This window comes from Hypomesus nipponensis, chromosome 5 (assembly GCF_054491055.1).
Source record: "Hypomesus nipponensis isolate SF chromosome 5, ASM5449105v1, whole genome shotgun sequence".
NCBI lineage: Eukaryota > Metazoa > Chordata > Actinopteri > Osmeriformes > Osmeridae > Hypomesus > Hypomesus nipponensis.
The window spans coordinates 395,761-536,380 of NC_140365.1; the positions used below are offsets into that span (position 1 = coordinate 395,761).

At 51.5% G+C, this 140,620-nt stretch overlaps 6 protein-coding genes and 1 long non-coding RNA gene across 15 annotated transcripts in view; 3 read left to right on the forward strand and 4 right to left on the reverse strand.

The window, feature by feature from the left end:
- Positions 1-25,587: 25,587 nt before the first annotated feature.
- LOC146287608 (unconventional myosin-XVIIIa-like) lies at positions 25,588-82,850 on the reverse strand. Its single transcript, XM_084697567.1, is given in 43 exon segments — positions 25,588-25,721; positions 26,508-27,011; positions 27,014-27,890; positions 28,258-28,380; positions 30,932-30,976; positions 34,392-34,531; positions 34,662-34,847; positions 35,176-35,313; positions 36,124-36,207; positions 36,498-36,614; positions 37,540-37,653; positions 37,844-37,990; positions 38,332-38,436; positions 38,843-38,953; positions 39,374-39,574; positions 40,052-40,175; positions 41,631-41,785; positions 41,991-42,118; positions 42,683-42,800; positions 42,966-43,085; positions 43,174-43,263; positions 43,877-44,020; positions 48,852-48,980; positions 50,858-50,923; positions 52,796-52,905; positions 53,255-53,477; positions 53,837-54,023; positions 54,181-54,340; positions 55,545-55,686; positions 57,079-57,165; positions 58,426-58,618; positions 58,980-59,070; positions 59,903-60,064; positions 62,622-62,766; positions 62,903-62,966; positions 63,494-63,594; positions 63,723-63,865; positions 63,988-64,198; positions 64,306-64,482; positions 64,760-64,866; positions 65,064-65,151; positions 80,356-81,511; positions 82,727-82,850. Coding segments are annotated over 41 exon segments (7,362 nt in total). The 5' UTR covers positions 81,376-81,511; positions 82,727-82,850; the 3' UTR covers positions 25,588-25,721; positions 26,508-26,522.
- Positions 82,851-84,004: 1,154 nt separating this feature from the next.
- LOC146287609 (gap junction delta-2 protein) lies at positions 84,005-85,096 on the reverse strand. The gene has a single exon (XM_084698348.1). It carries the CDS (start codon positions 85,094-85,096, stop codon positions 84,005-84,007), a length of 1,092 nt encoding a protein of 363 aa, XP_084554474.1.
- Positions 85,097-87,718: 2,622 nt separating this feature from the next.
- On the forward strand, positions 87,719-100,866 carry LOC146287610 (vascular endothelial zinc finger 1-like). Of its 4 annotated transcripts, none has more exons than XM_084698896.1 (6): positions 87,719-87,827; positions 95,374-96,119; positions 97,830-97,899; positions 98,439-98,601; positions 99,759-99,794; positions 100,438-100,866. In XM_084698896.1, the coding sequence occupies exons 1-6, from the start codon at positions 87,795-87,797 to the stop codon at positions 100,785-100,787; spliced, it is 1,398 nt and encodes a 465-aa protein (XP_084555022.1). In that variant the 5' UTR covers positions 87,719-87,794; the 3' UTR covers positions 100,788-100,866. The 4 variants fall into 4 exon arrangements, with proteins under 4 accessions (XP_084555022.1, XP_084555023.1, XP_084555025.1 ...); XM_084698899.1 differs by lacking the exon at positions 87,719-87,827 and adding an exon at positions 88,144-88,296; XM_084698900.1 differs by lacking the exon at positions 87,719-87,827 and adding an exon at positions 89,540-89,628.
- On the reverse strand, positions 88,066-88,489 carry LOC146287611 (uncharacterized). The gene is made up of 2 exons (XR_014755233.1): positions 88,417-88,489; positions 88,066-88,252 (listed from the first exon to the last, which is right to left on the reverse strand). It is a non-coding gene; the product is annotated as an uncharacterized LOC146287611 (long non-coding RNA).
- Positions 100,867-104,647: 3,781 nt separating the features above from the next.
- Positions 104,648-115,684, forward strand: LOC146287612 (CUE domain-containing protein 1-like). 6 transcript variants are annotated; one of them, XM_084698527.1, is made up of 11 exons: positions 104,758-105,072; positions 109,051-110,235; positions 110,923-110,979; positions 111,070-111,200; positions 111,500-111,626; positions 111,849-112,068; positions 112,184-112,273; positions 112,863-112,953; positions 113,366-113,424; positions 113,500-113,569; positions 115,213-115,684. In XM_084698527.1, coding segments are annotated over exons 2-11 (1,188 nt in total). In that variant the 5' UTR covers positions 104,758-105,072; positions 109,051-109,893; the 3' UTR covers positions 115,214-115,684. The 6 variants fall into 6 exon arrangements, 5 of the variants coding, with proteins under 5 accessions (XP_084554650.1, XP_084554653.1, XP_084554651.1 ...); XM_084698524.1 differs by lacking the exon at positions 115,213-115,684 and adding an exon at positions 104,648-104,751 and having other exon boundaries at positions 104,915-105,072; positions 113,366-113,573; XR_014755191.1 differs by lacking the exon at positions 115,213-115,684 and having other exon boundaries at positions 112,863-112,975; positions 113,500-113,548.
- A 3,285-nt stretch (positions 115,685-118,969) lies between these two features.
- Positions 118,970-140,620, forward strand: part of LOC146287613 (kinase suppressor of Ras 1-like) — a 23,092-nt gene continuing 1,441 nt past the window's right edge. Inside the window, exons 1-15 of the mRNA XM_084697803.1 lie at positions 118,970-119,470; positions 131,088-131,228; positions 133,435-133,582; positions 133,846-134,323; positions 135,835-136,028; positions 137,422-137,491; positions 137,758-137,841; positions 137,923-137,984; positions 138,081-138,190; positions 138,442-138,610; positions 139,050-139,091; positions 139,489-139,537; positions 139,744-139,822; positions 139,954-140,262; positions 140,460-140,620. The exon at positions 140,460-140,620 is cut by the window's right edge and continues 36 nt beyond it. Of these exons, the coding sequence (XP_084553929.1) occupies positions 119,261-119,470; positions 131,088-131,228; positions 133,435-133,582; positions 133,846-134,323; positions 135,835-136,028; positions 137,422-137,491; positions 137,758-137,841; positions 137,923-137,984; positions 138,081-138,190; positions 138,442-138,610; positions 139,050-139,091; positions 139,489-139,537; positions 139,744-139,822; positions 139,954-140,262; positions 140,460-140,620 (2,306 nt within the window). The 5' untranslated portion in view covers positions 118,970-119,260. The remainder of the gene's footprint in view (positions 119,471-131,087; positions 131,229-133,434; positions 133,583-133,845; positions 134,324-135,834; positions 136,029-137,421; positions 137,492-137,757; positions 137,842-137,922; positions 137,985-138,080; positions 138,191-138,441; positions 138,611-139,049; positions 139,092-139,488; positions 139,538-139,743; positions 139,823-139,953; positions 140,263-140,459) is intronic.
- On the reverse strand, positions 123,346-130,651 carry LOC146287614 (uncharacterized). The gene is made up of 2 exons (XM_084698065.1): positions 130,580-130,651; positions 123,346-124,065 (listed from the first exon to the last, which is right to left on the reverse strand). The coding sequence occupies exons 1-2, from the start codon at positions 130,649-130,651 to the stop codon at positions 123,346-123,348; spliced, it is 792 nt and encodes a 263-aa protein (XP_084554191.1).

The following is a 140,620-nucleotide window of genomic DNA, read 5'->3' on the forward strand; positions in this document are numbered from 1 at the left end:
CACGGCCCACAGAACAGCTCAAACAAGAAAAGTTAAACCAATTATCTAGGAACTATCTAGAGAATCACAGCAACTGATGTGTGTAATGTGTTCACAGGCAGATCTAGCATTATGTGGTCACCTGCCAAAGTTGTCCTTTTCCCAGCAAAGCTGGTTCTGGGACTCAGTGCTTCTCAGAAAGCAACAGCGGGACGAATCACAGCCTCAAACACGACGATGTGGAGTTCAAGGACTCCTGAGAAGAAAGACACATCAAACAATCCAATCTTTCTGCTCTTTCACTTTCTCCCTGCGAATCATCTGGACGCAGAAAACCCCACCCATCCACTCATCTGCTGTGTGTCTGAAGAGAGGCAGCACAATCCCACTCACGCCCAGCACCTACACCAGGGAAGCAGATAAATAAATAACACTGACTCGCAGAGAAAAGGAATACTATTTCACACAGTCTATAATCACATCAGCTTTCCATGGCTGGGCCTTCTCTGTTTTCCAATGCATTGACAATGCAGTGAGACATTAAGACTGCCTGTCTCACCCGAGCAGAGCCAGAGAAACAGCTGTAGGGCTTTGACAAGCCCTCAGTCTCACTCCTCCCAGCCAGCCTCGACGCAGCACACAGCACGCACACAGCACACACCATCCTCTTGGGTTGAGTTAGTGTGTGTGTGCTGGAATACTGGACCAAATGGTAAAAGGAAAAAGGTAGAGGGAGAGAGAGGGAGAGAGGGAGAGAGGCAGAGAGAGAGGAAGATAGTACTGTGGAGGATGAGGAGGATGGAGGAGAGAGGGGGAGGGAGGGGGAGGATGGAGGAGAGAGGGGGAGGGAGGGGGAGGATGGAGGAGAGAGGGGGAGGATGGAGGAGAGAGGGGGAGGGAGGGGGAGGATGGAGGAGAGAGGGGGAGGGAGGGGGAGGATGGAGGAGAGAGGGGGAGGGAGGGGGAGGATGGAGGAGAGAGGGGGAGGGAGGGGGAGGATGGAGGAGAGAGGGGGAGGAGGGGGAGGATGGAGGAGAGAGGGGGAGGGAGGGGGAGGATGGAGGAGAGAGGGGGAGGGAGGGGGAGGATGGAGGAGAGAGGGGGAGGGAGGGGGAGGATGGAGGAGAGAGGGGGAGGAGGGGAAGGATGGGGAGGATGGGCAGAGGGGTGCAGACAGTTCCCTCTCCGTGGTCCGGAAACACAGAGCTGTTGAAGGAAAGCCAGCGATCAATGGCAGCCTAGCAGAGATCTGTCCTCTCTGCTACAAAATCCTCCCCAGAGAGCAGCATCCTAATGAAGGGTCTCTCACGACTGCAACATTGGGAGATTGTGGGCTGTCATAACACTAGGTGTGTGTGTGTGTGTGTGTGTGTGTGTGTGTGTGTGTGTGTGTGGAGATTGGGGGTGTCCTTCATGGTTGCTAATGACTGCTCTAACAGTCAGATGGTTTCCCGCAGTCGCGTGAGCAACAGTGTTCAATATTTCTGACATGGTGGTAGACGTTACAAGCGCTAAATGCTACATGGGGCCGAATCCTCTGGGATCTTCCACAGGTCTCACCCTGATGGGGCCAGATCCTCTGGGATCTTCCACAGGTCTCACCCTGCAGCCTCTCGACAGAGACAACAGGCAAGGCTGTCAGCAGCATCCTGGGAGGAGAACTAGCAGTACAGGTGCACAGCACCTTTAATGTGTGTGTGTGTGTCTGCCTTTAGGCACTGAGAAGACCTCAGAGTCTCGTCAGTTACTAAAACGTTAATGTTATAGATATTCAATGCCAGTCTTTTAAGGAGAACTTCTGTCTTGGGTCTGAGTACACAAACACAGAGATGGGGATTGCAGAAGCTGCTATCAGGTAAAGCAAATATTTACTCTCCGTGATGTGCTGTCGGCAGATCTAGCTGCTAAAGCTCAAATCTTTAGTCTGTTATCATGAGCAACTCAGACTAGCAGACAGGAACATACATCTGCACAATCATGGCTGAAATACTCTTAGTATCTATTTAAAGTGTCAGAAAAGACCAAACGATGATTCCCATCTCTGCTTGTTTTCTCCCACTTGTTAAGGTACGACCCCTTTCCTTGATCTTTAGCAACATCATTATCTCTCTGTTACTTGGAATGTGTTTACTCTTCCTGATGAATTCAATGAGATCAGAGGACATGCCTGTGGGGTCAGCACAGGCTGTGACTACTGAATCTGCTCCCCCAAACACATTACCCAGGCTATTACCGGCTGCCTTCCACACGGGGCTGGCCGGCCCAGGGCCGCCGCTCCTCAAGCCCAGATGAAGTGCTTTCTAGATGGGATGTGGCATTGAGGAGAGGGCAGAGAGAGCTGAAGCTGTCTCTGGTTCTAATCGTTTCAGAGAGTAGGTCCCCTCAGAAGCTGGCAGAGACGCCAGTCCTGATTACCCAGGTGAGTACGCAGCGCAGCGGAGCGGGAGACCTGTGAGGAGGGGGGGAGCACCACTGGTTGTTTTTCTGTCTGGGAGGAGTATGGGGATCGATCCAGGGCTCAGGAGAGACCGGGGAGAGACCGCTGCCTTGTGTGAGGTGACAAGGTGGCAGTCATCACTCTATCCTGCTGGAGGGAGGCAGGGCAGGGGGAGGTAGAAATTAGACAATGAGAGAAAGTCCATTCAAGCTACCTTCCTTGTGATTTATCAAGTTCCGTTTTTTTTTTTAATCCCTGCCCTGACGACCTCTCTCCTCCCCCAGTCCTCCTCCCTCCCTCCCTTTCCCAGCCCTTCCTGTCCTAGGCCTCACTGCCCTTGCCCTCTCTAAGGAAAGGAATTCATCATGATTGGTTGACTGTGAGTGATGGCATTCTCTCCTGAAGAGTCCCATGATTTCCTTCCCGGTGCAGCCCTGCTGGGGGGAGTCTGGTGTGAATCTGCTAAATGTGTTGGCACCGTGGACTGCCAGGGGACAGAGGAAACAGGCATCTCAAACAAGTGCGCGGTCCTGCTGAAGAGCCTGTTTGTTTCATATCTTTCTGAAGGCTAAAAGACATGTTAGGGTTCATCAAACTACCTTCCGGCCACAGTAAATTTCATCACAGTAAAGTTTGTGTGTGAACCTACATGGCGGATAAAACCAGATTGTGATTCTGCTTCTGAGACATCCAGGACCCATTCTGCAACTCTCATTAGCAGCTTGTTTTGTACTGAATTAAAAACCTTTTAGAAATTCACCTCATATAAACAGCATGTAACCTGACAAAAACAGAATGTAACAAAAATGCACCATCCTAGAACAGAATCATACAAGAGGATTGATAAAAACTGAAAAAGTACTTATGTTAGAATGTACCAAAAACAGTTTGAATAGCAGTCTTTTGCTCGTGGAGATTTTGGAAATGGAAGCATTCAGGCTTAGAGCCCCACCTGGAAGCCACAGAGAGAGAGGCGTGCAGAGTCACAGCCAGAAGCCAAGTCCGGAAAAGGGGGCATTCTGGCATAATGACTCTCATTTACCATTGACAAGCTGAGGGAAAGCGAAACTAATTATGACAGCGCACAGACGGTGAATAGCCCTTGATGAAGTTAATCACCAGTAATCCAAAAAACAGGTGTTGAACATTCTCTAACCCTCCTCAAGATTCATGGGATGATTCTGGAGCACTTTAAGTGAATGGGAAGTCCCCTCCCTCCCTCCCTCCCTCCCTCCCTCCCTCCCTCCCTCCCTCCCTCCCTCCCTCCCTCCCTCCCTCCCTCCCTCCCTCCCTCCCTCCCTCCCTCCCTCCCTCCCTCCCTCCCTCCCCCTTCCTCCCCCTTCCTCCCCCTTCCTCCCCATCCACCAGTTCTCTCCCCCATCCTTGGCATTGCCAGCCTATCAAGATACAGTAAGATGATCACTCCAGATCCCTGCCGATTGACAGACTGCTTGTTTCTTAAAGCAGGAAGGAATATCCTTCATTCTGTCTGGCTTTCAAGCACTGCACTCTGCCTACTATTGTTTATCAGCGACATGCTATATATGGAAGCCACTGTTTATTAGTTACATGTCTGGCAAGCAATTGTTTACCCGTGACATGCTGTACATGAAAATTATTGTTCATCAGGGACATATATGACAAGCAATTATTTATCAGTGACATGGACAGTATGGTAAGCTATTGTTTATTAGTGACATATATAGTCACCAAATACAAGCATGCCTAACGAAATGAGCTGCTCTGAGTCCAGATGAAGGATCGTAGTTCTGAACGATGTACATTTATTTGGCTTGAAGAAGGAACAGCACACGGAGCCCTGATGTACCGCTGTGGGTGATAATCCTCTATTCTTCAACAGCCGGGCTTCCTTGAATAGCTCATTATTCTAATCACAGGCTTTCATCTTTCATTCAAACCAACAGTGGCATGTCAAGGGGAGCTCCATGAAGCAGGAGGGGCTTGGAGCTCATAATGAGCTCCAGGGTTCATGAAGCAGCCCCTCCCACCTCCCTCTGCTACGTGCTCTAAACACTAGATAATAGGAGGTGGACAGATAATAGGCACCCATGAATGGCATGAGATCTACACCACACAAGGGCATGAAGACAGTCTAGCAAGCTGTGGATTATGTGTGCGAGCATTGTGTGTGTGGTTGTGTGTGTGTGTGACTGTGTGGTTGGGTTTGAAGGTAAATAATAAAAAGGTCCATTTGAGTATAGTTATAGCTTTGGTTTTCAGCAGAACAATGTGTGCTAATGGAAGCTCTCAACTGGGGTTTGACAGCAGCTCTTTGTGTTCCCTGACCAGAGACTTGTGACATGAGCGAGCGTTGCTGTTGTGTTAAGGGGACTTCTTAAACACGTCAGCAACATACATCTCCCACCAGCACTATGTGCAGCCACTCTTGACCTGTTGAGCTGTTTACTTGGCCTGTACCACGAAGGCTATGCAAGGCTGACAAAGCTATTATTACTGACAGCTAATACAACTGTTGGTATACAATGTGATACAATGTTCTAGGTATTTACCAGATTGAATGTCAGTCGACTGGCAGACAGCAGCAGAAATGACAGCCACTGCAGCACACTGCATGTTCTTATGCTGCTAATCTCTCATTTGCAGATGTAGTACAGTTCATGAACGTGGAATTATGATAACAAAATTGTAAATCTGCTTGTGGCTATCGCCGTTCAGCGGAAACGTTCAAGAGTCTACTTAACTAAGAGCAATCTGTAGAAGAAGAAAAAGCATAAAAATGGGACGCTTCAAGCGCAGCAGAAAAATAACTTTATATTTTGGAATTTGCAATTCCTAGTGCCCTCTTTCATAAAGCTTCGGATGGGATGTCGGTCTGAGGCTCAGGAGAGCTCGGCATGTTTATGACGTCAGGCCTGCTTAAACTGTTGTGTTAGAGACCAACAACCCGACAACAGTTTAGTGAATGTCTGTGAATACAGCCGAGGTGAAACACACAAATCCTGACTAAACCGAATCATAGCTCTATTAATATGAAAAATGTAACGCTTTGTGAAATTAAAACATAGTGTAGGCCAGGTTTTACACTTTTGAGTGGAGGGCTTTAGAGATGGAATCGATTTCACAAAAGTAAAAAATAAAAAACGTGTTAATTGGGAAGAAGATATTCAATTTTACAAAAAAAAGTTTTGTCTATGCCGTCAAAAAACATTGGGAAAATAAATCAACTTTTTGTAAATTATAGGGCAGGATGTTGAGAGGCGCTTTCTGCAACTAAGAGCCAAACAGCTCAGTCAGTAATCTTCAGCGATTCCCGAGGATTAAAACGTCATTACCTTACACCGTCTGCCACATGGACCGGAATGCAAACCAGACCAGTTGTGGTCCTGTTAATATGGTTGTGTAAGGAATTGTAGTTTTATGGTGGATAGGATTTCGATTTCTATTTGCTATTTGAGTCACCTCACTTGTCGTTTAACTATTCAAGTTTGCAGTTTAATAGTCTTATTTAAAATGTGATAAACAGGCCTATTGGCAACAAAGCATATTATCTTCCATAAACGGGATTTCCAAAACCATAATCCCAATAAATAGGCTAGTAAAGATATCTTTAACGTATTAAAGATTTCATAATCCCTATGTGAACTTTTTACGTTTTGTTAAATAATGTTATTCAATTTATTAAAAGGCTGGGTTAAATATAATTAAAGGCGTTTCTTTTTTGCTACACTTTACAGGCCGCTGTTTTGATTACATTACTAATCGTTGGTTTATGGTCCAATAACATTACATCTCAATTATCTACTTTATGGCCTTCAGGACATTTCTCTTTGTTTCTATTTATCGGCTTCTTTGTTCTTTTCATGCTGCCGAACATGTTGGTGCGGAAACATGAAGTCCATTAGCAGCCTCCACTTCAAACTGCCCACTCTCTTCCAGTGCCTACATTCCTGTAAGTGCACCACGAACACACTTGTAGATGTGCATAGAGTCATGAACTGTAGGCTACTGTAAGACAGTACGCCGGGCTGGGGGCTGGGTGGTTTACGGCTCTGACTGAACAGCAGCCTGCCAGTTAGAAATGTATTTTCCAAAAGCACAGGACATGATAAATCTAGTTCTTACCTTGTCCGTATGATTGTGTCACCGAGGCAGCGAGAACCCACACCGTAACTAGGACGTGTAATTGGTAGTCTCTTCCCATACACATGTCTACAGAAGTCGAAGTCTCTCTCCGCTTACAAAACACGTTCTTGCATTAAATACTTTCCAGAGCAAAACAAACGAAAAAATAAAACGTTCGCGCGTTCAGTGATATAATCGCAAAGCACTACTGTCGAAGTACTTATTTAGCAAATCGAGCAATGAGCAGATCTGACAAGAATCCAATGAAATGCAGAGCCCGTTTAATTTCAACGCTCAGTAAGCGGATTGCTGGCTCTCGGCTGTCAGCACCTTGGAGAGAGTGGGCTGCGTGGCTGAGGCTTCAGCACCATGGAGAGCTCCTAGCGTCAGCAAGAGGTACCGCGTCCCCGCTCCGACCGAAAGTTGGCACAGCCGAGGTGCTTCATATGTATATTTGTCTGACCTTGCAAAAATGAGAAACTTTAGCAAGGTCGTTCAAACACGCTCGGATGTCTGTCCTGACACCGTAGTTATATTTACAGGAGGGTTTTCATTGATAATAAGTGTGGCTTGCTAGAAGGGCGTATAAATGAACATTGGTGACTGAAATGGCTGATGTCAATGTCTGTTTGCTAAATAATCCACACAGTCTATGATTCAGTTCAGGATGATGTCCTTTCTGTCAGTGATAGTGATACATTGATGCATTGCGACACTGCTAGTGCCTTGTGTCAGATCACAACTTGAGGTTTGTTGGTATTACAATGAACAAACGCTGGAGTGTATAATATCCAGCCTGTCTTCCATGGGGAGAAGTCCCCCATAGGGTCATATCTCAGGAGTGAACTTGTCCCCTGTGTCTTCGTGTGAGCAGGGAACAGGAGTGAACCTCGCTGTGTCTGAGTCCAGAACCCTGAAAACAGCGTCTGAGGACAGAGTCTGAGGACAGAGTCTGTGGACAGAGTCTGTGGACAGAGTCTGTGGACAGAGTCTGAGGACAGAGTCTGAGGACAGAGTCTGAGGACAGAGTCTGTGGACAGCATCTGAGGACAGAGTCTGTGGACAGAGTCTGTGGACAGAGTCTGAGGACAGAGTCTGAGGACAGAGTCTGTGGACAGAGTCTGTGGACAGAGTCTGTGGACAGAGTCTGTGGACAGAGTCTGTGGACAGCATCTGTGGACAGAGTCTGTGGACAGAGTCTGTGGACAGAGTCTGTGGACAGAGTCTGAGGACAGAGTCTGTGGACAGAGTCTGAGGACAGAGTCTGAGGACAGAGTCTGTGGACAGAGTCTGAGGACAGAGTCTGTGGACAGAGTCTGAGGACAGAGTCTGAGGACAGAGTCTGAGGACAGAGTCTGAGGATTCGTTTTAGCAGATGCTCTTATCCAGAGCGACTTACAGTAATTACGGGAACATTCTCCCCGAGGCAAGTAGGGTGAAGTGCCTTGCCCAAGGACACAACGTCATTTTGCATGGCCAGGAATCGAACCAACAACCTTCTGATTAATAGCCCGACTCCTTAACCGCTCAGCCATCTGACCCCCTACAGGGTGGTCAGATGGCTTATGTTCACAAGTCATTGTTCTGTCATTGTGAGTCCCTTCCTCCAGTGTGTGTAGCCACAATAGGAGTGATGTGTCATCATGACTAAGCAGCGCCCACACACAGTCAAATTTGGATGTCATGGTCATCTCAGAGACACTTGTTTTTCTCAGTCCCTCAGTCCCCTCAATTTGGTGTCCCCTCTCCTCTCCCTTCTCACCTCTCTCTCCCCTCTCTCTCCCTCTCCCCCCTTGTAGTGAGTCACAGTAGGCAGATCTCTGGGTTCCCTGGGTGTGACTGTGTCTGAAGCTCACTGGTCCAGTTAAGCAGCCTGAAGCGTCTGTCCAGCCCTCCATCCAGGGAAGCTCATGAAAGTGAGTGGACTGCGTGGTTCATGTTTTACAGTGCACTGCGTGGTTCATGTTTTACAGTGCACTGCGTGGTTCATGTTTAATAGTGCACTGCGTGGTTCATGTTTAATAGTGCACTGCGTGGTTCATGTTTTACAGTGCACTGCGTGGTTCATGTTTTATAGTGCACTGCGTGGTTCATGTTTTACAGTGCACTGCGTGGTTCATGTTTTACAGTGCACTGCATGGTTCATGTTTTACAGTGCACTGCGTGGTTCATGTTTTACAGTGCACTGCGTGGTTCATCTTTTATAGTGCACTGCGTGGTTCATGCTTTATAGTGCACTGCGTGGTTCATGTTTTATAGCCCCTCACCTGCAGCCTCTCATGCTGCAGCCTCTCATGCTGCAGCCTCTCATGCTGCAGCCCCTCATGCTGCAGCCCCTCATCTGCAGCCCCTCACCTGCAGCCCCTCACCTGCAGCCCCCCATGCTGCAGCCCCTCATGCTGCAGCCTCTCATGCTGCAGCCCCTCATCCTGCAGCCCCTCATGCTGCAGCCCCTCACCTGCAGCCCCTCACCTGCAGCTCTTCACGCTGCATAGTACAGGTGCAGTTGCTGATTCTCGGCTGTGGAATCACCTACCCCTTTCAATCAGGCAGGTTCCTTCATTGTCTGTTTTTAAATCCAAACTTAAAACTTACTTATATGCACTAGCGTTTCCCACTAGCTCTCTGGAAACTGTTAGCGGTCTCGTCCCCAATTCACTCTGTTTAAATCATGGTAATGCAGACAGCCTACCAAAAGCGCCTTTACCACAACCCTGACCCTAACCCTTTACCAGCACCTAACCCTAACCCTAGCCTTATACAGGTTGGTCCTTCTGGAGTTTTCTAGTTCTAGACGCATGTGGATGTGAAGGAAGTTGACATTCTGAGCAGCCTAGCAAAGCAACAGCAAGGGCAGAAAAAGAGAAGGAAAATGAGTTCAGCTGTAGAAATGCTGCAGGAGGGTCTGAATGCTGCTAGATCCAGCCAACAGGGTTACACCAGTTCCATCCTGTCCTCTTCGATTCAACAGAGCCTCTTCCAGGACGTCCAGCCACACATGGGGAGGAGCACAGCTTGGTGGTTAGAGCATCTGACTGTAGAGGGGAGGAGCCTCACCCCTGCTACCCCAGAGGGCCTGCCTGTCCCTCTGAAAGGGAACAGAAATATGAGCTGAGTTCGACCTCTTTAATAACCATGTGATGAAACCAGTGTGGTTTGTAAAATATTCTGACCTGGAAATGAATACGGCCAGGCTTTTGAAATGTAATTATTGAGGTGTATCAAAATTGGTGATTATGAAGGTCCAAAATGAAAATGAATGACGTTTTTGATAGATGTGACATTGTAATAAAACAAGGGAACCAACACTGTGTTCTTCCAGTCTGTCACCCAGGAATTGTCAAGGTCATGTTTATGACTAAATATCCATCCATGTTTCCATGCCCTTCAGACAGCCTTTGTCTCTCTGACAAGCTGATTATAGAGCCACATACACACACAGAGGAGACACACCCACTCTCACTCTCCCCTGCGCGGTTCTAGACACGCTTTCAAGATGTTCTTATTCACACACACACACACACATGTGAATGCACGCACACACACACACAGGCACACACACAGGCAAACACGCACACACACAGGCAAACACGCACACACATAGACAAGCACCTCCCTATTTGGGGTGCTCAGCGTTTATTTGTAACAGAAAATATTCCTGTGTTGTGTTAACGTCTACACTGGACGGACTTTGCTGTTCAGAGCTAATATTGTTGTATCCCAGAACACTGCACGGCCTCACCTTCTGCATCTAGATTTGCCTCTGCAGTAAAGGCGGGCTGCTCTACAGCTCAGAGCAGCAGGTCCACCAGCCCTAACCCTTCACCAGCTCCAGCACAGGGCTCTCACCACAACACCACACTGGCAGGACTCATTAGCATGCACAGAGGGGTGGTGACATTTCCACACACTACTGCCACCATCACTTCCCACCCGACCCCACCCCACCCCACGCCACGCCCCCTCACTTCCCACCCCCCGGTCACAACACCCCTCCAAACCCGGGCTTCCAGGGTGGAGCTGGGGCTGGCCTCTGCTCTGGATGAACACCAGAGACATGGCTGGGAGCTGGGTCTGAGCTATGTGTGGGAGTCACAGAGAGACTTATCTGCACATGAATATTTCAGACATCAGCAGGGTGTGTTATTACTGCTCCGCCGTGCGCCTGCACAACGTGAGGCAGGAAAACACACACACACACAGGTGACACACACACACAGATATACACACTCTCTCCCATGATTGCTAAACTGTTGAACTGCTACATGGGGATTAAGGAGAGGGAGGGTCTTCAATCACAGGGACTGGAGGGAAATTAAATCAATCATCAGATTATTATTTTTTTAAACACAGTTTACTGTTTCACTATTGTATACGGCTGTGATTTTGTTATTATTAATATAAGGACAGATGTGTCGCAAATCACAGTGAGTTGTCTTAGACTTACAGAACCACTGAGAAACAGACCAGTGAGAAACGACTTATCCTTTAACTATAACCTTAGAGTCAACGTTATAGAACAATGTTTACAATACCTGTCATGCAAACAAAACATCACTCCTCTTCAAACATTGATCTGCTGCAGGCAACAGATCATCCCTCCTGGTGGATCAGGGAGAGGAAGCTTTATACAAACCAAACAAACAAACATCTGACCATCTTTTCAAAGATCCCCCTTCCAGGTGCTGACTCACAGTTCCCTGAACAGCCAACAGGCGTGGCTCTCCCTGCTGGCTGGGCAGAGTATGACATCATCAACCTCACTCCAGAGGAATTGTGGATCTGCAATCCTCATGGCTTCCTGCGTGTGTGTGTGTGTGTGTGTAGGGGATGTGCTCTACCTTCTCTGCAGTCACTCAGAGAGCACATCTGCAGGATGACAGAGACATGGTCTTGGGACAGGAAGCATGTATTATTCATCTGCCTTTAGTTATTCAGACATAGACACATATTAACCTGTGTGCACGTCATGAATATTCAACAGGAAGTGCACATATTTCAGCACAACCATAAATAAATAGCGTGACTTGTAAAATGTCAGATGATGAAGAAAATTCTTGGTTGGTTGGAGCGTCTAGAGAAGTGTTGGGATGACAGGACGGGCCTCTGACAGCCTGGTACCTGTATCTGGGGGCGGGGCCTCTGACAGCCTGGTACCTGTATCTGGGGGCGGGGCCTCTGACAGCCTAGTACCTGTATCTGGGGGCGGGGCCTCTGACAGCCTGGTACCTGTATCTGGGGGCGGGGCCTCTGACAGCCTAGTACCTGTATCTGGGGGCAGGGCCTCTGACAGCCTAGTACCTGTATCTGGGGGCGGGGCCTCTGACAGCCTGGTACCTGTATCTGGGGGCGGGGCCTCTGACAGCCTGGTACCTGTATCTGGGGGCGGGGCCTCTGACAGCCTGGTACCTGTATCTGGGGGCGGGGCCTCTGACAGCCTTGTACCTGGAGGGTCCTGGTCACATGCTTGCAGGCCCTCTGGACGACATGCTTTCGCCTGTTTTGATGGATTAAAGCTGATTTCATGTGATGTGAGGTTAACATGAACTGAAGAGCAAGAGAGTGGAGGCTGTAGGGGCAGAGAGAGCAGATTTATGGCATGGCAGCTCTCGGGAGTGGTTGTACATTACCGAAAGAGGAACAGTTCAGGTTCTCAGAGATGAAAAGGGCTGATGTTTGTCTGGGTGTTGGTGTTGTCAGAGCTGTTAGAGGAGGACTGGACATGTCCAACACCAGGGGACTGGACATGTCCAACACCAGAGGACTGGACACCAGGGGACTGGACATGTCCAACACCAGAGGACTGGACACCAGGGGACTGGACATGTCCAACACCAGAGGACTGGACACCAGGGGACTGGACACCAGGGGACTGGACACCAGGGGACTGGACATGTCCAACACCAGGGGACTGGACATGTCCAACACCAGAGGACTGGACACCAGGGGACTGGACATGTCCAACACCAGGGGACTGGACACCAGAGGACTGGACACCAGGGGACTGGACACCAGGGGACTGGACATGTCCAACACCAGAGGACTGGACACCAGGGGACTGGACATGTCCAACACCAGAGGACTGGACACCAGGGGACTGGACATGTCCAACACCAGAGGACTGGACACCAGGGGACTGGACATGTCCAACACCAGGGGACTGGACATGTCCAACACCAGGGGACTGGACACCAGAGGACTGGACACCAGGGGACTGGACATGTCCAACACCAGAGGACTGGACACCAGGGGACTGGACATGTCCAACACCAGAGGACTGGACACCAGGGGACTGGACATGTCCAACACCAGAGGACTGGACACCAGGGGACTGGACATGTCCAACACCGGAGGACTGGACATGTCCAACACCAGAGGACTGCAGGAGAGCTTGTTGTTTTCCCTGTCCCTCACCACCCACACACTCCATGCTGCACCACAGCTGCAATCAGGTACCAAGAGGAGAGCTTTCAGGTTGATGATGGGATGTTAGGGTTAGCTGGCCCTCGCTAATACTCATGCAAAGAACTAATTGCCATGTCAGTGTGCGTGTGTGGATGAGGTTGGTTGATGATGGAGAACAACAGCACTAAACAACTAAAAGAAGGGTTCACCTCTCATGAATAAAACAAGTATTAGCTGCCAGCCGGCTGCATCACCTGTTTGATTTCTAATTAGAGTGGAGCGTTTGAAATCCAATCCCAGTGTTTTTTTTATCTAACAGGCTAAAAACAAAGCATTTCTTCATTAGTGTAGCTGAGTTTGCTGAGTCCAGACTTGTTGTTGTTCGTCTGTGTGGAGGATAAGGAGGCTGGGGTGATTGTGTGGGTCAGGGGTGTCTGTATGGGTCAGGGTTAGGGTCAGGGTCAGGGTCAGGGTCAGGGTCAGGGTCAGGGTCAGGGTCAGGGTCAGGGTTAACCCTGCTAAGCTGGTCAGGATGTCCCCACCCTGCTTCACAGGCTGGAGTCCTACCTGCTGAAACTACCAAAGGTAGTCTGAGAGGCCCTTGCATCATGCTTAAGACTGCAACAGGATTTGATGCATATTTCTGTGACATGGATGCTTTCTCTCTATACTAGTTATGAAGGATGTGATGGTGTTTAGAGACTGAAGCCTATCACTAATGTGTCTGAATACTGTGGTTCTCAAGCGTCATGTCACCCTGACTGACATGCCTGTTGCCTGGTAAATAATTGGAAAATAAACTGAAAACTTTGAAGTGGAGGTAGAAAGAGCATGGAGGGAGAGAGATGAGAGAGAACATAGTGAGAAAAAAACATATTATCTTAAGATCTGGCATTATACAGTTCGATATGAAGAACCAGAGCACCATGTGACCTCCATGTGACCTCCATGTGACCCCCATGTGACCTCCATGTGACCCCCATGTGACCTCCATGTGGTCCTCACTCTAGAGGCAGCTCCACACCAGGGTCCTGCCTCACTCTGGAGGCAGCTCCACACCAGGGTCCTGCCTCACTCTGGAGGCAGCTCCACACCAGGGTCCTGCCTCACTCTGGAGGCAGCTCCACACCAGGGTCCTGCCTCACTCTGGAGGCAGCTCCACACCAGGGTCCTGCCTCACTCTGGAGGCAGCTCCACACCAGGGTCCTGCCTCACTCTGGAGGCAGCTCCACACCAGGGTCCTGCCTCACTCTGGAGGCAGCTCCACACCAGGGTCCTGCCTCACTCTGGAGGCAGCTCCACACCAGGGTCCTGCCTCACTCTGGAGGCAGCTCCACACCAGGGTCCTGCCTCACTCTGGAGGCAGCTCCACACCAGGGTCACCACCACCACCTCTGGGAGAGAGAGTGATGGGAAAAAACTCACAACGACCAAACAGGAAATGGAATTGATGACTGATGGCTGAGTGCACTCGCGGCTTAACTTGAGGCAACTATTAGAGGAGTGTGTTCGACTTCAGCCCACACCTGCTCCTGGAGGCTGATTTAGAGGCTGGGGCTGTGATACAGGGCTGCCCTTGGCCTTCTGCCTTTGAAAGCCATGGCGACAGACAGATGGAGGGTTGGGCAACCCTGGAGGCTGGGTGATTTCCAGCAGCCCTCAGACACCACCTCAATCACTCAGACCCCAGGCAGAGGGACACACTGCAGATCAGGTACTATTTACACCCACCAGCTGAGCAGGGGAGGGGGAGGGTTAGAGAGATGGAGGGAGGGAAGAAGGAAGGGAAGGATGGAGGGAGGGAGGAGGTGTGATGAATGGAGCAGTGTCCCTGCTGGGGTTCAGAACATGCATCACAGAGGGCCACACGCAGAGCTCTGCTCCCAGGCAAAAGCAGTCATGCATCGCCACGGCAACCATCCATCACCTGGACCACTCAATTAGAGTCACCCGGCCAGCCACTCTCAAACCTGCCTGAACAGGCATCTCCATACCCCCACACCATGACTCAAACCCCCTGAAAAGGCATCTCCATACCCCACACCATGACTCAAACCACTTCCACATGCTCTGGATGCTAAGTGGCTCTGCTAACACCTGGTGTTCATCAGACAGACTGGACTGGATGTGTGGGCCTTTTGCAAAACACAGTTTCAGCCTTGAGGCTGATACGGTAACACCAGTATGAACCACACACACACACACTCATGTTCACACACACACATACTCATTCACTACGTAACAAACACAATATGATATTAATATTATCACCACAGACAAACCACCAACCCAGCAGGTGGATGATTGAAACCAAGACCTCTTGATTCCCAACGGTGAGTATTTATATTGTCATCACTACCTAACGGTGAGTATTTATACTGTCACCACCCTGCTCAGAGCACTCTTCTTCCCTCATTTGGGGTAAACAGCAGACAAGGAGGAGACGTTCCCAGAGGAGGAGGAGGAGGAGGTGTTCCCAGAGGAGGAGGAGGTGTTCCCAGAGGAGGAGGAGGAGGTGTTCCCAGAGGAGGAGGAGGAGGTGTTCCCAGAGGAGGAGGAGGTGGTGTTCCCAGAGGAGGAGGAGGTGGTGTTCCCAGAGGAGGAGGAGGAGGTGTTCCCAGAGGAGGAGGAGGTGGTGTTCCCAGAGGAGGAGGAGGAGGTGTTCCCAGAGAAGGAGGAGGAGGTGTTCCCAGAGAAGGAGGAGGAGGTGTTCCCAGAGAAGGCTCCACCAGCTCCACACCTCTGGCATGTCCATTTATGTTACACCAACCACCACAAAGCTCTACAAACATCCTCCAGCTCCGAGGGCTGCAGAGTGTGTACAGAAGGTCTGTGTTCCCAGAGGGGGCTCTGGTAAACAGGCCTGCCCTTGTGTCTGTGCAGGTTGCGGGGGGCCAGGAGGTGAAGATGGGCATGTGCAGTTGAACCAGGACCTCATGGGATAAACGGGCAGTTCCCCTGCAGGTGGGATGGAAGGAGCCAGGCCTCCAACACGCACCCAGGACAGATGAAGGAGAGACAGCCTGTCTATCTGGACCCTCGGCCCTGACCATGTCCATCCACCACATCTGGACAGAGGACAGAGAGGGACAGAGAGGGACAGAGAGAGAGAGAGAGAGAGAGAGAGAGAGAGAGAGAGAGAGATAGAGAGAGAGAGAGAGAGGGGGGGACAGAGAGGGACAGAGAGAGAGAGAGAGAGAGAGAGAGAGAGAGAGAGAGAGAGAGAGAGAGAGGGACAGAGAGGGACAGAGAGAGAGAGGGACAGAGAGGGACAGAGAGAGAGAGGGACAGAGAGGGACAGAGAGGGACAGAGAGGGACAGAGAGAGAGAGGGACAGAGGAATCCAGTAAACCTCACAGGTGAAGAAGAACATTTGTTTATGGAAGACAGAATCTGTGTGATGGAAACAGGCTCTCTGGCACTGCCTTCCAAAAAAGAATTGATGAACCTGACTGAATAATGCAGTAGTTATTAGACTGTCATTTACTGAGACAAAATGACCTCCATTAGGTGTGATCTACAGTGAAGCCTGACAGCTGGATCCTCCTGCTCTGGACTCAGATCCCTGCAGTGAGTTCCCTGTCTGGTGAGGAAGCAGGAAGTCATGCATGATCTTAGCTTCCCCCTGGACCCCCACCCTCAGCACAGTAACAGTCACAGGGCTGGGGTCTCCAGTATGACCACACCTGGCCTTGCGGTCATTCCAGCTCTGACATACAGTCCATCCCAGCAGTGTCAGTGATGAAAGCCAACGTGCCTCTCTGGTCGTCCCTGGAGATGGTCTGCCAATCCCCTCCCCTCACCTTCCTCTCAACCTCCCCTCACCTTCCTCTCACCCTCCCCTCACCTTCCCCTCCCCTCACCCTCCCCTCCCCTCCCCCTCCCCTCCTCTCACCCTCCCCTCCCCTCCCCTCCCCCTCCCCTCCCCTCCCCCTCCTCTCACCCTCCCTTCCCCCTCCCCTCACCTCACCCTCCCCTCACCCTCCTCTCACCCTCCCCTCACCCTCCTCTCACCCTCCCCTCACCCTCCTCTCACCCTCCCCTCAGTCTCCTCTCACCCTCTTCTCATCCTCCTCTCACCCTCCCTTCCCCCTCCCCTCACCCTCCTCTCATCCTCCTCTCACCCTCCCTTCCCCCTCCCCTCCCCTCACCCTCCCCTCACCCTCCCCTCACCCTCCCCTCACCCTCCCCTCCCCCTCCCCTCACCCTCCTCTCACCCTCCTCTCACCCTCCCCTCACCCTCCTCTCACCCTCCCCTCACCCTCCCCTCCCCCTCCTCTCACCCTCCTCTCACCCTCCTCTCACCCTCCCCTCACCCTCCTCTCACCCTCCCTTCACCCTCCTCTCACCCTCCTCTCACCCTCCCCTCACCCTCCTCTCACCCTCCTCTCACCCTCCTCTCACCCTCCTCTCACCCTCCCCTCACCCTCCCCTCACCCTCCTCTCACCCTCCCCCCCTCCAGCCAGGCCTCCACAGGAGGACTCCATCTGTTCAGCTAGTTCAGCTAATGAATTCTGCGATTAAACGTGTAATTAATTTCTGGTCCTAATCAATTTATAGCTGCGACCCACACAGCTCAGGGGTAAGGGGCTCAGCTAAGCTCCTCGGAGGATCTGGCTACTCGCCAGCTCTGCTCGTACAGCGCTGTGATGTCTAACGTGTCCGGGCCACAGAACAATGTCCCACCAGCTCTGCTCAACTGAGCGCCATCTTCAGCACTCTGTGTGATTTATTACGTGCGTTCTTGAGCTTTAATAAGAAATCAAGAGCAGCTATTTATCACTGTTAATTAGTGTGATTGTGATTGAGCGGGCAGTGTGTGGATCACTATGATGACCATCCACTGTGTCACCATCAGTCGTAGAGGATGAAACCTTGCCTGTCTGAGCACCCTAGCGTACAGAACAATCGCAGTGTGCAGAACAATCGCAGGGAGAAATAGAAGCTTAACTGTGATTTTATTATAGTCATCACAAGTCTCCCTCCCCCTCTCCCTCTCTCCCTCCCTCTCCCTCCCCCTCTCTCCCTCCCTCCCTCTCTCCCTCCCTACCTCCCTCCCTCCCTCCCCCCCTCTCCCTCCCTCTCCCTCCCTCCCTCCCCCTCTCCCTCCCTCCCCCTCTCTCCCCACTCCCTCCCCCTCCCTCCCCCTCTCCCTCCCTCCCCCTCTCCCTCCCTCCCCCTCCCTCCCTCCCTCCCCCCTCCCTCTCCCTCCCTCCCCGTCTCCCTCCCTCTCCCTCTCTCCCTCCCTCTCCCCTCCCCCCTCTCTCTGTGTCATGACATGCCCCTCTCCCTCCCCCCCTCTCTCTGTGTCATGACATGCCCCTCTCCCTCCCTCCCTCCCCCTCTCCCTCCCCCCCTCTCTCTGTGTCACATGACATGCCCCTCTCCCTCCCCCCCTCTCTCTGTGTCACATGACATGCCCCTCTCCCTCCCCCCTCTCTCTGTGTCACATGACATGCCAGAGAGTCACGAGAGACCTGTTCCCGCAGGTTCACCACTGCCCTCCTCTCACCTCAATAAGATTAATGTCTCTCGGCCAGACAGCACAATCACCCTTTGAGTGGGCTCCTCATTCTCTCACCTTGGAGAGAGCTCATCTCATCTGGCTCAGCTGCTATTCTTAGAAAGGGTTAGAGGAGCGGGGAAACGGGAGAAAAACATCCATGACTGAATCCTGGGCATTATTCAAGGTCAAGTCAAAGTCTCTCATTTGATTTCTCACTGCGTGATACTTCTCACGGCTGAAATGACGAACAAGTAACCCCTGACCGTGTCTCTGAGAGCTCTGTCCAGGCTGGGCCAGGACGGACGTCAGGGTTCAGACCCCTCCCCCAGTCACCTGACCCCTCCCCCAGTCACCTGACCTTTACCCTGGTCACCTGACCCCCGGTCACCTGACCCCTCCCCCGGTCACCTGACCCCTCCCCCGGTCACCTGACCCCTCTGCCAGTTGGGGTGTGAGACAACCCAGCGTTTCCAGGACAACCCCACAACCTGCCCAGACCTCCGCGCGTCGTAATCAACATGCATTCAACAACATCAAAATGAGCTTGAAGAGATTGAAGTGGATTCATGTCTGGATCTCAACATCGTGTTCAGAGTGTTGGTGATGCACTTCCTGTGAATAAACGCAGGCAAACTGGCGCCCATCAATGGCTGTATTGACAGAGAGCTGAGCAGCTGTGGGAAGGATGCTAATTACCCGTCTGCTGTGAATATCTGCAGCTGGAACATGACGCCTAAACAAGGCAGCCACTCAATGACATCATAGTCTTTGTATTGCAATAAGGTAACTTTCAAGGTAACAACGAAATCCTGTGTTGTCTTGGATTCTGTGACATCTCAGTACTCCACTTGAAGCTAAACCCTGGTGTTTATCTGCGTAATGACAAAGCCCTCGTAAACAAAGCCATTGTTAAAACGCCATCAGCTGTGAAGCCATTAGTATCCTCACCCTGACATCACAAGCCCTGCAGTGCACCCCCCCCCAAGCCCCTCTGGCAGCACTGTAAACACTTCCATCACTAGTGTACAGTACATCAACGCTGATGGGAACATTATACAGCCAGTCTATCACCAGGATATTTATCCTGAGTCGGAAATGAATTTGTATTGATTGAGCTAGACAACGGGAGCATTAAAAGACGATTAAGCGTGCTGAGCAGTGATCACGTCTACCCTCACCCAGGAGAAGACAGCTGGGGCCACGCACTGGGGATCCTGGGTAATGGAGTCTTCTCCTCCAGACAGACATCTTCATTAAGCTCCGTCAGGAGGAGGCAAACCCTCACGGCCTGGCTGGCCTCCCAGCGGCCACGCTCTCTCCTGGAACATAGCTAGAACACGCCTGCAATACATCTGGAATACGTCTGGAACACGCCTGGAACACAGCTAGAACACGCCTGCAATACATCTGGAATACGTCTGGAACACGCCTGCAATACATCTGGAATACGTCTGGAACACGCCTGGAACACGCTTGGACACGCCTGGAACATGCCTGGAAGGCTGCAAGTGAGACTGCAGACACCTTCACAAGACCACCATGGCTATGATGATGAGTGTGAAGGAAAATTCTAGCGGCACTGTGTAGATTTGAATTCCATTACACTGAGACAGAGAGGGTTAGGACCTCCTCTGTGACCTCCTCTGTGACCTCCTCTGTGACCTCCTCTGTGACCTCCTCTGTGACCTCCTCTGTGACCTCCTCTGTGACCTCCTCTGTGACCTCCTCTGTGACCTCCTCTGTGACCTCCTCTGTGACCTCCTCTGTGACCTCCTCTGTGACCTCCTCTGTGACCTCCTCTGTGACCTCCTCTGTGACCTCCTCTGTGCTCTTAATAACCACACTGTGGTTACTCGCTAACTCCCAACATCGCTTATCTGATTTTATTCTTCTGGTCAACAGAGCGAGACAGACAGTGAGACTGATGGCTGCTTTTACAAAGATCTCATTTGTAAATAAAGATTATTTTGGTTAATCAAGCTGTGCTTTTGAGGCAATAGAAACTATTCTGATGCTGAGGTGCGGAACACACTGTGTCACAGGAAAACTATAACAGCAAATGTGTGGCAACAACAGGTAGCTATGACAACACCTTATTTGAAGGTGCAGGAGAGAGTGGGTATGGTGGTGCACTTCATCTAATGGACAGGGCGAGGGAGACCAGGTCGAGGCAGGACCGACCTCTCTCTCTTTTCTGTCGATGAAAAATGTTTTTGAATTTCATGTTAGAGAAAACAGATCATGACCTGGATAGTGTGAGGGGAATATTGTACCTGCGCAATGCTGCCGAACGTACATTAAAACATATCAACGGCTTGAAATACTGTAAATACATATTTATGTTTGACTAAATGGACATGTTTGCCTGCTGTCACAATGTTTTTTTTAAACAGGCTGAAAATGGAACTTTCAGAGGACAGGGTCCTGTTACAACAACAATTATCACCTCTCCAGATAATTAAAATCACGTTTTGAAAGGATATTTATTTCCAGAGAGCAGACTAATGAATAATACAGTCCAGTTCTTTGTGGAGTGAACCAGACACCCTTGGTGCCTCCATCAAGGTAGAATGTATTTTTATGTTTCATTTTGGATCCCACGCACAGAGGTGAAGCTTTCCTTCCTCCCCTGGCATGGAGCAGACCGAACGTAAACAACACAGAGCTGAGCTCCCAGTCCTTAACAGGCCCACTGCTGTGCTGCGTTCATTAGAGTGGAAATGATATGTGCAAACAAAGAGCGGCGCCCATCACGGCACACTTCACTGCGTCTCTTCATCTCAGAATTGCAAATGAGCGCAGCCTCCTCACCTGGTCCCTGCAGGCACAGCGTCCCAGCGCTTCCAATCATCACGTTACTGACAGCACACTGCCTGCAGAAAGCTGGGAGGACTAATCACAGAGGATGAGCGCTGACAGACATATCCCCCCTCGGCTGTCTGCTCACACAGGTCTGCCTGACAGAGCAGCCTTCCCCAAGGTTACACTCTCACCCCTCCACACCTCCGCTGACTCTTATTAATCCCCAGTTGCTCTGCCGCCTAGGAATGAAAGACTGTCTAACAGCTAAACAGGACCAAAACCCAGGGACATTCAAGGAGGAGAACAGCTGAGGTATAGGACAACATGGCTGAGCACGGCCGGGTCAGGGAGACGTGTCTATGTTATTGATGCTAAGATGTGAGGGAGCAGCATGAGCAAGCGTGGGGGCAGCATGGGGGTAGTGTGGGGGCAGCGTGGGGGCAGCATGGGGGCAGTGTGGGGGCAGTGTGGGGGTAGTGTGGGGGCAGCATGGGGGCAGTGTGGGGGCAGTGTGGGGGCAGCATGGGGGTAGTGTGGGGGCAGCATGGGAGTAGTGTGGGGGCAGCATGGGGGCAGTGTGGGAGTAGTGTGGGGGCAGCATGGGAGTAGTGTGGGGGCAGCATGGGGGTAGTGTGGGGGCAGCATGGGGGTAGTGTGGGGGTAGTGTGGGGGTAGTGTGGGGGCAGTGTGGGGGTAGTGTGGGGGTAGTGTGGGGGCAGTGTGGGGGTAGTGTGGGGGCAGTGTGGGGGCAGTGTGGGGGCAGCATGGGGGTAGTGTGGGGGCAGCATGGGAGTAGTGTGGGGGCAGCATGGGAGTAGTGTGGGGGCAGCATGGGGGCAGTGTGGGGGCAGCATGGGGGCAGCATGGGAGTAGTGTGGGGGCAGCATGGGGGTAGTGTGGGGGTAGTGTGGGGGTAGTGTGGGGGTAGTGTGGGGGCAGTGTGGGGGTAGTGTGGGGGTAGTGTGGGGGTAGTGTGGGGGCAGTGTGGGGGCAGCATGGGGGTAGTGTGGGGGCAGCATGGGGGCAGCATGGGGGCAGCATGGGGGTAGTGTTGGGGCAGCATGGGGGTAGTGTGGGGGCAGTGTGGGGGCAGCATGGGGGTAGTGTGGGGGCAGCATGGGGGTAGTGTGGGGGCAGCATGGGGGTAGTGTGGGGGCAGCGTGGGGGCAGTGTGGGGGCAGTGTGGGGGTAGTGTGGGGGCAGTGTGGGGGCAGTGTGGGGGTAGTGTGGGGGCAGTGTGGGGGCAGTGTGGGGGCAGCATGGGGGTAGTGTGGGGGCAGTGTGGGGGCAGTGTGGGGGTAGTGTGGGGCAGCGTGGGGGCAGTGTGGGGGTAGTGTGGGGGCAGTGTGGGGGCAGCATGGGGGTAGTGTGGGGGCAGCATGGGGGTAGTGTGGGGGCAGCATGGGGGTAGTGTGGGGGCAGCATGGGGGCAGCATGGGGGTAGTGTGGGGGTAGTGTGGGGGCAGTGTGGGGGTAGTGTGGGGGCAGTGTGGGGGTAGTGTGGGGGCAGTGTGGGGGTAGTGTGGGGGCAGTGTGGGGGCAGTGTGGGGGTAGTGTGGGGGCAGTGTGGGGGCAGTGTGGGGGCAGTGTGGGGGCAGCATGGGGGTAGTGTGGGGGCAGTGTGGGGGTAGTGTGGGGGTCGTGTGGGGGCAGTGTGGGGGTAGTGTGGGGGTAGTGTGGGGGCAGCATGGGGGTAGTGTGGGGGCAGTGTGGGGGTAGTGTGGGGGTAGTGTGGGGGCAGTGTGGGGGTAGTGTGGGGGCAGTGTGGGGGCAGTGTGGGGGTAGTGTGGGGCAGCGTGGGGGCAGTGTGGGGGTAGTGTGGGGCAGCGTGGGGGCAGTGTGGGGGTAGTGTGGGGGTAGTGTGGGGGCAGCGTGGGGGCAGTGTGGGGCAGCGTGGGGGCAGTGTGGGGGTAGTGTGGGGGTAGTCTGGGGGCAGCATGGGGGTAGTGTGGGGGTAGTGTGGGGGCAGTGTGGGGGTAGTGTGGGGGCAGCATGGGGGCAGCATGGGGGTAGTGTGGGGGTAGTGTGGGGGCAGTGTGGGGGTAGTGTGGGGGCAGTGTGGGGGTAGTGTGGGGGGCAGTGTGGGGGTAGTGTGGGGGCAGTGTGATAACGGTTCACTCTGCGGTGCAGACTCCAGCACAGTGCTGCCAGCAAGGCAGCCTGGGAGGACGTTTGGCTTAGTGAGACTAGTAACCCTGTCTGCTTCCCTGCTCCACTGGCTTGTGAAACGACATTAAAGCCAGAAGAAGGGAAATCAGGAGGAGAATTTAATCTGTCACTCAGCTGAAAGCCTTTAAGGAGAAACACGCAGCCCCCCAGAGGAACTGGTGCTCGTCAGATTACTGCTAAAGCTCCTCGCCAACAGGGCCTGCACAGAGAGGGTTGTGATTGGGAACGAGGATTGCAGATTTGTGGGATAAATAGAGGATACTGACCATCCTGGGCTTAAGAGAAGACAGAAGACAGGCGTCAACAGAAAGTTCCTCTAATCATCAGTGTGTTGAACTAAGACCACAGGAGATGCCCAGCAGAGAAAATAATCTGAGGTCGATGTCAGAGGTTCCTTTCTTTGCCTACAGAGTGGTATTGTTAGCTATAACACAGTTACACAATGTTGGTATAGATCTATACGCAATGTTCACAGATTCATTTGCTGTAATTAATCATCTCCATAAATGGTTTGTGTCTCTGTCTTCTCCAGGGAAGGGTGGGTCATGTGATAAAGGGTGGGTCATGTGATAAAGCGAGGAGACGGAACCCAATCACATCAACGAACACTCGGCTGAGACGACAACCCTGATCTCACTGGCCGGCATCTCTCTTCACTCACATCACACAACCGCCTCCACCACACATTTACAATATCTTCATACAAATCACAAGATACGACAGTGTGTTACTGTAAACAAACAGTTGGATTTATTGACATTAAAACTAATGCAAAAATCGTTTCCTAGGACAAGGGTTCACTTGTTGAACAATCAAACCTTTCTAAAAGTTATAATGAATCATATAAACATTTCAAACAATATTATATATTAATGTGTCAAGTCAAAACCCCTCTTTATATGCTCCCAGACAAACTCAGAAGCGCTGACATCAAAGGGTCCTGAATGTCATGTTATTATTCATATCTAATGCATAGACAGAGTAGCACAAACGGGAGATGGTTTGCATGTGGCTCCTTGTGTGAAGATATGCAGACAACCACACACGTCTGACTCCTCCAGACTGAAGACACGTGCGACTCCTCCACGCACACATTGCACATTTATCACTCATTATTCATAAGGTCACAATACGTGAAGGATATCACTGTTCTTCAGGAAGAACAAACCGATCATACAGGAGATGCTCCTCTGAGTATCTCAGAGGATGTCATGTTGCTTGTTCTGTTACGTGCTTTTTCCACAAGGGGCTAAGATACTCATGTAAACAAGAACAATCTTATCCAGTGCATGAGCATCTTGATACACAACATAAAAACGAAAAGAGAAATATCCCTGGAAAGCTGATCACACAGAGTAAATGTATTCCCTTTGAAGATCAAGAAACAACGCGAGGACTAAAGAAAGTCTAAGCCCTTAAAGACACAAAAGCCACTTCACTCTGAACTAAATGCAGGTTATTTAGCGGAGGGTGCGATACTGGCGTGTGACATTTACAGCCTCACTCTCTTCACACCTCTTTCAAAAATTAAATGGTACATAAAGGACTCAAAAATCTAGATAAATATAGTTGAATATTCCGGTTGCTGATGCCAGGCTGATGGTTCCTGCAGTAGAGGCAGGTATGCCAGGCTGATGGTTCCTGCAGTAGAGGCAGGTATGCCATGCTGATGGTTGGAAGCAGGAGTGGAGAGCAGGGAGGAGTACACATCTTAGTGAGACAGGTCAGGGTCAACTGCTGCTTAATGAACTCCAGTTATGGAAGATGCTTCAGGCAGCCACCCAGGACATATTACTAATAAAACCTCCAGAGATCACAGGAGCTGAAGTTGTGAAAAGCAGTTTTCTTAAATACTCCAGCGATGAGAAGTTTAGCTCTGCTGATAACTCTTACAAACAGCTAGTCCTCTACTCAGGGTGCTTCAGGAGCAGTACAGGCTGCAGAGAAGCGGGAGCGAGAGATACTAAGATGGAATTTCATTAAATCGATGGACTTGCCATCCTGTAACACTCTCAAATATACTGTGATTTCTACGGATCAGCTGCACTACATTGCATGGAGGCCAGATAGGCAGTAGATAGAATGGCGCGTGTGTGTGTGTGGTGTGTGATAGAGGGGGGTGCGTAACCCTGGGTTATGCAGAAGTCTCTGCCAGCCTCCCGTCGCTGTCACTCTCCTTCAGGAACTGTCCCTCCTTCTCCTCCTCCCCCTCCTCCTTCTCCTCCCTCTCCTCCTCCTCCTCCCCCTCCTCCTTCTCCTCCCTCTCCTCCTTCTCCTCTGGCTTGGCCACGCTCAAGTGTCTGCGGTAGAGTGGCGGGCTGGGGACCAGGGGAGAGAAACACAGTGTTAGTATGTAGGACAGGAGAGGAATCTGTGTTCACCCCTGCCCGGGGCAGCACGCTGACCAGCCTGCTGGCCACACATCACCCCTCCTCCAGGGTCAGCCCTCCTCCAGGGTCAGCCCTCCTCCAGGGTCAGCCCTCCTCCAGGGTCAGCCCTCCTCCAGGGTCACAGCCTATCAGCCTATCAGCCCACAGCCCAGCCCCCCCCCCCCCCCACCGCTCTTGTTAATACTGGGCTGCCAAAGATCACAGGTACTGTTTGACAGCTTCATATAAGATAAAAGACATTATGTTAATATCTGGCCAGTATCCATCAACGAGAGTGGGCATTTGTGGCAATCAGGAGGCATATTCCCTTTCATCTTCAGTCATGTGCTCCACTCAGGGAAGATGTCAAAATCGTCCCTTAGTGATCGATGCTAGTGTAGCGGGGGCTGTGTTGGAGTCAAAATGGATAAGGGCCAAATCTCAATTAACATGCAGACACACGACTTGCTGCTTGTTAACATGCACACACATGACTGTTGCTGCTTGTAATGCTCAGCAACTGGCAACCTTGACACACGGAGCATGTTTAATCATGAGTCATCATTACTCAAGAAAGCAGCAATTAAACCCTGCTTTTCACACAGATTGGGACACCATAGTGTAATGAAAACCAACCAGTTCAAAAAGCCCATCAGACAGGGTTAGCATGTTAACATAGTGGATCATTCCCAGGCTGTGCTGGTCAGACACACAGCCGGCTGCCTCTCCACCTACTGTAGCTTGGATCCTCTAGTCGCTGTCAGGCTTGTACAGGTACTTCATCACCACACTGTCCACCTTCTTGGGTTTCTTCTTGCCTTCTCTCCCGGGGGCTCCCTCCTCCTCCTCCTGTGAGGGGCGCGGGGCGGCAGGGCCTCTCTTTACACTGTTGGAGCTTCGGTAGGAGATGGTTGAACCCGAGGAGGAGGAGGAGGAGGAGGAGGAGGAAGAGGAAGAGGAGGAATCGGATTGGCTCTCCTTCTTCTTTGATCCCTTCCTGGATTTCTTGTTCTTCCTGGAGCTGCTCCTCCGGTTGCCGTGGCTACGCCGGCCGTCCGATGACGACGACTCGGAGCTCTTCTTCTTCTTCTTCTTGCGTGAGCGCGAGCTGCTGGAGGACTCGGGGCGCTCTGCCGCTGAGCTAGAGCGCCACAGGCTGGACGCACTGCGCCCAGGACCCAGGTCCCCCCCCTGCTCCCCCCGCACGCTCCTCCTCTCCTCCTGCTCTTCCTCCTCCCTCCCCCCTCCTCCTCCTCCTCCTCCTCGGAGTCCTCCAGCTTGCTGCGTTTGAACTTGATGGGTTTGAAGCTGAGTACCTCGTTGATGGCCGCCTCCAGATCGGGGTCCAGGTAGTTGCGGTGCGTGACGGACTTGACCTCGGCCGGGTCGGGGGGGTCGGAGTCGGATGGGCGTGGCTGTGCGGGCGAGGAGAGGCTGCGTCTCAGGGAGCTGGAGGCCATGCCCTCGCTGAACGCCACACTGGCGCTGTCGTCGTCGTCCCGCAGGCCGAACTCGCTGAGCCGGCTGCTCCGGGCCAGAGACACGCTTCCCGGGCTCCGCGCCCCAGAGCGCCAGGCCCCGCCGGGGCTGACAGATGGCCCGTACGAGTCGCTGCGGCGCAGGGCCCGCGGGCTGGAGCGGCTCACGCTGCTGATGGTCGACCTGCCGTCCTCCTCGGTGTCCTGTGCCTTCCGCAGGGACGCCCGGCTGGGCGCCAGCGAGGACAGGGTGGAGTCTCTGTCCATGTCGGGGCTGCGAGGGGCCCAGCGGCGCTCCAGACCCTTCCTGGCGTGGCTGGTGGCCTCGGAGTACGCCTGGGAGATGACAGAGCCACGGTCGTCTGCGTCCTCGCCCGCCCTCCTGCACTCATCAGCAGCATCCTCGCCCCGGGCCTTGGCCCTGCGGAGCGATGACAGGTCGGGGGCGTCCGACTGTTCCTTCAGCGTGCTGAAGAGGGAGCTCTCGTCTCCTGCGCCCCCGATGGAGTCCTTCATGGAGCGCTTCCTGTAGCTGAGGGAGCTCACCACTGACACTGCCCTGCTCTGCTCTCCCTCCTTACTGTCCCTGTTCCCCTCCTTCCCCTCCCTCCCCTCCTTCACGTCAGTGCTGGCAGCGTTTCTGAGGGGTCATGAGGTCACAGACGCAGGAATCAGTCAACATGAAACAAAACAGAGTAACAGAGCGAGGGAGAGGAAGGTAAGGAGTCCTGAACTTGAGAGAGAAAACCATGATCCGATAATTACATTGTCAGAGACAATGCTTGCAAAATCAAGAGGCAAAATGAATTCAGCGGAAGCCGTGAGGTGCTGAATAAAGAATGTTTCAGCTCATAGATCTCACTGTTAACATTCTCCATTAACCTGATCAGCTTCTGTTCTTCCTGGGTTCTCTCACTGAAGCTTTGTCTTACAAGAGGAAACAGTGTTCTAACTACAGTAGATAACCAGCCAAGCCGAGGGCCTGGTGACAGGAGCAGGGCACTGACCTGGAAGTCTTGGGGCTGCTGTCGTCAGACAGGGTCTTAGAGGAGCCCTTGTTCCTGGACAGCCAGGACTTCACCCCATCCACGCGGTCCTCCACCTCCGAGTCGGTCTCTGAGTCGTCTCCGCTGGGGGGAGGGAGGAGATAGGTGTGATGAGTCAGGACAGGCTGGACACACAGCTGAGAAGCCCAGTGTCTCTGAAGCTGCTAGACATCCGGGCGTGGAAACAAGATCCCAGTTTAAACAGGACTTCCACACGATACAGGGCGACAGACAGGACGGTGTTAAACAGGACATCCACACAATGCAGGGCGACACAGACAGGACGGTGTTAAACAGGACATCCACACAATGCAGGGCGACAGACAGGACGGTGTTAAACAGGACATCCACACGATGCAGGGCGACAGACAGGACGGTGTTAAACAGGACATCCACACAATGCAGGGCGACACAGACAGGACGGTGTTAAACAGGACATCCACACGATGCAGGGCGACAGACAGGACGGTGTTAAACAGGACATCCACACGATGCAGGGCGACAGACAGGATGGTGTTGTGAACAGTGTGACTGTTCTTCCTGGGGCAGCCACACAGACCGCAGAGCACACCAGCCCAAACAGGGAGTCTTAACACCTGTTCTGTGTTTACCAAACCCCCTGCCTTCACTAGCCCTGCACTTCAAACCCTTCCTACAGCCACCGGACCTACAATATAGTAGAGTCTTCATCAATGTTGCAAAAATGTTTCAAAACCTTTTCAAAAAAACGAAAACAAATCCTGATTTGTTTATCAAAACGCTGTCCTACAGCACGCGTGTCCTGTCCTCACCAGAGGCCAAACAGTGTCCAGGCTCCGGGAGAGGAACACTAAGCGCTCCTACAAACACCCTCCAGCAGCCCTGCATCTCCACTACACAGACCTGAGCGCCCCACCAAGCTCCCACAGACTGGCTGGTATGTTGAGTGTTTTTGAAACTCTTCCTGACTGTGTGTCAGAACACAGCTCTTCCTGACTCTGTGTGTCTGAACACAGCTCTCACTGACTCTGTGTGTCTGAACACAGCTCTCACTGACTCTGTGTGTCTGAACACAGCTCCCACTGACTCTCTGTGTCAGAACACAGCTCTCACTGACTCTCTATGTGTCTGTGAACACAGCTCGATGACAGGAACCTTTCAGACGTCATGCAGACCAAACATGTTTGGGTAGCAGAGTGTTGCTCAGAAAACTGAAACATAAACCAAAGTCCTGCTGTTTCTGTTTCCCCACCTCCCCCCACCCCACCCTCCCCTCAACCCCCACCCCAACCTCCCCTAACCCCCCACCTCCCCCCAACCCACCCTCACCCCCAACCCACCATCAACATTTCCTTTCCTCCTCCCTTTAGAGAAAACCTCCTGACTGTGTCACTTGAAAATTGGTCCAATTGCTACAAATAAAGATCAAAGAGGGGGAGGGGGGGGAATGCAGAACATTCACTTCACAATTCAGCGAGAAATCAATTCTTTCATTATTGTTTATCTCCTTGCTATTACATCAAGATCAAAGAGAGAACTAATTTGCTCCTAAGTAACCATGGTGATTCACTTCTTCCTCTCCGGCATCACAAAGTGGGAGCCAGCGTGAGATAGACTGCACACACACACACACAGAGAGAGACAGAGAGAGAGAGACAGAGAGACAGAGACAGAGACAGAGAGACAGAGAGACAGAGACAGAGAAAGAGGGAGAGAGAGACAGAGAGACAGAGAGAAAGAGGGAGAGAGAGACTGAGAGAAAGAAGGAGAAAGAGAAACAGAGAGAAAGAGGGAGAGAGACAGAAAAAGAGAGAAAGAGAGAGAGAGAGAGAGAGAGAGAGAGAGAGAGAGAGAGAGAGAGAGAGAGAGAGAGAGAGAGAGAGAGAGGATCCTGGATCTTCTTCCAGCTGATAGCTTCAATAACACACTCTCAAAAAACTGCTGATTTAGACTCAAGCTGTATGTCAAATCCAAACCCACTGAAACACTCTGACTTCCAGAAGCAGCACAGGCAGGCGTCAAGATAGGAGACAGGTGAGATTCAGGCACACACACGTGACGATGGGAACAATCAAACAATGGGGTCTGTTACCGTGTCAACAGCGTCATGCGTTAGTGGCGTGTCACCTGACAGGAAACATGCTCACGGTTGGAATGAGTCTAATCAAGATGATGTCTCCACCAGAGAGGACGATGCAGTGTCTCTCAGCCCCATCAGGAAGCGTCAGTTTAACACTCAGACGTGCTTAAAAACCAGCGCTCACTCAGCTGCTCTGGGCTGCTCTACAAACTGTTTCAGTTTTCAGGCAGACAGGTGTACAGGCAGACAGGTGTTCAGGCAGACAGGTGTACAGGCAGACAGGTGTACAGGCAGACAGGTGTTCAGGCAGACAGGTGTACAGGCAGACAGGTGTACAGGCAGACAGGTGTTCAGGCAGACAGGTGTACAGGCAGACAGGTGTACAGGCAGACAGGTGTTCAGGCAGACAGGTGTACAGGCAGACAGGTGTACAGGCAGACAGGTGTACAGGCAGACAGGTGTACAGGCAGACAGGTGTACAGGCAGACAGGTCTGCTGAACACCGCATCATTCCCTCGCTCAGGGCAGGATGAAGAGACAACAGGAGGAGAAGAAAGGAGGCTTTTGTCCTCTCACGTTTTGTTCTTCTTCTTCTGATACTTTGTCACCATGTCTTGTAAACTGGGGACGAGTGGAAGAAAACATAATAGAACAGAAGAATAAGAGAAAAAAATGATGTGAGAAACACCAAACAGACTATAGAGGAGGAGAAGGGAGGAGGAGGGAGGAGGAGGGAGGAGGAGGGAGGAGGAGGGTGGAGGAGGGTGTAGTGTTGTACCAGAGAGTCAACAGACAAAGCACGGTACCATCCATCTCCTACTCCCGACAAGGAAAGGGTTTTCCCCCTTTGGTCCTTATCTCCCAGAGCAGGAGCTTCAACGCTCCTGGCCCAGCATGGGGTCAGGAACAGAGGCCACATGGCCTCAGTATCAGACAAGGATTCATGTGGAAGAACCTTCTTATGTGCATTTACAAACATTCTCAAGGACTACATGGCTCATGGACAATATTTCAATGACAGTAGTCGATGTGTTATGATGTGAACTTTTCTCATTTACTTAGAACGTTGTTTACTTCATGTTTGATTATAACTTCCCTTCAAGTATAGTTAAGTCAGTCAATCTTGATATCAAAATAATTGTGTCATACTAACTAAGAGAACCATTTATGAATGTTGTATTGTTATATTCTGAAGTTTAAGCATTCGAAGGACTTTAGAAATAACAGATTTCAAAGTTAGCAGCCACTTCACACCTCGCGGCAGATCTCAGGATGACGCCCAGGTGGGGAGTAACTGACCAATCAGGAATTCACCTTTACAAGGATACCCCTCTTTCCTTGGGGAGTATAAAACCCCCAACGTACAATCACCCCCGTTTGTTCGTAGGATAACTGAAGTGAACACATCATTTCTGACTTTCCTCTTAACCTGCACATTCACTGAGCGCCCGGAACTTTGACAAGGATTCCGCTTTCTATTCATTGGACATAACGAACCATTGAATCCTTTCTACAGATCAACAAAAGTAACTGCGATTTGCAATATTTCTTACTTGTGACACATTTGCATGTTGTGATTCAATTGTTGACGTTTGATTGTATTTTACAAATGATTTAACCTAACCATCGTTAGATCAGTTGGCATTGATTATCCATTGTTACTTAGAGGCCTACCTCTTCCTCTCTACCTCCCTCCACATGTGCTCTCCACAACCATTGTGTAGCTTGCTCTCATTAGAATCTAGGCCTACTGTACTACTCTAGCCAAACTAACACATAACTTATCTGGTATTTGTTCATTGTGTGTGCTTTGCCTTCGACAAGGGCACAACCTCTATTCTCTCACATATTTCTTCTTCTTTTCCCACCCTTAAGCCTCAGTCAATATTTGGACTACATAGACAATGTTGATGTCAAAAGTTTCGTCTTGGTCCCGATTGAGTTACTTGTATTTTTATTTACGTTCCATTGCACAGTTTAGGAGGTTACAACGTTTTTGTGGCAAAAAGTGTCTTCTGTCAATAAAGGGTACTCTTCAAAGGGTATTCTTCTTCTGATACTTTGTCACCATGTCTTGTAAACTGGGGACGAGTGGAAGAAAACATAATAGAACAGAAGAATTTTTGTGGCAAAAAGTGTCTTCTGTCAACAAAGGGTACTCTGTGCTAGCCTATGTCACTACGTCAGCACATGTTAGCAACGACGCATGGATACAATGTGATAGAGACGTTCTAGCCCGCAAATTGGAGCTTGGATTATGAGTGAAAAATACCACCCCCAAAAAATCCCAACCATTGGACTTTATTGATAAAGCGATTTAGAGTGGAACTGCCATCTTGGATTTTTGATTTAGGTTGTGAAAGTCTTTAGGTGTGTTCGACATGGCTGCATGAAACGACCGGCGAGAGTAGCCGCTTGCAGTCGGGGAGGAGTTGAAAACGGCTCTGTGAAGTCAGACATTTGGGCTTCTCGTGGTTTGCTGCGTTGACCTCAGACACGGCCGATTAAGCGTTGTTTGCTTACTTTACTCTATTTATAATGTAACGTAGTCTTTCCGTTAGTGAAGAGGCGGAGTAAAACCCTTTCTTCCATACATTTTTTATTCGTTTAAACAGTTTGGTCCGGATTTGAGCATTGGCGAAACTTAAGGTGTCAGAATAATTACAAAACACGCGTCAAAGTTGTCGTGTGTGAGTCTGGCCAATCATGAAATAGCTGTGTTGTCACTAGAACCCGTGCAGTTGCTCTTGAGAAAATGTGCTCGGCTACACAGCCGGCAGTTCTCAAATCAATCTCACGGTACTTTGATGGCGACGTCACAGTGACCTAGCCTCGGCGCCGTCTCAAGTCGGACAAAAAGTCTAACCAGAATTCACTGTTTCAAGTCAGCCGCCTGCAGCCGGCTGCAGCGCTGCATGAAGTCAGTCCATGTCGAACGCATCTGTTGTAATTTGAGCGAGTGCGGGTCGCCTGTGAGACCGCCTAGTCTTTTAGGCGGCAGCCATGCTAAAAAGCGTCATAGTAGTATTTTTGTTAATTTTATAGTTCAATTTTACACAAAAAAACAGAAAGAGGGAAATCTTATGAGGATATGACTATTGTGAAGACAGCCAGGTGGTGAGATTTTAATGTAGGTTGCTGTAAAAACTTGTATTTGTTTGCTACGTGAGAGCCCCGTCAGCCTGTATTTATAATTACATTTTCTTAAATAAATCATTGTGTATTATACTGAGATATCTCTCACGTTATCTGATCTGCTCTACTTTCATAGAATTCACTACTTAAGATTAGACTGATTATTACGAAGGCTATTATTCAATAAGGTTAAATAAGGTTTCCTCTTTCCCTTTAAGAAATAAGAGGTGGTGCCCCCAAGAACTAGATACTTATTATAAATTAAGTATTGCTAATCTTAACCGTGTACACCCCGCTATAGTGTGCTGAGGAGCTACTCTGAGCTACAAGAGCATCATGCTCATCTCCAGGAGAACAGCTCTGGTCACACTGCTGTAGTGATCCTCCTGTGTGTGTGTGTGTGTGTGTGTGTGTGTGTGTATTTTAGTGCAGAGCTGTGGCTTGGAGCCAGGGCAGAGCAGCCGTACAGGCCTCACTGCAGCAGGCTGAAACACAGACACAAGCTGACAGGAGATCAGGGACAGGGGGAACTCAACTAGGAGAGAGTGGTACTGGAGAGACTAAGAGAAAGAGACAGGAAGAGAGATGGGGGTGGAGGGGGTGGACAGAGAGATGGGGTGGGAGGGGGGCAGAGAGAGCAAGAGCGAAAGGAGGTGTAGAGAAAGGCAGTAAGGAAATAATAAGTAAAAAAAAAAAAAAAAATCTAATTGAATGACAACTTGGCAAAATAACGAGCATTGACCTTTAGTCAACTGTTCCCCAAAGCTGGAAACCCTTCTGAAAGAGCAGAGCAGCAAGTTGGTCTCCAAGGACAAACTGCTGCTGTCACTCACATAGGAGGCAGGAGAGAGAGGGAGACAAAGAGAGAGAGGGCGGAAGAATGAGATCGAGAGGTGCCTACTTGTTGATGAGGTCGTCATTGTTGTCACTCTCCATGTCGTCCTCTATAGCGGCCTGCAGGTCTCCTATCCTCCTGAAAGCCAACTTGAGGTCGGCCTGCAGGCTCTGATTGGCAGCCTCCAGACTCTCAATGTCCATTTCCTGAAGGGCAGTCAGAGGATGAGATACTGCAGCATGTCTGTTTCACACACACACACATCCACCCCCCCCCCCCCCCCCCCAGGTAGCTGTAGAGGCCCCTGGTGGTCCCTGACCCCTGGTCTAGTCTCACCAGCTCGTGTTTCTTGCGGCTGGCCTCTGCCTCCTTCTTGGCCAGCTCTCCCATCTCCTCCTTCATGTCCCGGCTCTGCCTCTGCAGACGCTTGTTCTGGTCTCTCTCCCTGCACTCTGCTGCCACGCGTTGGTCTCTCTCCTCCGTCATCTTCTCCAGGTTCTCCTTCAGACGCCCCACCAGGCTCTGGACAACCACACACAAACACGAGTGTGTTTGTGTCTCCTCTGTGTGTGTGTTTGTGTCTCCTCTGTGTGTGTGTGTGTGCGTGTGTCTCCTCTGAGTGTGTTTGTGTCTCCTCTGAGTGTGTGTGCGTGTGTCTCCTCTGTGTGTGTTTGTGTTTCCTCTGTGTGTGTGTGTGCGTGTGTGTGTGTGTCTCCTCTGTGTGTGTGTGTGTGTGTGTGTGTGCACACACTTCCCTCACTGGACATGGTCAGTGACCTCACTACACTGTACAACCACATCTCTCCATCTCTCTCTCCATCTTGTTATCCCTCCTTCCCTCCCTGCTGACCTCCAGGCGTTTGATCTGGGTCCTCTCGTACTCCAGCTTGGTCTCCAGCTCTCTGATCCTGGCCTCCTGTCGGCTGACCAGGGACTTCTCCACCATGGACTGCTCCTGGAACTCCAGCTGGCTCTGGAGAGACTGCAGCTGGGGGAGCGACACACACACACAGAGGGCTGCTTGGAAACCAGGTCCACACCTCACTCGGCACAACACACCGCTCTCAACTCAACAAGTGTCCGAGCCAATTAACAGACGGGAAACATTCCATCCTCCTCCTCGGTGTGAATAACAAGCAGGCCAGATAACCCGGTTTATTGTTGTCTTTCCTGCCAGGAGAATTTGAGATGAATAGCCAATGAGCTGATAAACCCTGTGGCCTCTAATAGGAGGAAGCCAGGGCAGCATCAGGGTGAATAACGATCACCAGGGCCTTTGTGTGGGGAGATCAATGCTTTACAAACGTGTTCAATCTGATACTTTGCTCATAACTGATAAGGGGATGAAAGTAATACATTGACAAAAACTCTACCCACAATGCACCAGGTCCCCCTAATGAGAGCTCTGCTTGTGAGAGGAGCAGGGTTTGGAGTTTCTCTTTCATGTAGTTAAGGAGACTGACACGCCTCTCTCAGGGAGCTGCTAATCACTGGCAGGTCGCAGGCTTTAGATGGCTATCTGCCTTCAGAACCACCCAGGGAGGGAGGGACTGTTTACGGGAGGGAGGGAAGAGGGGGAGAGAGAAATAGAGAGATAGAGAGAGAGGGAGACAGAGAGAGAGCGAGAGGGACAGAGAGAGAGAGAGCAAGAGAGAGAGGGACAGAGAGAGAAAGAGGGAGACAGAGAGAGAGAGACAGAGAGATGACAGAGAGAGAAAGGGACAGAGAGAGAGAGAGAGATACAGAGACAGAGAGGGAGAGAGACAGAGACAGAGAGGGAGTGTTAGAGGGACTGTACCTTGTCCTGGACCTCCTGCTTGTCCTTCTGAGCTTCTTCCAGCTGGGCCTGCAGATCACTGATCTGGCTCAGGTCCCTGGCAGACTGTACACACACCACACACAGAGAGAGAGCAGTCAGTAGGTGTGTGTGGTAGATAGTAGAGAGAGAGGAAAGGAAAGGAGAGGAGAGGAGTGGAGTGGAGAGGAGAGATAGAGAGACAGAAAGGAGAGTAGAGAGATGGGCTGGAGGCAGCAGACTGGAGGCAGCAGGTGTGACACAGCGCTGGTTGGACGTTATTAAGGCCTGGTCCAGACTGAGCCGGGAGGACAGCATATCTTAGGACACAGTAGGAGGACAGCGTTACCTGGGAGACAGTAGGAGGACAGCGTTACCTGGGAGACGGCAGCCTTGTGCTTCTTCATGAGCTCGTTCAGGTCCTCCTGGTCCTCCTCCAGACGAGACTGGAGATCGTTCTTCTCCCTCTGCAGCCTGCTCATCTGCTCCTCCAGCTGAGAGGAAGATGGGGGAGGGAGGGAGGGAGGGTGAGGAGAGAGTGTTGCAGTGTGAGTGTCGCAGGTTGTTTATCAGGCCAGATAAAGTCATCAATGGTCATGATGGTCCTGTCTGTGGACTATCAGCCCTCTCCTGCTTCTTGCCAGGCTGCTCAGTTCTGCAGGAGCCCCTCCAACATCATCAACTCTGACTGGCTCATTTAGACGTCCCACAGAAAGACAGTTCGCCTCACCTGTATAGCAGGTCCTGAGGGGGTGTGTGGGAGTGAGTGTAAGTGTGAGTGTGTGTGTAGATGCACAGTATGTGTGAGTATATATATATAGGTGTGTGTGTGTGCACGTTAGGGCTGGGCGATATATTATTTTTTTTTTCTCGATATTGTCAACAACAAAAAAACAATATTCGATATATACACACACTGTATAAACACACTATATAAACACACACTGCATAAACACACTGTATAAACACACTATATAAACACACTCTTTATAAATCATATTCTTCATATTCCTGCTCTCCTGCTGCCCTCAGTAAAGATGTCATTCTAACACCATCTGGAATGATGTCTCTCAACAAGGTGTATATTCTGACTACTGTAGTAACCCTGCCAAGTAAACAAGCTAGCTGGACATAATGACTATGCACAACTCTAACTAAATGAACTCTGCAGTAATGAGACTGCCTTGTGGTTTAGGTTTCTTCAGTTACAGGGTTTACCTTAGCTTTACACTTTCAGACAGCAAGTTAAAAAAATGCAGCTCTGCACAGCTCTGGTTTACGGGGGTGGGTCAGTCAGGAAGACTAACAACCAGAAGATCTCGCTCTATCTCTCCCCTCCACTCCCTTTTATTCCCAATCTCCCTCTCCCCTCTGTTTTCTCCCTCCATCTCTCCCCTTCTCTCCGCCCCTCAGACTCACAGATATCTTGACCTTGACCACGTCCTCCATCTGGATGTGCAGGTCTTCTATCTCCAGCTCCATGGCCTTGCGAGCTTTCACCGCAGCTGCACAGGTGAACTCTGACTCTTCCAGCTGAGAGGAGGGGGGAAGGGGGAGGAGAAGAGGAAAAGAGGTCATGAAAGAGGATTATTAGGCCAGGGTCAAAGATAATTCCCAAACTTCCCAGAGCGGGGAGGGTGGAGAAGAGGGGAAAGGAGGGGGAGGAGAGATAAGAGGGGATGGCAGAGGGTGGAGGAGGGATGAGAGGCGATGCAGGATGTACCTGGTTCTTCAGCTGGGCGATCTCTCTCTTGCTGGGGGTGTTGTTCTTCAGGTGGTCGAGCATGATCTGAGCATCGGCCAGCAGCACCTTGGTCCTCTTTAGATCCTTCCTCAGCTTCTTCTCTGTCTCCACATCCCTTTGGCCCACCTGGAACACAACACAGTCAGACAGAACCACCTGGAACACGACACAGTCAGACAGAACCACCTGGAACACGACACAGTCAGACAGAACCACCTGGAACACGACACAGTCAGACAAAACCACCTGGAACACAACACAGTCAGACAGAACCACCTGGAACACCACACAGTCAGACAGAACCACCTGGAACACGACACAGTCAGACAGAACCACCTGGAACACGACACAGTCAGACAGAACCACCTGGAACACCACACAGTCAGACAGAACCACCTGGAACACCACACAGTCAGACAGAACCACCTGGAACACCACACAGTCAGACAGAACCAGCTGGGGCGTACCTGGTCCTGGGTGCTGAGCAGTCGGGCCTCCAGGTCTCTCCTCTCTCTGAGAACTTTCTGTTTGTCGTCATATTCCTCCTCCAGCTGCTGCTCCAGCTGCTTGAGCTACACACACACACACACACACACACACACACACACACACACACACACACACACACACACACACACACACACACACACACACACACACACACACACACACACACACACACACACACACACACACACACAGAGTAGGATCAGGAAAGATGGACACAAGCACCCACACCCCTATCCATCGAGCCAAATGGCTCCTCTGGTAGTTGTGCCAGAGAGCTGTAGCTGCATCAGTCCATATCATCAACACACTCCAGACATGAACACATTGAGATGACAGGCTGATCTGAGATCTGGAATGACTGCAGCTCAGCGCTTATCTAACGAGGTATGCCAAAGTATGCCAAATCCTGAACCCAATGTCATGTGACACATGGTCAGGTGCAGCGATGCAGCCTTAGGTGCAGCTTACCTTCTTGCTGCAGGACTGTCTGAAATCCTCCACCTCCTCCTCCTTGCTCTCCAGCTCTCTACAGTGGGTCTGCCGGGTCCTCTCCATCTCCATCTCCAGCCTCAGCTTGGCCTGTCACACACACACATGGATGTTTCCCACCTGCTACAGTATGTGGATGGTGCTATCTGCTCCAGTATGTGGACGGTGCTATCTGCTCCAGTATGTGGATGGTGCTATCTGTTCCAGTATGTGGATGGTGCTATCTGCTCCAGTATGTGGATGGTGCTATCTGCTCCAGTATGTGGATGGTGCTATCTGCTACAGTATGTGGATGGTGCTATCTGCTCCAGTATGTGGATGGTGCTATCTGCTACAGTATGTGGATGGTGCTATCTGCTCCAGTATGTGGATGGTGCTATCTGCTACAGTATGTGGATGGTGCTATCTGCTCCAGTATGTGGATGGTGCTATCTGCTCCAGTATGTGGATGGTGCTATCTGCTACAGTATGTGGATGGTGCTATCTGCTACAGTATGTGGATGGTTCTACCTGCTCCAGTATTTGGATGGTTCCAGCCTGTTCGTCCAGCTCCTCCTCCTGGTCCTTGACCTTGGCCTCCAGCTCGCGCTGCAGCTTGCGGACCTTGGACAGTGACGCCTCCTCCTTGGACTCGTGGGAGGAGAGGTCCTGAAGCTCTGCTTCCAGATGTTCCACCTTCAGGCTGGCCGCACTCAGATCCACTTCCTTATCCTGGGGGGGGGATTACATTTACATTACATTTAGCAGACGCTCTTATCCAGACTCGCAGTAAGTACAGGGACATTCCCCCGAGGCAAGTAGGGTGAAGGACACAACGTCATAAGGCACAGCCGGGAATCGAACTGGCAACCTTCAGATTACTAGCCCAATTCCCTAACCGCTCAGCCACTTGACTGATGGAGGACTGGAGAGATAGAGGAGAGATAGACGGGGGGGGGGGGGGGGGAGACAAAGAGAAACAGACACAAAGAAAGAAAGAGAAAGAGACAGAGAGAGAGAGAGAGAGAGAGGTTGCAGAGAGATAGTCAGAGCCATGTCCATGCAGCAGGATGGCAGAGCAGAGGTGACAGGGACAGGATTCCACTTGAGACAACCCTGTCATCCATCATCTGAGACATCTGTGTTGGACACAAGGGAATGTGTGTATATCAGTGTTGACACGTGTGTGAATGTGTGCGTGCTCCCTACCTGCAGCTGCTGTCGGAGACTGAACATCTCTCCGGTCATCATGTCCTTCTCCCTGGCCAGCTTCTCTCTCTGGGTCCTCTCTCTCTGAACCTCCTCCTGGGTCTGGCTCTGCTCCAGGTCAAACCTGGCACACACACAAACAAACACACACACACAGGGTCAGAGGTCGGGAACAGGCCAGTTCGCTCATTCTGTGAGGCTAGGGTTTGAGGAATATTCGAGAAACAATGAGAGGACTGGCGGCAAGTCTGGTGCCTGGTCATCCTCCCATCAAGACTGTTACTACGGGAGGTCTGTTACTACAGGAGGTCAGTTACTACAGGAGGTCAGTTACTACAGGAGGTCAGTTACTACAGGAGGTCAGTTACTACAGGAAGTCAGTTACAACAGGAGGTCAGTTACTACAGGAGGTCAGTTACTACAGGAGGTCAGTTACTACAGGAAGTCAGTTACTACAGGAAGTCAGTTACTACAGGAGGTCAGTTACTACAGGAGGTCTGTTACTACAGGAGGTCAGTTACTACAGGAGGTCAGTTACTACAGGAGGTCTGTTACTACAGGAGGTCAGTTACTACAGGAGGTCAGTTACTACAGGAGGTCTGTCACTACAGGAGGTCTGTTACTACAGGAGGTCTGTCACTACAGGAGGTCAGTTACTACAGGAGGTCTGTTACTACAGGAGGTCTGTTACTACAGGAGGTCAGTTACTACAGGAGGTCAGTTACTACAGGAGGTCTGTTACTACAGGAGGTCAGTTACTACAGGAGGTCAGTTACTACAGGAGGTCTGTCACTACAGGAGGTCTGTTACTACAGGAGGTCTGTTACTACAGGAGGTCTGTCACTACAGGAGGTCTGTTACTACAGGAGGTCTGTGTTTTCACCTCATCATCTGATCTGCACTCAGCTTTAAATGTTACCAGTTGGCTGTTCTTTAGAAAACGTGATTGCATCTGAATCTTGAGAACAGCGCTGCTGTTTGTAACCGTGGGGCCCCACACTAAGCTGCATTCTAGTGGCCCCAACTGTCGGCTTCCTGTGATTCTCCTCTCCTCTGCCAAGAAGAGGCATCTCAAGCATTTGCACAGCTGAAAATCATTACTCCAACAGAGCATCTTCAATTAGCCTCAGGGGAGGAATCCCATTCTGCCATTGCCTCTCAAGTGCTAGTCTGAGTCATCTCCTCCTGCTAATGCTGCTCCTCAGACCTCTTCTGCTCTCCTCCCTGTTCTCCAGTGCAGCTGACATGATCACCTGTACAGGTGTGTGCGTGTGTCCAGGTGTGTGTGTGTGTCCAGGTGTGTGCGTGTGTCCAGGTGTGTGCGTGTGTCCAGGTGTGTGTGTGTGTCCAGGTGTGTGCGTGTGTCCAGGTGTGTGCGTGTGTCCAGGTGTGTGTGTGTGTCCAGGTGTGTGCGTGTGTCCAGGTGTGTGCGTGTGTCCAGGTGTGTGCGTGTGTCCAGGTGTGTGTGTGTGTCCAGGTGTGTGTGTGTGTCCAGGTGTGTGCGTGTGTCCAGGTGTGTGCGTGTGTCCAGGTGTGTGCGTGTGTCCAGGTGTGTGCGTGTGTCCAGGTGTGTGTGTACCTCCTCTGTTTCTTCTCCAGCTCGTGGTTGCGTCTCTGCTGTTCCTCCAGGTGCAGCTTAGTGTCCTGCAGCTCTGCAGTCATCCTCTGGCACTTCTTCTTCAGCTGCTGCATGCTCCTCTGCTGCTCCTCACTGTCCGCCTGCAGCTCTGCAAGCTGACACACACACACACACACACACAGTTTACTGAAGGTTCGACATCAGCCAATCTGAGTGCCAGGTGAGATGATGCATTACATTATCAGTGCATCTGATGAGAATAAATTGTGCAACTATTCTGTTTATGATGACAATAATATCCCCTCCTCCCCTTTCTTCCCTCCCCCTCCACCCCCCATCCTCTCCTCTCCCCATCCTCACCCTTCTCTCCAGGTGTCTCTTGGCCTGTTGCTCTGTCTCCAGCTTGTCCTCAGACTCCTGCTGGAGTCTCTTCTTGGTGAACTCTGTCTCTCGGATCGCCCTGTCGTACTTCAGACGCCACTCCCCACCTGGGGGAGGGGGGGGGGGAGAGGAGAGGGGAGGAGAGGAGAGGGGGAATCCAATGACATTTGGGATGACAGAGCCTTTAATCCAGGACTGTCTGCCTGCATGGAGGAACCAGCTTTGAGCGGCTGAAGTTGGTATCAGCAGCCATGCTGAAGATCTGCTGGTTAGGGTTAGGGATCTGCTGGAGTCTACACGAGATGCCAGCAGATCTAGAAACTTCCCTGAAACAAACTTCTTTCATCAAAACTTAAAGCTCTGGGTAGTACCAGGCAAGCTCTGTAAGACTCTGGAAGGAAGGAGGGGTTTTAAAAGAAAGTTCTCCTCAATTATCCAGAGCTCAAACTGCAGAAAACTGGAGACTCCATACTGAGAAACGTCCAGGCCAGTCAGTAAGGCTAAGGTCAGTCAGCATTTCAACTACAACGGTCTTCATCAAGTACAATCACCCTGAGGGGGCTGGAGGCCAGGGGGCTGGAGGCCAGGGGGCTAGAGGTCAGGGGGGCTGTAGGTCAGGGGGGCTGTAGGTCAGGGGCCTGGAGGTCAGGGGTCAGGAGGTCAGCGCTCACCCGAGTCGTCGTCGTCATCGTCCAGCTCCCCATTGAGCTCAGCTGTCCTGATCAGACGAGCCTCCATCACCTCCATCTCCATACAGCCCAGCTGCTTCTTCACAGCCTCCAACTTAGTCTACACACACACACACACACACACACTACAGTTTACATGTGCAGTCAGTTTGTCTGTCTGTCTGTCTCTTTGTTTATCTGTATGTGTCTCTCTCTGTGTGTGTGTGTGTGTGTCTGGGGAATGTATGCATGTGTGTGAGTGTGTGTTGTCTGGGGGGGGGTGTACCTGCATCTCCTTCATGTCCTTCTCCAGTCTTAGTCTCTCTGACGTCTCTGTCTCCAGCAGCTGGGAAGCTGATTCTCCTGTGTTCCTCTCATCAGCCAGCTCAGCCGACAGCTCCGAGATCTGCTCTCTCACACACACACACACACGTCAGTATACCCTCTGACCAGGTCCTCCTCCCTCCCCCGATACAGCCCCCCAGAGGACCCACCCTGCTCTCCAGACTCTCGCCATTCTGCCTCAGCTCGTTCCTTTCCTTCTCCACCTTCTCCAGCTTCCCTCTGAGCAGCAGGATCTCCTCCTGGAGGAGAGAGAAGGCCAGGGCCGTCAGACAGCCCAGAGAGAGGAACAGCAGCAGGCGGCCTCCGAGGCCTGCCCACAGCCCCAGGGAGCCCAGCCACGCCACCACGCCTGCCCACAGCCGCCAACCCATCCCTGCTCCCAAACACACGACGGGAACAAGGAGATGAAGAGCTGCAGGAACGCCGTTCTCTGAACAGGAGACCACGCAGCGTGTTATGCAACACAGAGGAGAGGAGGCAGGGCGTGGGTGGCAGGCAGGCAGGAAGGCACATCCTAGCCTCGCAGACACTGCTGAGGGGACTGCTCACAGACACAGTCTCTGCTGAGGGGACTGCTCACAGACACAGTCTCTGCTGAGGGGACTGCTCACAGACACAGTCTCTGCTGAGGGGACTGCTCACAGACAGCAGGTCGAACCAGCCGCTGCCTTCACTGTGTGAGCGTTCTGTACGTTGTGTGTCCTGAAGGAATATGTTCAGGTGAACGATCACATGAAGAGAGAGAGACAGGCTAATGGATGGAGAGAGACTGATAGAGCTACAGACAGATAGACAGGATGACAAAAGGAGAGAGAGACAGAGAGAGACAGAGAGAGACAGACAGCTCCTTACGTCCTTATCTCTGAGCTGTTCCTCGGTCATCTGGACCTGGACGAGGGGTCTGACGGTGGTGAACAGCTTCCACCAGGGCCAGCCCTTCACCCCACGGTTCTTCTGGATGTTCTTCTGGATGCAGCGGATAGCCCGGTCCTGGACCTGCTCTCTCACACACACACACACACACACACACAGTGTGTCTGTCAGCCATGCTGAGGCATAAGACACAGAGCCTGCTCCATGACTGGAAGCACTTCTGATTCATTAAATCAAACATCAATATATGTTGGCAGCCAGTGCGCTGTGTTATGCTGTATTCTGCTGCATGCATGTGTGTGTGTGTGTGTGTGTGTGTGTGTGTGTGTGTGCAGAAGGAGCAGATTAAGGGAAACCCAATTAGAGCTGCTCCATTCTGAACATCAAGCAGAATCTGGCCCGAAGGCAGTCTGTATGGCCAATTAGGATTTGTCACACCATGAAAGCTTTAACCCACTGCGAAATGCAGTGAATCTCTCTCTCTCACACACACACTCAATAGGCCTCATTTGTGATGTTTAGCCCATAATAAATATGACAAACAAAAGATTAGGCCACTTGAGTGACAGCAATACACAATGTGATTTTCGTATTTGGCATTAAGGGGCTCAGACTGAGACAAAGCTGGTAGAGCGAGGATCCTGACTACTGGGAGAGAGAGGATCCTGACTACTGGGAGAGAGAGGATCCTGACTACTGGGAGAGAGAGGATCCTGACTACTGGGAGAGAGAGGATCCTGACTACTGGGAGAGAGAGGATCCTGACTACTGGGAGAGAGAGGATCCTGACTACTGGGAGAGAGAGGATCCTGACTACTGGGAGAGAGAGGATCCTGACTACTGGGAGAGAGAGGATCCTGACTGCTGGGAGAGAGCATCCTGACTACTGGGAGAGAGAGGATCCTGACTACTGGTAGAGCGAGGATCCTGACTACTGGGAGAGAGAGGATCCTGACTACTGGGAGAGAGAGGATCCTGACTACTGGGAGAGAGAGGATCCTGACTACTGGGAGAGAGAGCATCCTGACTACTGGGAGAGAGAGGATCCTGACTACTGGGTGAGAGAGGATCCTGACTACTGGGAGAGAGAGGATCCTGACTACTGGGAGAGAGAGCATCCTGACTACTGGGAGAGAGAGCATCCTGACTACTGGGAGAGAGAGGATCCTGACTACTGGGAGAGAGAGCATCCTGACTACTGGGAGAGAGGAATGTCATACTAGATGTCTCTATTGGCTGAGTCCTAATGATTCTGAAGTGACTGTTCCAGGATCACCACTCTCTCCCTATCTCTCCCTCTCTCCCTCTCTCTCCCTCTCTCTCCCTCTTTCTCCCTCTCTCTCTGTCTCTCTGCACCCGACTACATCAAGTCTCTCCTCCAGCCTTACACCCCCACCCGCCACCAACGGTCTTCTTCTGACAACCGTCTGGTGGTCCCACCGCCATCAGAGACACTGACTCTGTCCCCACCTTCAAGAAAAGGCTCAAGACGCACTTGTTTTAACGGTACTTAGGAATGATTGGCTGGACCGGATGTTAGTTTCCTCCAAGATCACAATGACTCTTACTGAGAGACTTGTTGCTGTTGTTGATCAGTTGAAACTGACTTAAAATTATTGTACTCGCTGTGAAATGTATTATTGTTGTTTGCTTTTTCCACTGGTACACCCTTGCACTTTTGAGGTTCATGTTGTTAGTTGTAACTTGTTTAACTACATGCTCTTATGGTTCTTCCCTTTGGAACTTATTTGTTTTTCAAAATGTATGCTTCATGTTTTGGCTACCCGCAATGTTTGGGGCCATCTCATTGTTATGATCAGTGACTTATGCACTTTTGTAAAGCTCTCTCTTGAATATAAGTGTCTGCAAAATGCATAAGTGTATGTGTCTCTCTCAATCAGGGACACAGCAGGTTCTCAGACACAGGAGCTCCATCAGTCAGGGGACACACATCTGAAGCAGCTGTGGATGAAGGGCCCCTCCTCCTGCACACAGCAGGCCCCTCCTCCTGCACACAGCAGGCCCCTCCTCCTGCACACAGCAGGCCCCTCCTCCTGCACACAGCAGGCCCCTCCTCCTGCACACAGCAGGCCCCACCTCCTGCAGACAGCAGGCCCCTCCTCCTGCAGACAGCAGTTTCCTACACCACAACAGAGGCCCCCTCCTCGTACTGTTTGAACCAGCCATCTGTTCATCACGACTCTCAGCACTTCTACAAGCTACTGGGTTCTGGTTGGTGTCTCAGCGTAAACACTGCAGCCTGCTCCTAATCCCCCTCTCTCTCAGCCCTGCAGCAGGAGAGCTTGCACGCCCCCCGCACGCCCCCGGGACAGGGGGAGAGGCAGGGCCTGATGAGTTTCATTATAGAGTCGTTACTGTAAGACAGGCCTCTGGGTGGAAACACAGCAAGTTAATCTGCCTTGTGGAGATGGATGAGAGCCTCCCACAGAAATACAGCACTTCACTGCCTTCCTCCAATTACAGCGGTCAGAGGTTGGTGGATCTGGAATAACTACTTTCTCACCAACGGCACATTTGCCTAGCGGGCGATAAGTGCTAAGAAACCCTCCTGCTGGTCTGTTATCACAGAGAGAATGGCCAGAATCAAAAGGTGCTTTTTTCCACTGAAAAGTAAGACAAATATAGCTTACATTACTTTCTACTGAAAGCATACCATTTTGCATGTGAATATCCCTCATGTTGTACTCATGGTTTCAGATACAGCAAGCTCCTGAATGAGGATATTCATCAAGTGTAAAACAGCAATGAGGTACAGATGAGTGAAGTCTGGAACATGAAATATCTTCATTTTATCATAACACAAATTGTATTATTCTAGAAACACGTTTCCATTTGTCCACTGAAATAGGAGCCGTAGTAACCGACTGAAACTAATCCTAGTGGCCTCCAGGAGAAATATGATCTCTGCTCTCGTATCTCTCATCTGAAACCCCAGAACTACGACTTCAATCACCAACAACTTAAATTCAGAAAATATCTACAATGTATTTTCAGCATAGCTGCATTTACAAAGGGGAAATGCACAAGGGCATTTGTGAAAAATCGTGCCGTTGTGCTAAGGGATATTGTAACTGTGCAGGTAACCGTGCAGCCACCTAGAAAGCTGGCAGGTTCCCCCCCGCGCTCCTCTGGCAAAGGGTTAGAAACAGCTACGCTTCCAGCCGGCCCAACCTTGAATGATGACCTTTCAACTTCAGAAGAGGAAAAACCCTGGTCTTTCATTGGCTCATATCTTCAAACCAAGAACCATGACTCAGACGCTGCTTCTCCAAACCAAGAACCATGACTCAGACGCTGCTTCTCCAAACCAAGAACCATGACTCAGACGCTGCTTCTCCAAACCAAGAACCATGACTCAGACGCTGCTTCTCCAAACCAAGAACCATGACTCAGACGCTGCTTCTCCAAACCAAGAACCATGACTCAGACGCTGCTTCTCCTGCCATGGGGGGGGTGGGGGGGGGGGGCCAAAGACAAATTATAGGAGCCAAGATAACAACAAATGGGGCCAGCTACAAAACAGAACCACGTAGTGAGACCTTCCCAGGAAGAACAGAACCACGTAGTGAGACCTTCCCAGGAAGAACAGAACCACGTAGTGAGACCTTCCCAGGAAGAACAGAACCACGTAGTGAGACCTTCCCAGGAAGAACAGAACCACGTAGTGAGACCTTCCCAGGAAGAACAGAACCACGTAGTGAGACCTTCCCAGGAAGAACAGAACCACGTAGTGAGACCTTCCCAGGAAGAACAGAACCACGTAGTGAGACCTTCCCAGGAAGAACAGAACCACGTAGTGAGACCTTCCCAGGAAGAACAGAACCACGTAGTGAGACCTTCCCAGGAAGAACAGAACCACGTAGTAAGACCTTCCCAGGAAGAACAGAACCACGTAGTGAGACCTTCCCAGGAAGAACAGAACCACGTAGTAAGACCTTCCCAGGAAGAAACAGCCAAGGTTCTGAGGTTCCCAGGTTCAGAGGTTCCCAGGTCCTGAGGTCTCTAGGTTCCACGGTTGGAATTTGAAATGTGTGCGTGTGAGCGAGACCTGGTTCTCTCGTGCTCTCCAGTTGAGGATCATGAAGTCCAGAAGGGTTTCTGAAGCAGGGAGTCAGCAGCACCCCCAGAGGAGGCTGGGTGTAATCACAGCGTCATCACAGCCAGGACAGACACAGACTGAGGCCATAGATCTACTGGGATGGAGAGATGGGCCAACCTCACAGACAGATGAATGGATGAAGGGAAGGCGTGCGAGACAGTGACCCATAGGAGGGGGGGGGGTGTGGGGTGGAGATTAAGGATGACATGTCACTTCCTCGTCCCAGCGGCCACGGTGATTGGTTGGATGAGGGATGGGTTAGTGTGATGGATTTACAGAGTCTCTCTCTGATTACTTTCAGATTTACAGCAGCGTTGTGTCTACAGCTCAAGCATGCCACAGAGCACACAGCCTCTGCTGCCGGCTAACCCTCCTCAGTTTCTGACTTCTCCACAGCAACACCTCACTCTCCACTGCAACACCTCACTCTCTCCACACTGGAGTCTGTGTGTGTGGTCCTGTACAGTAGTGTGTGTGTGGTCCTGTACAGTAGTGTGTGTGTGGTCCTGTACAGTAGTGTGTGTGTGTGGTCCTGTACAGTAGTGTGTGTGTGTGTGGTCCTGTACAGTAGTGTGTGTGTGTGTGTGTGGTCCTGTACAGTAGTGTGTGTGTGTGTGTGGTCCTGTACAGTAGTGTGTGTGTGTGGTCCTGTACAGTAGTGTGTGTGTGTGTGGTCCTGTACAGTAGTGTGTGTGTGTGGTCCTGTACAGTAGTGTGTGTGTGTGGTCCTGTACAGTAGTGTGTGTGTGTGTGGTCCTGTACAGTAGTGTGTGTGTGGTCCTGTACAGTAGTGTGCGTGTGGTCCTGTACAGTAGTGTGTGTGTGGTCCTGTACCTTCCTCTTCTTGAAGGCCAGTCTTGCCAGGTATCCGGAGCAGGCAGCCTGGAACAGGGTGAGGTTCCTCCTGGTCTGCTCATCTCTCTGCTCCTCCAGCTGAGTCAACGTACCTGCTCTGAAGAACAACTGCAGAACACACACGCACACAATCAAACGTACACACACACGATCAAACGTACACACACACGATTAAATGTACACACACACATAAGCAGACACACACACAGCTTAGATCAGCTCAGCATTTCAAACAAGAAACACAACCTATCATTGCATCAAAGCCCAGTTCAAACATGCCTCCTCATCTGTTCTTCAAAAGACTTCCTGTTTGTTTGGCACTTAAGTTGCATTATCTGATTAAAATCCAATGTATTGAAGCACTATTAGTACAGACCAGCAGTGAATTAAGAAGTATGTCTCGTTTCAGCCCAGTAAGAGCCAGCAAGATCTACAGAGCAAGATCTACAAAACTTGAGGAGAAACTATGTTTGAATCATTAGATTACACATGCTGTACAGTGCATGCAGTCAAGCATGTCCCTTAAGGGTCAAAGGTAAAACAGTAAAACAGCCAGCCACTGCTCCCCCCCCCCCCCCCCAGCAGAGAGAAGGAGGACATGGCTGTAGGAGGAATACAGACAGCTGAAGATTCTATTTGGTCTGTTAGAATCTGGCTCCACAAAGCTGTTAGTCTTACTACACGACCCCCAGTGAGCTAGTGTGTGCGTGTGCGTGTGCGCGATACAGTAACATGACATCAAACTGATAAATCAAAGGTCATGTATCATCATGGCAGCAGCTATGTGACTGTGCAGCCAACTGGGAGCAGAACTGCTGTAATTGGCATTCTGCAGGGGCGGCTGTTGCTAGGAGGCGGCTGGAATGCTCTGTGAATGACCATCTCGGCGCTAATCCAGTCCTGAGCCGGGTTCAAACCCAGCGCCCTGGAGGCAGAGGCAGCAGCCTGGCAGTAATCACCCTCCCTGCCACGTCCTAATAAGCTCCACCACAGCAGCTGGGAATCTGGCCTGTGCTGTTCTCTGCTCAACACACAATGTTTCTTCCTTGATTTCTCTTCTTGGCCGGAGGCCACCTTCCATCTGATGGGATTAAACCTTGCTGTGCCAGGCTCTGTTTACCCTGATTGATCTACAAGTAGCTGGGCGGAAGACCACAGACAGGTCCATCACCTGGCAGGAACGTGTCTGAACAGCAAGAGCACTCAGCTGTGTCTCACCAGGGGGTCTGGAGAGAGACCACTCTGATCCTGGTCTCACCAGGGGGTCTGGAGAGAGACCACTCTGATCCTGGTCTCACCAGGGGGTCTGGAGAGAGACCACTCTGATCCTGGTCTCACCAGGGGGTCTGGAGAGAGACCACTCTGATCCTGGTCTCACCAGGGGGTCTGGAGAGAGACCACTCTGATCCTGGTCTCACCAGGGGGTCTGGAGAGAGACCACTCTGATCCTGGTCTCACCAGGGGGTCTGGAGAGAGACCACTCTGATCCTGGTCTCACCAGGGGGTCTGGAGAGAGATCACTCTGATCCTGGTCTCACCAGGGGGTCTGGAGAGAGACCACTCTGATCCTGGTCTCACCAGGGGGTCTGGAGAGAGACCACTCTGATCCTGGTCTCACCAGGGGGTCTGGAGAGAAACTACTCTGATCCTGGTCTTACCAAGGGGTCTGGAGAGAGACCACTCTGATCCTGGTCTTACTAGGGGGTCTGGAGAAAGACCACTCTGATCCTGCCTTCTAGTCCACCGCCAGGAGACCAGCAGGACACACACACACACTTGTACACTTGGCAGCGAGCTCAGAGACGAACACAAACACATTCCTCAGGGGGAGGAGTCAGCATCTTTGCTGTGGTCTCTCTGCTGTGGTCTCTCTGCTGTGGTCTCTCTGCTGTGGTCTCTCTGCTGTGGTCTCTCTGCTGTGGTCTCTCTGCTTTGGTCTCTCCACGGCAGCAGGTCTTGTTTAAGGTCGCTACTCAGATACTTACCCTGCTCACACCCATGTGATAGCTGCTCTTCTCCAGGTCCAGACACTCCAGCAACTCCTCCACCGCCTGGAACCACAAACACACACACACACACGTTATTTCCTGAGTGGAGCTTCAACAAACCTTCACTGACAGAGAAGATGCGTGGTTCCATGCTCCCCTCCCTTCCCTGGCTGGCCCCACCATGAAGGACCTGGCGGGGGGAGAGAGAGACCCAGAGAGAGAGGAGAGAGAGAGCCATAGAGAGAGGAGAGCCAGAGAGAGGGGAGAGACCCAGAGAGAGAGGAGAGAGAGACTCAGAGAGAGAGGAGAGACCCAGAGAGAGAGGAAAGAGACAGAGAGAGAGGAGAGAGACAGAGAGAGAGGAGAGACCCAGAGAGAGAGGAGAGAGACAGAGAGAGAGGAGAGACCCAGAGAGAGAGGAGAGAGAGACTCAGAGAGAGAGGAGAGAGAGAGCCATAGAGAGAGGAGAGAGCCAGAGAGGGGAGTCAGAGCCAGACCCACCAGGCAGCTGGTCCTCCAGAACCCCCCTGCTCCAGGCCTGCTCCTCCGGGCCCCATGGTGGTCTGCCCCCCACAGCAGACGGGAACACATGCAGACGGACGGACAAGGCTCCTCACACTGACTGCCTCTCTGCCTGCCTCTCTCTGCCTGCCTGCGTCTCTCTGCCTGCCTGCCTCTCTCTGCCTGCCTGCCTCTCTCTGCCTGCCTGCCTCTCTCTGCCTGCCTGCCTCTCTCTGCCTGCCTGCCTCTCTCTGCCTGCCTGCGTCTCTCTGCCTGCCTCCCTATGCCTGCCTGCGTCTCTCTGCCTGCCTCCCTATGCCTGCCTGCGTCTCTCTTCCTGCCTCCCTATGCCTGCCTGCCTCTCTCTGCCTGCCTGCCTCTCTCTGCCTGCCTGCCTCTCTCTGCCTGCCTGCCTCTCTCTGCCTGCCTGCCTCTCTCTGCCTGCCTGCCTCTCTCTGCCTGCCTGCCTCTCTCTGCCTGCCTGCCTCTCTCTGCCTGCCTGCCTCTCTCTGCCTGCCTGCCTCTCTCTGCCTGCCCGCCTTTCTCTGCCTGCCTGCCTCCCTCTGCCTGCCTCCCTCTGCCTGCCTCCCTCTGCCTGCCTCCCTCTGCCTGCCTCCCTCTGCCTGCCTCCCTCTGCCTGCCTCTCTCTGCTGCCAGCCTGCCTCTGCTGCCAGCCTGCCTCTGTGTGTGTGTTCCTCTCTGCCCTCCTCCTCTCTGTACTTGGCTGTGGGGCTGGGGGTGAGGGGAGCCCCTGAGCCCCAACCTGACAGGATCCTCTAGACTCCAGAGGGGGCTGGCCCCCTGAACACTGAGGGGCTTTTGTCTGGCAACGTTTCCACGGAAACCCAGCTCCGAGACGCTGACACAGGGGAAATCTGCTTTTCTCTCACTTACCCCCCTTCTCTCACGCTCTCACACTCCACGCTAAAGTAGCTTTTGTTGTGTGCCTCTCCTCCCCTCCATCCCTCGACCCCTCCCTCCTCCCCTCCTCTCTCCCTCCTCCTGCAGAGGGTTCATACACAACTGACCCTCATTGATGGTTAACCTCCAAAAGGAGCTCTCATTAGCCAGTCAGCCTCTAGGTTGGGTTTCCCACAGCCCTTTCCCCAGCAGCCTCCCAGCCCGTCCCTAACTTCAACACACTCGCACAGCAGCAAGACCACTTCCTGATCAGAGCAAGACCCAGAAAGCTGGAAGCCTCAGGAGGGCCTGGTTTATTCAGAGCGCTGATCAGAGCACAGTGAGGTTTGGGCTCTTTTAGTACCCCAGACATCCAGAGAGTATGTGTGTGTCTGGCTGGAGAGAGGCGGCCAGGGCTGATGGTCATCACTTTGTGCCTGAGGGGCAGAGCTTTCTCTGCTGTTGAAGGGAAACTGGTCTCATAGTGTGTACACACAGACACAGGGTACACTAACAAACACACAGGGCACTCACCCTCTTTGCGTCCTTCACTATGTAGTTGCGTCCGTGTTTCTTGGTCAGGTGGGGCGCCAGCACGTCGAAGCGCCGGCGGAACTCTGAGAAGACCATGTGATCAGGGTAACCTGGGAAATAGGACAGACAGGAGCAAACGATAACAGGTCTGGGTTAGTCTGAGGTGAGAGGAGGTGTCCTGGGGTGGAGGGTGGACAGAGGAGGGGTCCTGGGGTGGAGGGAGGTGAGAGGAGGGGTCCTGGGGTGGAGGGAGGTGAGAGGAGGGGTCCTGGGGTGGAGGGAGGTGAGAGGAGGGGTCCTGGGGTGGAGGGAGGTGAGAGGAGGGGTCCTGGGATGGAGGGAGGACAGAGGAGGAGTCCTGGGGTGGAGGGAGGTGAGAGGAGGGGTCCTGGGATGGAGGGAGGTGAGAGGAGGGGTCATGGGGTGGAGGGAGAACAGAGGAAGCAGGGCGTGGCTCACCTTGCCTGTAGATCCTCAAAGCGTCTAGCAACTTGGAGCCGCGGAGCTGGGCCCGGAGCAGGGCCACGTCCAGCTGCATGAGCCCAGCGTCAACCCCCTCCCCCTGGGCAGGGGCTGGGCCTTCACTCCCTTCCCGGACCAGCGCCCTCAGGGCATCAGCCTTGGGCAGCAGGCAGTGGACGAAGTGAACCCTGGACCTGCGGACAGTGTCCAGAAGAGCATCCTGCAAAGACAAGACCACACCAGGGATCAGACCAGCACACATCCTGCAGAGACAAAATACCTTTTTTTGGAAACCTTTTCTCAACATCTTTTTTCAAAAATACTTTATCAAAACCTTTTTTCAAAAATACTTTTTCAAAACCTTTTTTCAAAAATACTTTTTCAAAACCTTTACAAAAAAATGTTGATGAAAGGAAGAAAGGAGAGAGGAGGAGAACAGAGAAGACTAGAACAGATTAAAGCACAAGAGGGTAAAGTGGAGTCGTCCTCAACAAACCTTTAAAAACGAAAATATATTTCAGATATATGGTTTCAACCTTTAAAAACTTTTTGGGGAATGTTTCCCCCAAATCTTCTCACCACTTGCAGCTTGATGTGGACACAGAGGCTCCTCTTGCGCACGGTGGCCACGCTGGTGGTGAAGGTCTTCCTCATGCTGCTGGCTCTCCTCAGCGCCGACAGAGACACACCCTGCAGCCCTGCCACCGAACCCGACAGGATGCTGGCCCCGCCCGCACGGCCCGCAAACACACCGCTCAGGGTCTTCCTGCAACACAGAGCAGACACAGGGGTGAGAGGTCAGGGGTATCAAGGGGTAGTCAGGGTCAGTCAGAAGAGGTCAGGGGGGCTCAGGGGGTCAGCATCATCACAAGCTACTCCCCGATGGCCCAGCCAATCACTGCTGGTGGTGGGAGGGGCCTTACTTCTGGGACTCCTGCAGCAGATTGGCTGCGCTGCTGGAGGCAGGGTTGTAGCGGGCGTGGCTGAGCCAGCCTCGGGCGTCATACTCCACCCAGTCCGTCCCCTGGCTGTGGCCCAACAGGAAGTGATGCGCTCGCTCACTCTTCAGGAGTAATGAGGGACCTGATTGGTGGAAGAAGAGGTTGTTGTTGATATTATGAAATCAACATCAAACTGGAGGAATGGAAGCATACAGCAGTATGCTTGTCTTGAGTAAGAGAGAGGTTTAGCAAGGCGCTAGCTACATTTAAATAATGATTCATTGAATCCATGAACCGCAAAAACCTTTTAATTTTTAAACAATCACTTGGGAGTTTTTTTACAGAACTTGTTAGATATATAATTTCTATACAAGCTATGATGTTTATATGGAATGTGGAAATGGTCCCCAAACAACAGTGACACCACAAGGGATTAGGGTTGTTGTCACAGTTGCACATGCTGTTGCAACCGTGACATCATAAAGGCTCAGAGATCTGGGTTCCAGAACACATATGACATCATACAGGCTCAGAGATCTGGGTTCCAGAAAACATATGACATCATACAGGCTCAGAGATCTGGGTTCCAGAACACATATGACATCATACAGGCTCAGAGATCTGGGTTCCAGAACACATATGACATCATACAGGCTCAGAGATCTGGGTTCCAGAACACATATGACATCATACAGGCTCAGAGATCTGGGTTCCAGAACACATATGACATCATACAGGCTCAGAGATCTGGGTTTCAGAACACGTATGACATCATACAGGCTCAGAGATCTGGGTTTCAGAACACGTATGACATCATACAGGCTCAGAGATCTGGGTTCCAGATCACGAATGATATCATACAGGCTCAGTCAGAATGTGCCATAGCAACGGCTCAGACAGAACCCTCAGATTCACACTTGCACTACCCTACAGTTGTTCAGTCAATTATTCAGTATTATTCACTGTTTATTATATGGCAACGACCGTACGAGCGTTCTGATTGGCTAATGGGTAGTCATGCCAGCCGCGTATTGACCTCATCGCCGGTCTGCGGTCAGATAGGGATTATTATTGCCCTGCTCTGATGTCATCTTCAGAATGATCAATATCAGGAGTAAGCCGAGTTTTACTATCCAGACGACGGCGACAAAGAAGTAGTTAATTTTGTAAGAGTCGTTATTTGTGTTGGAATTAATTAACGTATCGACCGAGCGATAGCGAAACAAAGCCGAGGTTTGTAAGGTTAGTAAGTAGTTAGTATGTGTAAATGTTTTAAAATGTATATATACACACACACATAAATCCATATCTGATACAGCATATACAGTGTGTGTGTGTGTCCTGACCTCTGCCCTCCCCCTCCGCAGGGCCATAGTAGCTGAACAGACGTCCCAGCAGGGAGTCCTCTGACCCCTCCGGCTGAAGGGCCTCCTCCTCCATCAGCCACAGCAGACCCCGCGCCTCCTCCGTCCTCGCCGCGGACCGCACCTGACACACACACACACACACACACACACACACACACAGAGACCTACAGTACCTCCACATACTGATCACCAGAGAGCTTTAGACAGCCCCGAGCACGCACCCCCCACTGCCCAGCCAGCCAGCCCCTCAGATCAGCCTGTCTGTTCCAGAGGATTCAGTACAGACCTCTTCTGAGGCTCCTGTCTGTCTCTCATCCTGCTGTTTCCACAACAAACTCTACTCATGAGTCTGGGAGTCTATGTGAGGGTCATATTTACCTTTCAAACACTCTATTTTGAACCCCTAACACCTTTCAGAACAGAAAACCTTTTTGTTTTTCCAGCCAAGCTGAGGAGGAGAACAGCAGGAACGGGCCGTTAGGCATGGCTGTCAGCTGATTGGACGGCTCAAGACCACTTCAGGGTTCAAGGGTCAGTCAGACAACCGAGAGCTCTTCTGCTTTTATCAGAACAACAGTCGCCACAATCTGCATTGTAATTGAGCTTTAATTGAGAGAAAAAACATTTTCCTGTCCTCAGGGAAAGAAACTAAATTACTGGCCTTAAACACATAAAAACACCCACACACAAACGCCCACACAAACAAACTATTTTCATTTTAATTTTGGTCACGTCTTTTTTCATTGTACTTTCAAGCACAGGTTTCATCAGTCTGGATGATTATCCAGACCAGTGCTTGGATGGTCTATTCCACGGGATTAGAATGTTAGTATCTCCCAGAATATATTCTAAACGCATGCAATGAGTTTGTGTCTGGTGTCAAGGTCAGATGGTCGTGTGTGATCCAGTCTATTCCTGATGACTCTGGGGTTTGATAGAGAGGGCTGGGGTTCCAGATGCATCTGTCACCAAGCTCTTTTCTGACTCGCTGATCTGGAACCCTGCTGCAGCTAGGACAGCAATCTACACACGACAAAGCCCTCAAACCAACCACACAGAAATCATGACAGCTTCCCTCTGCCTCACACTCTAAACACTGTCAATCCGAGTCCAGGGAATGGTGAAGGAGAATAGATTTCTTCAGGTGGAAGAGTCCCATTTTCACCTACATGCACGCTCAATCATTTGTCAGTTATTGTTCCTTTACCAATCTCATCACAGAGTCAAACCCAGCAGGTATCAACCTCTCCATCCTGCACAGGCTTCTTGGACTTCTTTAATACAGGTTTAGATTATTTAATACAGGTTTAAATTATTTACTACAGGTTTAGAAACTGCCAAATAGGAGCAAGACCAAATCGTTCCAATGTTCCTGGACTTCAAATGGTAATAAATTACATTTAAAATGTAAAATGTTGGACCTAGACTGGTTCCCCAGGTTCCCCAGGTTCCCCTGGTCCCCATGGTTCCCCTGGCCCAGTGGAGGGGGAGAGGGTGTGTGCAGGCGCCTTACCAGGGTCTGGCTGGAGGCCTGGTCAACAGCAGCTACAGACAGGGAGGAGCTGGGCTCCAGGTCGTCCAGCGCAAGCTCTATATTCTCCTGAATGGGACAGAGAGAGTCATTAGTAACAAACAAACAACATGCATTAAAGACAAATGAAAACAGTATTAGTGGTCCATTAGGTAATTATGTCATTTAGAACACAGACATAAACAACACTTGTCCTGTCTCAAATATGGTCACACATTAACAATGTTATTACTATTATTATTACTATTATTAGTTATAACATTTAACACAATCTATTATTTATGAGTGTCTGAAATATGTTTACACAATCTGTGACAAAGGATCCTGCAGGGGGTTTGGCATGAGGGCAAGAAAGCGTCATTGAGAGAGCACCATTTCCCTTCATAAGACAATAGAGCACAGATCCATTATATCAATGGAGGATGGACTGAATAGAAATAAACTGTGCTAAAAACAGGGCTACATAATAGCAGTCCCACAGGGCCAAGGACTGACGACCAGAGGGATGATTCATTTCAGCTGTTATTGGTACACATCTAGCATCAGCAGAAAAGAGAAGGAGGAGGAAAGGAGGAGGAGGAGGAGGAGGAGGAGGAGAGGGGGAGAGGAGGAGGAGGAAAGGGGGGAGAGGAGGAGGAGGAGAGGGGGAAGAGGAGAGGAGGAGGAGATGGGGAGGAGATGGGGAGAGGAGGATGATGAGGATGAGGATGAGGAGGATGAGGAGGAGGAGGAGGAGGAGGAGGAGGAGGAGGAGGAGAGGAGGAGGAGGAGGAGGAGGAGGAGGAGGAGGAGGAGGAGGAGAGGAGGAGGAGGAGGAGGAGGAGGAGGAGGAAAGAGGCTGTTTTTCATCATCACTGTAACTGTGGAGTCGACAGTGTGTTGTGGTTGTGTTACTGGAATGTGGCAGACAAGTGCGGAAGGGAGTGTGCAGGTGTGCGTTTGAGTTAGTGTGTGTATGTATGAGTGTGTGTTTACATGAGTGTGTGTTTACATGAGTGTGTGTTTACATGAGTGTGTGTATGTATGAGTGTGTGTTTACATGAGTGTGTGTATGTATGAGTGTGTGTTTACATGAGTGTGTGTTTACATGAGTGTGTGTTTACATGAGTGTGTGTTTACATGAGTGTGTGTATCTAGGAGTGTGTGTATGTATGAGTGTGTGTTTACATGAGTGTGTGTATGTATGAGTGTGTGTATGTATGAGTGTGTGTTTACATGAGTGTGTCTGTATGTACTGTATGCAAGTATGTTTTTATGTAACGTATGTATGAATGAGTGTGTGTATCTAGGAGTGTGTGTATGTGTGTCTACTCCAGCTCTCTCCTGTACCTCTTTGTATCTGTCCAGCTCCTGTACGAAGGTGCGCTGGTAGAAGAGGGCCTGCAGGCGCTCCTGGGTGTAGTTGTGGCACAGCTCCTCAAAGGTGGCGCCGCGCTCCTGCTTTACCAGACGAGGGTTCTGGGAGCCAGGCGTGTCCACCACCAGCAGGGAGCACACAGAGTGCTGGCTGGACTTGAGGGCCCTGACAGGTCGCAGAGAGACAGGTCGCAGAGATACAGATCACAGAGAGACAGGTCACAGAGAGACAGGTCACAGAGAGACAGGTCACAGAGAGACAGGTCACAGAGAGACAGCTCACAGAGAGACAGATCACAGAGAGACAGGTCACAGAGAGACAGGTCGCAGAGATACAGGTCACAGAGACAGGTCGCAGAGAGACAGATCAAAGAGACAGGTCATAGAGAGACAGCTCACAGAGAGACAGCTCACAGAGAGACAGTTCACAGAGAGACAGCTCACAGAGAGACAGGTCACAGAGAGACAGGTCACAGAGAGACAGGTCACAGAGAGACAGGTCACAGAGAGACGTGTGTTGGACTAACCTGTTGATAAGGGAGATGAGGAGGTTGAAGAGTTCAGCGTAGAGGCCAGACGCCATGGCTTCTAGATACTCCAACGCTGGAGCCTTTGGCCCTGCTGAGGGAGCGCACACACACACACACACACACAGGAAAACACCACACACACACACACACACACACACAGGAAAACACCACACACACACACACACAAGAAAACACCACACACACACACACACACACAGGAAAACACCACACACACTTGTAACTCACACATCCACATCCGCAGCATCAAAACCCAGCAGGCACAGTTGTGTTCAGACTGCAGTGTCTGGGGGGGCTGAGGACGGTGTTCTCTGAGATGGGGATGTGCTGGGGTCATATCTCTGAGATGGGGATGTGCTCGGGTCATATCTCGGATGTGAGAAGGACCCCAACACATTCCCAGTCTCCATGGTGACCCCACGGTGTAGTACACCTGCTAGGGATGATCAGTGGTCACGCTGCAGCAGGGGACCACAGTGAGGAGGGCTGCTGCACCTGACTGTCCTTCAGAAGTGTGGGTCAGCATCTGATCAGCTCTCACTCTGCTCATCTCTCACTCTGCTCTGCTCTCACTCTGCTCTCACTCTGCTCATCTCTCACTCTGCTCTCACAGAAACTATACGAGGCCAAAAATCTATAAGAGGCAGCTAGCATGTGAAGGGCACCGTCTAATAGAACGACAACAAACCCTCCACTCTAAACAGTGGTATTTGTTACTTAATAAGTAATTAACAGCTTATAACACCATAACAGTAAGAGGGAAGGTAATGAGCATGTGGGTCTTTGTGAATGTGTGTGTATGAGAAACAGTGTGTGCGTGTGCATGAGTGTTTGTGTCTGTGTGTGAGCATGTGTATATATATATAAATAAGTGTGTGTGTGTGTGTATGTGTGTGTCATACCCGCAGCGTCCCCAGTGTCGTCGGTGGCGGGGCGCAGGGCCCCCGCGCGGGGCAGGGGGGCCTGGGGCTTGAAGATGGAGGAGGAGAGCTCCTCCAGGCTGCAGCCCAGCAGGTACGCAGCCTTCTGAGCCCACTCATGACGTGCAAACTGCCTCCGCCCAGCTGGGACACAAGACAAGCAGGCATCATCTCCCCTGCAGTCTGCCAGCGGGGGACCTGGGCTTCCAGAGGACAGCTCTCCACTGGGTCACACTGACCCAACATGTGAGCACATGCACAGTGATAACTCCATATTGTACAGCCAGGCTGCACAAAGCCACCCACCAAAAACACTGCTCTTTCTTTGAGATAGCAATCAGACTAATTACTGTGGTAATGTTTTAGTTCTGTTAGGGTTAGGACTATTTTAGTGTTTTAGTTCTGAAAACATCTGACAGCTCTTTTTTCCATTTTAACAAAGAAATAATTCTTCCAAAAAAAAGTCTCATTCCAGTCTGAGATGTAACTTCTGGAAGACTGGCCTCAGCTGCTGAACAGAGTTTTCCCTTTAATCTGGAGGAAGGGTGATGAGAGAGGGGGGATAGGAGTGTGTTTGAATTTTCCGACAGTACTGAGTGGAATCTATTCTGACTTGAGAGGGAGAGCGGGGAACATCAAACAGCGTGCTTCTGACAGCGAGGCGCTGGGATCTCCCCGTTTCATCGGCCCGCTAGAGCGTCACATGTTCCATGTTTTGACAAGCAAGAGGGTTGTGAAGACGATCAAAGCCAAGACAGAGAACTTCATTAAAATGCTAATGACACACAATGTCTGTGAGCGCAGATAGAAGCTGGGGAGACGGAACAATACAAATAAGAAGAATGAGGGTTTTACCTTCATCTGTGTCTGCAGCACAAGCGGAGCAGCAGGAGCAGCATGCACCGTGTGAGTGAGAACGACATGTTAGAACACAACAGATAACATCGGAGCTTCGTCAAAACTGCATCTGCAGGTGTTCTGTTGAACACAGGCGTTTGATGCGTGTCTACACAAGCGCTCTCTCACAATCACATACATTGTCACCACTCGAACACGAGACAAACACACAACAACACGACAACGAAGGAGGAGAGCCACGCTTTAGGGACAGCGTTCATGCTTTAGGGACAGCGTTCCCGCTTTAGGGACAGCGTTCACGCTTTAGGGACAGCGTTCACACTTTAGGGACAGCGTTCACGCTTTAGGGACAGCGTTCACGCTTTAGGGACAGCGTTCACGCTTTAGGGACAGCGTTCCCGCTTTAGGGACAGCGTTCATGCTTTAGGGACAGCGTTCACGCTTTAAGGACAGCGTTCACGCTTTAGGGACAGCGTTCATGCTTTAGGGACAGCGTTCATTTGAAGCTTTAGGAAGAGGTAAGTGAAGCATAGGTCTGATTCATTGCCCTCTTCATAGTCGACATGAGGGAGATGGAGAACTGAAGGAAAGTTACGGAGTTAGGTTCCTGCTGCCATCTTGTGTTCAAACATGACACAGCAGGCTATGAAAGGGTATCCATCAACTGTTGGGTCAGGTTTTGATTTTAGAAGTTGTAAATACTACTGTCATCCTACAACAGACTTGATCTAGGAATTTTGCTGTGACAACTAAACACCCAAGGAAAAGATAGAGCCTGAAAGAGGAAAGAGATTACACGAAAACACAACCCAGAATCCCTCAGGAGAGGAACACCAGCGCTGATCGTTTACCATCCTCCTCTACGGCGGACACTGCGGAGAAGGTGAACGTTAGACCAGGTAAGTAAACACAGCACATGTCCGCCTGTAATCACCTGAAGGAACACTGGCCTCACAGGAAGCACACGTAGCCGACACAGAAACCACCACCACACACACACACACACACACACAAGTTGACAAAAATTCAGATTAAGTGGGATTTAAGCTGCTGTGTGAGCCTAGCTCTGAGCTGGGTTAGGGTTAGTGAGCTGTAGCTGTGCTGGGTCCTCAGAGGGTTAGGGTTAGCGAGCTGTAGCTGTGCTAGGTGCTCAGAGGGTTAGGGTTAGCGAGCTGTAGCTGTGCTAGGTGCTCAGAGGGTTAGGGTTAGCGAGCTGTAGCTGTGCTAGGTGCTCAGAGGGTTAGGGTTAGCGAGCTGTAGCTGTGCTAGGTGCTCAGAGGGTTAGGAATAGTGAGTTGTAGCTGTGCTAGGTCCTCAGAGGGTTAGGGTTAGCGAGCTGTAGCTGTGCTAGGTGCTCAGAGGGTTAGGGTTAGCGAGCTGTAGCTGTGCTAGGTGCTCAGAGGGTTAGGAATAGTGAGTTGTAGCTGTGCTAGGTCCTCAGAGGGTTAGGGTTAGCGAGCTGTAGCTTTGCTAGGTGCTCAGAGGGTTAGGGTTAGCGAGTTGTAGCTGTGCTAGGTGCTCAGAGGGTTAGGGTTAGCGAGTTGTAGCTGTGCTAGGTGCTCAGAGGGTTAGGGTTAGCGAGCTGTAGCTGTGCTAGGTCCTCAGAGGGTTAGGGTTAGTGAGCTGTAGCTGTGCTAGGTCCTCAGAGGGTTAGGGTTAGCGAGCTGTAGCTGTGCTAGGTGCTCAGAGGGTTAGGGTTAGCGAGCTGTAGCTGTGCTAGGTGCTCAGAGGGTTAGGGTTAGCGAGCTGTAGCTGTGCTAGGTCCTCAGAGGGTTAGGGTTAGCGAGCTGTAGCTGTGCTAGGTGCTCAGAGGGTTAGGGTTAGTCTACATGGCTGTCCTCACCCTTGGTGGCCCCGGCAGCCCCCAGATGGTAGATAGCCCCCAGCACCAGCCAGAAGGCCTTCTGCTCCTCCACAGACATCCCCAGCACCTTCATGGCTGCCTGCAGCTTGGTGAACTGCTGGGAGGCCCGCTGCTTGTCCTCCGACTAGGAGAGAAGAAGAAGAAATGAGAGAAGTGTTTCTTGGAGTTAGCTTTCAGCTACGTGGTTGGAGAGGATGAGGGACACTATAGGTAACACACAAACAGCATACAGGTGTGGAAGGTCCTGGCCAGATATTTACCTTGGATTGAGGTAAAATCCCAAAGGCGCTGTTTTCTGCAAAATGGTTGAAGTGCAGCTCAGTCCTTTGATGGTAAAAAAGAGAGACAAGCTGTCAGTCACCCAGACTACAGAAGCATACCTGATTTTTCATGCTTTTCAGCATAAAACATGTTTTATTTTTTAATAAAACCTAAATGCTAATGAAGCCCTCTGAGAGTTTAGCATCACAGACAGCTCAGTGCCGATGGAATGTTAATATATCATTTTTGGAGTGTCGCTCCTTTCAAGATAAATCGTATTTTATAGGCCAACCCAGAAGTTAGCATCGCCCTGGTTCCCTTGACAAAAAAAAGTATATGGGAAATAAAAAATAATTTTATTTGGTTTTTCGATTATTGCAGAAAATAATATCTGTGGCTAACAAAAGTTTGATATGGATTTTTCTTCCAGTAAGACAATCTACACAGATGAACACCATTTGCAGTTTAGATGTAATTTCAAGAAGTAAAAAATCTAACATCAACAAACTACATCATGGTCGCACAACAGCTTTTTTTTGTATGAAGAGACAGAGAAAGAGAGAGAGCATGTTGGTTTGAGCTCGTCTGACCTGAGAGAGCTGTCAGCTCCAGCCATCAAGTAGTAGAACACGTTGAAGACAGACTCTCCATCCGGACGCCTTGTCACTCTCACTTTCTCCAGCAGCATGGTCTGGAAGCACACAGCAGAACCAGTCTACACACAACAGAACCAGTCTACACACAGCAGAACCAGTCTACACACAGCAGAACCAGTCTACACACAGCAGAACCAGTCTACACTCTGCCACACAGCAGTACCTGGATGGAAGCAGAAGCCACCTGGCCTGCCTGGTCGAAGTCCAGGGAGACGATGTGAGAGAAGCGGCTGGCGTTGGAGTTCATGGTGGTGGAGCAGTTCCCAAAGCCCTCCAGGATGGTGTACACAGCCTGCCACTTCTCAGCTGGACACATGGAGACACAGAGTCAACAACGCTGCCCTCACACTATGACATCACACCATGACATCTCACATGTACTGGCCACCAGAGGAGGGGCTTCCCATGTTTGGTTTCTCCAAACCAACCGGAGAAGGTCTTGCCGGAGCTGCCGGCGATGGTGACCAGGTACTGGACCAGGTGCTGTGTGTTGGTGGTCTTGCCGCTGCCTGTCCTGCCCAGCAGCACGATGGACTGGTCCTGCCGCGTGGTCAGAAGGCTCCTATAGGCCGCCTGGGCCACGCCATAGATGTGTGGTGCCGTGTCCTCACGCCTGCAGCCCTTAAACATGTGCATCACCTGGGGGGGAGAGAAAAGAGAAACAGACGGGAAAAAGGGTTTATTCCATCCCAATTCCCACCTCCCAACATGCCCCGCCCCCCAGGCGTCTGCCCCCAGGTCCCCACCTTCTCAGAGTACATGGAGGGGCTGCTGACAGGGTTGATCAGCACCATGCTGGGCCCAGCGTGGGTGTGGAGCAGGCTGGCCCCGTAGCGCTGCCGGAGGCAGTGGATCACACTGGACTCGTTCAGGTACTGCAGAGACGCCAGGTCCTCCACGCGGTCAAACGCAGGGGGGTTAGCCTGCACGCAGTCACACATTGATGACATCACACACTGAAGAACTTTGGGATGTTTGATGAGATTGTGCTGGCAGGAAAGGGTGGGTCAGGAGAGGGTGGGGCAGGAGAGGGTGGGGCAGGAGAGGGTGGGGCAGGAGAGGGTGGGGCAGGGGAGGGTGGGGCAGGGGAGGGTGGGGCAGGGGAGGGTGGGGCAGGGGAGGGTGGGGCAGGAGAAGGTGGGGTAGGAGAGGGTGGGGCAGGAGAAGGTGGGGTAGGAGAGGGTGGGGCAGAGCTGCTACCTTCTCCACGTCATCCTCCTCCACCTCCAGCAGGGAGCCGTCACTCTCCAGCCGGATCTTCACCTTCCCCTCCGGCAGAGAGCCCGCCTCTGTCTTCAGCAACGTGGCTGCAGACCACCACACACACACACACACACACACACATCAGATCACCAAACACACACACACACATCAGACCACCACAGAGTCAAGATCCCAACATCCATCCATCCATTTAATTATCCATCCATCTGTGAATGTCGTGGAACAGCACAGCTCATCGTGAGTTGCGGGACCAGTTGTCCTGGTTGCAAGCTCTACTGACCCAGGGAGAAGCCATCTTTGTGGACCAGCCAGACTTTGTCAGTGCCGTACCAGGTCTTCTCTGCTGTGATCTGTTCCTCGGTCTTCACCTGCAACACAGAGAGCACGACACACTGAGCACCATCTAACGCACGACACACCTGCAGATTTCAGGAAGAGGATCGAGACATCAAACACACAACACATTCCTCTCGGTGAGGTCATGCTTACAGGTCTCTTCAACAAACACCAAACAGCAAGACAGCACAGGTCAACCCTGTACTCACTACACACCTGAGGACCTCAACACCCCACACTGTTAGACGGAGTAGATATGATCTTTGTTTTGTTTGTCTGAGATTTAGTATTCCACTAGTGTCACAGAGACAACATCCCAGAGGAGGAAGTAGTCTCTGTGAACACGCACAGCATCTCAGAGGGGGAGGAGGGAGGAGGATGCAAGGAGGGGGAAGGGGGAGGAGGATGCAGGGAGGGGGGAGGAGGATGCAGGGAGGGCGGGGCACAGTGGAGGCCAGACCTTGGGCTGGGAGGCAGCAGAGTGGGCTGCCTGAAGGATGGCCACAGGGTCCTTGTCCTCCTTAGTCTGAAGTAGGATGGAACAGGGTCAGGGTCAGAGGTCAACAGTGAGGTCACTGCCAATGCTTACACACGCAAGCCTACAACATGATGTCATGACCTGGGTGATGGAGGGGGGGGTGATGGAGGGGGGGGTGATGGAGGGGGGTGATGGAGGGGGGGGTGATGGAGGGGGGGGTGATGGAGGGGGGGGTGATGGAGGGGGGGGGGTGATGGGGGGGCGACAGAGGAGGGAGGCAGGCTTACACTGCGGCAGGACACTTGAGCACACACCCCAGCCAGGCCCCGCCCACAGGCTGAGGGGGGAGGGCTAACCTGCCGACAGGTGTGATGGGGGGCAGGCCGTACCTCGGAGGGGGCGTGGCTTTTTGCCACAGACAGCTGGGGTTAGCAACACACACAGCAGCCAGACACAGAGATATGGAGGAGGAAGACACATTTACACAGGTCAGAGTACCAGACAGAATAGAAAACAGGAAATACAACACTGTCCAAGTCAAGCGCTTCCAACAGCAACAGCATGTCATGGATGCTCCAGTGGACCTGGTCACCGAGGCTGAGAGCAGAACAGTGTTCTGCTGGGCTGAGAGCAGAACAGTGTTCTGCTGGGCTGAGAGCAGAACAGTGTTCTGCTGGGCTGAGAGCAGAACAGTGTTCTGCTGGGCTGAGAGAGGACCAGCCGTGATGAGGAGAGGATCAGGAGGACGGTAATGAGGGACTGGCGCACACTGAAATATCAACCAACAAGTCTTTAATCATGGTGTGTGTCAGTGCCGGTACTCCACAGTGGGTTCACAGTGTCCTTCTCCCCCAAACTAACGTCTAAAGCTCCAGGGAGCTTCCCTGTGTGTCCTGCCAGCACCCAAAACACCCACGGGGGTCCATCTGGGAGCAGGGGGGACAAACATCAGCGACAACTCAAGGCTTCGGCACAGACAAGCAGCACTCCTGCATCTCTTGTGTCAAAATCAAGAGACAGGAAGGAGGACAGACCAGACCAGATCAGGAGAGCTTCCTTCCTGTAAGGATTTTTTGTAATCTACCTGGTTCAACACATCACCCAGCTCATCACCAGAATCAGGTGGGCTAGATTAGAGTTGTAGAATCACCCCAACGGACTGTAGCTGTGCAGGAGCAGGGTTGGAGACCCCTGGACTACAGTTATAGTTGGTATCAAAGCCTGGCTGGCCAGCAGGCCCAGGTCCAAAGTGTAACTGAAGTCCTGCTGTGGGTGGTGTAACCCCCAGGATGGGGCTGGCTGGCTGGGGGCGAGAGGTGTAACCCAACACCAGACCACCTGTCCTCCCTGCTCACAGAGCAGGGGCAGGAGAGACACAAGACAAGCCAGGGCAACAGCAGACCAGGGGAGGGAGGGAGGGAGGGAGGGAGGGAGGGAGGGAGGGAGGGAGGGAGGGAGGGAGGGAGGGAGGGAGGGAGGGAGGGAGGGAGGGAGGGAGGGAGGGAGGGAGGGAGGGAGGGAGGGAGGGAGGGAGGGAGGGAGGGAGGGAGGGAGGGAGGGAGGGAGGGAGGGAGGGAGGGAGGGAGGGAGGGAGGGAGGGAGGGAGGGAGGGAGGGAGGGAGGGAGGGACGTACAGTAGGATCAATCCCATCAAAGATCTTCCTCAGACGTTGATGGTTCTCCTCTGTGGGGATCAGTTGTGGACCCTGCATAGGGGTTGGTGCTGTGAGGCTGGAGGGAACCTGGGTGGAGGAGACACACACAGTCTGCACAGGGGTTGGTGCTGTGAGGCTGGAGGGACCCTGGGTGGAGGAGACACACACAGTCTGCACAGGGGTTGGTGCTGTGAGGCTGGAGGGACCCTGGGTGGAGGAGACACACACAGTCTGCACAGGGGTTGGTGCTGTGAGGCTGGAGGGACCCTGGGTGGAGGAGACACACACAGTCTGCACAGGGGTTGGTGCTGTGAGGCTGGAGGGAACCTGGGTGGAGGAGACACACACAGTCTGCACAGGGGTTGGTGCTGTGAGGCTGGAGGGAACCTGGGTGGAGGAGACACACACAGTCTGCACAGGGGTTGGTGCTGTGAGGCTGGAGGGAACCTGGGTGGAGGAGACACACACAGTCTGCACAGGGGTTGGTGCTGTGAGGCTGGAGGGACCCTGGGTGGAGGAGACACACACAGTCTGCACAGGGGTTGGTGCTGTGAGGCTGGAGGGAACCTGGGTGGAGGAGACACACACAGTCTGCACAGGGGTTGGTGCTGTGAGGCTGGAGGGAACCTGGGTGGAGGAGACACACACAGTCTGCACAGGGGTTGGTGCTGTGAGGCTGGAGGGAACCTGGGTGGAGGAGACACACACAGTCTGCACAGGGGTTGGTGCTGTGAGGCTGGAGGGACCCCTGGGACAGCCATGTGTGTGGAAGGTGTGGCGAGGGTGTTGAACACACACCTGTTCAGGGAGAGAGGAGGAGCTCCTGGAGGAGAGCTTCCCCACAGGGAGCGCTGACGAACGCAACTCTGCCTTTACCTTGACACACACACATCAACACACACATCAACACACACACACACACACATCAACACACACACACACACATTAACACACACACACACACATTAACACACACCATAGGTGAGTCAGTTATCACCAAGTTATCACGAGATATCCACACTGTTCACACAAAAAAGGCTTCCAGAGTAAGCCACAAGTTATTCTACTGCACACCATTCTACGTCATGCTCAAACCTACAGTACTGAGCATGCTCAGAACTCATTAGAAACCAGTGAGTAGTTCTCCAAACATCCGTGTTCCTCAAACCAACTCCAGTTGAAGAAAACCCTGTAGGCTGCCATCTGGGAGGTAACCTTTCACTGTAACATTTCACTGTAACATTTCCAGTTATTCTCTGTTCTCCTGCTGATTAACACTATCCTCCTCTCCGCCCTCTCCCCCCTCCTTTCTCCCCTCCTCTCTCCCCTCCTCTCTCCCCTCCTCTCTCCCCTCCTCAAGGCTTGGTTGCATCAGAGAAACTCAAGTCTCACTGTGACGAGAAACTTGGTGAAACCAGGAAGTTGGTCTGAGCTGAAACATGTGAGCACAGCAGTGAAAACATGCCACCGTGAGCCAGTGGTTTTATGAGCACACAGGAAGTGATGTGGTTAGTCTGACAGCATGCTCCAGTAAGGTAGTAGTGTGTCCGCCCTGGTTACCTCTGTCTTCTTCACGGCGGTTGGGCGCGGGGCAGGGATAAATCCTGCAGGGGGGGCCAGGGGGTCTGGTCTGGGGGCAGGGATGAACCCTGGAGGTCTGGCAAGGGGGTCTGGTCTGGGGGCAGGGATGAACCCTGGAGGTCTGGCAAGGGGGTCTGGTCTGGGGGCAGGGATGAACCCTGGAGGTCTGGCCAGGGGGTCTGGTCTGGGGGCAGGGATGAACCCTGGAGGTCTGGCCAGGGGGTCTGGTCTGGGGGCAGGGATGAACCCAGGTACAGGCGCAAAGGGGTTGAGTTTAGGGGGGGCTGGGGTGGGAGGAGTAAGGGTGGGAGGGGCTGGGGTGGAGGGGGGCGCCTCCTCAGTTTTCTCCTCGGACGGCTTCTGACCACCGCTGTCTTCCCTCCCCTCCTCCTCCACCTCCTGCTCCACCTCCTGCTCCACCTCCTGCTCCCCCCTGTGGTCCTGGGTGCGGGGGCGAGGCCTGTGCTCCCTGGTCTTCCCGCGCCCCATCAGGCTGGACAGCCCCAAGGAGATGTCATCCTTCTCCTCCCGCTTCCCCAAGCCCACAGCCTTGGCCGTCTTGGGGACGGAAGTGGAGGAGGTGGAGGAGGAAGCGGGGGTGGGGGTGGAGGCTGATGGCTCGTCCACCCTAGGGATCACCCTCCTCACCACCCTCCTCACCAGCTTCCTGCCAGTGGGGTCTGTGGCCTCCTGACTGGAGGAGGAGGCTGGGGGAGCGGAGGAGGAGGAGGCTGGGGGAGCGGAGGATGAGGCTGGAGGATCTGGGCCTCCCATAGCTCTCTGACCTGTCGGGTCTCTGGCTAGTTCAGCAGGCCGGGGTCGACTAGCTGAGTCAGACTGACCCCTCACACACTCCTCTCACACTCCTCACCGTCAGACTGGACACACACACACACACACACAGGGGAGGGTGACCTGGTCAGCACCATGAACACACAATGTCAACATCCAGTCCTGACAGAGAGCAGAGAGCAGAGTATTGTTCACTAACACAGCCCTGGACATTCCTTACAATGCTCTTCAGAAAGCAGCTGTTCTCTACAACACAGGCTGCAGCTCATTCAGCCATCCCTTCGCTTAAAACACATCATTCATTTCATAGCTGGCATTTTCCTCCTCCGTCTGAGTAATTCATGTCCTAAATGTTCTGCATAACAGTTTTAGAAACCCAGAGATAAAACCCAACCAGGGGTCAGGAACTTTGTCATGGGGGTGTTGGCTCGAAAAATTCCCCTTTAACAGATCTGTCTCCAGATGAGATTAAGTTCTGTTTTCCTAAATGAATAATACCAGGACGAGGTTCTGGTTCAGGAGAGAACAGAGGCTGTCACGCTGAATGCCCTGTGTGTATACTGTACTGTATGAAGCCCTGTCTCCCAGCAGCGACGCAGCCCTGCTGCATATCAACATGCTGCTCTGTGCTGTGCCCTGCATACAAACATATTTATTCTGCAAGTTTTTTTTTTATTCTCAGAATTCATCATTCATCCCCTTGCTATGTGTGTTCTATTTGCACGTCGATTTGGATGAGAGTCTGCTCAAATGTATACATGTAAATGTATTTATGTAAATGTATTTGGTCAAACACAGAGGTGAAGGGACTTACGTTTGGCTTGGGATCGACTTTGACCTACAGAGGAGAAGGGTCAGGAGAGTGGTCAGGAGAGAGTGGTCAGGAGAGAGTGGTCAGGAGAGAGTGGTCAGGAGAGAGTGGTCAGGAGAGAGTGGTCAGGAGAGAGTGGTCAGGAGAGAGTGGTCAGGAGAGAGTGGTCAGGAGAGAGTGGTCAGGAGAGAGTGGTCAGGAGAGAGTGGTCAAGCACACACGGAGAAAGAAGACATGCAGAGCTGCTAACGCAGTGTAAGACCACAACAGCCAGCGTGACAAAGGGCATGCTGACACACTGGTCATGCCTCAAACACCTGGATGAAACATCACGTCCCTTTTGCTCTCAGAAAGAAAAGCGTGGGAAAGCCATGGGAGGAGCCAGAGGTCATGGGCGGAGCTGGGCGAGGTGAAAGAGAGAGATAAAGGATGGATGGAGGGGGAGCAGAATGGTGAAAGAGAGAGATAAAGGATGGATGGAGGGGGAGCAGGATGGTGAAAGAGAGAGATAAAGGATGGATGGAGGGGGAGCAGGATGGTGAGAGAGAGAGATAAAGGATGGATGGAGGGGGAGCAGGATGGTGAGAGAGAGAGATAAAGGATGGATGGAGGGGGAGCAGGATGGTGAGAGAGAGAGATAAAGGATGGATGGAGGGGGAGCAGGATGGTGAGAGAGAGAGATAAAGGATGGATGGAGGGGGAGCAGGATGGTGAGAGAGAGAGATAAAGGATGGATGGAGGGGGAGCAGGATGGTGAGAGAGAGAGATAAAGGATGGATGGAGGGGGAGCAGGATGGTGAGAGAGAGGGATAAAGGATGGATGGAGGGGGAGCAGGATGGTGAGAGAGAGAGATAAAGGATGGATGGAGGGGGAGCAGGATGGTGAGAGAGAGAGAAGAGACAACAACAAGAGAAGGAGAATGAGAGAGGAGGGGAGAGGAAAGGAAAGAGGGGAAGAGAAAGGAGGGGGAGAGAGAGACAGAGAGAGAGAGAAAGAAGGGAGAGAGAGAGAGCGAGAGCAAGAGAGAGCGAGAATATGGGATGGGGGCCTGATAACGACAAGGACCGGTAGAAAGAAGGAGAAGAGTGAGGGTTAGAGATGAAGGAAAGGGGGCAAGGACTGCTGGTCTTCAAACTAGAAGAGAGACACCAGCAGGCAGTAGGACCATGCAGCACTGAGGACGGAGATGGAAAACAGGATTAAATGGAGAACGGGAGGAGGAGAGAAGTGGAGAAGTGGGAATTACAGCTATCAATGCATGAATCTCTATATGAAGTGAAAATAATGATGTGGCTCTATTTAGATATTGTTATAATAACATCCACTAGCATGTGTAGCGATGACGAGCATGTGATCATCATCCTGGCCCAGACTGGCCAGTGGTCTCTATCTAAGTCACCAACTCATGCTGCAGGCTGGCTCAGCGCTCTTACAGTAATCACACACTAACAACAATATAGGGCGAGTGAGTCCCATGTTGAAGACATCACAAGAAAATATTAACCTTAACCCTAAGCCAATTCCAAGACTGTCACTCAAAACATGCAGCCTTGTCCAGTCCTGGTGTGTAGAAGTGCCGTTTATGAATTCCTCTTCTGTCTGCTTCCCAGTTTCACATCACAACCACAGCACACACAGCACCCAGAGCACAGCACCCAGAGCACAGCACCCAGAGCACAGCACCCAGAGCACAGCACCCAGAGCACAGAGCACAGAGCACAGCACCCAGACCACAGAGCACAGAGCACAGCACCCAGAGCACAGAGCAGGGGAGACTGTGGCTGGGAGGCACCATCTCTAGCCAAGCCTCCATGTGAGGCCTTCACTATTAATAACTCAAGCAGCAGAGGAGGCCATTCTGAGACGCAAGCGGAGCCCTGGTGGAAGTGCTACACACACACACACACACACACACACACCTTCCTCGCAGGATGAGGCCTGGGGTTGTACCTGCCTGTGGTCGTCAGGAAGTTGGAGATGTTCTCGTCTGGATAAGGACAGAGCAGGACGTGGGCTCAGACGTGGAGCTGGTCACTCCAGACGGTGTGGTTACCCGGGGGCAGTACGCTGGCGTGGGGGCAGTAGGGAGGGCGTAGGGGGTAACGTGATAGGACCCTGGCTGGAACACAGGGAGGCGGGATAGAGGCAGCTGCAGGGACGGGCCTACAGACTCTATAAATAGACCTGTGTGGCAACCTCCTGCCACCCTCGTCCCCAGTGTGTGTGTGTGTGTGTGTGTGTGTGTGTGTGTGTGTTGGGGGCAGATAAAGAGGGTATCTCCCCTATGAGGCCTTGTTCCTCCTTGCTGTGACCTCAGGGCCCCCAGGCCTGAGACGAGGACACGCATGAGACCCAGGCCTCGTCTGCCGTTTTCCATTTCTACTTGTGTGAAGGGACTGTGGGCTGTCACTAGAGGGCGCTGTCTCGCTCTCTCCCTGAACCACCACTAGGGGGAGCCACAATCCTGAACAATGGTTTGATTTGGGCCTTTCAACTCGTCTTAGTGATTCTAGATTCTAGTGACCCAAATTCGTTGTTTGACCCACACAGTGCGTCCGGGTGTGGGCGGCATGGGTGTGAGTTCCGCCCGCAGAATGGGAGAAAAACTAAATACAGGGTGAGAAGGCAAAAGTCGGCTTCTTCAGATTGGGTTGTGGCTAGGGCAGAGGGGCGTGGCTACAGGAACACAACACGGAAATACAGGAAGGACAGGGCTGGGCGTGGCTTCGGCAATCCAATCTATGTGTCCCTAGTCCAAGCTAATCCCTGGAGGAGTGTAAGACCCAGCGTGGAATGTCCTCCACTTGCTGAACATCAAAGATTAAGACCTGCGTACTTCACCACTCTAGTCGCTGACCCAGTTTAAACTCTGGCTGAACCAGTTCCATGGCAGAGACACCAGCCGGTAACACAACCCAGATTGTGAGGAGTCGCAGCACGTGAAGACGGAGGAATCACTAGACTCTCTCTCTAAGAGGTGTGATCACAAGTAGGCAGTTCCCAGGTAATTACAAGGGGGTGACATGACAGAGAATCAGCAGGGGGCTACCAAGAGGAGCTCTTCCACATCGCTACTGATTCTGATTGTTAAGACCCTTCAAGATGAAGATGAGCTGACTGCCTCTCTCAGCACTGCAGCAGCAGCAGCCAGGGCACTGACACAGTCTTCATAGGGTGTCACAGACAGAGGGGGGGCAGTGTTGGGGACAGGGGGGCAGGGGTTCATCATCATCTCAGACAGGCACACACCCCCCCCCAGGGAGGGAGGGAGGGAGGGAGGGAGGGAGGGAGGGAGGGAGGGAGGGAGGGAGGGAGGGAGGGAGGGAGGGAGGGAGGGAGGGAGGGAGGGAGGGAGGGAGGGAGGGAGGGAGGGAGGGAGGGAGGGAGGGAGGGAGGGAGGGAGGGAGGGAGGGAGGTCTACCCTTCACGTCTCAGAAGGACCAGTGTGAGGGCGTGTCTGCAGCAGCTGGCTGAGCCCCAGGACAGCAGTCCTCCACCTGGCCCAGGACAGCAGTCCTCCACCTGGCCCAGGAGTGGCTAGCCCTACACCTGCTCTCCACTCCACACACACAGGGCCCCATTGTTCACATCAAGACTACTGGATCACTTTCCAGGAACATCACACAGAGCTAAAAACAGAGTTGGAGAGCATGTTTTTTTGTGGTTTTTACGTGTTTTTTTTGTCTTAAGGACAAAAGCTTGTGGTCAGACAGGAAATATACGGTGTCCGATGAAGGGCAAGCAGCAGAATCCCCATCAAGCTGATGTGATCACACATGAACACCTCTGATAGGACCCACTTTGGACTACAGATTCAGCCAGACCAGTTTAAGACAACATTTACTGTGCATTTAGCTGTCCAGTACAGCACATTTCCTGGCCAAACAGGAGTGGAGAGCAGAGACTGATGACCAAATCATTTAACAGTGAACAAGTGATAGGAACCCCTTAGGCAAACAGGAGTTTGATCTGAGCACAGTCATGGCTGTTCCCTCTCTCCACGTGACCACGACTCATAAGACTCGCCCTGCAGATCACCAGCAGGAATCTTTACAGTCACATGATAGATGCATGCAAACGTGCAGATACACAAACATACCAGCACAGCACACTATCCCCCTCACAGACTAGTCACCAGAGCAGGGTTAGGGTTAGGGTTAGGGTTAGGGTTAGGGTTAGGGTTAGGGTTAGGGTTAGGGTTAGGGTTAGGGTTAGATGTGTCTGCAGAGGGGCGGTGACAGGAATGTCAGGTTGAGGAAGCTGTGATTGAACGAGGGACAGACAGGAGGAGAGACAGTTGGACCGACAGGAGGACAGACAGACAGGACAGACAGACAGGACAGACAGGAGGACAGACAGGAGGACAGACAGACAGGAGGAGAGACAGACAGGACAGACAGGAGGAGAGACAGGAGGAGAGACAGACAGGAGGAGAGACAGGAGGAGAGACAGACAGGAGGAGAGACAGGAGGACCGACAGGAGGAGAGACAGGAGGACATTCTGGGACACCTTGTTCTTCCAGAAACTGTGTTCCTACTGTGTGTGCACTTTGAACTGTTCAGAGAGGATTGGCAAGTTCAGCTAAAGAGAGAAGTCTTGCCAACACCAGAGGAGGGAGGTGACTGTCCACACTGATATGAAAGTCAGTTCCTCCACAGTAAATGACAGAGAAAAAGACTGAGGGTCTGGAATCAAGGATCATTCTGATGATGATTCCAGCTGTTCAAATGTGCCAGAGCCTGACTGTAGTCACACTGAGCCTGACTGTAGTCACACTGAGCCTGACTGTAGTCACACTGAGCCTGACTGTAGTCACACTGAGCCTGACTGTAGTCACACTGAGCCTGACTGTAGTCACACTGAGCCTGACTGTAGTCACACTGAGCCTGGAACCTCCTGTTTGGATGTTGTCATTCAGACAGTAGCTTCCTGAGACAGGATTCATGTCCGAGCATGCTCAGTGATGCTATCAGGCTTCGGAGACAGAAGAGATAGACCTACCTGGTATCTACTGGGAGGATACCATAACACCTGTCCTCAGGACCACACACACCAACACTCTCAATGCATTCTGACCCAGTTCCAGACACAGATAACATTCCAAAAGCAAAAAGAAAAGTGTACTTATGGGATACAAAACGTAGCTTGGAACATGGAATGTCAAGGCCATGCAGAGCCAGAGCTGCTAGCCCTCCTCCATACGACCCAGCTCCCTCAGGGGCTGGTGTTGTGCTGTGTGGCCTGGGATCTCCTCACATCTCAGGTGACTGGCCAGACCCTGTTCTGCTGTGACTGACCAGACCCTGTTCTGCTGTGACTGACCAGACTCTGTTCTGCTGTGACTGACCAGACTCTGTTCTGCTGTGACTGACCAGACTCTGTTCTGCTGTGACTGACCAGACCCTGTTCTGCTGTGACTGACCAGACCCTGTTCTGCTGTGACTGACCAGACTCTGTTCTGCTGTGACTGACCAGACTCTGTTCTGCTGTGACTGACCAGACCCTGTTCTGCTGTGACTGACCAGACCCTGTTCTGCTGTGACTGACCAGACCCTGTTCTGCTGTGACTGACCAGACCCTGTTCTGCTCTTCATCCACCATCACCGTCATCACGAGCCTTCCCACCGGCGTTCCCAGCTTCCCTGATTCCCCCTCTGCTCCCTGGAGAGCCTCCCGTGGCCTCCAACCGTGTCAACTAGGTAAACAGTCATCTCTGCTCTGCCCCTTTCTCTACAGCTCATGGTCACTGGCCTTTCTCTTATCGTTTAACACACACACACACACACACACACACACACACACAACCTCCCCCGACTTCCTGCTCTCCATGGAGACACTGTGGAGAGCATGCGGGCCCAGGCTGGAGGCAGCACACACACTGGCTTACATGGCAGCCCCTGTTGGTGCCATGGTGACCAGAGCCATGGTGACCAGAGCCATGGTGACCAGAGCCATGGTGACCAGAGCCATGGTGACCAGAGCCCAGCGTGGCTCTGACAGCCACGTACAGACAGGAAACACTGCAGCTAAGCACAGAAGAGGACAACACAGAATCCAGAGAAGAACTGGACATATTTTGGCCTCGTGTTGTGCAGACAGTGGCTGGGGGCCAAGCGCCATTCAGGTCCATGTATTCATCTGCCTGTCTCAGACTGGTCCGTTACATAACTTCATTTGGTGCAACTTTAATGGAGGGCATCCATTAGTTGTGCTGTATGCAGCCAGATATGAATGACTATTTACTGAACGTTCATACACTGACATGGCACACTACACTAAAACTCCCCTGGAAATACAAAATGTGACCCACATGCTTACAGCTTCTACCCCATGGAGGAAGTGTTGGGTGTATGCAACATAGATGCAAACTATCTCAGGGTGATACATATTGGTTGAGTGCGCACACACACACACACACACACACACACACACACACACACGTATATGACTGGAACCAGCCAGGCCGGTTTCTTTAAACACCTTGTTATTCAGTGCCTCAGTGTGGCTAGCATATCACAAGCACACTCATGGCTCAAGGCTTACAGCACAACTATCAAATGACACAATGACCCCCACCACCACCTCCTCCACAGTGTTTAACCTGAGAGCAGCTGGAGTTAGATCCTTGACTAAACAGAGCTAGATAGATGGCAGCACCTCCTTGATCTAGATCTTATTATAACGTCCTATAAATAAGGTCCCTGGTTCTGGGTCACTCTCACAAGCTCTCATTTTTTCATTTTCCAAACGGCCTGTCTTTGGTGATCACAGTGATGATCAGTCGTATCTGGGACAGAACCAGTGAGAGAGACTGTTCCTCCTCTAGCAGAGCTGGAGGCTCTCAACGCTGTGGACGCCACACACACACACACACACACACAGGCACACACACACACACACACACACACGCACACACTAGTCATGCAAGCGGCTGAAAGCCTGTAGTTTGTGTGGTGATTGGGGCTGCAGGGAAGGGAGTCCAGCACTAACAGATTGCACCATCGTCAGTGTACACCTTGAGTCTCATGGTGCATGCCACTCCCTGGCTGACAGTCCTGTTGTCGTGACAGTCCTGAAGGGAAGCATTAAGGGAACTATGCTCCCTAACGGTTACTACCTGCCGGTTCCAGTCAGCAGCCGTTCCAGCAGTGCTCTGCAGGAGGACATGGTTGGCTGATCCAAGTGGAGGTCAACAGCAGAGTTTCCTCCCACAGGTGTTCTCTGGGTTAGAAGGGTTGGCAAGGGAACCTGACAGCTGGCCAGCTGGTTCCTTTCCAGCTGTAGAAGCGAATCTGTTTCCAGAGGTTCAACCAGACGTCAAGAGACGGCCAGCCAGCCAGCCAGCCTGCCACCTTCCCTCCCTCCCTCCCAGGTTCCTACAGGTCTGGGACGGCAGGAAATCCCTTGTTCGTTTAAACGGCAGAGAGAACTGAAGGTAGCTTTTAAAACCCACAGGCAACTGACTTCAGGAAATACTTGACATTTTCCAAGGAAGCGAGATACATTGAGAAGCTGACTTGATTCACAGAACCTTCTCTCCGACATATCTCAGAGACAGAAGTTAAAACGTAGGGAAAAGTCAATAAAATGGTTACATCCATAATGTTCACATGATGTTCAGAAGGTACATGGTCAACAGGTGATTCTACCTGGCTTGATGGTTCTGAAAATACAGAAACCACCAAATGGACATTTACTGTTTGATTGTATCTTGTTTCCAACAGCAGATTACTGAATGTGTCCACATTCCTGATCCACACTGGCAAAGATCTGGTCACACATACTGCAAAAAGAAAAGGAAACTGACACTTTGTATGCAATCTCCAACTTTAGGTTTTGTGTAATTCTTGTGGTCCAGAACAAAATGCAGAACATGTCAGGAGTCTGTGATGTACTGTGTCATCAGTTATAATACAGGAGGCAGGGGCAGGAGGAAGGGGGCAGGGGGCAGGGGCAGGAGGAAGGGGGCAGGGGGCAGGGGCAGGAGGAAGGGGGCAGGAGGCAGGAGGCAGGGGCAGGAGGAAGGGGGCAGGGGGCAGGGGCAGGAGGAAGGGGGCAGGAGGCAGGAGGCAGGGGCAGGAGGAAGGGGCAGGAGGAAGGGGCAGGGGGCAGGGGCAGGAGGCAGGGGCAGGGGGCAGGAGGAAGGGGGCAGGGGCAGGAGGAAGGGGCAGGGGGAAGGGGGCAGGGGCAGGAGGAAGGGGGCAGGGGGCAGGGGCAGGAGGAAGGGGCAGGGGGCAGGGGGCAGGGGGCAGGGGGCAGGGGGCAGGGGGCAGGGGGCAGGGGCAGGAGGAAGGGGGCAGGGGCAGGAGGAAGGGGGCAGGGGGCAGGGGGCAGGAGGAAGGGGCAGGGGGCAGGGGCAGGGGGCAGGGGCATCAGGGATGGGGACAGGGACAGGAGGCATGGGGCAAGAGGCAGGAGGTGGATTGGTGGTTGGTGATTTGGGTGGGGCTTTTGGCATGGGACTAGGGCAGGAGGTATGTAGCATCTGGGATGGGGGCAGGGGCATCTGGGATGGGGGCAGGGGCATCTGGGATTGGGGCAGGAGGAAGAGTCAGGGGGTGACTGGGTTGTTGGTAAGTGGGTGGGCGCTTGGTTGGCTGGGTGATAAGCCTCTTAACTGCCCCCCCCCCCATCCATCCTGGATCACCATGTCTGTGTTTCCATCTGAAACACAACCTTCAAACACTCAGAGGACCAGGACACATAACCACCATCACCAGCCGCAAACGGATCCAACTTTCATCTAATACTCTGCACCCTTCTCTTCTTAAAAGCAAAATAAGAAACCTTTCTTTTCTCGAGCATGACAGTGCATCCTGCCCAGCATCATGTGATGTGTATGGAAGATGACAAGAGCTTTAAACTAAAACAGAGCTCCCCTCCAGCCATCCTTTGTTTGGTGTTGGAGGGGGAGAAGAAGGGGGAGGATGGGATTACACACACGCACGCGTCGTCAAGCCTCGCCACAGGGGGCGGTTCCTCACACACGGCATTCTGCACGTCATCCTGTATGACATGGTTGCAAAACCACATACCACAGTTGTTTAACAGGCAGGGAGCCCTGCTGAAGAATGCCACACATGACCAGCTTGACAGAGACAGAGTGACAGGGTGACAGAGTGACAGGGTGACTGGGTGGGACAGAAAAGGCTCCACAGGAACGGGCTGCCACATTCCAAGGTGAGTTTCTCGGAAAAAGAACAACTTACGCAAGGTGTCTTTGAAACAAGCATGAGACTGTGACTTGAAATACAAGTCCAGTCTAGTCACGTAGACTGAGGGTTAGGTTGGAAAGGTGCATGTCAATTTACGGAGGAGGGTATTACTCAGTGGGAGTAAATTAATAAGTTAACTCACACCCTTAGCAAGGTGAAAAATAGTTTACATCTGGAAAAAAATAATCTTCAACCTGCAAGAGTATCAGTAGTTTTTCCATTTCCTGCTAACCCTCCTAGCATGGTACCACCTCCTGCTAACCCTCCTAGCATGGTACCACCTCCTGCTAACCCTCCTAGCGTGGTACCACCTCCTGCTCACCCTCCTAGCGTGGTACCACCTCCTGCTAACCCTCCTAGTATGGTACCACCTCCTGCTAACCCTCCTAGCATGGTACCACCTCCTGCTAACCCTCCTAGCATGGTACCACCTCCTGCTAACCCTCCTAGCATGGTACCACCTCCTGCTAACCCTCCTAGCATGGTACCACCTCCTGCTAACCCTCCTAGCGTGGTACCACCTCCTGCTAACCCTCCTAGCGTGGTACCACCTCCTGCTAACCCTCCTAGCATGGTACCACCTCCTGCTAACCCTCCTAGCATGGTACCACCTCCTGCTAACCCTCCTAGCATGGTACCACCTCCTGCTAACCCTCTTAGCGTGGTACCACCTCCTGCTAACCCTCCTAGTGTAGTACTCACATGGTCGGATCCCCTGCGGCGGCCCTCGCTGTTCCTCAGCCAGCATTGGCTCAACTCGCTCAGCTCTACGATGGGCTGCACCTTCAGATGGACAGTGTCTCCAGACTGACGGATCTTCTCCACAATCTCGTCCCGGCTTCGGTTCTCCACGTTGTCCCCGTTGATCTCCACCAGCCGGTCTCCCGGCACCAGCCCCAAGGCCAGATCCTTGGTCCCGGCACCGGGCTCTGCAAAGTGCACCACCCGCCGGTAGAGCGTCCCGTCCGGCTGGCGGTCCAGCATGGTGGTGCGGCGCAGCGAGAAGCCGAAGTCTCCGGTGTTGCGGCGCTGCAGCTGCAGCTGGCGGGGCTCTGGCACGGCCGGGGCCGTCACCGCCGGCAGACTCAGGTCTGCAGAGAACGTTTTCTCCACTAGCTCTGGGATGGGGACCGTCCGGGCGGGCGGAGGTCTGCGCTGGGGGTTGAAACCCCGACTCTCTACCTGGGGAGATGGGGCAGCAGAGCTCTGCCCGGAAGGAGAGGAGCTCTCAGACGGACTCTCCTCCTTGCTCCTCTGGGAGAAGGAGAAGCGCTTAATCACCTGACCCACCTGGGGGTTCTGCTTGGCCAAGGCCCCAAACTTGGCAGCCCGTTCCTTCACCGAGCTGCGATGGCTGTCCGGACCCCCCTCGCCTTTGATGTCGTCGCTGGAGCTGGCTGCGCTCATCTGCCCTGCGTCCAGAACCATACTGCCTCTGGAGCTGAAGCGTTCGGCATCAATCTCCGTAAGGTTGAGTTCCGCGTTGCTGGCCACCTTGATGGGGATGGGGCTGGAGATCTCCAGCTTGCTCCTGGAGTCCCTCTTGGACCCCCCGCGGTGCAGGTTGAAGAAGCCCCGTCTCACACTGATCTCCTCCAGGCTTTTCATCTCCGCCTGAGACATCCTCTCCTTCTTGTCTTTCTTCTCCTTCTTTTCCTTCTTCCCTCCATCCTTGTCTCTGTCCTTCTCCTTGTCTTTGTCTTTTTTGATCAGGTTGAACATTTTCGGCTCCTTTTATTTACGGTTGGTTTGTAAAGCAGAAGCTGACGGGATCCATATAACACTGGATCACTTCAGATCTTCAGATTATCATCCAGAGCATCTGGACACATTGTGGATTGTTGTCCGCAGAATCGACCTGGGGAGGGAGCGAGAGGGAGCAAAACATCAGTATTGTCGTGGTCAGTCGTCCGCTACTGAGATGTCCTTACAGATCTAAATACATGGCAGTTCATAACTTTTCATGGAGAGTTTATGGTCAAGAGTGTGACTAATGACTAACGGTATCATTTTATTACGATCATAACGCAAACATGATACGTAAAATACCACAAAATGCAATGATTAGCATGTAGCCTGGGTCTCAAGGCCAGGTGGGAAGAACACATTGATTGAATGAAAGGAGCTTGGACAGTGCAACCAAACACCTGTGTTGCAGTAAGGCTATCAGATGTTGCAGAGCCTTTCATTAAATAAACATGGAGCTTCATCTCTGTCAGAGAGACTATTTGAAGCACAAGTTTACAAGGCCTCATCGTGAGGTTTCAGAACGGCTCTACCGGCTACTCCTTTCACTTCTCTTCTAGCTCATGAAGGGAAGTGTTCACTTAACCCCTGACGACCTTCACCACCCGAAGTTTGGAACAGCTCAGTTCAAAGGTGAACCACCGTCAATGTGGACTAAAGCCCTTGCCTTAAAAATGTGAACACATTACCCAGTGCGACGATCTATCAGGTTACAGTTTAAGCATATCAACCGTGTACCCAAGACAGTCAATGCTATGAACCATAATCTGACACGTTTGAGATTAATAAACAATGGATGAGTGGAGACCTGCTAGCTGGACTTTTAGTCAGTCTCCACCGTACTGTTCGTCTGGTATGCTCTCGCATGTAATTCACTGAGTTTGATACCGTTTGGCAGTGAAACACTTAATGCGTCTACACGTAAAGCATCTATACGTGAAATAAAAACACTTCTTTACTTTAAGACCACCGACATCACAATAAGTTATAGATCTGAGCGAAATATTGCTGCACGGGGCACATGTGAACGAGGCACCTGCCCACACGCCCTCCAAGTCCCATTCACATAAAATGTACGATATTTTTATACAAATCCTAAACTTCCAGCGATTGAGGTTCGTTATTGTAAACAGCTTTGATACACTGTCGCTTGGTTATTGTTGTAGCCGATCCTATGCTTGTTCTTATAATGCGCTCGCTTTAAGCTGCTTTGCCCTCATTCTTTATCACACCGGTGGCTTTAGATAACAAATGGTTCCTTTCGTGGAGATGTTGCCTATGAGGTAGAATATTATACACTTAATGTGTAATAGCATCGTCTACTTACCTCTTTGAATACTGTTGGTTGATGGTCACTCCTAATTGCAGGAGTCCGTTTAAGGGCTCTGTGTGAGATAGCGTCATAAGGGTTCATTAGTTTAGTTGTACAGAGGCGGTGCAGAGCCGTTTACACACTCAGTCCACACACGGTAGGACGAAAGGAAACAGGTCGGCAGCGACCCCTGCTGGCAATGTTATGTAGAGCAATATAACCGAGACAGGTGTGAATGCAGGTCAAATGTTCTTATTGACACTGATAATAGGCCTCACTCAAACTCACTGGCGTGACCTAGTAAAAAGAGATATGAATGTTAGACCAAAATGTCACAATAAAAATACAACATATTGGTTTAACCTTGAATTTTATTTGATCTACTCAATCTTTATAACGTTTCCAGTTCAGTGGCACTGAATTGTTTGTGAAAGTGCACCATCAGTCTGACAAGCAGCAGAAATAACAGCTCAATCAATTTTGTACAACATTTGCTTGCCAGGATCGAAAAGTGCCTGGATTGTAATAAGTAGCACAGAAAAGGATAAAACACAACATAATAAAACACCAAACAAAACATGCACCATAGAATTTATAGAATCAACTTACACTAAGTCGTCATGCCCAATATATATTCTTACTGTATACATTTCCATGTCCATAAGTAATTCACTCATGATACTACCTTTTCAAATGTCACTACTTTTGTCCTTCCTTGTTTGACTCAGAGAGGGAAACTGAATATGTTTCAGAATATTCCTGAATACATTGTATTATTCAGTTGATACTGTAGACATTTAGAAACATTGCACCTTTTTATGTTGTATAGTTCTTGCTCTGTTGAGCACATTCATCAATGACAGCCACACATTTGATCAAAGTTTCTCTAGATTTGAATAAAGTGACATTTGATTCCAAAGATAACCAAAACAACATCTATTCTCACAGTTTCAATGATAATAAGGATTATAATGTGACAATGCCTGTGCAGGCTCATACTTTTGTTGTTTTCTAATCATATCTCAACAAACGTACTGATATGGATATGGTATGGACATGAGAATATTAACTAAGGTATTTGTCCCAAAGAAGACCATACAGGCACTGTGCTGGTGTCTAAGTACTCCTAGCATTGAATACCTAGAGATTCACTGCAAAAGGCTCAAAGGACAGTTGCTTTTGCACTCTTACTGTAAACATGTTTAAACCAAATCTTCAGATAAACAAACGCAATCAGAGGAGGAAGCAAAAGAAAAATATAAAAAGAAAAAAAAAAGAAAGAAAACGGACAGTTTACAGCCAGGACTTTTTCCCTCTTCCCAGCCTGCTCATGCCAGCCAGCTTGGTCTTGGTGCGCTCCTTCTCCTCTGGACTCCTCCTGGAGGTGCACTCCACTGTAGAGTCCGTCTGGAAGGAGATGGCGGGGGCCCCGCTGCACTTCTCCTGGGACATGGCTGTGGGCGTCTGGAGGACCACCCGGCCCCGTAAGGAGTGTTTAAGCTGCAGAAGTAGGGGGTTGTGATGGGCGTACAGCCCCACTCGCTCCACAGGGTCCCTCTCTGCCTCGCAGCAGGTGGAACAAGCAGAGCACAGCACCCGGAAGATGTAGACCCAGCCCAGGTAGTGCAGCTCCACAATGTTCAGTACGAAGCAGCCCAGGCTGATGCTGAACATGAAGTTGAGGAAGATGGTCTTCTCCGTGGCGCGGGACACGAAGCAGTCAGTCCGATTGGGGCAGGGGTAGGTCTCACAGCGAAACAGGTGCGGCACCTCAAACCCAAACAGGTAACACTGCCCCACCAGGAAGGTGATCTCCATGATGGAGCGCAGGACCACGTGGATGATGTAGATGAGCAGGACCTGGCTGGAGAGCTGGGTGGGGTCCTTGCCCACCTCCCTCAGCTCCTCCTCCAGCAGGCTCTGCTCCACACACTCCCCCTCCTGTGCGCCCCACTCCTCCAGGTAGCAGTGCTGGTACCTGGGGCTGCCACTCTCCAGCGCCACATCCTCATCCAGGCCCACCTGTCTGGCCCTCTCGCGGGCCACCTCCTGGACCTTCTCAATCTCCAGCTTCTCGTCCTTGGCGATTTTGTGCAGCACGTAGACGATGTAGAAGATGGAGGGTGTGGAGACGAGGACGATCTGGAAGACCCAGAAGCGCAGGTGGGAGACGGGGGCAAACGTGTCGTAGCACACGTTGTTGCAGCCGGGCTGCAGGGTGTTGCAGGTAAACTTGGACTGCTCATCGCTGTAGACGGCGTCTCCCACCAGGGTGACCAGCAGGATGCGGAAGATGAGCAACATGGTCAGCCAGATCTTACCGATCACGGTGGAGTGGTTCTGCACCTCCGTTAGGAAGCGGCCAAGAATTGACCAGTCTCCCATTTCTGAGGAAACACACAGAAGACCTACTGTAAGGCAACAAAGCTACTTTTATGGATTATGATTAAAACAATCATTTTAACAATAACCATGACAAAAAGAGATCTTAATCTCATTCTCATCTCATCCTCATCCACGGTTTGTATCAGCATCATATTAATTCAAGAGTTTGGCCGAATGAAGGTTAATTAACGGGGCATTGAATACTTATTATTGGATATGTGGTGCCCACACCGAATAGCGCTCATGCTCAGCCTCACCTGAATGAGCAGATCCATGAAACCTTTAGATATGTCAACACATTATTTAAATCCTACATTCAAATGAGGGCGTCTTAATTCTGGCTTCTCTGTGTGGAAACTAGTTTACTCTGTCAAGTTCAACTGTCAAAACACAATATTCAAAACTACATATTGCCAATAATCTATTAACTCAGTCTTTCTCAAAATAAATGAGGTTTTACTGCTTGATAAAACGTTTTTTTGCTATTGTTGTTTAGTATGTAGCTGACACTATTTATGTATACTTTTATTAATTTACACATTTTTACACTCTGTAACTTGGTTGGGTGCAAACACTAATCCAAGGCATGTTTACACTATGAAAATCTATGAACACTAACTAACAAATAGTAAGAGAATAAACCCTCTCTATTTTCCCCTGACAGAAACAAAACCGATTTCTCCCTGATTCAGTAAATATGTCCCTTCACTCTTGTAATTCAACAACCGGTCATGGTGAGCAGAAACACTGTGTGGACTGGCTTTGTACAAATGCAAAAACTGCTGAAACCACACAAACAACCGCGATGAACGATTTCTGGAGAAACCTACCTTCGAAAAATGTGTCTCTTTCCGATCCAAAACTGGAAAAATGCCAAAGCAAGCAATCTGCATAACTATATTTGAAGTGGGAGCAGGTTGGTGGAGGTGCTGGAGTCTATTGAGCTGCATGAAGGCAGAACAGGCTGACCACACATATTCTCTAACTCCATCTGAAACTCTTTGTACTGTATGCAACACAAAGGCTTTCACTGTACAGTGGGGGGCACCTTTTCTGAACAGCCGTTCACAGTCAGAGTTCAAAGAACGTGCTGGAAAAAATGTCAACAATACTGCTTGGTAACAGGGCTTCTGCCTACCTGCTTTAAAGAGCACGGCTGGGTTAGGGAAATCCCATCAAATACATGATCATGTCAGATTGTTTACTAAACAGGGTAGGTCATTTGAATTGGGAAAAATCCTTTGTAAACATACAGTGACAATTTACCCAAATGGTGTATTATTTGATGACAGTAGCCTGTAAGAAAGACTGAAATGTAATCAACAATACAAGAGTAGTATACACAGCCTTTCTCGCCACAATAACACAACCATGTAATCTTCTAAAGAATCCTCTTTAAAGTATTTATCAAGAGATTAAGGTATTCTTACACCATCATTTAAAAAGTGGTTTATGGAAAAGGCAGGCATCATTGCAATAAAGGTGGTTGTGTCCTTGACTGGAGGGTCAAGGCCTCTATCAGAATCCTGGCCCAGAATGTGGATGTGGAACGTTCTGATTGTGGTGAATCAAGAAGTGAACCACACCACTGGTCCTTATGTTGCACCGCAAATACGTTCCTCAACAATTTCCACTCACGTTTAAGCAGATGTACTAGTACCTCATCAAAATCCATTTGTGATTTGAGTAACGTGTGTGTGTGTGTAGCCGGATCACGTTTTAAAGTACCCTGAAACCGCACATAGTGCGGTCATGCAGTCAGTATAATAAATATATGATCAAAACGCCAAAAGAAAATTATCTATAAGATTTCCCAAAAAGCAATAATGGACTTTAACTGTCATCCTATTATATATTGTACAACTGTGATTTCTTGAATATTATTATTGTGCTGTATTAAGTTAATATATAATCACTTATTGGAAAATTAGAAGCCATAAAGAATTGGATCGAATACAGCGTGCATTGAAAGAGATGGGCTTGTTAGAAGCCTAGAAAGAGGATCGCGATAACACAAATGACTGAACTTTGCCCCCATGTGTTGTGAAGATTACACTGCACCAGAAAATGTTTCAGTGTTTGCATTTTAGAAAGCATAAGAATATAAGAGCGTAAAAAAATGTTTTACTGCCGCATGTTTCTCGTATAACTTGGAATTGTTTTTGCCTAGCCTATTCGTTAAGCCTATCATCGCTGATATGTTTAACAATAACTTTCAAGTGAGAGAATAAGTAATGGGAAATAATACCACTCTAGTTATTTGTAACTAATGAATCAAAGCAATATAAAAGAATTAAACAGAACATAAATCGCGCGGGTTCAAATCTCAGACCACATGCGACAGCTACTCCGCAATTGATCGACTCTGCCATTTATTGAATGCCCGCTGCAGAACCAGGCAACACATTCTCATAGGGGTGTCTAATCCCGAAAAAGAACTAATAGTAGGATAATCAAACTACTTTGCATACAGTTTGGTAACCGTTTCAACATTAGGTCGAAACTGTCGATCGTATTGAAAACAACTGCTTAGAACATGAATGCTTGCTCACCACACGCACAGTACTCTCAGTATTCCCCTAAAACGCACTTGACGTGGTTCAGTCCGAGGGTTACAGGAAGTTGTAGCAGCTGCCATGTTTGGCTGCTTTGTTGTAGGTTTCTTGTAGGTTTCCTGCAGATTTTTTTAAGTGTTGCAATGGAACCTAGCTGGAGCACATTCTTATTTCAGGTAAGTGAACCCGGATGAGCGAAAATTAAGACAATTGATAGAATAACTTTGGAAAACTGAAGACATTCGCATTGTGACGGTTTTTAAATGTGTAATTTTAAGTAGAGCTATCCAAGCACAACAATGGTACATCAATCCCAGGCTTCCAGCTGTGAGGCTAGGGCATGACGCTAGGAAAAAAATCAGTTCTCTTCTCTCTTTTCTCGGGTTTTAAATGTACCTGATGCTTTGAGAAAACTCTGAATGCGTTCAGCTTTATTTGATGAATAACTTCGAGGCTTTGTTTGTGTTTCCTAAGTTAGGTTATGTGATAAAGACCGCAAACATGAGGGATCATTCGAAGGCTTATGGAACGCCACCGTAGCGAGCAAGCCAGACTTGTTTTTTTCATTCACACTGGGAGAACCGTTGATCCGATTTTTAGCCTGGAGATAAAGGAAATGTTTTGCATCAACAATCGATAGCTAACGTGAGTTAATCAGCACATTCATTTTTAGTAGAATGAATACCGATGCCCCTTTCTAAAGTCAGCGATGAACTTTTTCCCCATCCCTCTATAAATTGCTAGGAGTAGCATAGCTAACCTTACCATGTACTAGCAGTGCTAGCCAGCTTTAGCTTCATGGTTGAACAGTGCGGACCGCGGGCAGAGTGGAATGCGAACTATGCGCGTACATGAAAGCAGTTATTTCTTCATTCAGAATTGTGTGCAACATAAAAAGGACGAATGAGAATGCACCCATTTTACAGACTAAATACAGCTACGACCTCGCTATTTTGAAGCTCTATTTATCTTATTTGATTGTTATTGTGGCTCATAAGAGAAGTGGCGCTAGTAGCTTAGCTACCGTGATTGCTTAGCTAGCTAGGCTAGCAATACCATTATGCAACATGTTCAGATGACTATTTTTGTCATTGGCATGCATTCAAGCAAAGTTTGAGTTTACATCGTGTGTTGCACGGCACCTGTGTTGTCATTCAGCCTTACTTGTGCCTGTATAAATAGCGATTTACTTCGCCAAAAAGTTATGCAATTATATTGTACATATAGTTAGAGCTAGCTAGCAATATTTTTGCTTGGTTGGCCTGCTTGTTACTCCATGAGTATGTCATTTGTGTCTTCACAAGGATCCAAGTAGGTTATCCCCCCCCCCGTAAAATCTGAGTTAATAATTTCCTCAACATTTTCCAGCGACTGGTGTGCTCGAGCAGTGCCGTAGCCCCCTGGCCAGCACGAGGTCAGTTTAACGGTGTCTGCTGGCCCTGCAGCCGGTCTGCAGGAGGCGAAATCGGAGCAACCTGATCCCTCTACCCCCACCCCCTCAAGTAGCACAGAACTCGGTCTTGAAAAAGATTTTCTTTCTTTTCCCTCTCGCTCTTAACCAGACAATTCAAATATCTACCTGCTGGAGGTCTCTAATCTGCAGCTCTGCTTTTGTTGGATGCTTAAAAATACAAAGGGTTTGTTATGGTTCTGCTCAGAGAGGATATAAGTAATTGTTGTAGCTTCATGTCGAAAAGAAAACACAAAAAAAGATCAACCCAATCAAATCGATCAACCCAAGCTGCTCACATTTATTTCTTTTGTCATATGAATGACAATTCATGATGCAGAACTGAATAGTCCTTCTCTGATTCGTAGGCAGCAGGATGTGAGTCAGGGGGTGAAAGTTAAATGTTCCTTCATGTCTCCCACACAGCTGTGAGCTGTCGTGAATCATCCTGATGGTGATTCATTCTCGCTTCACTCTCTCAAACTGAAGGACCTCCTGGGAACATGTGGACTGGGCATGTTTAGCTGGTCAGCTTAATTTTTGTGTGTGTAGATTATGCAAATTCTGTTGTACCCTGGTTTGACTCAGTGACTCACTCACAAATCAGTGACCCACTCTAGATTCAGATCACTAGGAACAAAGATCTGCTCGTGTGTTTGTATCATAGCCATCTCCCTGACAGATATACTGGTGCTGTGTGTTGGCTGGTGCAGCCGTTATGAGTCACACCAAACACATTCTTGAAGTCCTCACTCATTGATCTCATTGATGTTGGCAGCACGGCTGCTTGGTAATAAGCCAGGCTATGGCCTGAACGACCTTCCCCTGTATGACCCACTCCCAGGTGAAGACATGAATACTCAACTGTCCCATTTCATCATGAAGACCTGCTGTAGCTCACCAGATGTCACCTCCAGTTGTAGCCTTCAGTAGAAATAACTCAGTACTGGAGTTCCAATGACTCTTGCTCGTACAAGTGAACATCTGGAAATGAGTTTGTTTCAGAAATAATGTTCAGGTGTGTTCTGCTGAGCTAACACGAGGTCGTTTGGCAGACATGTGTCAGGAAGGTATTATAAGACTATTAATGTCAGACCTTGTTAAAAAAGAGAAGAAAATATAAAGCCTTGTGAAGTGGTACTTTGGTATCCAACAGTTAAAACTTGCAGATTATGACCAAGGTACAAATGAGCACAATTTCACAGTCTTTATCTTCTGCTTATATTTATCTCCCACACAACTCTATATTCAGCAGAACTCTGCTTGTGTCATGGCAGCCGGTCTGGGTTGAGTGGCGTACAAGTGTCGTGTGGCTGCTGTTCTCCAGCCTCCATCTTGATGTTATTTACTCAGGAGTGACCCAGCCTTCAGAGCACATTTGGATCAAACTGGTCATAGTGGCGTGAAGACGCAGCGGGCTGCAGACCCAACACCGCTGTCCTGGGGCCGGCCTGTCTGAAGGGGCCTGGCTGGTCTCCCCCTCCCCCTCGTCCCTCTCTCCTTGGGCCAGCGAGCGGGCAATCGGTGATGACGAGGACAGTAATCCTGGGAGGTGGTGAGACAGGCAGGTGGTGAGACAGGCAGGTGGTGAGACAGGCAGGTGCACAGACAATAGAGGCTGTTGGGTGGTGTGGTGTTCTCACTGAGTTCCCAGGTCCCCCGTGTGTGTGTGTGTGTGTGTGTGTGTGTGTGTGTGTGTGTGTGTGTGTGTGTGTGTGTGTGTGTGTGTGTGTGTGTGTGTGTGTGTGTGTGTGTGTGTGTGTGAGAATGCGTGTGTGGAGAAGCGCAGCCCCTATCCCAATGAATAGAGGAGCCAAATCAGCGAAGACGCGTACAAAGACCCCCTGTTGGGCAGTGAGTGCATCTCTGGACAGATTTGTGTCTCTCACAACAGGGCAGACGGAATAAGGAGCAGAATGTGGGATTCATTTTTCTGTGTCTCCCCCTCCCCCCTCTCACTAGCCCTGTCAGATGGATGGCTGAACCTGAAAGGCAGGGTCAGGTATTTAACCTTGCCCTTTCGTGCTTGCGGAAGAGAACGAAGTTGTCTTAATTGTGCCCCCCCCCCACACACCCTTTCAGTATAATGTTTGAGCTGTGTACAGGGTGCTTTGAATCTGGTGGTAGCCTTTGATTGAAAATAGTTCTGTAAGTCTGTCGTTGTGACGACTCAGGAAGTCTCAGATGAGACGTGCCTGGTCTCCTTTACCTCCCATTGGTATCAGTTTGAAACTGCTGTGACCAATGGGAGGGTTCCATTCCCGGGGTTGTCTGGAAGACAGGGTGTCCCCCAAGCCCAACTCCACATGTAACTGTCACTGTCTGCTGGGGTCCTCCCTGGTTTAAGATGCTCCATTGAGCAGCCATAATGACCCCTAACAGGCGTGATCGCTGCTCATTGTCCTCAGCGACCTTCTGCCTCTGCTGCTGATTGGGGTTTAGGACTGTTTCAGCTGCAGACTCCACCCCCTGAAGGAGCTATGACACGCTGGCGCACTTCCTGTCCTGGTCAGGGAGCCGTCTGTGGCCCAAGGGCTACGTTTCCTGATGTCAAAACCCTACGTCTCGGCCCTAGAATTATGTTTATTTTTTTCCTTCAATCATAACAGCTCATTTTAGCACTGGGCGTGTGTGTGTGTGTGGTTCTCTACCTAAAAGGCAGCTGCCGCTATCTGCTGCAGCGTGCTGCTGTAGTGAGTCACATTTGGAGCACTTGTTTAGTCTGCTGAGAGCAGACGACCAGTCTACTCAAACGCTGCATGGGATTATTTATTAATGTCAGTCAATGTGGGTAGCTCCTCCAGTTTGACGTCACTAACCTTCTCCCTCAGCGGGGACCCTTTGCGCCGCCCGCTGTGCACAACCAGGCGCTCTCTTCTGTGAAACGGACAGATTTAGCAGCACGTCCAGGCTTCTCCCCAAGCTGCTCTCTGATTGGACATAGACGGTGGCTGTTGTTTTCTCTCAGCAGACTAGCTGAAATGCTCTAGTGATGGCAGACTAGCTGAAATGCTCTAGTGATGGCAGACTAGCTGACATGCTCTAGTGATGGCAGACTAGCTGAAATGCTCTAGTGATGGCAGACTAGCTGACATGCTCTAGTGATGGCAGACTAGCTGAAATGCTCTAGTGATGGCAGACTAGCTGAAATGCTCTAGTGATGGCAGACTAGCTGACATGCTCTAGTGATGGCAGACTAGCTGACATGCTCTAGTGATGGCAGACTAGCTGACATGCTCTAGTGATGGCAGACTAGCTGACATGCTTTAGTGTTGCTGGTGATGGCTGAGATTTTCTGTGGCGGTTTGACAGGGTGGGTTCCTGCGGCTCAGGCAGATTTCCCCCTGGCTTCCTGCCATGTGACGTGAGGTGCTGTAGAGAGAGCGGGCGTGTGGTTTCACCATCACAGCCACAGACCCCATGCCTTCACACAGCACCCAGCTAGACTGAGGACATTTAAAGCAGCATGCTCACTGTATTTGTTATGGCGGGTATATATTATTGGTGTTTGACTGTGGGTCAAGAGGTTGCTGGTTCAAATCCCACCCCTCTTAGTATAAAAGCGTCTGAGATGGAGGTCTTCCAGGATGTAGCTGAGCTTGTGGGCTGCTGGTGATCAGGATGTAGCTGAGCTTGTGGGCTGCTGGTGATCAGGATGTAGCTGAGCTTGTGGGCAGCTGGTGATCAGGATGTAGCTGAGCTTGTGGGCAGCTGGTGATCAGGATGTAGCTGAGCTTGTGGGCTGCTGGTGATCAGGATGTAGCTGAGCTTGTGGGCTGCTGGTGATCAGGATGTAGCTGAGCTTGTGGGCTGCTGGTGTTCAGGAGGTCAGGATGCTGTTTCTGCTGGTTCCCTTCCACAGTCACATGACAAAGCAACAACATCATGGCAGGGGATCATTTTTCCAACAACAGATTTAGATTTTTCAGCAGCAGGCTGTTTGAGTGACTGGCTAATGACAGAGCCAGGGCCTATTTCTGTTACTGTAGAAACACCCACAGTCACTGACCCTGGTTGTTTTTTGCCTGATTCATCGTGTACATGCAGCAGGCTGTTATACAGCTCATCAGCAGGCTATAGCACAGCAGATCAGCTATCAGGCTAATTGGCCCAATAGGGGTGTTTTCTTTAAATCATTAAGTGTTTTTTGTGCCTTTAGTGCCTGTGCTCTCCTGTGTGCTGGGAGTCTGTGCTCTCCTGTGTGCTGGGAGTCTGTGCTCTCCTGTGTGCTGGGAGTCTGTGCTCTCCTGTGTAAAAGGAGTCTGTGCTCTACTGTTTGCTGGGAGTCTGTGCTCTCCTGTTTGCTGGGAGTCTGTGCTCTCCTGTGTGCTGGGAGTCTGTGCTCTCCTGTGTGCTGGGAGTCTGTGCTCTCCTGTGTGCTGGGAGTCTGTGCTCTCCTGTGTAAAGGGAGTCTGTGCTCTCCTGTGTAAAGGGAGTCTGTGCTCTCCTGTTTGCTGGGAGTCTGTGCTCTCCTGTTTGCTGGGAGTCTGTGCTCTCCTGTGTAAAGGGAGTCTGTGCTCTCCTGTGTAAAGGGAGTCTGTGCTCTCCTGTGTAAAGGGCTGCTGGCGCTGCGTTGGCCCTCGCGCTCCTAGACACCACACATGCAGAATGACTCACTGTCTATTTCTGTGTTGCTACAGACAGTCTCTCTCTCACCCCTTTCTCTTCTGTGTTGCTACAGACAGTCTCTCTCTCTCTCTCTCTCTCTCACCCCTTTCTCTTCTGTGTTGCTACAGACAGTCTCTCTCTCTCTCTCTCTCTCTCACCCCTTTCTCTTCTGTGTTGCTACAGACAGTCTCTCTCTCTCTCTCTCACCCCTTTCTCTTCTGTGTTGCTACAGACAGTCTCTCTCTCACCCCTTTCTCTTCTGTGTTGCTACAGACAGTCTCTCTCTCTCTCTCTCACCCCTTTCTCTTCTGTGTTGCTACAGACAGTCTCTCTCTCTCTCTCTCTCTCACCCCTTTCTCTTCTGTGTTGCTACAGACAGTCTCTCTCTCTCTCTGTCTCTCACCCCTTTCTCTTCTGTGTTGCTACAGACAGTCTCTCTCTCTCTCTCTCTCACCCCTTTCTCTTCTGTGTTGCTACAGACAGTCTCTCTCTCTCTCTCTCTCACCCCTTTCTCTTCTGTGTTGCTACAGACAGTCTCTCTCTCTCTCTCACTCACCCCTTTCTCTTCTGTGTTGCTACAGACAGTCTCTCTCTCACCCCTTTCTCTTCTGTGTTGCTACAGACAGTCTCTCTCTCTCTCTCTCTCTCTCACCCCTTTCTCTTCTGTGTTGCTACAGACAGTCTCTCTCTCTCTCACCCCTTTCTCTTGCTCTCAGTCTCTCTGACTCCTTCTCCCCTTCCTCTGACGCGATGTGTTGGGTGGATGTTCCTAACTTCAGAAAGGCTCGCTGTCAAAGTGAAACCAAATCTCAGAATTTGAAGAGCAAAGGTGGTTGTGAACCTCCTGATGTTGTGCAAACACACTTCCCCAGACGGGCCAGCGGTGTTGAGCATGTCGCGCTGGTCCAAGCGGCTCGTCTGAGCGCCAGTGAGCTGAAGCTGGGACTAGAAGTTGTTGCACAGCTCACTGAAGTCCCTTGGCCTCTTCCCAGCCACATGAACCAGTCTGACGACACAAACACAGCCCAGCCTAATGCTACATTCAATATCCTGCCTAGTTATTTTCTCACCGCAAGCTGTTATATAAAAGGGGAATTTGAAGATGTAGGCTAATCTCTTAGAGTGCAGAGTTGTGTAAACCCAGAACAACCTACAAGCTGAGGTTAACATGCCTGCTATACCAGCTGTGACCTGTGACCTCTAGTGCTGTCCTATAGCAACAAACACTTTCAGAGCTCATCTCTCCTATGTAGCGAGAAGCCCTTTAGAAAAAGGGTTGTGTTCTGATTCGGTTTCCTATTAGTGACTGACCTGCATACCTGTGTGACTGACCTGCATACCTGTGTGACTAACCTGCATACCTGTGTGACTAACCTGCATACCTGTGTGACTGACCTGCGTACTGTGTGACTGACCTGCATACCTGTGTGACTGACCTGCGTACTGTGTGACTGACCTGCATACCTGTGTGACTGACCTGCATACCTGTGTGACTGACCTGGATACCTGTGTGACTGACCTGCGTACTGTGTGACTGACCTGCGTACTGTGTGACTGACCTGCGCACTGTGTGACTGACCTGCGTACTGTGTGACTGACCTGCGTACTGTGTGACTGACCTGCATACCTGTGTGACTGACCTGCGTACTGTGTTGTCTGTGCAGCAGGCTAATGAAGCCCTCCACCACCAGCACCAGGTGGCCCAGAACAGCCTGCTGCCGCTGCTTAACTCCGGCGCTGAGCCCGTGGACCAGAAGCCCATCCTGCCCATCCCGCTGGACCAGAAGCCCCCGGCCAGCGCCGCAGAGCTGCTGAAGGACAACGTCGCAAGCGGCGGGGGGCGGGGGCCCATGCCCGTGGTGAAGAAGGAGCACAAGAGCAAGACCCCCTTCATCTGCGGCTACTGCAACAAGGCCTTCCGGGACAGCTACCACCTGCGGCGCCACGAGTCCTGCCACACCGGGGTCAAGATGGTGTCCAGGCCCAAGAAGACAGCACAGACTGCGCCCACCATGGTGCCCCTCATCTCCACCATGCCCCGTGAGAATAACGCCCCCTCCTACATCTCCACCATCGCCGGCATCTTCACCACAGCCACCACCTCGGTCTCCTCAGGCTCCAGCATCATGACGGCCGCCTCCATGATCAACGTTCCCCAGCAGGGAGGCCCCAAGAAGCCCCCCAAGCCCGTCAAGAAGAACCACGGCTGTGAGATGTGTGGGAAGGCCTTCAGGGACGTGTACCACCTGAACCGCCACAAGCTGTCCCACTCGGACGAGAAGCCCTTCGAGTGTCCCATCTGTCAGCAGCGCTTCAAGAGGAAGGACAGGATGACCTACCACGTGCGCTCACACGACGGGGGCGTGCACAAGCCCTACGTCTGTTCTGTCTGCGGGAAAGGCTTCTCCAGGTAGGCCCTCAGCCCCGCCTTCACCAGACACTCACCCAATCACAGCCCAACCCGCCTTCACCAGACACTCACCCAATCACAGCCCAGCCCCACCCTCACCACATACTTACTTTATAATAATAATAAATGCCATATATTTGAGATGTTTTAATGTTTGTTTATATAATCGTTTAAGTGTCCTTCTTGAACTCTTGTCACTTTTTCCATGTTTGTTATTCTCACTAATGAAAGACACCCAGGTTCTGGGTCTGAGAATCTCAGAGAACTAGAGAACCGAGGAAACCAACAAATTGTGCTCCACATTCAGGTCGATGGTAGACTGCTGTTCACGGACTGAAGTATGACTTTAAACTCTGAATCGTCAGGGCCCAGATGTGTGGCCATCTGGTGTCCAGTGTGACGCTCCTATTGGCTGCAGCTTCCTGATTTCTAGCAGGGTTGAATGCTCCCACTCTTTGCAGTCCCTACAGCAGTGTGTTCAAACAGCAGCGCTCCGCACAGTACAAACTCCAGAGTCCCAGAGTTCCCCTCTCCAGGGGAGGGAGGGGGAGCCGGGCTTGGAGGGGGAGAGTGGGTGGAGGGAGGGAGGGAGGGCGGCTGCCTTGATTGGCGCGTCACGCTGTGGTTCCCGCCAACCTGGGGCCCCCTCCCTCCCCGGGGAATGCCATTAAAACCGGGAGAGAGAACCCTGGGATTTCCTCCTACTCACTGGATAGCTGCCCCAGCCAGCCTGCCCCAGCCAGCCCCAGCCAGCCAGCCAGCCTGCCCCAGCCAGCCTGCCCCGGCCAGCCCCAGCCAGCCTGCCCCAGCCAGCTGTGTCCAGGCTTGTTGTCATGGAAGCACCCAGACCTCCTTTCTCTTCAGAAGGAGCTCACTGGAAGATGGCTTCTTTCAGCATTTAGCGCCACATCCCGTCCCTGATTCCAGCGATGCGTCACTGGGTTTTCAGGATGTTGTCTGGAGCATTCATGAGCGTGAGTCACAGGAAGGTGACACCATGGGTTTTTTATCTGGCTAGCTTCACACAAAGGTTCTTAACCTCCCTGGAAATGTGTTTAGTGGTTAGATGTTGTGATGTAAGGTCTGTCTGAGGTACAGTAGTGCTGGAGGCTTCTGTGCGTGGCTCATGGTGTCTGGAGGCTTCTGTGCGTGGCTCATGGTGTCTGGAGGCTTCTGAGCGTGGCTCATGGTGTCTGGAGGCTTCTGTGCGTGGCTCATGGTGTCTGGAGGCTTCTGAGCGTGGATCATGGTGTCTGGAGGCTTCTGTGCGTGGCTCATGGTGTCTGGAGGCTTCTGTGTGCAGCAGCAGCTGCAGCGCTCTGTCTGGGAGCATCAGCAGCAGAAGCACTCTGTCTGGGAGCTTCCGTCTTCAGAGGAACAGAAGGCAGGAACAGCCGTCCGGTCCAAGGCTCAGAAGGAAAGATGGCGCTTGGCTTTTCTCCTTCAGTAACGAAGCCTCCATGGCTGTCGATCTGCCTTTAAGCCCCCCCTCCACCCCCCCACCCCCCACCCGGCAGTTCCGAGGAGAGAGCGATGCAGCCTGTGGGCTCTCTGAGCTGGTGTGCTGCTGAGCTAAATGAGGCCTTGGGGAGTCATGGTGGTGGCCCAGCTCCACTTGGAAAGGTCACCAGGGCAACAAGCCAATATGTTGACTGTGTGTGTGTTGCGTTCTGCAGCAAGATTGTAAACTTTATTTTCTTTCCTTTCCAGGCCAGATCACCTTAGCTGCCACGTGAAGCATGTCCATTCCTCAGAAAGACCGTTCAAATGTCAAGTAACGGTAAGAGACGTGTGTGTGTGTGTGTGTGTGTGTGTGTGTGTGTGTGAGACTGGTGAGAGCAGGCAGGGCCAGGTGCATGATGGGGTGAGAGCAGGCAGGGCCAGGTGCATGATGGGGTGAGAGCAGGCAGGGCCAGGTGCATGATGGGGTGAGAGCAGGCAGGGCCAGGTGCATGATGGGGTGAGAGCAGGCAGGGCCAGGTGCATGATGGGGTGAGAGCAGGCAGGGCCAGGTGCATGATGGGGTGAGAGCAGGCAGGGCCAGGTGCATGATGGGGTGAGAGCAGGCAGGGCCAGGTGCATGATGGGGTGAGAGCAGGCAGGGCCAGGTGCATGATGGGGTGAGAGCAGGCAGGGCCAGGTGCATGATGGGGTGAGAGCAGGCAGGGCCAGGTGCATGATGGGGTGAGAGCAGGCAGGGCCAGGTGCATGATGGGGTGAGAGCAGGCAGGGCCAGGTGCATGATGGGGTCTGTTCTTGGCGTGGGGATGGGAGCCCGCTGGCTCTATGAATAGATTGTTGACCCCCTGTGCCCTGCAGGCCTGTACTTCTGCCTTTGCCACCAAAGACCGACTCCGCTCCCACATGATCCGACACGAGGGCAAGGTCACCTGTAACATCTGTGGGAAGATGCTCAGCGCTGCCTACATCACCAGCCACCTGAAGACTCACGGACAGGCCAACTTCAACTCTTGCAACAAAGGTATGTAACCCCTACCCCATCACACCTGATGTCTCCCTGCATACTGGGGGGCAGAGGTCCCAGAGCCAGGCCACAGCCTGTGACCCCCCCCCCCCTAGATCTGAGGGCCAGGCCACAGCCTGTGACCCCCCCCCCCCCCCCCCAGCTCTGAGGGCCAGGACACAGCCTGTGACCCCCCCCCCCCCATAGCTCTCCCGGCAGGCAGAAGTTCCTCATGTGACCGGTTCTGACTTGGACCTCCATGCTGCCACACCCAGAATCGTCTGTTCTCTCCACCCATGTGTTTGCATTTCCTTCATGTGGTGTTCTACTCTTCAGTAATCCAGTCTGTCGCAGCACCAAGGCGGAGCGTTCCACTGGAGCTTGGCGTGTGGGCTAATCTGATGACGTGTATTCTAGTTGACAGAAGTGGTTAGCCTGGGGCAGAAATCTGTTCTCATGTTCTCAATTGAAAGTGCTTTCAGCAATTGGCTCATTTGAGTTTTGTGCGCAGAGGGATGACATCTGACTACACATCCCACTTGCTGCTTTCCTGTGTGCAGCTCATCAGGAAGTAGAGATCAGAGAGGCACAGCAGAGATACGCCTCTCTAGTCTATCTCTACTGTAGTCTATCGAATTAGCTGGTTGATTGGTTTCATGAACTTGAAAGTCCAGAGATGACTTTGTGTTACTGCTCAGCTTATTGTACATGGACTATACCACCTGAGTGATCATTCCTGAACAACCTTATAACCACTTCCTCCCTCAGCTGCCATGTGTGTGTGTGTGTGTGTGTGTGTGCATTTGTCTGTTCGTCTCCACCTGTGAATCCCCCACGTGGTACTGACATCTGGGAGATCTGAATCGTACATGCTAGTCTTGTGTAGTTCCTTAGACGTAGAAGCCGAGATGTTTCCCTCATATAGACTCCTCCTCCTGAGGCCGTACACGCAGATGGACACCACCAGAAGGAGTATGCTGACTGTGGTAGAAACATTCTCAATATACTCCCCCTGGAGACACTGGGTGTGTTTGGTTTGGTCTCCTGGGCCACCTGGAGTTGGGCCTTCACCCTGCGGATTGGGAAACAGAAACACCCAGTGGCCCAGCCCAGCCCAGCGGGCCTGGCTAGCCTTCAGGTTGCTATAACCCCTGTGTGTCTGTATTTCTGAATAGGGAGCTGGCAGTGGAATTCCTCAGGGGCACTCAAAGGTAATAACATAACGTAGCCGTGTGTGAACCAATCTCTCCCTCTTGGAGACAGAAACTCAAGCACACAATGTCACACACTGAGAATGAAAGGATGCTTTTAGATGGAACAATACAGCAGGTAGCATCAGCGCTAGCGGCAGTTAGCTCTTTCAAACATTGCATCATCCTTGCATCCGTATTCTGTCATCCTGTAAGGGGTTACTTGTGCCAACATGAAATCTAAACATCCAAACAAGATAGGTGGGTGTTTGAGATCCTTATGCTTTATTACATGTAAAGCGTATTTCCAGTCAGAATGCTGTTATATTTGCATGGTGCGTGGCAGTAGCCCTTCGTTACGTTGAGGTGTTTAAATAAGACAGTGGTTCATAATAGTTGTGGTCAGGAGCCCAGCTGTATGTCAGCATGCTACATGTATGTCAGCATGCTACATGTATGTGCGATTACACGCCCATGAGGAGGGAGGACTGCAGGATATCTGGAACACTGTTTTGATAGCACCTCAGAGCAACACAATCTAATGTCCTTTCTTAACGGCATCCCTCCATGTTGTGACAGGGGGCATGAACAGCAGCAGCACTGCTGACGGGGCAAGCTCCTTAGCGTGCTCTGACTGGCTCCTCTCTCTCTCCTTGACCCCCAGACAGCAACAACGTCTGCAACTCTGCCTCGGCCACACCCGTCACTGCCTCCGCCCCCATCACCACGGCGATGAACCGGGGTATATCCAGCAACAACCCCATCACCATAGCATCGGCGATGAACATTTCCACCAACACGGTAAACATCAGCTCTCCAGTCAGCCTCCACCACCCGGTCACCATCACCGGGCCCGTCAACATCCCCGCCTCAGCCGCTATGAACATCGCCCACCCTGTGGCTCTTACCACCTCCATGCCCATGAATATATCCGGGCCCCTAAACATCGCCATGAGGCCCATGGAGAGCATGCCTTTTCTGTCCCAAGTCCTGCCTTCATCCCCACCCTGGTAGACGACCGAGAGAACGATGAAAGGGAAAATGGATAAACGAGCGACTCCTGTCCCCCCTCCTTCCCTCCCTGCCCCTCCCCACCCCCTCCCTGCCCCTCCCCGCCCCCTCCCTCCTCCCTGCCCCTCCCCACCCCCTCCCTGCCCCTCCCCCTCCCTCCCTCCTCCCCCAGACCTGGAAGCGAGTGTTTACTGAGGTTGCAGGGGGCTGAGCCTCCCCAGGGGGTCCCACACCTCCCCAGGGGGTCCCACACCTCCCCAGGGGGTCCCACACCTCCCCAGGGGGTCCCACACCTCCCCAGGGGGTCCCACACCTCCCCAGGTGGTCCCACACCTTGTCTCCTGCAGAGAACACAGCTAGAAGTTAGGTAGGTTTCGTCTTGTAATCTGAAGGACTTCGAGCCTAGATGTAGTGAGTCTGATAAAGAGTGTTAAACTGTGACGCAAACACACAGAGCTGAGGTCTGATGAACTGGAGGAGGTGTGGCCACACCTCACCTGAAGCACCCACACCTCAGCAGCTGGGAGAACACGACTGAAACGATGGACTAAGGCAATAAGTACAGAGCTGATTTTGATGTTCCTTTGGTTCTCTGGCAAAGCCGTTGGGTGTTCCTTATGATGTTTTTGACTATAGCCTGCTAATCAGTATTTAATGTTTTTAGGAGAAGAGTTCAACAAAAGGGACAGTTGCTTCCATTTGCATGGACGGTTATTTTCTTTTTCTTTTTTTCCACGGTTGTATTACATTAGTTTTTTCAAATAGAAGGTATGCTCTTGAGGTACAGTGGCTAACTTGTACAGTTGTCATGGTAATGTATTCTCACCATCAGCAGTTTATTTGTACCCTTGTTGAAGTGGATATCTGGACAGTGTCCTTTTTGACTGTTAAATATGTATAATTCTTGTTTCTCTCGTTAGGGATGGCAGTGGTGCGGTCTTTTATTTGGTCATCAGTTGATGTTGTTTTTGTTTTAAACATTAAGTGAGAGATGAATGAGTCTTGCACTGAAATCCCTCATCACTGAACAGCAGTATTACCACAGAACAAATCGAGTGTTAAACAGACAAACATAACGGGGCCATCTAGTGGCTCACCAGTCCTAAAGTCCAGCAAGGATTACACACACACACACACACACACACTATTATGTTGGTGATGGATTTTAGTTTTGTTAGCTATATTTTATATCATTTTGTTTCTTATTATTTTGTCTGTGAGGACCCCCATAGTTTGGACTTTCCACTCAGGAACTCACTGTGAGGCCCGGTAAACGTGGTTTTCTTATTAATGGAGTTCATGTCTAACATGTAACTTGACCCTGGACTTTCCCATGTTACTTTGTAAATATTTAACTCACTATATACTTTTTTTTTTTTTCTCTAAAAGAAGTAGAACTCCAGAGACTAGGGATCCAAGAAATCTTCATTTTGTGAACGTAGCCGTCCATTTTAATAATAATGTTGTTTGTAACGGTTCACACGTCTCCAGTATCGATCAAATACCAGTTCAGTCTGCCTGTGGCAGACTGAGAGCGGGTGGTGGGTTAACTGAACGATGTGAGGAAGAAAAAACACTAATAAACTTTGATAGATGGATGCAGATAACGGGACTAGATAATGTTTGTGGCATGCTGTCTTGACGAGGGCTGACCGTGTAAACAGGCTCACTGAAACATGACTCCTAGCGTGTCCTGATCCCTCAAACAAGTTGACGACAACGTCTGGGAGCCAGGTTTAAAACTGTCTTCAAACACCCAGGAGGATTGGATGAGATCGCTGGATGCCACTTCACTCTGATAAAATTGTTTAAAAAAAATAATCGGTTAATTTTATGAACAAACAGGATGCATGTTGTTAATCCCCATGATTTATTTGTTTTCTTATGCATTTGACTCAGTGCACTATGATTACCTGTTTGACAAATTTAATACAAAAATTTTACGGGGATGTGAACATTTTTAACATTTCTTAATTTTAATGAAAAAAAATAAACTGAATTGAAAATTATTGGACCCCTGTTAAGGCAGTTGAATGTATATCTTTGTACAAAACAAGTTTAGTTCTGAGGATGTGGTAGTTACAGTAGACATGTGAAAGATAACCTTTTATAAATCTTTTGTATTAGAACATTAACGGTAATTTTGTATATATGAAGACTAGGCTTTCTGACTAGCAGAAAGGTTAAACATTCCTACATTTTTTTAAATGTATGGTTGTCAAATTATTACGTAAACATGCGCAATGTTTTATGTGCCTTTTATTTGGGTTGTCTAAATAAAAGAAAACCGTTAAGTGTGTTTCAGTGTGAATTTTTTCCTGATCAGTTGAATGTGATGACGTGTTTCCAGCAGCAGTGGAAAGGTGAGTGAGGTCATCCAAACTGGTACGATGGATATTGAAGTTTTTATCTATTCTAGTAAGCAAAATATCATTAATTCTAAACTGAGAGGGTTTTTCTCACGCATAAATTCACCAACCGAGAGAGTTGGAGCTGTAACACACTGTCATACGGTTGTACTTTTGTCAAGCTTTCAAATTGTTTTGTTTAAATTGTTTTCAAATTTGTTTTTTTATTCTTCTCACCAAAAAAAAGCAGCCGTAGTGAAAGACTGCAGTACTTAGAGGCTGCAAACTGAAAGACTGCAGTACTCAGAGGCTGCAAACTGAAAGGCTGCAGTACTTAGAGGCTGCAAACTGAAAGGCTGCAGTGGTGATAATTTTTTCTACCTTTTTGAGAGAGAAAAATCTGAAACTTTTGTCAACCTTTCGAAACTTTTTGTTTATATATTTTTTGAAAAACATTTTTTTCACATGCTGCAGGACTGAAATCAGAATCAGAATGGGATTTATTCGCCATGAAAGTTTGCACAGACGAGGAATTTACTTTGGCAGGAAGGTGCATTCAATAAATATATAGGAACCTAACATTTTTATGTGGACTATATATATTTAGGGTACATAAACTAGCAGTACTAAGTGGAATTAGAATAAAATGAAATGTACAATAAAATATAAGTTGTCATAAAATATAAGTTACCACTTACAATATAAAAATACAAATGTACAAGATACAATTGTGTAAATGTAATGTGTTTTAAGTAGACATTAGAGTCAGTGTGGACCTTTGGGCTTGTTGAAGAGGCCAACAGGTGTGAGGTTTTGGTCCTGATGGACCGCAGCCTTCTGCAGGAGGGGAGGGACTGAAACAGGGAATATGATGGACGAGGTGAGAATGGATTCAATGATGGCTGTGTAGAAGTGCACCATCATTGTCTTTGGCAAGTTGAATTTCTTCAGCTGCAAGAGGAAGTGCATCCTCTGTTGTGCTTTTTTGGTGAGCGAGCTGATGTTCAGTTTCCACTTGAGGTCCTGGGAAAGGATAGTGCCCAAGAAGTGGAAGGACTCCACAGTGCTGACTGGGGAGTCACACAGGGTGATGGGGGTGAGTGGGGCTGTGTTCTTCCTGAAGTCCATAACCATCTCCTGAAAGGCTGTAGGACTGAGAGGCTGCAGTAGTGAAAATATGTTTTATTAAAAAAAAAATTAAACACACACACACACACAAATATACATACTTTCAACTTTTCGGTAAAAAATTGTTTCAGGTCAGATTTAACAGGCTGGTCTCCGATCGTTGCAGGCGCTCGCAGTTACCTTTACAACTCTCGGTTGTCGAATTTGTGCAGGAGTAGGCCAATTTATATTTTGCGAGTTCTAAATTAATATATGTGCGTGTGTGAAATAATCTACACGCTTGCGGGTTTGGACATGAATAGGACGCCATGTTCGTGCTCTCCAGGATTTCCAGTTTAGTTGCCTGCTGTTCCTGTTTTCTCCGCTAGAGAGCGCCCTGCTCTCAGCCTAATTTTGGCCAGCAGCTCCAGAGCCAATTAGAAATGCAGTAACTCGCTGGAACCAACCTTCTATGAGACGCACCTACAGGACATCTGTTTAAAAAAACACTGGTAAAGCATATTGTAAATGTGGGTAGTGCTTGGGCCAGAGGACTCTCCATAAATTAGATATTTTCACATTGAGAGGATAGATTATATTAACGTAACTTTAACGAATACATGGGATGATTGCAGCGGAAAGTTCCCCAAAAAGGTGTCAACCCTTTCTTTCCAGGGGACGTTAGTGGAGCGACACCAGCTGTACGAGGTGAACCATCTGCGACGGGAGCCGACCGACACCGACTACCTCACTGACTGAGACGACAGTCGGTAACGTAGATGACAGGACCTCGGCGCAGCTGAAACTGTTCTGCGAAACTCCGATTTCAAACGGTACATGGAGATTGCAAGACAGTTTGTGTTATAATTTCCAGCATTATGTTTGGTGTTTTCGTTTTTTTTCGGAGACGAACGGAGCGGTGTCCTGGGTCCCGCTGCCGGTAGAGCTCGACCTAGCCCAAGCGTCTCAGTTGTTTTTAGCCGCACGGTGCTCGCGCTTCACCTGCTAACCTATTTAGCTCTAGCTAGCTAACCTTAATGATAAGGACTTTGTAACCTGTCTTCGAAATGACCAAATAAATTGTGATTTAAATATCAGCTAGCCACAGTTTGAAAGAGAGGTGAGGTTTGCCAGCCTACTGTAAAATCACAACCAGGGATGACACAGGGGAGGTGGGTTGAGTTAGTCTTCTAACTAGCTAACTACCCACCGACAGAGCTAGTCTAGCTAGCTAAGTTACTGTGGCAAGATGATGTTAGAGGTCAGATATTAAAGTGTAGCACCGTGCGCGGGGCATAATGCTGCTTTCACAACGGCCCTGACTGTGCGTGTCATAGATCTACTTAGTTGTCCATCACGACTTAGTCCGGGAAAGTTAATACCGAATACCCGGTTCCTGGCTCCAACAACTCCCTTGATTCAAATGCAGTGCGGTTACTGGACGTGGAACTGAGCCATGCAGTATTTTTCACCACCCTGTCATCTTGCGGGTTGTAATATTTGTGATGAATGCACATAATCAGCCGCGGTGTTTGTGGGAGAGGAAGAGAAAGACCACATATGCAGTCTGGACTCTTAACATTTACGTTAATTCATTTAGCAGACGCTTTTATCCAAAGCAACTTCCAAGAGAGAGCTTTACAAAGTGCATAGGTCACTGATAATAACAAGATAGCCCCAAAACATTGCGAGTATCCAAAACATGAAGCACATATTGTGAACAACTAAAATAAGTGCCAATGGGAAGAACCATAAGAGCATGTAGTTAAACAAGTTACACTTAAAGCGATGAAGCAGTCAAGTATAGCAAACCACGTTTTCATATCGTCACATGCAATGTGTTTAAAAAGAGGATAGCGAGATGATTAAAAATATAATTGAATATATAACTGACACACTGTCACCACATCTCAACTATTCACTGGGCTGTGTCATGTGCTCAGTGGAATTGAGGAAGTTTCCTCTGAGGAGCTTGGCGGGAATGAGTTATGGAGCTGTTTTGGTGAAGGGTGTGACTGCGGGGATAGACTCACTGTCCCTAATGCCTTCCTGCGGCCAGGGGAGATAAGAGACTCGGTTTCCTCAGTTTCTCTCTCTCTTTCCCTGTTGGCAGCTGGAGTGTAAAGCTGTTGTTTAACTGTAAGGGGAGTTCTGTGTCTAATCTGTCATTGAGACCTTTTTGTGTGAAGGAAGTTTCGCAGACCCCAGATGTTTACCTGGTGAATGTCAGTTTGTTTTTCCTCCCTGCAATATTCTACCAAAAGCTTAGCTGTAAGACTGAAAATACCTGTAGATATAGCCGTTAAAGTACCAGTAGATATAGTTGTTGCAACACCTGTCCTTGTGTTGAGGGATAGTTGCTGTAGTGGTTGTTCAGGTTTACTTTAGATGACCGACACAAACTAACATGCCAGGCTGTTTGTCGTGTGGGCCGGTTGCCATGGATATGAGGAGGATGATAACTGTTGGTCCAGGGGAGAGTCGGGTTAGGGTTAGGGCATCCACAGTAATGAGGTTAGGGTTAGGGCATCCACAGTAATGAGGTTAGGGTTAGGGCATCCACAGTAATGAGGTTAGGGTTAGGGCATCCACAGTAATGAGGTTAGGGTTAGGGCATCCACAGTAATGAGGTTAGGGTTAGGGCATCGACAGTAATGAGGTTAGGGTTAGGGCATCCACAGTAATGAGGTTAGGGTTAGGGCATCCACAGTAATGAGGTTAGGGCATCCACAGTAATGAGGTTAGGGTTAGGGCATCCACAGTAATGAGGTTGGGGTTAGGGCATCCACAGTAATGAGGTTAGGGCATCCACAGTAATGAGGTTGGGGTTAGGGCATCCACAGTAATGAGGTTGGGGCATCCAGAGTAATGAGGTTGGGGCATCCACAGTAATGAGGTTGGGGCATCCACAGTAATGAGGTTGGGGTTAGGGCATCCACAGTAATGAGGTTAGGGCATCCACAGTAATGAGGTTAGGGCATCCACAGTAATGAGGTTGGGGCATCCACAGTAATGAGGTTGGGGCATCCACAGTAATGAGGTTGGGGCATCCACAGTAATGAGGTTGGGGCTAGGGCATCCACAGTAATGAGGTTGGGGCTAGGGCATCCACAGTAATGAGGTTAGGGCATCCACAGTAATGAGGTTAGGGTATCCACAGTAATGAGGTTAGGGTTAGGGCATCCACAGTAATGAGGTTAGGGCATCCACAGTAATGAGGTTAGGGCATCCACAGTAATGAGGTTAGGGTTAGGGCATCCACAGTAATGAGGTTAGGGTTAGGGAATCCACAGTAATGAGGTTAGGGTTAGGGCATCCACAGTAATGAGGTTAGGGTTAGGGCATCAACAGTAAAGAGGTTGCAACATCCACCCCTGTGTCCAGCACTGCTGCCTCCTGATTCTGCTGCCTCCTGTAGCCAGCACTGCTGCATCCTGACTCTGCTGCCTCCTGTAGCCAGCACTGCTGCCTCCTGACTCTGCTGCCTCCTGTAGCCAGCACTGCTGCCTCCTGATTCTGCTGCCTCCTGTAGCCAGCACTGCTGCATCCTGACTCTGCTGCCTCCTGTAGCCAGCACTGCTGCCTCCTGATTGGCTGCCTCCTGTAGCCAGCACTACTGCCTCCTGTAGCCAGCACTGCGCTGCTGCACTGCTGCCTCCATAATATAACAGCCTAGTATACCTCCATAATATAACAGCCTAGTGTACCTCCATAATATAACAGCCTAGTATACCTCCATAATATAACAGCCTAGTGTACCTCCATAATATAACAGCCTAGTATACCTCCATAATGTAACAGCTTAGTGTACCTCCATAATGTAACAGCTTAGTATACCTCCGTAATATAACAGCCTAGTGTACCTCCATGAGATAGCTGAGTATCATCTCATGTTAATCAACTCAGACCAACAGGCATTAGCCATGGCTGCATGGAGGCCTAAATCCCAGGGCCAGAGAGCCCTTTTCCCGGGTGGCTGTTGGCTGGGTATTGATGAGCAGCTGCACAAGACACCAGGACCAAGAGTCGGATTGGGGAGCTAAAAATAGTAGGAACAGATTAAGGGTTAGGGTTAGTATGTTAGACTAGTGAGAATGGGAGGGTTAGGGTTAGTATGTTAGACTAGTGAGAATGGGAGGGTTAGGGTTAGTATGTTAGACTAGTGAGAATGGGAGGGTTAGTATGTTAGACTAGTGAGAATGGGAGGATAGCTGGCAGAGAACATCATGAACCCAGCAGCTGCATGACCCAGCTAACCCTAACCCAATGGATCTGGTGATGTGGGTTCACCTCCTGCAGGAGTCTGGCTCCTCCCCTGACTGGCTGATTGACTGGCTGATTGACTGGCTGGCTGGCTGGCTGGCTGGCTGACTGGCTGTCCTTGGTGTAGCTCTGTGATTCACAGTCAGCCACACCACAGCACTCTATTTCATCCTAACTGCTTCATTAAGGCTCTCCTTCCTGCTCTGTGAGCAGCAGGGGGGCAGAGATGGAGCGTCACTGCTGATCTGGGGCGCTGGGGCGCAGGCTGAAGAGGCTCCACCTGCCTCCCTCCTCCAGAGGCAGGGTGTGGTATGTGAGGCAGGGTGTGTGATGTAAGGCAGGGTGTGTGATGTAAGGCAGGGTGTGTGATGTGAGGCAGGGTCCTCTCCTGCCCCCAGCCCCTCCTCTTTTTTTTCCTTCTCTGTCTGTAAAACAAGGCCTGTCTACAAAGGCACTAAATGTTGCTTTCTGCAAGGAATGAACTCAAGTTTGTCTCCCTAGTCATTGTGATGCTAATCAGCCATTACCTCCCTCTTGGCCTGGTGTAGGAGCTGACAGCGTGGGCGAGGTGTGCTGCTTGACTGCCGTAGTCTGCTCCACCTGGAGCAGCAGCTCTGTCCTCCTGCCTGCCTCTGCCTCAGTCCCCCTGCCTCCATCTCTGCCTCGGTCTCAGCGTTGGATGCCAGCAGGGACACGCAGCAGAGGTCAGGAAAGGAGGAGGAGGAAAGTTCGATGATGTGGGGTGTCCAGGTGTCTGTGAGTAGGCTGCCATGAGGCGGGGATAACACACCAGGACCAGGAGCCCACAAGGACCAGGAGCCCGCAAGGACCAGGGGCCCGCAAGGACCAGGGGCCCGCAGGGACCAGGGGCCCGCAAGGACCAGGGGCCCACAGGGACCAGGGGCCCACAGGGACCAGGAGCCCACAAGGACCAGGGGCCCGCAAGGACCAGGGGTCCACAAGGACCAGGGGCCCACAGGGACCAGGGGCCCGCAAGGACCAGGGGCCCACAGGGACCAGGGGCCCGCAAGGACCAGGGGCCCACAGGGACCAGGGGCCCGCAAGGACCAGGGGCCCACAAGGACCAGGGGTCCACAAGGACCAGGGGCCCACAAGGACCAGGGGTCCACAAGGACCAGGGGCCCACAAGGACCAGGGGCCCACAGGGACCAGGTGTCCACAAGGACCAGGGACCCACAAGGACCCACAAGGACCAGGGAGCCACAGGGACCAGGGAGCCACAGGGACCCACAGAGACCAGGGGGATCTGAGGCGCGGGGAGCAGCAGGCGTGAACCAGGCCAGGCGTCTCCAGACCCGCCAGGCAAGATTTCTCGGGTGGTGCTGCCGGGCCGGAGGAGGGGCGGGGTGAGGAGGCTGGAGGCTCTCTGGATGATGACCAGCCTGTTCCGTCACAGCAGCGCTGGCAGAGGCAGTCACCACGGCGACGTGGACCACGGTGGAGACAGGGCGTCTCCCGTCGATGTCCGCCCCGGTGAGCTCCGCCCAGGGCGCCCAGTGAGGCGTCTGGAGTTCAGACAGGCCATGGAGGACTTCCACTCCATGTTCCCCAGCATGGAGCCCGAGGTGATCGAGTGCGTGCTGCGGGCCAACCACGGGGCGGTGGACACCACCATCGACCAGCTGCTGCAGATGAGCCTGAACGGACACGACTCAGACGACAGCTCCGACTCAGATGACAGCTCCGACTCAGACGACAGCATCCCTCCTGAGGTCAGTCTCCCTGCCCCCTGGGGGTGGAGGTCACTCTGGTGTGTTGTACTGCGCTGTGTTCCAGCCTGCTGATGTTACCAGTCTGGACTGGTCTAGAACCTCTCCTCTCCCTCCTCTGGTTACTGAGCAGGGACATCACTGAGCAGAGTGACATCACTGAGCACAGTGACATCACCGAGCACAGTGACATCACCGAGCACAGTGACATCACTGAGCACAGTGACATCACTGAGCAGTGACATCACTGAGCAGTGAGCACAGGGACATCAGTGACATCACTGAAGGGAGAGTAGATCTCGAGCCAAGCTACCAGCGATGAGTGTGATTAGATTACTGCAGCTCTTTCTGTTGCAGACATATCTGCAGCTGTATTACTCTCTGCCTGGCATGATTCCCTCCTTCACTTTAACCACCACCGAGGGGGAAGAGAAACATTCATATCAAATATGGATGAACCTAATGCCTGATGGTGGATTGCACTCTGGCTCACCTGCAAAGCTTTTAGTTGGCAAGTCTCAGCGATCCTGTCCACCCATTTCCACACAAGGAGAAGCTAACTGCTTGAGGTGGAATCAACTCTTCAGAAACTGAAACCCTGATCGCAGAACACATTTCAAATGTTGACACTTTTCATTAGTACTGAAAACCCAGTCGTGCATGCTGTCTGTGGTGTTTGGTGAGTTCCAGCTCCCTGATCCAGCTCACGTCCTATGCTGTCTGAAGTACCCACAGTTAACCCATCAGGTGTGCTCTGCATGGTGAGGTTGGCATCTCTGTGACCTTTAACCCCTGTGATGTGGGGTCAGGATCTCTGATGACCTTTAACCCCTGCAGGTGCTGGAGCGGACCCTGGAGCCAGACAGCTCAGACGAGGAGCCCCCCCCGGTTTACTCCCCCCCCTCCTACGACATGCACATCTACGACAGGAAGTACCCTGACGACATCTTTCCAGCCCCCCCACCCAGGCAGGAGGGGGAGGGGCTTCACGTCCAAAGGAGCATGACTAAATCCTACAGATATATACACACTGTATTTATATCATATATAAATGAATGTGTCGAAATATGAGCCGAGTGCATTGTGCTGCAGGAGTCCCAGGTTAGATGCAAGGGGCCTGAGGCAGTCTGTGGGGGGGTGAGATGTGAATGCTTTGAGGCTGACTGCTCCTGAGGCTGTCAGTGCTCCCCCTGCTGGCTGAGGTGTGCTACTGCAGCCAGCTCTCCTCCCAGGCTGAGTGGACTGACTCTGTCTCTCCCTGCCCCAGGTTTGACGCCCAGGCCCCGCCCAGTCAACGGCCGGTTGGAAACTACAGGAACTGGAACCCACCCTTGCTAGGCAACCTCCCTGACAACTTCCTGCGTATCCTGCCACAGCAGCATGACAGCCTGCCGGTAGGTGCTTTGTGGGCCAGCTCCTGGAGGTCTCTCATGACTCAGCACTCCTCATCCCTAACTTCTGACACGGACTCACAGACTAGATTTATGTTTCATCATTAAAGGAGTTACTGCTGTCTTAATGATGTTTATTCACTCTGATGTTGTACTGAAGGGCATTGAGTTAGTGTCTGACCTACCCTCTCCCCCTCTCCTTCCTCCCTCCCTTCCACACTTCAGTGCTCCCAGAGCAGTTTGACCCAGCCTTCCTCCTCGTCTTCGCTGTCCTCGCTGTCGTCGGTGACACAGGCGGCCGAGCCGGGGGTCTCCATGGAGACGGAGCAGGAGAGGAAGCTGAGGTGGTACCTGGAGGATGAGCGTGCGGCCCTCCTCCTGCAGAACCACGAGTTCATGAGAGAGCTGCAGCACAACCGAGACTTCCTCATTGCTCTGGAGAGAGGTACTCTCTCTCACACACACTCAACTGAGATTTCCCTGGGCTGGGTCTGACTTTAGACACACAGAGTTTCTTTTCTGGGTTGTGTGTGTGTATGTTAATGCTTTTTTTGCTCCAGGAGATGATCGTGTGTCTGGCTCGGGGGAAGCCTGCACCCCAGCCTCAGATGAGGCCCTGTTCAGTGACAAGCTCAAGCACATGGGCAAATGTGAGACCCCCTCTCTTTCTATGTTCTTCACTCTAATAGCAGGTTAGCATCGTAGCAGGGTAGCAGTGTAGGAAGGGTAACACAGTAGCAGCGTAGAAGGGTAGCATCGTAGCAGGGTAGCAGCGTTGCAGTATAGGAAGGGGAGCAGTGTAGCAGCGTAGCACAGTAGCAGGGTAGCAGCGTAGCAGGGTAGCACAGTAGCAGCATAGCAGGGTAGCATAGTAGCAGTGTAGCAGCGTAGAAGGGTAGCAGTGTAGCAGCGTAGAAGGGTAGCAGGGTAGCACAGTAGCAGTGTAGCAGCTTAGAAGGGTAGCAGTGTAGCAGCGTAGAAGGGTAGCAGGGTAGCACAGTAGCAGGGTAGCACAGTAGCAGGGTAGCACAGTAGCAGTGTAGCAGCGTAGCAGGGTAGCACAGTAGCAGTGTAGCAGGGTAGAAGGGTAGCAGCGTAGCAGGGTAGAAGGGTAGCAGCGTAGAAGGGTAGCAGCGTAGCACAGTAGCAGTGTAGCAGCGTAGAAGGGTAGCACAGTAGCAGTGTAGCAGCGTAGAAGGGTAACAGCATAGCAATGTCTGACCTCCTGATGCTCCACAGCCACCAGGAGGAAGCTCCTGGAGCTGGTCAGAGCCTTCTCAAAGACCCGCAGGAGGAAAGCCAAGAGGAGAGATCTGATGATGCAGCGTCCGTATCCTGCTGAGTGCAGCTAGGTGGTTAGAGCACTTGACTGTGGATTAGAGATTGCAGGTTCAAATCTGCATTTGTATGTAATTGGTTGACAACATCCGCTAAGTTAATACATTAGTAGTATGTTATTTAACACATGGTACAATTCATAGGGTTTATCAGGGCTGCACAGCTATCTGCAGCCTTTCTCAACCCTGGTCCCCAGACCCTCTGCCCTGCATGTTCCAGATGTTTCCCTGCTCCAACACACCTGGTTCACATGAACAGGTTGTTATCAAGCTCAGCAGAAGCCTGGTGACGACCCATCCATCTGAACTAGGTGTGCTGGAGCAGGGAAACATCTGGAACATGCAGGGCAGGGATCTGAGGACCAGGAGAGACAGACACAGTCAGATCTTTAACACCCTGTCTAGACTGGACACCACCACCTCTACTGCCAACCTCCTGGCTGATGAAGAGGGGCCACTAAACGGTAAGTATCTATGTGGTTGTGTGGGTGATGACCACTGCCGTCCATTGGGACTTGACACTGCGTGTTGTTGTCTAGGAGACGACAGCAAGATCCAGAGGCCGTCCACACAGGAAGAGGAGGTGCCCCTGCAGGAAGTGTTGTCATGGTGAGTCCAAAGCAGGAACGGATAGATAGTAACAGAATGTCAACCGGCATTCATGTTAACTACAGCATTTCTCTTCCAGATGTGATTTTGAGTAGTGTCTGACCTGGCCTTTTCTTCTACCCCCTGGTCCTGGTCCTGGTCTTGGCCCTGGTCCTGGTCTTGATTCTGTTCCTGGACCTGGTCCTGGTCCTGGTCTTGATTCTGTTCCTGGTCCTGGTCCTGGTCTTGATTCTGTTCCTGGACCTGGTCCTGGTCTTGATTCTGTTCCTGGTCCTGGTCTTTATTCTGGTCCTGGTCCTGGTCTTGATTCTGTTCCTGGACCTGGTCCTGGTCTTGATTCTGTTCCTGGACCTGGTCCTGGTCTTGATTCTGTTCCTGGTCCTGGTCCTGGTCTTGATTCTGTTCCTGGTCCTGGTCCTTCCCACACCCTTTCTTTGTCAGCTACAGTATTTTGGGTGTAAATAGTTGGGATTCACCGAATCCAGGATTTGGTTCTGGCTGAATATTGTTTTTTTGACGGGGTTCAGTTTTCGTCCGAACCTTAGAATGTTTCTTCACCGAACCCTACGCTTGCACTTTGTGCGCTACGCTAGTTGACATAATGACGCCACCATTGATTACGGGAAGGTGTTAGCGTAGGTGGACCGTTCAATGCAGTAGGCTGAGAGAAAGTAAAAAAATTGAATTTGTGAGCAGAAAAAGTGTTGTTTGGCTGTACTTTCAAATTGCAATGCCGATTTTGCTCGTGGCAAGGACCCTTAACAATACACAACATCTCTGCTGTTAAAACATTTGTGTATGAAACATCCGAAAGAAATTCAAGAAATCTAAAAGTCAAATAATTTCGATATTGATAGGATTTTGAGATAAACATAGATAAACATAGGGTAAACATATGGTCATTGTCAAAATAGTTTTTCCCATTTGTCTTCTTGACATAATGTTGCCTATTCTTTTTTATTTTTACAGAAAGAAAACCAAACGACACACCGCTGTGGACGTTGTTTACTTCATTCATGTGTTTACTGTGTTAATGGACTGAGGATGGAGTAGGATTCGCTATTCGGATTCAGCAGAATCTTAACCAGTGGATTCGGTATTCGGATTCAGCAGAATCTTAACCAGTGGATTCGGTATTCGGATTCAGCAGAATCTTAACCAGTGGATTCGGTATTCGGATTCAGCAGAATCTTAACCAGTGGATTCGGTATTCGGCCAAACCCCAAAAATCTGGATTCGGTGCATTCTTAGTAAATAGTAGCGTGATGTTTGAGAGGGTAGCAAGGGGGGGGGGGGGAGGAGGGGAGGGAGGGAGGAAGGAAGGGTGGGGGGGGGGGGGGTCAGAGACCTGTTCTCTTCCAGGTGGTAAGACTGAGAGGGGATCCACATCTCAGCTTCCTATAGGACCATAGGACCATGTTATCTGTGTTCTGCTGAACAACAGGCAGCAGAGTGTGAGGGGAGGGGAGGTTGGGTATTAGGTGGATAGAAGTGTCAAACTACTGTATTACCATGTTGGCATGGTAACAGGTAACGGGGACGCTGGTTTAATGGACCATACAGGATTTCTGGTTCATGCTTTTTCATTCTGTGTGGAAATGGAGAAAGGTAACTGTTGTCCTTCCTGTTCTTATTCACCACAGAGAAATCAGCCCCCCATAAAACCCTGTATGCAGACACCAAGTGTGGACCTGAGGAAGCCTTCTCACGGCAGAGCGGAGCTGTCTAGGAGAACTCTGGACGTTCGTCTCACAAGGGTTCAGCAGCACCTAGAAATAGGAACAAATATCAGCTCATTTGTGAAACTCGTACATGAACCATTTTACTCTTGCTATTTCTCAGCATTTATAAATCAAATGTTCTGCAAATGATGCTGAAGTTTAAACAAAATGATTTAGCTTAAACTAGGAAAAACCTTTTTATTAATTCAAAAATGTATTTGTATTTGTAGGAGATTGGTTTGTTGCTCTATTGCTGTAGACTTGAAAATATCTTATAACTCAGATCAATCCAAAACAAAGAAAAGTGATTATTGATTGTAATATTTTAATAATGTAAATATTTTCTTTAACAGCTTTGAATTCCATTTGAATAATAAAATAATGTTGTACCCTGTGGTGTAGTAATTTATGACGTGATACAGTTTAATAACCCATACATATTTGATATCCTTGGGCTTCGACATTCATTCTGTGTTTCTGCTTATTTTCTAGTGGTAAATGGACTGCACATAGCTTGTTTCTACTTTAACGGTTCTCCAAGCACCTTAAACACACACCACTCACACACACAGCCATGTAAGGCACTGACCTGCTCACCAGCAGAGCGGCACTGTGTGTCTTGTTCAAGGACACTTCGTCATGGATCAACCCTCTTAGCTGCTGCCCTGACCCCTGATCCACAGCCAAACTGAAACATAATTTCTCCCAAAATGCAGCAGGGTTCTCTTCGTGTTCCTCCTGGTGAAGGGTGAGCGGGTTCAGCATCATCTGGCCTCAGAGAAGGAGTGAGAGTGTGACCACTGAGTGACTGACAGGCAGATCTGCTGCTACCGAACCCCGGCCAATCACAGGACGGCAAGATCATGTGACTGAAGTCAAACAGAAATAAAAATGGCCCAAAGCTAGAGCTGCAGCTTGATGTCAAAACAGAAGAATTCCCCTTCTGTCATTTCCAGGCTCCTTCCTCTCCCTGAAATACATGTGACATGTTGCAACCAAGTCAAGGCTTAAGAGATCAAAACATTTGATTTGTGCTCAAATCATCCTGAATTTTTTCTACTCAAATAAATCAACATTATTTTAAATGGAACTATAACTGTATATCTGCCTCTGGGGAGAACCACAAACTCTGTTTAGTTTGATGAGATCTGTGACCCGAGGCTTTCCCCTCATGGAGATCCGGCAAGTTCAAACCACTGACCAGCCTTGTCCAGTAGGTGGAGCTGTATACAAATATTTCCCAGCAGCTCGCCTGCACGCTTCCTCCATGTTTTCAGTCCATCTTGTGTTGCTGTAGTTTTGTGTTTACGAGCTGTATGGTTAAAAAGATTGTGTTTCATTGTCTTCCTCTTTTCTGTGCAAAAACATGATATTCCTGTAAATTATTTGATTGTCCTGGTTTGTCAGGAAAGAGGTGTCGGCTAGTCCAAATCTGTATTTCTCTTCCTGGTTGATCCTCCACCATCTTTCCCCCTCACACCCAGCCCTCGTGTGTTGGGCTGGGTGTGTGTCTCTATGAGCAGGCTGACCCTGCGTTCATCCTCAGGCCTCCTGTGCAGCTTGGAGAAGCCCCTGCCACCACAGGGATGTTTGGACCCATGCTTAGAGGAGGCAGGCTGGTCTACCAGTAGCACAGGGTGCACACAGCTTAAGCCCTCTGTCCGCTCAACAAGTTAACATGCACCTCCTCCTCCTCCTCCCTCCAGCCTGGTGCACCTCCTCCTCCCTCCATCCTGGTGCACCTCCTCTTCCTCCTCCCTCCAGCCTGGTGCACCTCCTCCTCCCTCCATCCTGGTGCACCTCCTCCTCCTCCCTCCATCCTGGTGCACCTCCTCCTCCTCCCTCCATCCTGATGCACCTCCTCTTCCTCCTCCCTCCATCCTGGTGCACCTCCTCTTCCTCCTCCCTCCATCCTGGTGCACCTCCTCCTCCTCCTCACTCCATCCTGGTGCACCTCCTCCTCCTCCTGCCTCCATCCTGATGCACCTCCTCTTCCTCCTCCCTCCATCCTGGTGCACCTCCTCCTCCTCCTCCCTCCACCCTGGTGCACCTCCTCTTCCTCCTCCCTCCATCCTGGTGCTCTCAGACTAAATCTCCTCCAAGCGCTCGGCCAGTTCGACATCTGGTAAATTTTGGCCAATTTTTTTATTTGCAACTGTTGATGATGTGTATTTTTGTGTGACCCATGATGTGAAACTGACAGCTGATGGTTTGACTGAATTCAATGAAGGTGTTTCCAACTAAATATTTTTTGTAATGATAAACACAACTTGTACAGTAATAGATTCTAATGTTGGAACTTTAAGAGATGGGCAATGGTTTACATTCAATTTGGTATAGAGGGCTTCTTTTTTTACTTGTTTTGGCAGCCTGAGAGTACAATAGTCTTGAGCAGATGCTACGGCTATCTGCACCCCAACGGAACAGCTTACTGTATGAGGCTTTACTGTATGCACTAGAGGCTTAAAGCTTCCCTCTGGTCTAAGCCTGTCACCAGTGTTAACCCACAGCAGGAACCTCACTGGACGTGCCTTTGTCCAACGCAACATGATCAGTCACATCAACATGCTGTACCGCCTCTCCCACCTCCACAACCTCCCCATCCCTGCAGGTCTGTCTGGATGAGGCCCACCACACCACCCTTTCTGACCAGGACTGCTCCAGGAGCTCTGCTGAGCAGGACCAGAGGTACCCTCTCCCTTCCCCTCAGCCCACAGAGCCTGACAGACTGACAACAGATGGTGGGGGGGTGTGGTGGTGGCGAGGGGGGCAGGGGGTGGTAGAGGACTAAACGTGTGACTCAGACTCAAGTGGTAATCATGGTGAATAATAAGTGGGAACATCTCACCCTAAACACCACGGTGAGCCTGGTTCATGATGGCTTGATTGGCAAGACCTGCGCTGCCCTCTCCCACACACATGTGCAGTTAAACACACATACATGTGCAGTTAAACACACACCCCAGCTCTCCATGGTCCTGATCTGCCTCTAACCTGAGACTAGGGTGGGGGGGGGGGGTGAGGGGGTGGGAGGGGGTGAGGGTGTGTGTGTGTCTGTCTGTGTGTTTGTCTGTGTATGTGTGTGTGGGGTGGGGTCAGATGGCTGAGCGGTTAGGGAGTCAGGCTATTAATTAGAAGGTTGTTGGTTCGATTCCCGGCTGTGAAAAATTACGTTGTGTCCTTGGGCAAGGCACTTCACCCTACTTGCCTCGGGGGGAATGTTCATGTACTTACTATAAGTCACTCTGGATAAGAGTGTCTGCTAAATGACTAAATGTACATTTAATGTAAATGTGTTTGTTTGTTTGTTTACAGCAGCAGAACTGAACGGTTCCTCTCGTCTGACTCCACAGTCACACCGACTCAAATAGTCTTCAGTAGAGCACCAGAACAAAGAATCTATAGTTTATTAATACTCAGATGTCTTAACAATGCATTACGCTAATATCCGATTTGATCAGGCGAGTACAACGTAGGCCTACGAGGTGTAGACATAGCGATGAGCCTGAAGTGAAACGCTAGCCGACCATAGCCTTGTGTGCTTTAAATAAGCGGATGTCCACTGCGCAAGAACTTCATTTCCCAAATTGCAACGCGCCCCATGATGTTTCCAACAGCTGACAGACGGCAGAAAGGCTCTGCTGTCAGAGAGAGGGAGAGAGAGAGCGAGAGAGAGAGCGAGAGAGAGAGAGAGAGAGAGAGAGAGAGAGAGAGAGAGAGAAGACCGAGCCTCTCGGCTAAACGGACAGAACACACAGCCCTAGCACTACCGGACTTTGCACTGCCTTGTTCTATGATATTATCATCAGCGAACATCGTTTTCATTTCACCCCAATACAATTATTGAGTTATTTGGGAGATTTCAAACGGGACATTCGTTAAGTTCCGTTATATCGCGTCGCCGTTGCATGTGCATTTCAACATTCACAGTTTGACTCAAGCCCTAAAAGCGGAGCCCAAATGCCGAGGAATGGATAGTGTGACTGATAACGGTGGAAAGATGGTCGAGAGTGATGAGCACTCGGAGAGGGATAGCGGCGGTGGCGCAGCGATGGCCGCGCTACATCAATGCGAACTCATCCAGAACATGATTGAAATCTCCATCTCCAGTTTACAGGGGCTCCGGACCAAATGCGCCGCATCCAACGACCTTACACAACAAGAAATCCGTACTTTGGAGGTAATAAAAGGCATAAACACGGGCGTCCAATTTGCAGAGTCATGTAGCCTATATGTCCGCCTCGGTTCTTATAGCGAGGCTCCATATGAGTGAGTGAGCCTATTTTGCACAATTCACTGCAGTTCTTTGCTGTAGCCTTGCGCGATGCAATGGATTAATGGTTATTTCAAGAATATAACGCTGCATGGAGGGTTTCCATATTTCTGCTTTGGCTAAATATAGACGCTCCTCCGGACGCTTGATCTCATTCTGACCTCTTTCTCTAGGTGAAATATTTGGCATGGACCCCCGGATATTTTGTTTGCAGCACTATTGTGTGCAGTTTACATCAAACGGGTCCAATTCCACTCATTCTAAGCTTTCAAACTGGGTCTGTCTATAATTTCGTCTTGGTTCACGATTTCGCGTTTCTGCATCAGGCAAATGTAGTTGAGGGGCAAATCAAATTAGCCTATATAATAACATTGGATTGCAATGAATCTCATGTCAATACTACTAGTTCCTGCATAACTCACGCAAATGTCTATTAATTGACGTGTGTACTTGCACTGCCATTAAAGCTCTTGCACCGGTGTGTAATTCATTGTTGAGATGTGTGCAGATCATTCTGACGAACTAGTAATGATTTCCGCAGAGGGACTGCGAAGGCCTCTAGGCTACATGAATGGTAGCTATAGCCCTGTATATTCAGCCGACTCTGAGATATTGTTTGGAACGGCTGAATTGTAACCGATCTCGAAAGGCCTCATCTTCTACCTTCCTTTCCGACATCTATTAATATAGAAATATTAGAAGGAAAACAGGATACCGATCGGGTCTCGAGTTCGCTCGACAGTGATTTAGCTGAAACACTGAGTTGACGGGGGGTGGGTGGGGGGGGGACTTGTGTCATATGAAGGATGCTAAAAAGGGCTGTTCGTGTCCGCTCCTAGCTTTAGCGCCAATCAAACCAATACTTTCACTTCTTCCTTCTCTCTGCGGTTTTCTGGACTCCAGACTTCATCATACAGCCTCAAGACGTCGAAGTCAGCTAACTTGGTAGCGTTCTGGTACTGTTGGTACTTTACTAAACCCAAGTCGAGTCCTTGAGTGTGACTCCCCGGGTACAGAAGCCTGGTATCCTAACCTTCTGCAGTGGTGTTGATCCTACCTCTCACAAGAAGGTTTGTAGAGACAGTTGTGGAGGAAGGAGGGCTCCTAGCTATGAGGCCTTGTGTCATGGGCTTGAAAGTCTAACCGACAGAAATACATCAAGCGTGCATCAATGTGTCTCTCTCTTAGCAGCGCAGGAGTATATCTCAACAGTGCAGCACGACCAGTGGAAAATATCAGTTGTCTTGATACAAGTAAATGACCGAAGCACTCTGATTCCTGTGATGACTGAGGGAAAGGAGGGCTGTCACACTCACTGCAAACATGGCTGTTGCTTCCATAGACCAAGAGAGGCTTGAACTCATATTAGATTCTCACTGAAAGAGCTTTGTTATTCCACTTGAGGGCAGGTTCTTTACAGATCCTTGCCAGTGAGGAGATAATAGTGCTCTGCTCTTCAAGTGGAGGACTGCAAGGTAGTAAGGTACTTCAGTTTCCACAGGCTTATCCCTGACGTGTGGCACCTCTCTCTCTCCCTCACCATCTCTCTCTGTCTGTCTGTCTGTCTCTCTCTGTCTCTCCCTCTCTCTTCCTCTCTCTATCTCTCTCCCTCTTGGTCCCACATACAAAACCAATGGTGTGTGTCAGTCTGAGGGTGTATTTGTGTGTGTAGACTGTCCTGTCTCTCTCCCTGTGTCTGTGTTCCTGCTGCAGCGCTGGTGTCTTAGAGAGAGAGAGAGAGAGAGAGAGAGAGAGAGAGAGAGAGAGAGAGAGAGAGAGAGAGAGAGAGAGAGAGAGAGAGAGAGAGAGATGATGGACACCATCAGCAGTCATGCTCCCCTCAGCGTGACTGCATTCAGACCGCGCTGCCCAGCAGCCAGACCACAACAGAGTCGAGATCTCTGCTTTACACTGAGCCAGGATCCTCATTCAGTGTATGTTGATGATCCTGGTGATTAATTCTCCCTCTGTTAATCTTTTGGATGAGTGCTGCTGCCACATCATCATCACAGGTGATCCAGCCTGAACCTCCTGAAGGGGAGCATTGTTGTTTTGTCTTCTCATGGTGATGGACTGAGTTTTCTGCTCGCTCTTGGCTGGGTCTATATTTAGACTTCTTTCCTCCTACGCATTTTCAGGGTTGGTTGTTAAATAAGAAAATCAAATGACGCGCAAAGAGTCAGAGATAGAGAGAGAGGCAAGCGGGAGGAAGAGGGAGGGGAGAATCAGCCAATCAGCTGGGCTTCCTCCTATGACATGGCAACCGCTGTGTGTGTGTCTGCCACCATAGGAGGAAGTGTTGTGTGATTGTAGGGGGTGGGGGTGAAGGGAAGATGAAAATTGCCTTCGATGGGCCGAGCTGCATCACAATACTAGTGTTTTAAGAAGCTGCCTCCCTCCCTCTCTCCCTCCCTTCCATTAACTCAGAGGACAGTGATCCTGTGAAGGGGATTGGCTAAAGAAGGGTCACCTGGGCTTGATGTGAACTCTGACTTCTGGATCCAGTCCCAACTTCGTCGGAAGGCCACGGAGCCGGTGTGTTCTGGACCACTCTGAGCGTTCTGTGTGAGGAGGTCATGGGTGGATGAGAGAGTGGATGTAGTCATGACCCAGCTAGACGTCACAGCTGGGCTTCACTTTACAGTTCTCTGTGTCTCGGTCTCAGTCAGCAGGGATGTTAGTCTTTCTCACATACTTGTTAGCACAGTGACTTATCCACTGTTTCCATGTGCCTTATGTGAGAGAGAAACAGACAGAAAGACAGAGAGAGACAGAGAGACATTGAGACAGACAGACAGACAGAGTGAGAGAGAGAGACAGACAGACAGACAGAGTGAGACAGACAGACAGACAGAGTGAGACAGACAGACAGACAGACAGACAGACAGAAAGAGTGAGACAGACAGACAGACAGAGTGAGAGAGAGAGACAGACAAAGTGAGACAGAGAGAGTGAGAGAGACAGACAGAGTGAGACAGACAGACAGAGTGAGAGAGACAGATAGACAGTGAGTGAGTGAGACAGACAGACAGACAGACAGACAGACAGACAGACAGAGTGAGAGAGACAGATAGACAGTGAGTGAGTGAGACAGACAGACAGAGTGAGACAGACAGACAGACAGACAGAGGTGTGTAGCCAGTGTAAATCCATGGGTGTAATCAGATGTGTTGGCCATGGCCAGGCTGCTGCAGTAGTGGAGCTGGGCTCCTAACCTTGCTCAGCGTCAGGACAGAGGATTAGTGACGGCCATACAACCTGCTGGCAGCAGCCAGACACCTGCAGCTCCGGTACAGAGACCTGCCTGGTACACAGACCTACCTGGTACACAGACCTACCTGGTACACAGACCTGCCTGGTACACAGACCTGCCTGGTACACAGACCTACCTGGTACACAGACCTACCTGGTACACAGACCTGCCTGGTACACAGACCTGCCTGGTACACAGACCTACCTGGTACACAGACCTGCCTGGTACACAGACCTGCCTGGTACACAGACCTACCTGGTACACAGACCTACCTGGTACACAGACCTGCCCGGTACACAGACCTGCCCGGTACACAGACCTGCCTGGTACACAGACCTACCTGGTACACAGACCTACCTGGTACACAGACCTGCCTGGTACACAGACCTACCTGGTACACAGACCTACCTGGTACACAGACCTACCTGGTACACAGACCTGCCTGGTACACAGACCTGCCTGGTACAGACGGACTGGTTGTGACTCTTATCTCAGAGATCCCAGAGTTAGGGTGTTTTCTAGTGCCCCTTCACCTTCCTGTCCTGCAGCATGCTGTCCTGCAGTCTGCTGTCCTGCAGCATGCTGTCCTGCAGCATGCTGTCCTGCAGCATGCTGTCCTGCAGTCTGCTGTCCTGCAGTCTGCTGTCCTGCAGCATGCTGTCCTGCAGCTTGCTGTCCTGCAGCTTGCTGTCCTGCAGTATGCTGTCCTGCAGTCTGCTGTCCTGCAGCATGCTGTCCTGCAGCTTGCTGTCCTGCAGCTTGCTGTCCTGCAGCTTGCTGTCCTGCAGCATGCTGTCCTGCAGCATGCTGTCCTGCAGTCTGCTGTCCTGCAGCATGCTGTCCTGCAGTCTGCTGTCCTGCAGCATGCTGTCCTGCAGTCTGCTGTCCTGCAGGATGCTGTCCTGCAGCTTGCTGTCCTGCAGCTTGCTATCCTGCAGTCTGCTGTCCTGCAGCTTGCTGTCCTGCAGCTTGCTGTCCTGCAGTCTGCTGTCCTGCAGCCTGCTGTCCTGCAGTCTGCTGTCCTGCAGCATGCTGTCCTGCAGTCTGCTGTCCTGCAGCATGCTGTCCTGCAGTCTGCTGTCCTGCAGCATGCTGTCCTGCAGTCTGCTGTCCTGCAGCATGCTGTCCTGCAGTATGCTGATAAGCTGTGATGAGGCAGGACTCCTCCAACCTGACTGGGCTGGCTGGCCTGTGGTTTGGCTGACGCTGATAATATTGTGTACTGATGGGAGGGTTGGTAGCTTGATCCCTGGTGACAAAAGCGGTGTCACATGAATGTCTTGTTGGAAAGCTTCCTTGTTACAGATGGCGAGTCTTAAATGATGGTTATTTGTTTGTGTTACGCTGAATGTGCTCTCATGCCATGTTTAAAACCAGAGTGGCGAAGGAAGGTGGATCACAGACAAAGGACTTTTGTTCTGAAATAAGTCTTTCATTTCTTCTAGCTCTTAGAAATATTAAAAGACTGTTATAGTCTAACGACAGTGATAGAGTGAGCTGGGGGTGTGAGGTGTGAGGTGTCCAGGGTAACCTGGGGGGTGTAGTGGAGGTGTGAAGTGGAGGTGTGGAGGATTAGGGTGTGGAGGGTTAGGGTGTGGAGGTGTGGAGAGTTAGGGTGTGGAGGGGTGGAAGGTTAGGGTGTGAAGGGTTAGGGTGTGGAGGTGTGGAGAGTTAGGGTGTGGAGGGTTAGTGTGTGGAGGGGTGGAGGGTTAGGGTGTGGAGGGGTGGACGGTTAGGGTGTGGAGGGTTAGTGTGTGGAGGGGTGGAGGGTTAGGGTGTGGAGGGTTAGGGTGTGGAGGGTTAGGGTGTGGAGTGTTAGGGTGTGGAGGTGTGTGGTAGAGGTGTGGAGGTGTGAGGTGTGGAGGTTTGGAGGGTTAGGCTGTGGAGGTGTGGGGCCTCTCAATGGTTGTTTTTTATAAAGAAACAAAACACCTTCAGTGTTCGTGTGAAGTCCGGGAAATGAAAATCAAATGGTGGTCTAATGAAGGATAGAGCGACAGCGGAGGTGTGTGTGTGTGTGCGTGTCCATGCATGCGTGTGTATCTGCGTGTGTGTGTGTGTGGGGGGTGACATTTCAGCAGGTGCTCTGTGTTGTGGTGTTTCACCTCTCTGGGAAAATCCCACTCAACACTGCTGACGGCTCGGTGGGGTTGCTAGGCAACCTGACGTCACTCCTGCACTAGTGTATTGTTCACTGCACTGCCCGTGTGATCTCCTGTGTGTGTGTGTGTGTGTGTGATCTCCTGTGTGTGTGTGTGTGTGTGTGATCTCCTGTGTGTGTGTGTGTGTGTGTGATCTCCTGTGTGTGTGTGTGTGTGTGTGATCTCCTGTGTGTGTGTGTGTGTGTGTGATCTCCTGTGTGTGTGTGTGTGTGTGTGATCTCCTGTGTGTGTGTGTGTGTGTGTGCCCGTGTGATCTCCTGTGTGTGTGTGCCCGTGTGTGTGTGCCTGTGTGTGTGTGTGTGTGTTACCCCTTAAGCAGAGCAGGTGTTAACCTGCAGTGTTAGTCTTATTGAAAGAGACTGAGAGACTTTGCTTTCCTAGACTAGGGCTAGGGTTAGATAAGGGTTGGGGTTAGACTAGGGTTAGGCTAGGGTTAGACTAGGGTTAGGGTTAGACTAGGAAAGTAAACCCGGATCGTTGTCTGGATGAATACCAGCCTCATCTTTCAGCATGCTGGGGTTCTGGAAGGCCGGGGTTCTGGAAACTGCTCATCTCTCCTCCACCCACAGAACCGGCTCTTCTCATTGGCTGCTCAACTGCATGTACCTAAAACAGCGGTCAAAGTCCGGAGGTGTTGTGATAAATGGAGCAGGGCTGAACTGACCCTAACCCCCTGAGTTCCACACAGATAAGGAAGTGTCATAGCTGTCCAGTTAACTGAGGCGGGTGATCGGGGGGGTCTGTCTCTCTGTCTCTGTCTCTCTCTCTGTCTCTCTCTCTCTCTCTCTCTGTCTCTCTCTGTGTGGTCTGTCTCTCTCTCTGTGTGGTCTGTCTCTCTCTGTGGTCTCTCTCTCTCTCTCTCTCTCTCTCTCTCTCTCTCTCTCTATCATATCTCTCTCACTGGATAGGCTTTTGTTGGTTCCTGCCAGGCTGTCTCTCACAACCCAAGGCCACACTTTCTCTCTGAGAGTGTGCTTGACTCTGCAAGGCCTTTCTCTGAGGTGCTTGGTGTGTGTGTTTGTGTGTGGGAGAGGGAGTGAATGAGCTGAGGAAAGACTGCTGGATGCTTCTGTTGCTGCTGAGTGTGGGCTGGTGGCACGGTGGGCCCGGGGACGCAGCGTGTAATGGACACTCAGTGATGGAGGTGAGATAAGGAGACACACAACACCACACAGCAGAGAAGTGCTGGCCTCGGCACACTAACACCACAGCCCTGCTAGCAGGAGCTACTCACAGGAGGGGCCTCGGCACACTAACACCACAGCCCTGCTAGCAGGAGCTACTCACAGGAGGGGCCTCGGCACACTAACACCACAGCCCTGCTAGCAGGAGCTACTCACAGGAGGGGCCTCGGCACACTAACACCACAGCCCTGCTAGCAGGAGCTACTCACAGGAGGGGCCTCGGCACACTAACACCACAGCCCTGCTAGCAGGAGCTACTCACAGGAGGGGCCTCGGCACACTAACACCACAGCCCTGCTAGCAGGAGCTACTCACAGGAGGGGCCTCGGCACACTAACACCACAGCCCTGCTAGCAGGAGCTACTCACAGGAGGGGCCTCGGCACACTAACACCACAGCCCTGCTAGCAGGAGCTACTCACAGGAGGGGCCTCGGCACACTAACACCACAGCCCTGCTAGCAGGAGCTACTCACAGGAGGGGCCTCGGCACACTAACACCACAGCCCTGCTAGCAGGAGCTACTCACAGGAGGGGCCTCGGCACACTAACACCACAGCCCTGCTAGCAGGAGCTACTCACAGGAGGGGCCTCGGCACACTAACACCACAGCCCTGCTAGCAGGAGCTACTCACAGGAGGGGCCTCGGCACACTAACACCACAGCCCTGCTAGCAGGAGCTACTCACAGGAGGGGCCTCGGCACACTAACACCACAGCCCTGCTAGCAGGAGCTACTCACAGGAGGGGCCTCGGCACACTAACACCACAGCCCTGCTAGCAGGAGCTACTCACAGGAGGGGCCTCGGCACACTAACACCACAGCCCTGCTAGCAGGAGCTACTCACAGGAGGGGCCTCGGCACACTAACACCACAGCCCTGCTAGCAGGAGCTACTCACAGGAGGGGCCTCGGCACACTAACACCACAGCCCTGCTAGCAGGAGCTACTCACAGGAGGGGCCTCGGCACACTAACACCACAGCCCTGCTAGCAGGAGCTACTCACAGGAGGGGCCTCGGCACACTAACACCACAGCCCTGCTAGCAGGAGCTACTCACAGGAGGGGCCTCGGCACACTAACACCACAGCCCTGCTAGCAGGAGCTACTCACAGGAGGGGCCTCGGCACACTAACACCACAGCCCTGCTAGCAGGAGCTACTCACAGGAGGGGCCTCGGCACACTAACACCACAGCCCTGCTAGCAGGAGCTACTCACAGGAGGGGCCTCGGCACACTAACACCACAGCCCTGCTAGCAGGAGCTACTCACAGGAGGGGCCTCGGCACACTAACACCACAGCCCTGCTAGCAGGAGCTACTCACAGGAGGGGCCTCGGCACACTAACACCACAGCCCTGCTAGCAGGAGCTACTCACAGGAGGGGCCTCGGCACACTAACACCACAGCCCTGCTAGCAGGAGCTACTCACAGGAGGGGCCTCGGCACACTAACACCACAGCCCTGCTAGCAGGAGCTACTCACAGGAGGGGCCTCGGCACACTAACACCACAGCCCTGCTAGCAGGAGCTACTCACAGGAGGGGCCTCGGCACACTAACACCACAGCCCTGCTAGCAGGAGCTACTCACAGGAGGGGCCTCGGCACACTAACACCACAGCCCTGCTAGCAGGAGCTACTCACAGGAGGGGCCTCGGCACACTAACACCACAGCCCTGCTAGCAGGAGCTACTCACAGGAGGGGCCTCGGCACACTAACACCACAGCCCTGCTAGCAGGAGCTACTCACAGGAGGGGCCTCGGCACACTAACACCACAGCCCTGCTAGCAGGAGCTACTCACAGGAGGGGCCTCGGCACACTAACACCACAGCCCTGCTAGCAGGAGCTACTCACAGGAGGGGCCTCGGCACACTAACACCACAGCCCTGCTAGCAGGAGCTACTCACAGGAGGGGCCTCGGCACACTAACACCACAGCCCTGCTAGCAGGAGCTACTCACAGGAGGGGCCTCGGCACACTAACACCACAGCCCTGCTAGCAGGAGCTACTCACAGGAGGGGCCTCGGCACACTAACACCACAGCCCTGCTAGCAGGAGCTACTCACAGGAGGGGCCTCGGCACACTAACACCACAGCCCTGCTAGCAGGAGCTACTCACAGGAGGGGCCTCGGCACACTAACACCACAGCCCTGCTAGCAGGAGCTACTCACAGGAGGGGCCTCGGCACACTAACACCACAGCCCTGCTAGCAGGAGCTACTCACAGGAGGGGCCTCGGCACACTAACACCACAGCCCTGCTAGCAGGAGCTACTCACAGGAGGGGCCTCGGCACACTAACACCACAGCCCTGCTAGCAGGAGCTACTCACAGGAGGGGCCTCGGCACACTAACACCACAGCCCTGCTAGCAGGAGCTACTCACAGGAGGGGCCTCGGCACACTAACACCACAGCCCTGCTAGCAGGAGCTACTCACAGGAGGGGCCTCGGCACACTAACACCACAGCCCTGCTAGCAGGAGCTACTCACAGGAGGGGCCTCGGCACACTAACACCACAGCCCTGCTAGCAGGAGCTACTCACAGGAGGGGCCTCGGCACACTAACACCACAGCCCTGCTAGCAGGAGCTACTCACAGGAGGGGCCTCGGCACACTAACACCACAGCCCTGCTAGCAGGAGCTACTCACAGGAGGGGCCTCGGCACACTAACACCACAGCCCTGCTAGCAGGAGCTACTCACAGGAGGGGCCTCGGCACACTAACACCACAGCCCTGCTAGCAGGAGCTACTCACAGGAGGGGCCTCGGCACACTAACACCACAGCCCTGCTAGCAGGAGCTACTCACAGGAGGGGCCTCGGCACACTAACACCACAGCCCTGCTAGCAGGAGCTACTCACAGGAGGGGCCTCGGCACACTAACACCACAGCCCTGCTAGCAGGAGCTACTCACAGGAGGGGCCTCGGCACACTAACACCACAGCCCTGCTAGCAGGAGCTACTCACAGGAGGGGCCTCGGCACACTAACACCACAGCCCTGCTAGCAGGAGCTACTCACAGGAGGGGCCTCGGCACACTAACACCACAGCCCTGCTAGCAGGAGCTACTCACAGGAGGGGCCTCGGCACACTAACACCACAGCCCTGCTAGCAGGAGCTACTCACAGGAGGGGCCTCGGCACACTAACACCACAGCCCTGCTAGCAGGAGCTACTCACAGGAGGGGCCTCGGCACACTAACACCACAGCCCTGCTAGCAGGAGCTACTCACAGGAGGGGCCTCGGCACACTAACACCACAGCCCTGCTAGCAGGAGCTACTCACAGGAGGGGCCTCGGCACACTAACACCACAGCCCTGCTAGCAGGAGCTACTCACAGGAGGGGCCTCGGCACACTAACACCACAGCCCTGCTAGCAGGAGCTACTCACAGGAGGGGCCTCGGCACACTAACACCACAGCCCTGCTAGCAGGAGCTACTCACAGGAGGGGCCTCGGCACACTAACACCACAGCCCTGCTAGCAGGAGCTACTCACAGGAGGGGCCTCGGCACACTAACACCACAGCCCTGCTAGCAGGAGCTACTCACAGGAGGGGCCTCGGCACACTAACACCACAGCCCTGCTAGCAGGAGCTACTCACAGGAGGGGCCTCGGCACACTAACACCACAGCCCTGCTAGCAGGAGCTACTCACAGGAGGGGCCTCGGCACACTAACACCACAGCCCTGCTAGCAGGAGCTACTCACAGGAGGGGCCTCGGCACACTAACACCACAGCCCTGCTAGCAGGAGCTACTCACAGGAGGGGCCTCGGCACACTAACACCACAGCCCTGCTAGCAGGAGCTACTCACAGGAGGGGCCTCGGCACACTAACACCACAGCCCTGCTAGCAGGAGCTACTCACAGGAGGGGCCTCGGCACACTAACACCACAGCCCTGCTAGCAGGAGCTACTCACAGGAGGGGCCTGGGCTAGGTGGGGAGGGGGCCTGGGCGGGGGGCTGGAGGGGGCCGGTGGGGGACATGGGGAGCCTGGTGGGGAGGGGTGGGGTGCCGGTGGGCAGGAACGTAGGTGTCCTCGTAATGTTGGTGGAGGGGTTTAAGGTGGTTCTCTCTTGTCTTCTTCTGCCAGTCAGAATGAACCTGGTCAGGGGTCTACAAGTTACGTCTTGACACCTTTTTATTCATTTCCTCTTCATGTCTGTTCAGTTGAGTTGGAACAGAAAAGGAGAGATCAGAAGTCTTTGGTTTATCTGGAGGAGCGAGCCCCTCCCCTCGCAGCAGCCAAACCTCTGTTTGTGGTGGGTGGAGGAGGGGGGTTGGTGTGGTGTGTGTGTGTGAGGCCGGTAGAGGTGGGGGCTCTTGGGGGCTGGTGGGGGGGGGGGGCAGTGTGTGTGCTAGCCTCACTGTGAACTCAGTGTGTTCCAGGGCTGTGATGTCACAGTGTCCCACCCACAGCCACTGAAATGTTCCAATGACACTTGGTTGCCATGCCAGCAGTGCAGATGCCCTCGGTGGCTGTTCCCATCCCATAATAACAGCTATTTATATCAGTTTGACAGCCCTGCTGCTGGAGGCTAAAGCAACAAAAAAGAGGGTTCAAAATAAGAATCCTGTTAGATGTCTGTGTGGGTTATGGTCTGGATGGAGACAGAGGGCTGTGTGGAAGAGGATGAGATGTGTGTTTCTGTGACTGGAATAATTTAAGTGTCAGATTAACCTCTCTGGATAATTCTGGGATAAGATAGATAGGAGATGGTGAGAGACGATCTGCTGTGTGCGCATGTGTGTGTGTGTGTGTGTGTTCTATGTTCTAGTTCTACGTTGCTGTGTGTCTGTCTACAGAGGAGTGTGTTGTATCCGACAGTCATTAGACCTGTTCGCAGCACCCCTAACCTCCCTGCCCTCCCTCCAGCCCCTCTAACCCCCCCCCCCTCTGCTGTGTGCTCTGCCGCCCCCTGCAGGTGAAGCTTATGAAGTACATCTGCAAGCAGCTGCAGTGTAAGCGGAAGGTTCCGGAGCAGGAGCGTCCGGTGGGGCTGGACAGTTTCCCCAGGCTGGGGGACTGGCTCCGCACCATCAACCTGCGGACAGAGCTCATCCAGGTACGTGCTGCTGGTTCTGCTGCTGGTTCTGCTGCTGGTCTGCAGGGCTCTGCTGGAGTCTCTTCAGGCTGACCTGTCCAGTCACCCTCCTTGGACAGCCCCCAGTAGTCCTGGTCTGGCTGGGGAGAGGAGGGTGGAGGCAGGGGTGAGGCAGGGGAGAGGCATGGGAGAGGCATGGGAGAGGCAGGGGAGAGGCAGGGGAGAGGCAGGGGAGAGGCAGGGGAGAGGCAGGGGAGAGGCCGGGGAGAGGCAGGGGAGAGGCAGGGGAGAGGCAGGGGAGAGGCCAGGGGAGAGGCCAGGGGAGAGGCAGGGGAGAGGCAGGGGAGAGGCAGGGGAGAGGCAGGGGAGAGGCAGGGGAGAGGCTAGGTGGAGGCAGCAGTGACCAGGCCAGGGACTCAGATGTCAGCGCTGAACCACTTTGCCTGTCCGTGTGTGTGTGTGTGTGTGTGTCTGTGTGTGTGTGTCGCCTGTCTGAATGTTCTAGTATGGCTGTATTTCGTGCTTGTTGTGCTGAATAATTTGGTCTTGAATCAGACATGCTGTTGAGACCATGGTAACCACCACAGTCAGGACCTCCAGGGTTAGAGTTAACCTCCAGGGTTAGAGTTAACCTCCAGGGTTAGAGTTAACCTCCAGGGTTAGAGTTAACCTCCAGGGTTAGGTTAGAGTTAACCTCCAGGGTTAGAGTTAACCTCCAGGGTTAGAGTTAACCTCCAGCCAGCTAGACAGGGCTGTGGCCTGGGTACACATCCTTGTGTGGTGACAGAGCATCCTAGTTCCACCACAAGGTCACTCAGAGAAGACAGCCATGGTCTTCAGTTAGATCCACTCAGAGAAGACAGCCATGGTCTTCAGTTAGATCCACTCAGAGAAGACAGCCATGGTCTTCAGTTAGATCCCACTAGAGACCCGCCCCCCGGGGGAGGGGCTGTACTCCCCACCCAGCAGTGGACTTGCTCTGTTTTTGTTCATGAAGTAAGCAGCTCTTACATAATGTTATGGAACTTGACTCTCTGGATGTGGTGCAGTCAGCATGATGCAGGTCAGTGTGTCTCTCAAGGCCTCTCAGTGACACACGTTCTGGAAGCTGCTATACCTGCTGCTATACCTGCTGCTATACCTGCTCCTATACCTGCTGCTATACCTGCTTCTATACCTGCTCCTATACCTGCTGCTATACCTGCTCCTATACCTGCTCCTATACCTGCTGCTATACCTGCTGCTATACCTGCTCCTATACCTGCTCCTATACCTGCTGCTATACCTGCTCCTATACCTGCTGCTATACCTGCTGCTATACCTGCTCCTATACCTGCTCCTATACCTGCTGCTATACCTGCTGCTATACATGCTGCTATACCTGCTGCTATACCTGCTGCTATACCTGCTCCTATACCTGCTGCTATACCTGCTCCTATTCCTGCTGCTATACCTGCTGCTATACCTGCTCCTATACCTGCTCCTTTACCTTACATGCAGCACCAGCTCAGGGGCCAGGACCTCCAGAACACGGGCCACTTCAGGACATGCACTCTGAGTTTTGTCTTTGTTTATTTAGCAGATGCTCTTGTGTACCAGATGAAGGGGCTTGATCAGAGTATCTCTGTGTGTCTAAAATGGTTTTAGTCCTGCTTTTTAGGATATAGGGGTGGAGGAAGAGGATGGGGGAGAGTCGGGGGAGGAAGAGGATGGGGGAGAGTCGGGGGAGAAAGAGGATGGGGGTGAGTCGGGGGAGAAAGAGGATGGGGGAGAGTCGGGGGAGAAAGAGGATGGGTCAGGGAGAAGTACACAGGAGTGCTGATCAGAGACCATGTGACGACAGCAGCCCCACCTCTTCCTCTCTAGCATCGAGAAGGTCTAACCAGATAAAGGGCTCAGGCGTGGGGCTTAGCTGGTGTCTGAGTGTGTGTGTGGGTGGGTGTGTGTGTGTGTATGGGTGTGTGTAAAGTCACGTTACCTGGCATGCCTTTGGTAGAACTCCTCCACATGGCCGGGATTAGTGCTGGTGGAGAGCAGGATGAGCCAGGCCCTACTGAAGGACCTGTCTCCTGGCCCTACTGAAGGACCTGTCTCCTGGCCCTAGTGAAAGATCTGTCTCCTGGCCCTACTGAGGGACCTGTCTCCTGGCCCTAGTGAATGTGTGAATGTATATTCTTGTTCAGCTGAGCACAGCTTACCCCCTCCCTTCTTCCCACCTCTCTCCCAGGCAGTGCCAGTCCAGCTGTCTCTGGATGCCCTGCTGCAGATGCCGGGCTCCCAGGTCAGAGAGACCATGAGGAGGCTAGGCTCCAGCTCTGAGGAGTGCGGCCGGCTCAGCGCTGCCCTCTCCTGCCTGAAGACTGCCACTGAGTCAGGTAGGTGGACCTCCAGGAGAGAGGCCTGGTCTGGGGGTGGACTTCCAGGAGAGAGGCCCTGGACTGGGGGTGGACCTCCAGGAGAGAGGCCCTGGTCTGGAGGTGGACTTCCAGGAGAGAGGCCCTGGCCCTGGGGGAAGCCTAGGGCCAGAGTGGAGAGTAACAACATCCCATTCAATGTGGATGGGGACGAGGTGTCACCTGGTATCAGGTGTAACCCTGATGGTGTTGTCTAACCCTCTGTGTGTGTGTGTGTCCTCCAGGAGGAGAGCTGAGGGAGGATGGGGGCCCGTGGCTGTCTGAGCCCCCTCGTAGAGACAGCGGCTCTCTGCTTCCCATGGACCCACTGGGGTGCCCGCTCCGCCCCCACAGCCCCTCCCCCCTGGCCCGGCCCTCCACCACCCCCTCCACCCCCTCCACCCCCTGCTCCGCCTGTGCCCCCGCACGGCCTGGCTCCGTCTCCACAGCCCCTCTCCTGGAGGGTGCCTACCTCTACTCAGACACCCCCCTCACGGACCCCTTCCCCATGTCTGCGGCCCGCGCTGGCTGGCTCCAGGGACACGCCCCCTCTACGCCCCCTGCCACTCCGCCCTCCAGGAGGCGTCACAGGCTGAAACCCCCCTGCACCCCGCCGCCGCCCTCCCGCAAGGTCCTGCAGCTGCTACCCAACATTACCCTCACCCGCAGCAAGAGCCACGAATCACAGCTGGGCAACCGCATCGAGGACCCGCCCACCAGCAAGTAGGTCACTTCCTGTCTTCCTGTTGTATGAGCTGTCAGATGTGAGCCAGATCATTGGGCGGAGGGGGGGGGGGGGCGGAGGCGGGGGCTGCAGAGGTATGTGATAGTAGGGATGCATCGATTATAGATTTTTATATTACGATATTATTACACAGCATTAAGGTGTTGATAAGTCACTAACTAGTAGCAGCTCAACCTAGCAACAGGAGAAAACGTCCCAGGAGGCCTCTGGGTTAGAATAAAAATACTGTAGGCCTCATGTACTAACGCTTTTGCGCCCACTTCCGGCGTATTTGTTTTGCTTTTGCGCGTAAAAGCATGGCGAGGTATGTACAAACATTGCGCACTGAGGTAAAAGCGCAGACTGCCTGTTGCGGTAACTGAAAATGGCAAATGTGCTTTTCCGAGTCATGCATATGCATTCACAGGAGGGTCAAGGGGAAAGTGGGAGTTCCCATAAAGAGATGGGAGGGGATATGCAAAGTGCGCCTAATTATGTATTCCGCGGTATGTACAGAAACCGCCTGTGAAAGTGTCTCTTTCTCTCTCTCTTACACACACACACACACACACACACACATCTCATCTTGCTGGTTGCTCCTTTACTGTGTGTGGCCTCAGTAATCCAGAGATTCCCAGAGATTATGAGTCATTGAGTTTCTCTCCCTGTCTGTCTCTCTCCCTGTCTGTCCCTCTCCCTGTCTGTCCCTCTCCCTGTCTGTCTCTCTCCCTGTCTGTCCCTCTCCCTGTCTGTCCCTCTCCCTGTCTGTCTCTCTCCCTGTCTGTCCCTCTTCCTGTCTGTCCCTCTCCCTGTCTGTCTCTCTCCCTGTCTGTCCCTCTTCCTGTCTGTCCCTCTCCCTGTCTGTCTCTCTCCCTGTCTGTCCCTCTTCCTGTCTGTCCCTCTCCCTGTCTGTCTCTCTCCCTGTTTGTCTCTCTCCCTGTCTGTCCCTCAACCTGTCTGTCTCTCTCCCTGTCTGTGTCTCTCCCTGTCTGTCCCTCTCCCTGTCGGTCTTTCTCCCTGTCTGTCTCTCTCCCTGTCTGTCTCTCTCCCTGTCTGTCTCTCTCCATCTCTCTATTTCTGACCAGTGCCAGGCAGGGAGTCTAAGCCCCTTGGCGTGGCCTGTCTTTGGCTTCCCTTAGCTGGGCTGAGTTGATCTATGGTGGAGGGATGTCTTAATAATGTGCCCAGGTCCCCCCATCTCTCCCTCTCTCTCTCGTACATAACTGGGCTGAAACACAGCCACCATAAGATCTCCTGGGTGTGACTGCTGATACTGTTGTCAGGGGTGACAGGGTAGCATGCTGATGACACTGTTGTCAGGGGTGACAGGGTAGCATGCTGATGACACTGTTGTCAGGGGTGACAGGGTAGCATGCTGATGACACTGTTGTCAGGGGTGACAGGGTAGCATGCTGATGACACTGTTGTCAGGGGTGACAGGGTAGCATGCTGATGACACTGTTGTCAGGGGTGACAGGGTAACATGCTGATGATACTGTGCCCCCCACAGGGGCACCAAGAAGAACAAGCTGCTTCTGAACGTGCAGATCAACGGGAATGGAAGTGAAGACCCCTCCTCGCGTTCCCCCCACCTGCCGGCCCGCACCCCCGGGGCCACGCCCGCCCCGGGCGCCACGCCTGGCCCCGCCCCCTACACCCTGCCCGGCACACCCACCCTCATGGAGGAGCACAGCAGCCTCAAGAGTGAGTCTACACACACACACACACTCTCTCACACTGTAGTAGTGTTTGATGTGATTATCCAGCTGTCGTTGTGGTTTGTGTGGTGGAAGACTTCACATCACCTCTCATGTCAGTAATAACAGGTCGTCTTCATCACCTCTCATGTCAGTAATAACAGGTCGTCTTCATCACCTCTCATGTCAGTAATAACAGGTCGTCTTCATCACCTCTCATGTCAGTAATAACAGGTCGTCTTCGTCACCTCTCATGTCAGTAATAACAGGTCGTCTTCATCACCTCTCATGTCAGTAATAACAGGTCGTCTTCATCACCTCTCATGTCAGTAATAACAGGTCGTCTTCATCACCTCTCATGTCAGTAATAACAGGTCGTCTTCATCACCTCTCATGTCAGTAATAACAGGTCGTCTTCATCACCTCTCATGTCAGTAATAACAGGTCGTCTTCATCACCTCTCATGTCAGTAATAACAGGTCGTCTTCATCACCTCTCATGTCAGTAATAACAGGTCGTCTTCATCACCTCTCATGTCAGTAATAACAGGTCGTCTTCATCACCTCTCATGTCAGTAATAACAGGTCGTCTTCATCACCTCTCATGTCAGTAATAACAGGTCGTCTTCGTCACCTCTCATGTCAGTAATAACAGGTCGTCTTCGTCACCTCTCATGTCAGTAATAACAGGTCGTCTTCATCACCTCTCATGTCAGTAATAACAGGTCGTCTTCATCACCTCTCATGTCAGTAATAACAGGTCGTCTTCATCACCTCTCATGTCAGTAATAACAGGTCGTCTTCGTCACCTCTCATGTCAGTAATAACAGGTCGTCTTCGTCACCTCTCATGTCAGTAATAACAGGTCGTCTTCGTCACCTCTCATGTCAGTAATAACAGGTCGTCTTCGTCACCTCTCATGTCAGTAATAACAGGTCGTCTTCATCACCTCTCATGTCAGTAATAACAGGTCGTCTTCATCACCTCTCATGTCAGTAATAACAGGTCGTCTTCATCACCTCTCATGTCAGTAATAACAGGTCGTCTTCATCACCTCTCATGTCAGTAATAACAGGTCGTCTTCATCACCTCTCATGTCAGTAATAACAGGTTGTCTTCATCACCTCTCATGTCAGTAATAACAGGTCGTCTTCATCACCTCTCATGTCAGTAATAACAGGTCGTCTTCATCACCTCTCATGTCAGTAATAACAGGTCGTCTTCATCACCTCTCATGTCAGTAATAACAGGTCGTCTTCATCACCAGCTCCTGCCCATACACATGCTGGACCTGACCATCACTTTTCTGCCTCTTCCCCCCACCCTACTTTATCCCTATCTCTCTTTCTTTCTCAATTTCTTTCTCTATCTCTCAATTTTGCTTCCCCCCCCCCCCGTCAGATAACATGTCCGCGCATCGTGGATCTCCACAGGCTGTCAGAAGGGATATCGGTCTGGCTGTCACTCACAGGTAGGTCACATGGCTACAAACAGCCAATCAAGGCACATCTAGTTTGCCTAGTACACCTCAAACACAGTCAAACAGAACGGATACTGGATATGACTCTGACCACCGAAGTACTGGTAAACAACTCACTTCTGATCCTCGATCGTCTGCACTACTTTCTATGTGCGCTATTTCTACGTCGCTTGGATAAGTGTGGGCTAAATGAACAGAACGTGAGGATGTATGACAGTGTAGCAGCATGACTGACAGAGTGGTCTGTTGTGGGGCAGGTTCTCCACCAGGTCCTGGTTATCACAGACCTGCCAGGTGTGTCAGAGGAACATGATGTTCGGGGTCAAGTGTAAACACTGTCGGTGAGTATCCTGTCTCTCTCAGGAGCACGTCCAAATCATCCATCTGATCAGCCTGTCCTGACCAAGGCTCTGTGTGTGCAGGTTAAAGTGCCACAACAAGTGTACAAAAGAGGCGCCCTCCTGCAGAATCTCTTTTCTGCCAAGTAAGACTGTCCATCACTTCAACACATCTGCGGTATCCATACACAGTAATGACTAACAGAGACAGGCCTGTGCTAACCACCTTCTTCCCTGGACAGTCACCAAGATCAGGAGGACCGAGTCTGTTCCCTCTGGCATCAACAATCCTGTGGACCGGCCGGCAGACACTCCTCAGTTTGGGACCTTACCTAAGGCCATCACCAAGAAGGTACATACACACAAGCTCTCTCTCTCTCTCTCTCTCTCTCTCTCTCTCTCTCTCTCTCTCTCTCGCGCGCGCGCGCGCGCACACACACACACACACTGATGGATGGATGGTTGAATAGACAGACACAAACACATTGATTGATGGATAGATAATGTAAAAAGATAGATATATAGATATAGACACTTACACACAAACTGGTTGGAGAGTAGCTGGTGCAGTGGGTGATGTTTTGGTCTTGTGTGTTCTGCCAGGATCACCCTCCAGTTCTGAACCAGCTGGACTCCAGCAGCAACCCCTCCTCTACCACCTCCTCCACACCCTCCTCCCCCGCCCCCTTCCCGCAGAGCAACCCCCCCAGTGCTACCCCGCCCCCCAACCCCTCACCAAAGGGCCACAGGGACAACCGCTTCCACTTCCCAGGTGAGCGCGCACACACACACACACATTAGCTCAAGATGCAAGCTTCTTGATTAATGGATATTCCGCTGAGTCACTGGTTTCCTGGTAAATGGACGTGGAATGGATGGAGTGACAGGAGAGTGGCTGCCCCCTCCTGTCCACCACTAACACACACGGCTCCTGGGGGGGGGGCCCTCTCCTGTCCACCACTAACACACACGGCTCCTGGGGGGGGGGCCCTCTCCTGTCCACCACTAACACACACGGGCCTGGGGGGGGGGGGCCCTCTCCTGTCCACCACTAACACACACGGCTCCTGGGGGGGGGCCCTCTCCTGTCCACCAGGGGGGTAGTGCCAGGGCCAGTGGGGAGGGGGTAGTATCCTATGGCTTCTCTCTAACCCACAATCTTTTTCTCCCAACCATGCTTGTTGTTCTTCCGCTCTCTCTTTCCCCCCAAGCTGCCTGCTACTTTCAGCACAGACAGCAGTTCATCTTCCCTGGTGAGTGGATGCTCCTGGCCAAGACTGCTGTGCTGGGTCTCACCCGCCTCCCCCCTCCTCCCCCTCCACCCTGACCCCCAAAACCTGGTATCACCATCTCCCTCCCCCCTCCTCCCCCTCCACCCTGACCCCCTGGTATCACCATCTCCCTCCCCCCTCCCTCTCCTGCATGCATGCTCAGTCCACATCATGTGAGCATGCTGATTATTTGCCCCGAGTGTCAGTGCTGTGTGTTTGATGTGGTGAGCTGATGACTGGGTGGAGATGTGTCTCTGTGCCACCTGCTGGGGAGTGTGGGTACTGCATGCCACAACAGACGAGTAACACAGTGACCAGTGAAAGGGAGTGCAATGTTTTATAACACTCTCTATATCACTGTCTCTCTGTCTCTCACCAGATGTGTCCAGTTCTCCTACTCTGCATCCAGAAGTCCTTCAAGACACAGGGTGAGTCTCTCCAGTCCTGACTGTGTTCGCTGTCTTTCGTAGGACTGTGGAGAGGGCTGTAGCAGTCTCTCCACCCAGTCTGTCCACCCAGTCTCTCCACCCAGTCTCTCCACCCAGTCTCTCCACCCAGTCTCTCCACCCAGTCTCTCCACCCAGTCTCTCCACCCACGTCTGGGCTGTGAGTGATGAGTTTCTCTGTCCCTCAGCAGTGAGACCGAGCCCTCCGCTGACCCCCTGCATGCCGACCACCTGCAACCTGAGCTGGCCGAGCATGAAGATGGAGAGGTATGTTGTCACGGTGTGTGAGAGAGAAAGAGAGAGAGTGTGTGTGTGTGTGTGAGAGTGAGAGTGTGTGTGTAGAGGTGTTTGTTGCACAACTAAACCAAATTGACATTATCCGATCCTCTGTCTCAAAGGAGGAAGAGGAGGAGGAGGTCGAGGCTGAGGAGGATGAAGACTGCGTGGAGGAGGAAGAGGAGGAAGAGGAGGAGGAAGGAGAGGAGGAGGAAGAGGAGGATGAGGAGGAGGAGGATGAAGGGGATGAAAGTGAGATAAACGGGGGCTCTGAGGGAGAGTGTGATGGGGATGAGCTGGAGGACCTTCCCAGCTCGCGGGGAGGTCACTGGAAGGGTCCCATCTCCCGCAAGGCCAGCCAGACCAGCGTGTACCTACAGGAGTGGGACATTCCCTTCGAACAGCTGGACCTGGGGGAGCTCATAGGGAAGGTGAGAGCCGCAAGCCGCTAAACCATCACTGCTCTGCAGGTTAGCGCGGGGCTATCGCGGGGCTATCGCGGGGCTATCGCGGGGCTATCGCGGGGCTATCGCGGGGCTATCGCGGGGCTAGCGCGGGGCTATCGCGGGGCTATCGCGGGGCTAGTGCTTCAGCGTGGTTGTGATGTGTTGTGGTACGGCTTCCTCAGGGCCGCTGGGGCAGGGTCCACAAGGGCCGCTGGCACGGAGAGGTGGCGATCCGCTTGCTGGAGATCGACGGGAACAACCAGGACCACCTGAAGCTGTTCAAGAAGGAAGTGATGAACTACAGACAGACCAGACATGAGAATGTGGTCCTCTTTATGGGAGC

What these genes read in the sequence shown, in the direction of transcription:
- LOC146287609 (XM_084698348.1), bottom strand. Translation starts at nt 85,096, where the DNA reads ATGGGAGACTGGTCAATTCTTGGCCGCTTCCTAACGGAGGTGCAGAAC.
- LOC146287610 (XM_084698896.1), top strand. Translation starts at nt 87,795, where the DNA reads ATGGAACCTAGCTGGAGCACATTCTTATTTCAG. An exon ending in GGAGCACATTCTTATTTCAG is followed by an intron (nt 87,828 to 95,373) that starts GTAAGTGAACCC and finishes TTGTCTGTGCAG; the next exon opens with CAGGCTAATGAAGCCCTCCA. An exon ending in TGCGGGAAAGGCTTCTCCAG is followed by an intron (nt 96,120 to 97,829) that starts GTAGGCCCTCAG and finishes TTTCCTTTCCAG; the next exon opens with GCCAGATCACCTTAGCTGCC.
- LOC146287612 (XM_084698524.1), top strand. Translation starts at nt 109,894, where the DNA reads ATGATGACCAGCCTGTTCCGTCACAGCAGCGCTGGCAGAGGCAGTCAC. An exon ending in ACCCACAGTTAACCCATCAG is followed by an intron (nt 110,980 to 111,069) that starts GTGTGCTCTGCA and finishes TAACCCCTGCAG; the next exon opens with GTGCTGGAGCGGACCCTGGA. An exon ending in AGCAGCATGACAGCCTGCCG is followed by an intron (nt 111,627 to 111,848) that starts GTAGGTGCTTTG and finishes TCCACACTTCAG; the next exon opens with TGCTCCCAGAGCAGTTTGAC.
- LOC146287614 (XM_084698065.1), bottom strand. Translation starts at nt 130,651, where the DNA reads ATGGGAACAGCCACCGAGGGCATCTGCACTGCTGGCATGGCAACCAAG. An exon ending in ATTGGAACATTTCAGTGGCT is followed by an intron (nt 124,066 to 130,579) that starts GTGGGTGGGACA and finishes TTTTGTCACCAG; the next exon opens with GGATCAAGCTACCAACCCTC.